Genomic DNA, 134,180 nt, shown 5'->3' with positions numbered 1-134,180 from the left:
CGAAGGGGGAGCGAGAGAGTAGGCAAACCCCCCCCCAGACATGGGATCCAGCTCAGGGAGGTGTGGGGGCTTCTGGAAGTGTGGTGTTGGGGTGCTAGAGAGCCCCCTTCCCCAGGCCCTGCCCTGCTCTGATCAGCCCGATGGGCAGGGCATTGCCGGCTTGGGTCCCGTCCAGGGGGAGAGTGGGAAGGGCAGAACTCAGGTCTCCTGGGCCACTCTGGCCTGGGCATGTCGAATTTAACCCTCTCGTGGCCTTTAGTGGGGTTTGGGCCTTGGCTTGAGACCGCCTGGGTCAATGCCAGCTCCATCCTTTCCTAGCTGTGTGGCCCCGGGCCCGTGGCCTCACTTCTCTGGGCCTCCATTTCCATGTGTGTAAAGAGCGGATGATCCTGCCCACCGGTGGGGGGTCTCCACCTTGCACATTGGGATCACCTGGGAGCTTTTAAAAATCCTGACTCCTGAGCCCCACCCAGACCAATTAAATCAGAGGGTCTGAGGGTGCTGCCGCGCATCGTCACTGCCAAGATGCGAAGTCCAAGAGGAGAGGGTCCTTGGGTCTGTCCACCACTGTCTTCTCTCCAGCAATCGGCACAGGGCCTGGCACACAGCAGGTGTCCCCTGTGTTTGCGTGCAAGGCTGAAGGAAGACACATGTGCCAGACCACCCATAACCACGTCTGACCCTCACCACAGTCGCTGCAGAGAGATGAGCAATATCATTGCCCCCATTTTACAGATAAGGAAACCGAGGCTCAGAGGGGTGCAGTGACTTGCCCCAGGTCACACACCCGGGTACCGCTGGGATTGGAACCCAGGTCTATCTGGCTTTTGATTTTAGATCTTGTCTGTGGTCCAAATGCCGGGCCTTTCTGCTCTCGGTGGCGGGGTGGGGCACGTGCATTTTGCATCCACTGCATTTCATCGTGGGTCTCATTTCCCGTTTCAACCCCTCCCAGACCCCCAGGGTGTTGACAGCGACTGCCCGGCCCCGTGGGTCCGGCCTGTCTGGGTCCTGTTCATAGAGGGTTGGAACCATCGAGTCTGCCCCGGCGGGGATTGATGAGGTGTACCAGTACCGGGTCACAGACCCTTTGTTTTCCAACCACAGTTATTGACTAAGTACCCATTATGTGCCAGGTATGGGGCACGTAATAGCCAAATGTGCTAAGGGTGCTAACAGCATTAGCAGAACAGCTGTGAGACTACAGTCTAGTGGGGGAGATGGAAATTAATCAAAGAATCATCCAGACACAACCACGATGATTAATAGCAGGAATAGCTGCCATTTATAAATGCGCGTCTATTATGCGTGCAGGTGCCTCATGGACATGACTTTTTCCAGCTTTACTGAGGTGTAATTAACACCCAATAAAATGCACGTATTTAACGTGTACAGTTTGATCATTTTGACGTGTGTTACTCATAAAGCCATCACCAATCAAGATCATGAACGTGTCGTCACCTCTGAAAGCTTCTTCATGCCCCAGTGTTACCGCTCCTGACTGCTCCTCTCCATCTTCTGCCCCTGACCCCCAGGCAACTCTTCATCTGTCGCTATGATTCATTTTTATTTTCTGGAATTTTATATAAATGGAACCACACAGTATGTATTCTTTTTTGTCTGGCTTCTTACACTCAGCATCAATATTTTGAGATTTATTCATGTTATTGTTTCTATCAATATTTCACTTCTTTTTATTGTTGAGTAGTATTTCCTTGTATGGATGGACCACAATTTGTTTACTTGTTTACCTGCTGGTGGACATTTGGGTGGTTTCCAGTTTTTGCCTATTACAATTAAAGCTGCTACGAACTACTGATGTTATTTTATTTCTTCTTCACAACCGTCTTGTGAGATGGTTGTTATTTCTCCCCATTTTACAGATGAGAAAAATGGGGACTCAGAGAGGTCAAGTCACTTGTCCAAGGTCACACAGCCAGTTGTTGGAGCACAGAACCTGAAACAGTGGGAATGTTTGAGCTCAGGGACTTTGGGGAGCCTCTAAAGTTGAGGGTTCTCAGACCCTGATCTAGGCCAGCTCGTCCTTTTACACGCGGGCATCTGAGACGGGGGCAGGACCGTCCAGAGCTGGGCAGGACTCCGGGTCTCTGGTGGGCAGTCTCGCCCTGTGCCCACTCTGCTCTGCTTCATCCCCGGCTCTCCATCTGGCGTGGGGGAAGGATGGGGCCTGTCTGGAGCAGGACGGGGATTTGCCCTTTTTCCAGGAGGCTTTAATTTCAGGATTCCTCTGGCTGCTCAGAAACAGCAGGAAGGATTTGGCGCTGGCTCCGGGGCCGAGGTTCGCCTGCAGCTGCTTCCCTCTCCCCAGGCAGGTCCAGGGTTTACCGTGGCAGCTGCAAAGTATAAAATAGCCCTGCTCGTAAACCCGCTTTCGCCAGGGTCCTTGATGCCAGAGGCCTCGGGGACGCACAGCGGGGGGTGCCCTGGAAGGCTGGAGGGTCCAGGTCTGGGGTGGCTGCCTGAGCCTCTTCCCTTAGGGTTTGGGGAGCTGGACTCAGCTGGAGGGTCTGGAAGGGGAAAAGGAGGGACTGGGATTGCATAGATGTCAAGGACTGGGGACCGAAAGGGGAGGGGCAGGTAGTGGGACATGGAAATAAGGAACCAGAGACCCAATTAACCCCCTCGCTGTGTGACTTCGGGCACGTCAGCTTACCTCTCTGACCTACAAGTTCCTCACTTGTAAATCTGGGACCACCGCCCTTGCCCTGTCTCCCTCATCCCCCAGAATGCTGCAAGGTTAATAGATGGGAATGCCCTTTAAAACGTGTAGGGAAGTGTAGCGTGGTGGTTAGGGGTGCAGGCTTCAGATGACTTGGGTTGGAATCTAAACTCTGCCACCTCCTGGCTGTGTGACTTTGGGCAAGTCACTTAACCTCTCTGGGCCGAGTCTCCTCATCCGTGAATAATGGTGGTACCTACCTTGGAGGGTTGGTGGGAGTTGAGTTCATTCACTTAAAGTGCTAAGAACAGGACCCCCACGGGTGCTCAATGAATGTGAGTTTCTGTTAGCTGTAAACTGTGAAGTGCTGTGCTCAAAGAAGAGAAAAGGGGGAAACTTCTGTCTGTAAGTGTCTGGCTGTTCCACGAGTCACCTCTTTTTTCCAGGTCTAGGTTTAGAATCTTCAGAATCATGAGATCAGTGATTTTTAGATGATTGAGACTTCAGGGTCTTAACATCTTTTCTTGGGGGGCAGGGCAGAGAGTTCTAGAAGTGTTGGTGAAAGCAGAGCAACGTCAGCAGCCAGGGAAGTCCCGTGAACTCCAGGGCGGGGTGGAGGACGTGGCCAGAGAAGAGAGACAGGCTCGCGCTGCCCTTCGGGTGGGGAAAAGCCCCCCTGACCCCGTGTGCCCCTCTGCAGGGGTCTGGCACCCGTTGGGGCCAGGGGTCATGCTGCAGCTGTTCCCTGTCCCAGCCAGGGCTTAGACATTGTCTAGCTGAGTGTGGCTGGACACACGGCTGGCAACACGGCTGGCAACATGGGTTGGGGAGCCCTGGGACTTGGGCCCTCGGGTGGCAGGCGCCAGGGCTATTTCTGGGGGTCGGAAGGGTGGGGGGGACCCGGGGTATCAGTTGCCAGGTGACCTGGAACGTTGCCCTCTGCTCTTTGCCGTGTTCACACCCCTAAAACAAATCGAGTACTTATCAGCGCGGACTCTGGTCAGGAGACTCCTCCAGGCACAGTGGGGGGAGGGCACAAGGTGTCCGCCTCCCCAGAGACTTGGGTTCAGATCCCAGCGCTCGCATTCCACTTCCAGGCTGTGTGACCCGGGGCGGCATCCCTCTTGGAGCCTCAGGGCCTCACCGCGAATTGGCAGGTCCTGCCCCGACGTGAGGCTCAGACCAGGACGTGCTCGCGGAGCGCGTGGCCCAGGGCCTGGTGCAGCAAGGGCTCCATTTCTCCTGGACCCTCTGATTCTCTCTGTCGCTGCCACGTCAGGAAGCTGGGAAGAGGGCGCCGCGGGCGCCTCTGGTCTCGGATTCCGTGGCTTCTCCTCCCAGGCCCGCGGGTCGGAGTCCAGGACGGAGCTGGGTGCCCAGCAGCTGCTCAGCGAGTGCTGAGCAGGCAGTGCCCAGCTCCCTTCAAGGAGCTCCTTGAACGAGGCGCGGAGGGGAAGGGTGACACTGGGGGCCTTGGACCTCTCCGCTGCACCCGCCCTGAGGAGGCTCCGGGAACCCCCTCGGCCCCCAAATCGCCCACCTCTGCCCTTCTCCAGTGTTTAAACCTCACCGTTAGGACCTGTTTCCCTCACCTCTTGGGCACCCACTGTGCACCACGCAGCACCAAGCACCTCCTATACACCCAGTGCTCACAAAGCCTAGGGAGGCACGGATATGAGCCACCGTCTACAGAGGAGGACAGAAGCTCAGAGAGGTGAAGTGATTTGCACAAGGTCACACAGCCAGAAAGTGCCTGAGCCAAGCTTGAACCTCCTGGGGCTGTGGGACCCCGCAGGCGGCGCTCTAACGGCTGCTCCACACTGCCTGCCGTCAATTCTCGAATGAACGAGTGCATGAATGCAGCATAGGGTTGGAGGAGGGGCCCAAGATCAGTGCGTCCCGACCTCCGCGTGGCCCCACAGCTCAGCCGGCGGCAGCGGGTGGCATCACAGCTGCCAGGCCTGCAGCGCGGAGAGGCCGCACAGGGGGCGTTGACCACAAGCGGCCCGGGGTCAGGCCCTTCCCGTTCACAAACGGCGCATGCGCGCACCTCGCCGGGGGCGCGCTGCAGCCTTACTCCTCGCGCGACGACTGACAGGCGGCTTTGTCCCCATTTTACAGAGTGTGCGGAAGGGGCCTGCCGAGGTCACGCGGCCGGCGAATGACCAAGCCAGTCCGTTGGACGCCAGCGCCTTGCTCCTGCCCCGGGTGCTGCCTGTGGGCAGACGCCGGGTCTGGAGTCCAGGCCCACAGCCCTGGGGCTCTCCCGAGGCGTGACCGCGGAGGCGGGCGCCCTGGCAGGCGCTGGCCCTGGGTCTGGAGCCCCGGGGTGGAGGTCTGGCTCGGCCCCCTCCCTGGCTGTGCCGCCTGCAGCAAGTCGCTTGCCCTCTCTGGGCCTCAGCCGCACCTCCGACAAAGGAAAGAAGGCTTGCTCTGGATTGCAGCGAGCTAGTGGGCTCCACACTCTGTTCCCGTGTGAGGCGCGATTGTCAGCAGCCAGAAGGGCTGCCGGATGCCATTTTCCCCTAATTAAAGAGAGTCACTCAATTCTTGGGTGAGAAGGGAGAACCTGGCTTCCTTTTCCCAGAGAGATCAAACTCCCCCCATTGTATGAGACCTCCTGAAGAGATCTCCTGGCTCCTTTGGTCGTCTCTCCAGCGTATGAACAACCCCTTCCTATCAGGAAGTCCCTTCTTCTATCTAACCTAAGTTGAAAGGGCCTGGCCCAAAGGCCGATTTCTGCACCGCCTGGCCTGCAGCGGAGCTCTGACCAGAAGGACTGGCTCAGCCATGGGGAAGCCAGTGAGAAACACTTCTGAATTTTTCCCAGGACCTCTCGCAAGATAACATTTCTTCTCCGTCTAGATCTCATCTTCACACTGTCTGGTTTTGAGCATACTGGAGGGAGAGATAAACGGCCCTATGGAGGGTCAGATGGCAGCATCTACCAGTGTCATAAATGCCCTTTGCCCTGGAAATTCTTTTCTGGAACCTGCCCACAGAAATACCTGTGTGTGGGCCCTGAGATGACCTACAAGGATGGTCGTGCCAGTGTTGTTTAGAATAAGAGAAAAAAAGGGAAACCGCCCACATGCCGTCAGTGTGGGAGGGTTAAAGAGATGGTGGTCCTGTCAAGTGAGAGGATCTTCAGAGAGAATTCGCTTCGGGCAAGGGCCTGGAGCATAAATATAGTCAGTATTTCCCAATTTGCTTTTCACATAAATGATTTCATGTGAAAAATCGCTACGGAGTCGGTTTGATCAGCTTTGTTTAGCCGATGAGGAAACCATCCCTTCTCAGAGAATTGTTGACGAACGCGGCACCATGGAAGTGAGGCGGCTTGTCCAAGGTCACGCCGCTGGTGAGTGGGGAAGAGGGCTGAGATCCTAGGTCTGGCCCTGTGGTTTGTGGTCTGCCTTACGTGAGGGGACGGAGCTCCGAGCTCCAGGGGGCAGCCCTGACGTGAGGGACTGGCATATGGAAGTCACCTGTTTGAGGTTCGAGCCCAGGCTTCCGCTCACCTGGGCTTCGAGTGTCTGAAGGGAGCCAGTTCAGGGTCCCCGGGGCAGGTGTGGGGGCCAGAGCAGGGCCTGGGCGAGCTCACAAAAAGGAGATCACAGACGGCAGAGCTGGACAGCCCTTGTGTCGTCACACGTTTCCGAGCATCTCCGGCATGTGCGTGTCTTTGCAGACACGTGGCGTGCTCCCGCCAGCTAGCTCCTACTGGGCGCAGGCATAACGTTTTCAGAGGTGCTACCAAATGACTTCTCCAAAGTGTGTTAGTGCTTTCCATTCCTATCTTGGTCTAAGAGTGTTCCCATTTCCCCACGTCCTTGACAACGCTGCTAGTTTTCAGTCTCTTTTCCAATGGCTAGGTGAGAAGTGGTATTCCATTGTTTCAGTTATGGTTCTCTGATTGGTGGTGAGATGGGGGCCTTTCCTTGTGGAGTTCCTCTCCTGTGAACTACCAGTGGTTGTGTATCCACTGGTTTTCAGCTTTTTTGGGCCACAGAGTCCTTTGTTCTAATAGACTCTTACTGGGAATCCTAACATAAGTTGAATGAACGTAGAGCTGCCTCCTGGAAGAGGGGGTGGGACTCCCAGAGGACACCTGTTTTCTTCCCTTTGCCCTCTGCAGGGGCCCCTACGGCTCAGTGGAGCATAGTTTGCAAACAATGGTATAGTCCTACCACTCAAGCTACAAATGGGGGAACTGAGACCCAAAGTCACCCAGAAAGGTACCTACAGAGACGGGTCTCCAGCCCAGGTCATCTGATTCTGTGTGCTCATTCAAGAAGGATCTCTGAGTAAATGATTGAAGAATCCATGAGTGACTGTTCCATTGCTTCTTGTCTGTGCTCTTCACTTCTCTTGTTTTATGTGTGTCTTGTTGCAATGACTGGAACTTCTAATTCAATGTTGCTTCAATATCTAATTCAGAGTGGTTGTGGTGGTGCAGGTGGTGGTGATAGAGGTGGTTATGATGGGAGGTGGTGATGGAGGTGGAGGTGATGGTGATGGACATCCTTGCCTTGTTCCTGATCTTAATGGGAATGCTTTCAAAGTTTTTCAGTGGACACGATGTTTGCTGTAGTTTTCTGGTAAATGTTTTTTTTCAAGTTAAGGAGATTCCTTTCTATTCTTAGATTGCTAAGATTTTGTGTCACAAATGGGTATTGAAGCTTATCAAATGCTTTCCAGTATCTACTAAGATGAGACAATTCTTCTTCCTCACTGTGGGGAACTGGATGAAAACATCCCTCAGGCAGTCTGAATGAGCTGCATTTGTCTTGAGCGTGGAACCTCCCTTCCTCTCCTTCAGTTTTCCTGTCTCTTCTTTCTCCCTCCCTAAAACACAGACACTTTTCAAGGCCTGAGGAGCTGGACACGAGAGGAGGGTGAGGCATCAGAATAGAAATGATCTCCCCGTGCTGGCTCAGCGCTTTCTGCCTGCCTGACTTCTGCTCCCGTTTCCTGTACTAATCCCAGGGGGGCACAGCTCCCCCCCAACTTGTTCCAGACATAGCCCGAGACATTCTGAGGTTGCGTGAAAATGCTGGTGGTAGACAGACAGGGGGGTTCTTAAGCCTTGCATTCCTCTCCAGGATGCTGGAGGAGGAGGGGATGGGAGGCTGGGCGGGTGTGTGGTGGGGGAGGAATTTTTCTTGGGGAGGAGTTGGTTCGGGGAGTGGGGAGAAGGGCTGGTTGCTAGGCAAAATCGGCAGAGATGAATCATGTTCTGGCATGAGCTGGTTATTGGCTAAAATGAGAAGTTGTCCAAGTTTGTGGAATCTTTTTGTTTGAGCTGGAAGGGAATATGGATTTGTTGGGTCCAATCCCCTCATTTTGCAGACAGAGAAACTGCAAATACAGGGAGGGAGAAAGGTTTGCCTAGGGAGTAAGGAACGGGTCTCGAGCCTCCTAGCTTTTTCCAGGGCCTGTAGCCAGAACAAGCCTTTGGGAACGCCTCCCGTACTGTACACAGTTGTTCTCAGCATCAGAGACTTAATGGTGAAACCTCAGACACACACTCTCCCTGAGTGAGATAAATCCAGAGAGTTATGTGCTTCGAAGAAAAAGAACAGTGTGATGACCTAGGCGTGGGTGTCTACTTAAGCCAGAGTGGATGGGGGAGGCCTTTCCAGGGAGATGACATTTGACGTGAGACCTGAATAGAGGAGGCAGCCTCGTGGAGCTCTGGGGAATAGGGCTCTGGACCAGCAAGTGCAAAGGCCCTGAGGTGGGACTAAGCTTGGTGAGTTTGAGGGACAGCAGGGAGGCCCGTGAACGGGAGTGGGCTGAGTGAAGTGAAAGGCGGGTGGGCAGGGCCGGGGAGGACAGAGAAGTTTGATGGGAAGCTGTTGCTTGGCATAAATCAGGGGCGTGATTCCCCTCCTGACTCCTTCTTCTGCCCTGTGGTGCCTGCTAAGGGCCGTCCTGTGGGCGAATGAGTATTTAGTAAGCACCTACTGTGTACCTGGCCGTCCTGGGCATTTTGTCCACGTGATCTCATTTCATCCCGCCGCAGCCCCTCTCAGGTTGTCTAAGTGAGGACACACGAGAGCGGCTCCTGCGTGCGGGCGTCCCCGACCACGCTCTCTCCCTTGAGGCCCTCGGCTGGGTTAGCTCTGCCAGAAAAGGACTCGCCCACACGAGCAGGTCATCCTTTGGTTCGGCTCCCTAGAAAAAAGAGTGGGAAAGGTCGAGAGGAGACTCACATCCCGGCGGCCGCCCAAGAAGGCTTGCCAGGAAGCAGAGCCATGCTGTCCCGAGCCTTTGGGGTTGAAATGGGTGAGCACCCACTGGAAGGGAGAGGGTCCCTGGGGACCCCGCTGTTGTGGGAAAGTGAGCAAGATTCTGGGGCTGAAGGGCAAATAGGACAGCGTGAGAAGCTCCCACAGGACCCTCTGCCCCCAGATAGTAAGCCCAACAGATGCCTGGAATTCCACCGTGAGCGGCTCATTCATTGGTGGTGAGCATTGCACTTGGCTCCTCTTCTTCTAGAATGCAAATCTCCTTTGGAAAAAGCGAGAAGATCAAGTCTCAAACCCAACAGTGTGATAAGTTTTAGAGACTGTAAGTGATTGGGGCCTGGAGGCTGGACAACTCTGAGGGACCATCAGATTTAGAGCTCCCCGTAGGGTCGATGGAGACTTTTGTTGGGGCTACACTGCTGCCCATTTCCTCCCTCTGCCCGATCCTCCTTTCGCAACGGCCCTTCCACAGGTGTTGATCCAGGAACACTCCTGAGTAAACACCCTGCGTGCTCATTTCCATCTCAGAGTCAGCTTCCTGAGGCGTCCGACCCGTAACAATGACAGTGATGATGATGATGGTGATGGTGATGATGATGATGATGGTGATGGTGATGATGATGGTGATGATGATGGTGATGACAATGATGGTGTTGGTGATGATGATGATGATGATGGTGTTGGTGATGATGATGATGATGATGGTGTTGGTGATGATGATGATGATGATGATGGTGTTGGTGATGATGATGGTGGTGGTGATGATGGTGGTGGTGATGGTGGTGGTGGTGATGATGATGGTCATGGTGATGATGATGGTGATGATGGTGATGATCATGATGATGATGATGGTGTTGGTGATGATGATGGTGTTGGTGATGATTATAGTGATGATATTGATGATGATGATGATGACGATGACAGTGATGATGATGATGATGGCAAATGTATCAGTCTGTTCAGGCTGCCATAATAAAATACCATAGACAGTGTGGCTTAAACAACAGAAATTTTTTTCTACACAGTTCCAGAGGCGGGAAAGTCCAAGATCAAGGTTCCAGCAGGGCTTGTTTTCTGGTGAGGGCCCTTTTCCTGGCTTGTAGATGGCTGCGTTGTCCTTAGATGGCCTTTCCTCTGAGCGTGTGTGGGGAGACCTCTTCTTATAAGGCCCCATTCTTATGATCTCATTCAATCTTAATTACCTCCTCAAGACCCTATCTCCACATACAGTCACATTGAGGGTTAGGGCTTCAACATATGAATTTGGGGGGAACACACAATTGAATCCATAGTAGTGATGATGGTGATGATGATGGCAATGACCGTGATGTAATAGCAGCAGCTGCTACTATTGGTGATGATCATGGTGGCAATGATGATGATGATGGTAGTGGCGATGATGACAACAATAACCATGACAGTATTGAGGATTATTATGGTGGTGGTGGTGCTGCTGCTGATGTTGGAGATGATTATGGTGATGCTGCTGCTGCTGATGGTGATGATGGTGATGATGATGATGATGGTGATGATGATGATGGTGATGATGATGGTGATGATGGTGATGATGGTGATGATGATGATGGTGATGATGGTGATGATGATGATGATGGTGATGATGATGATGGTGATGATGATGGTGATGATGGTGATGGTGATGATGATGATGATGGTGATGATGGTGATGATGGTGATGATGGTGATGATGGTGATGATGATGATGATGATGATGATGATGATGATGATGATGATGATGATGATGATGATGATGGTGATGATGGTGATGGTGATGATGATGATGATGATGGTGATGATGGTGATGATGATGATGATGATGGTGATGATGATGGTGATGATGGTGATGATGGTGATGATGATGATGATGGTGATGATGGTGATGATGATGATGATGGTGATGATGGTGATGATGGTGATGATCATGATGATGGTGATGATGATGATGATGATGACAGCGATGATGGTGGTGATAATAATGATGGTGATGACAGCTAACATTTATTCAGTATTTACTACATGCCTAGCACTGTGTTTCTTTTGCTTTACATGTGATCCTCACAATGATCCTATGACTTAGGAACTAGTATTCTGCCGGTTTTTCAGAAAGGGAAATCGAGGCTCAGAGAGGTTAAGTACTTGCCTCAGATCACATGCAGAGATCATGGCAGAGCTGGGATCAGAACCCAAACCCCCAAGTCCCCATCCAAGGTTGATCCCTAATGTCCTACAGGGCTGCGTGTGGTGGGAGCCATTTGGGGTTCCTTTGACCCACTGGCCTAAGGCCCTGGGGGCAGCATGAGAGGCACCTGGAACCTCTTTTGCACCAGCAGCTCCAGAGCAATAAGAGTTGTCCTGACCTGGGGGGTGCCTTTAGGAGTTTTTCTGGGAGCCAGGCTTCTCTGAGGTGAGGCCAGGGGCTGGAGTGTCTCACGTGACATTTCCAAAGATAGCTAGGCGGGGATGGTGGTGGTGGCATTGAGGCTGGGCCTGGGCCACAGCTGTGCCCTGTGGCTGACCAAGCACTGTGGAGTGAGCTTGCCTGTGAAGCCGTGTGTGCCAGAAGTCACATCTGTGTGTCTCCTGCACGGGAGCATGAGTGCCTTGGCTCTGCTCAGCCAGTCTTGGGCTAGAATCCTGCCTCTACCACTTCCTGGCTGTTTGATCTTGGACACTTCCTTTACCTTCTGGTTTCTTCATCTGTAAAATGGGATAATCATAGTATTTTAGGATTTCTGGGAGGAGCAAATGAGCTAATCTCTGTAAAACACCCAGCGACTGTGTCTGGTGTAGTCAGGACTGAAGCATTACACAGAGTCATGACAACCCCCATCACAACAATGAACTCTTTTTACACTCCATGTGCTTTACATGCATTATCTTATTTTATTTTTATTTTGTGAAGAAGATCAACCCTGAGCTAACATCCATGCCAATCCTCCTCTTTTTGCTGAGGAAGACTGGCCCTGAGCTAACATCTGTGCCCATCTTCCTCCACTTTATGTGGGACGCGGCCTCAGCATGGCCTGACAAGCGGTGCATTGGTGCGCACCCGGGATCCAAACCCCGGCCACCAGCAGCAGAGCGCGTGCACTTAACCGCTACGCCACAGGGCTGGCCCGCATTATCTCACTTAATCATCACGTCCACCTGACCAGGTAGGTACTATTATCATTCCCGTTTTGCAGATGAATAACCTGAGGCTTGGGGTGATTGAAGGTCAAGTGTGGTCGCCAGCATTTGAACCGACCCCATCTCACTCCTGCACTCCAGGCTCACTCTGTGCTGTCCTGCTGCTGCCTCCCTGTGTGGAGACGGGCTCCTAGGGCTTTCTGAGGGGCTGGCTGATGTCATCTTGGAGAGTGGAGGAAGCAAGCAGATGGGCCACAAGGAGACACTGATGAGGGATGTGCTCCACTTCCATCTTCTGGTTGAGGCTGGAGCTCATCTGCAGAGTCCTTCTAACTCTGCCAAGACTCAGTGGGACCTAGAAGCCTTCTGACCTGTCACGAGGATGGACACACAGTCTGCACTCACAGTCTGCACTCTTGCCTCAAGTTCAAGGGGCATAAATCATCAAGAGGTGCCTCTCATTTACTTGGCTTTTTATGAAGACTCCATAATAGAGACAGCTAGTTTTGACAAGACAATGGTTAACATGAGGTTCTAAAACTGTGCATTTTAATGTGGTCCCAAGTGGCCAAAATCCAGGAATAATATCTAGGAAAGGTTAAATTAGAGATGTGGTCATAGCTGTGATGTGGTGCTTTGAAGGGGTTGGAAGGTGGGCAGAGGATCTCAGCCAGAGCTTTAACCTACCACTTCCTAGCTGTATCATCTGGGGTAAATCATTTCACCTCTGAGCCTCTGTTTCTCCATTCATCCATCCCTCCATCCACCCACCCATCCATCTACCTACCCACTACCCATCTATGTACCCACTCACCCATAAACCTACCCATCCACCCACATACCTATCCATCCATCCATCCACCCACCCATCCATCCATCCATCCATCCATCCATCCATCCATCCATCCACCCACCCACCCACCCATCCACCCTCTATCCATTCACTTGCCCGTCCATTGACTCATCCACCCACTCATCTATCTATCCACCTACCCACAAACCCACCCATCTACCCATACACCCACCCACCCATCCATCCACCCACCAACCAGTCTGTCCATCCATTCATCCATCCACTCAATAAGCATTCATGGAGCCCTTGGTAAGTCAAGAACTGTATCAGATGCTGGGTCCCATAACTGACACTGCTGTGAAAACAACCTACACAGTCATTGATAGAAAACTAAATTACGGACCATCGCACATGGAATGCTCTGCAGCTGTTAATAAGAATGAGGCAGGTCTATAGGAACTGACATGGAATGACCTTCGGAAATATGGTTAAGAGGAAAATAAAAAGATGCACAAGTATGTGAAGTATGCTACCATTTGTGTTAAAAAAAAAGGGATGGTCTATTTAAACACATGTATACTTGGATATGCCTAGAAAATTTCTGGAAGGACACCTAAGAAATGAGTATCAGAGATTGCCTCTGAGGAGGGAGACTGGGGAATTAGTAGGAGTGGCAAGGAATCTTATATAGCACTCTGTTCCGTTTCAAACTGTCTGAATTTTTTTTTATATAGTGTGTTACCTGTTTAAAATTGAAAAAAAATTTATACATATATAAAAAAGGAAGACTCAGTCTCTGGGTAAAGATATAGAAAGACAAGAAAACAGCAAATTATAATGCTGTCATGATACGTATGTGATTAGGGAAGTGCAGGGGGCTCTGGGAGCAGAGAGGGGAATCAGGGAAGGCTTCCCAGAGGAGGTGATGCCTGAGACGAGGCTCCCAGGCTGAGTGGAGGGTAAAGGAAGATGTCTGGTGAGGACGTTCCTGGCAGGAGGAACAGCATGAGCAAAGGCCCAAAGGTAGGGTTCAGTGTGGCTGAAGCAAAGTGATTGATGCGGTAGGAAGTTTGGAAATTTGTCTGAAGGGGAGCCATGGACAGGTTTTAAGAAGAGGAGTGACAGGGCAGAGTTTTGTTTAGGAAGACCCCTCTGGCAGCCATGTGGGGAATGGATCCCAGCAGTGAGGCTGGAGGCAGGGAGACCAATGGGGAGGCCAGGAGAGAGATGATGGAGGCCCAGACCAAGGCAGATGTGGGGGTGGGAAGGCGTGTGTTGGGGGGTGCGGGCAGAGAGGAAGGGATTCAAGAGCTCTTTTGGAGATGGGAAGTGACACATTCTCACAGGACTGTCAGCACCCACTGAAATAATTTTAGCAAACCGCTTTGCAAAGTGCACAGTGGTTCTCCCTGTGGGTGCTGGAAACTCCCGGGGACCTTTAAAATAACACCAGTGCCCAGGCCCCAGCCCCAGAGATTGGATTTAACTGGGTGTCAGGGTTAACTTGGGCTCCCGGGTGACTCTGATGCACAGCCAGGGTGAGGCCGCCATGCTTGGTGGCACGCTGGCCAGATGGATGAATGGGCTCAGCTTGTGTTGGTTGGTTCACCTGCTTCATGCAGACACTCAAGGCGCAGCGGAGCCTCTGACACGCGCTCAGAATCCTTGGTGTTTTCTGCCGGAAGGAAATGAGGCACGGGCTTTGGGGTCACCGGCTCAAGCTAGCTAGGTTGAGAGTCAGTTGACCTCTTGAGTTTCCTTGTTTGAAAGAATGTCCATCTCAGCGGCTTGTCGTGAGAATTAATGGGATTACAAATGTAAGGGCCTAGCACAGAGCACTGGTGCCTCATAGACCCTTGTAACTTACATGTCAAGATGTCCCATGAAGAGTTTACTTAGAGATGCTAAGACCCACTTGGATGCTGTAAAAATCCTCAGATTTAAGCTCATTGAAGGGTACACGATGCCCTCGTGTGGTCCAAACTAGATTTGGCTGGGAAAAGGAGCGTCTTTAACGTAAGTTAAAAAAAGTATGCATTTCTTTTAACTGTACAACCACATATTTTGAGGTTTGGGCTATTCTAGTAATATTGCCGTGGCTGCTTACAAGCAGCTTCTGATGAGTAGAGTTCAGCATCAACTCTCAGAGGATGTCAGCCAGGACAGTAATGTCTCATTTTAAAAATCACAAGGAAAAGTGGTGGGGAATTGTAGTGTTGCCACGTATAATAAAGAAGGGAAAGAGACAAGCCCAGGCTAGAGGACTGTGAATTAAATAGCAGAACATGCCACATAGGACAATCTGACATGGTTCTACCCGGCGGCTCTAATTTGAGATTCTTATAAAGGCCTTGCTCTGTGGCCTTGTCCACAGGCTGCGGAGGGAGTGGCCTTGGAAGTTCTGTGCCCTTCACCAGAACCCAGAGGATTTTTGTTTTAATTTTTTTAACAAAGGAGGTATATTTAAAAGAGGCAGCCAGCCTAGGCATGAACCAAAAAACGACCATCACAAAAAATAAACACATTTCACTTCTGAAGAGTTAAGGAGATTTGAGACCGTTAGCCAGTATTTCAAGACTATGTTTTCACCACAAAATTGGGCCTCCTTTAGTGGGATTTCAGGTGGTGCATGACAGAGGGCACCTCAGCATGGTACACCCTGCCCGTCAACCGGAGGGCACATAAGGGTAGGAGGGACGGTGATGAGAATGTCTGTTATTCGTGCCTCAGCCAGGGAGGGATGTTTTTCAAACAACTTGAGCTCACTGTACATGTACAGACAGTTCAGAGTGAACCACTTAAGTATCACACCCATGCAGGACAGAGAACGGACAAAAGAAGTTTCTCCTCTGTGGCTTGGCTGATCCACCACCACACAAAACCACCCAGGAGGGTCTCAGAAGTCAGGGCATTGGAATCAGCTGCTCAGACCTCAAGTGGAACCCTGGGTCTGGAAATCCACATTTTAAAACTCATTCCTCATTTTAAATCTACATTTTAAACTCATTACATATTTGGTCCACAGCTTAGGGTAATGTCTAACCAGCATTTCTCAGATTTCAGAAACCAGTGAAATTACAAAAAGAATCTTCTGTTTTCATTTTTGAGTTGTCAAGCTCTTATTTTGCAAAGAGCAATGAAAAGTGATGGCCATCTCCTTCACCCTTGTTTCATCAGACATTTGACTTGGTCAGTCTACGGGCACAGTCTTGACTGCCCTGTTTGCTCGGGAAGGAGTGTATGCCATCGTGGTCCAGCATGTGGGAACCCAAGGGGCTCTGGGCAGCACGGTGTGGTGAGTGAGGGATCCAAGAGACAAGGCTTACCAGAGAAGAACATTGTCTTACATTCTTTTATTTATTGTATATATGCAGATCTGTCATATGTACAATATTTGGTTCTATCAAATAACCATACCAAGGCATTCTCTTGATAATCTTCCCCAAAATAGATTCAGGTAAAATAGATATTTGTGCACTTCAAGGACTATCAAAACTTGAGACTTCATTATTGATTCCAGTTTTGAGGCCATACACACAATTCAAAATACACATAAACTGGGGTAAGGCGATAAGAGTGGCTAAAGAAACCACGGGATTCAGAACAATTACCCTGTGTATTTTGCTTGCATCAGAGCCACAAGGTGAACAGCAAATGTTGTGCGTATCTCACAGCTCTCTTGTTGTAGTGCGAGGGACTTCTGAACGATGCGGAGACTGCACAGCGGTGGGCAGACAGCCGGCGTGGCCTGCTGGAGGGTTCGCCAAGGGCTCACTGCCTCTCTGCCTCGCCTTTCTTGGGTTCTTGTTTCAGCTTGTAATCAGCCAGGGCGGCCTTGATCGCATCTTCAGCCAGCACTGGAAGTAAGGGAAGGAAAGGGAGCCTAAGTTTCTAGAATCTCCATAGTCTCAGGAATAGAATCTGTAAGAGCTGGAGGGCAGCGGTGCTGGGAAGGGTTTCACAGGGTCGCCTAGCTGGAGTGCAGGGGTAAGGAACAAGCCGGAAAGCCAGCCGCTGTTTCCTGAGCAGGATTCCTCCTGCGGGGTGGCTGTGGAGACAGACTGGGGGTAAACACCTGGGATTCTAGGTTAGTTCCTTAGCTTCTTGGAAGCCATTTTCTCTTCTGTAAAACTGGGACCATGTGTGAGGACTTACAGAAAGTGTCTGACACATAGTAGGGATACAACTAATGTTAGTTCTCATCTGCCCACATGGAAGTCTGGAAGTAACCCAGGAGAGCTGGTTAAGCTAGCCGGCATAATTTAGGTCATGCCAGTTTGTTGACGGGACAGCGTCTGCAACATCACTCTCCAGTGATCCCAAGTTTGGAAACTTTTATTTAGGAGTGGATATGAAAAGTGAGGCTCTGAGGGAAAAGGAAAATTGAGAGAGCTAGAATGACAGCAGAAAGCAAGCAAACAGCAGAACGCCTTAGCTAACGGGTTCAGTCCCCAAGAAGGCCTAATGAGAGGCTGGGGCTTTCCTGAAGCCGTGTGAAAACGTTTACAAGCTGTGGCCTTTATTTATGGGTACTTGAATTCCAGCCCAAGTGGAAAGAACTCGGGTCTTAGCAGACTTCCTGAAGACTGTGTCAGTGCGTCCCCGTCCCAGCCCCCAGTTCTTCTCCAGTGAGTCTTATCCTGGCAAGTGTCCTGGCTCTCTGCTGAGTTTTAACTAATTTGGTCAGTAAACCTCCATCAGTAAGTTAAGGCTGCTGTTTCTCATTTCTTCTTTTCCCAAGGAGGTTGAGAGAGGATGGAAAAAGCTTTAGATTTAAGACAGAGACTGAACTAGAAAGCCGAGTGTCAGTCTTATAGGACCTGAGCTTCCTCTCAGGACGGCGGAGAGGGGAATGTTGCACAACTGGTTTAGTCATTCTATATACACAGATGCGGACCCTGACAGTGACAGCATCTGGGCAGGAAGTGATGAAACACACAGTCAACGGGATTATGGCGAAAGCTGAGTTTTCTCCTCAACTGATCTAGCTTGACTGCAGTGGGGTGGGAACATCACAGATTTTGGAATCAGGATTGGAATTTAGATCCTGGCTCTCCCACTTAGGAGCCATGTGACTGGGGTGCTGTACCCTGAGTCCGTTTCCTCCTGTGTAAGAGGGAGAGGTAATGACACCTTCTGTGGCCTGGAGGCCGTTTCTGAGGTTTAGAAATGATGCCATGAAGTGCTCAGCAGGACGCCTGGCATGCAGCACCTCCTGTTAACCTCTCCTGGGGACAGCTGAGATACCATGGGGCTCTAACCCTCTGATGGTTATAAAGACGGACTCCATGAGCTTAACGCTGGAGGGTTATAAAGATGGATGCCATGACCAAAAAGGACTTGTCATCACTGTGTCACAAAAGCAATTTGATGCCATTATAAAATTACCCCCCACTGTCGAAGCTCGCCGGCATTCTGGAGAGCAGAGACTTACTGGAGCAGTGCAGTTTCACAGGAGGGAGGCAGAGCTCCTTGGCGATATCTGTGTTTTTGATGGTCAAGGCTTCCTCCACCTAAGAGGCATAAAGGAAAGACGAGCAGCTTCAGCGATGCTCTACCTTGAGGTACAGACAATAAGAAAGGAAGGCCAAAGAGGCCCTGGGACAGGGTGGTGGGGGATGGTTTCCATTTAATATCCCCAAACAAAGGACCGAGGACCTTCTCAGGATCCCCGTGTGTGTCAGGGCTGCAGCTGGGATTCTCAGATACGAAGACTACACACCTGCATTGCTTGGCTGGGTGAGCAAGGCCAGCAAAGACACCTCTATAAGCCCGAGCAGAACCCGTGAGGAGTCGCTCAGGGATCTGCCTGAGCCAGCAACATGCGTCTTTTTTTTAAAAGAGGCAGTGACTTCCCATGCTGGTTTTGTGAATATCAGCTTCTCTGATGTCCTTATACCAAACGTTTAGAATAAATCCCTTCAACTAGAAGAGCTGCATGGCATCAGGGAAGTGGGAGAGGTGGTACTCCAGCACTGTGGCGGGGGCACAGACAGGTCCTGGGATGAGAGCTCTCCTTAGGCTCCTCCTCTGCCTAAAGGAGAATCTGTGCCCTCTACACAGACTGAAAAGGATGCCTGGGGTTTGGTTGAGAGCCCGAGGGCAAAACATGAGGCAGGCAGTTCCTTGCCCAAGTGGAAGAGAGCCCCACTGCCTTAAGGAAAGCCAGGTTTCCCCATCTGCACCCTGTTTCCCAATTCCACTAAATCCACTAAATTATGCTTCAAGCTCTGGAAACTCAGATGGGAGGATCTCAAGGTCAAAGAAAGGCCCTCTTCCCCCAGTGTCTGATGACGACTCGCAGCGCCCTAAGGGCCAGGTCCTGGGAGCACAGGGGCCTTGTTCCCTCATCTCCCCTCTCCCTGAGGATAATGCTTGACAAACCCCTGCAGAGCCCCCTCCTGCCAGAACAGGATAGGTCCGTGCTCCTATCGGAACAGGATAGGAGCCTGCCAGCCAGAGGGCCCTGAGCCTCAGGAAGCAGGTAGCTCGAGGCCTGGCACACCGCTCTGCTGTGGAGCGGCCCAGCGCCCCAAGCCATGACTCAGCTTCCTGAACTTGGAGCCCTGGGGCCGAAGAGACGAGGACCCTGCAGTCTGGCTTTCCTGAGAGGTTTTAATAACAACCGGACTTTAGGAAGTCTAGCTCTTTGCTGGGTTTGGGACCTTCTACCTTTGCAGCTGCTGGGGAGAGGCTCTGGCAGAGAAAAGGATGGAAAGGATGTTCCAACCTTTCTTATCTCCCCACTCAGAGGGCTGCCAATCAGCCACTGGGATCACTGTTCTGATTTATTTGCTCACTTTGCCCCCACCCTCACTGTGTTTTTCATTCTCCAATCCTCTTTAGCACAGGCTACTTGTTATTTCATGAATCCTTGTGAGCCATCTGCAATCCTTCCTGAAACATCATGGAAAGAAATAAACAAGAAAACAAACCACTAAACAATACCCTCCCTGGACTTAGACTTCTAGGAAGTTATAACAACATCAGCAACCTTGGAGAAAGCCAAAGATTTCTTTTCAGTTCTATTTTGTTAGAGGGAGACATGAGGATCTTTTTTCTATCTAATTAAAAACAAAACACCACCAAAATCCCCAAACAAACAAAAATGACCACCACCAACAAAAACCCCAAAAAACTAAAAAGCACTTAACAAAATTATCCATAATTCCCAACACAGAGAAGAATTTAATCACAATCTGGGTAGGAGAAATTAAAAAAAAATTCTTAGAATGATATTTTGAAAAAATCATAGTTACTTTTTTTCACTCACTAGACCCTTCCCTTAACTGAGAGCCAGGTTTGTGGGGAATTCGATTTACTTGCCATCCAATTGGCAAGCAACCTTACCGTCTTCCCTTTTACCCATTCGGTGGCTAATGAGCTGGAGGCAATGGCAGAACCACAGCCAAATGTTTTAAACCTGGCGTCCACGATCTTCCCCTTTTCATCCACTTGAATCTAGACAAGAGACAGGAGTTAGGCAGTGATTCCTGGGATGCCCTGTGGAACCTGGCCCTCACCGAGGTTCACCGGGGCTCTCCCCAAGAGCTGTGGGGAGCTTCCACACTAAGTTTTGGCGCTAATTACCGCGCTTGCTTTGTTTCAAAGAGCTCAGTGAGGAAAAGTTAAACGTGGGAACAACTATACAGAATTATACAGGCTTAGCTGGTAAAGATGAGCTGAAAAATATGCCCCCTCCCTAGTTTTTTTTGCAATGCTAGCCTGCTTTTTGGCTATGAAGTTCTGCTCACAGCTGCTGGGTCAGTCTGCCTCTTTAAGCACTGGGACGGTCTGCACTAAAGGTCTCTGGTCATTGCTTTTTTCTTGGCACCAAGTTACTTTTAGTGGTTCCCTCCTGCCTTGTTTCTGTTTTCCAAGATAAGCATGAAAACCTCTGGCAAGGTGCCCACCCACCATGATGAAGTAGATTGTGCATAAAGCTACGGTTTCCCCAAAGTGCCAATCACTACCTTCAGGTTGTTGCCAATTTGGGGGAGGTTTGATTTATTACATTTCTTGTCTCACTGAGGGTGGCTAGCTGAACGGTTGTGGTTTTCCTTCGATCAGTAAAATTCACAAAACCTTTACTTCGCTGAAGCTGGAATTTAAGCTGATCCAGTGACTAGAAAAGGGAGATCAGTTTACTATATCAGAAAGGGTCAGCACAGTCTACTAGCAGGGGGACTAGCATTCAGTCCTTGCTCTGACAATTTATAACACTGACTCACCCCATCTCACAGGAATCAAGATGGAGTCTGCACGAAATGCTGTGTGCGCCATGCTTTGTAAACAGTGAAGCTCTGTGTAAGCAAGCAAAGGCGTCACTGTTATTCACATTCAAGATCAAAACCGGTCCTACCTGTAGTTTCATTACATCACCACACGCTGGAGCCCCCACCAATCCAGTTCCCACATTTTTAGATGTCTTGTCAAGGGACCCCACGTTTCTAGGATTTTCATAATGATCAACAACCTGAAACGAAAGGTTGAGAGCAATCATGACTCTTTTTTGGTACTGGTCTCCCCGACTTGACAGTAAGCTCCCGGAAGTCGGCAGGCTGAACCTGGCAGGCGATCACTAAATCCCAAATTTCACCCTGGTAGGAAGGCTTACACCTCTGTCAATGACAACCATTTGTGACCCAAAGTCTTTCTGTATCTCCTCTCCAACTACCTTCAGAGATTTGAGATACGAGAGAAAAACCAGCCAAATCATGTCTTAATTCCACAGGGTTTTTAACCACAAATAATTACTTGACCTTTAACCACCTACGTCACCAGATTTGGGCTCAAACAGTATTTTTGTTATTTCCAAATAAAATCCATTTTTAAAGGTTAATGATTACTATTCAAAAATTCTAAAAATAAGTACGGGTCAGAAATGTAAGGCTTTCCCAGAGCCTCAAGGAGACTGTTACAGAAGGAACAATGCTGTGGACCCTGTGCATTTGTGTATGATGATAACATCAGGCCTGTTTCTGTCCCTGAAAGCCCCCCGGTGCAGCAGCGCCCCCTGGTGGCTGAAAGGCTGCTAGCTCGAACTCATTCAGCGTGAAATGTCAACAAAACACACCCCCGGGAGGGGGAGGAGGGAAGTCCCTGGCATCGTGAAGCCAGAACCGAATAAATCTCTCTTCACACTGGCACACAGGCTTTAATAGCCTTGGGTCCGTTTACCAGTTAGCTCTAAGTATCCCGATCTTCCAGTCTCCTTTCCCCCACCTCTCCGACCACGGACTTGGACTCCAAGCCCAAGGACCTACAAGGTCATGTCCAATCTGGACTTTCTGCCCCATGTTGATGTACGGCATTCTTCGGTTAGTTTCCGGAGTCAAAGAATCTCACGTCTAGGGGACTTTACGCCCCCAGAAGGCAAGGGCTGTAAACGATGCGCCTATTCCTCTCCCCCTCCCCCCACGAAAAAACCAAAACATACATAAAAACATTATGACTGCTGGTTACGTGTCTGACTCCGCTCAGAGGCTCCTTCCTACCACAGTAACAGTTGCGGCACCATAAACGGTCCCCGTGTGCTAGGCATCACGCTGAGGACTCCACGAGCATCACCTCGCGTAGATCTAGAAGTGCTAAGACCCCCATTTTACAAATGGGGAAACGGGCTCGGCGAGGGGCAGTGACTTGCCCAAGGTCACTGGGCCCGGGCAGTGGCCTGGCTGGAGCCGGTGTGCGTGTCTGGCCCCGGATGCGGCTGGCAGGTCCCAACAGGCCCCCGACTGTTGGGAAGTTAAAGGCCGGGACGCGCGACCCCGCGGCGGGCGGCGGGCGGCGGCGGCTCCACGAACCGCAGCCGGTGCTTGCTTCAGGCGGGTTAGCGTTCCTGCGCAGCGAGGGGCAGGGTCGAGCGAGGGGGCGGCCCCTCCGTCCGGGGCCGGGGCGCCGCCCCTTCCCCCGCCGTAGCAGGGGCTCCCCGGCCGCGCAGAGCCCCGCGGCCACTCCTCCCTGGGCTGGGCCTCCGCCGGCACGCCCGGGGTCCCTCGGCGGTCGTCGCACTCCCGATCCCCGGCCGGCGCGGGCCCCGCGCGCCCCCTCGCCCGCGCCTACCTTCTTGTGATAGAGCCGGGCCGGAGCTGACAGCTCCCGGGCGGGCAGGCGCGGGCTCCGCAGCAGCAAGGCCGACGCCGCCCGCCTCAGACGGCCCGCTCCAGCCGCCGCCATCTTGCGGGCTTGCGCCTGCGCAGGCCGAGCGCGAGACCGAGGGGTGGGGTGCGCCCGCGAGTCGGCTCCCAGCTCGGAGCGCGCTTCCTCCTACGTCACCGCGACGTCGCGCCTGCGCCCTCTCGCTCTGTGCACGTGTCCGCGCTTGGGCCCCGCCCCTCAGGGCGGGCGGGGCTCGGAGCTGGGAGCTGTGGGGTCGCAGGCGGGTTTGTTCTCGGCGCTGGGCTCTGTATCTGCTAGGATCTCAGCCTCCTGGAGTGCGGGACCTACGTTCGCGTTCACAAAGCCCACCGCCGGAATACGGCGCAGAGGATCACCTAGTCCACCTTTCTTCACTCTGTTTTGCAGCTTAGGAAGTTGAGGTTCAGAGCGACTTAGTAGCTTGTCTGAGGTTGCCCAGAGTTAGACTCAGTCGGGATTCAAACTCGAACAATCCTGTTAGAATCCCGGTTCTGCTTCTTCCTGGCTGTGTGACTGTAGGCAAATGACATCAGCTTTCTAAGCCTTAATCTTCTCTTTTGTACTAAGTCAAGGCCAATTTTTTTCATCCATTGAGCAGATATGTGTTCAGTACCTATCATATGTCAAGGCGCTATACTAATAGGCTTTGGGGATCCAACGGAAAGACATAGTCCCTGCTCCATTAAGCTTGCTAACGAAGGAGGAAGGCAATAAATGAACACGCCAATACTTTCCTACCTCAAAAATGGGAAGCTTAATTAGGAAGGAAACGAACACCATGCCCTGATTAACAGAAAAATGCGTATATTTATGTCCGCGTCTATTTCAATATAAAGCAAACTGGCACAATTTATATGACAGTACCTGGCAGTGAAGAGTTTCTGAATAAATGTTTAGTCATGTAATTTATTAATATTGGTTTGCAGAATACGGTCTTAGAAAACGAGAAATCTCGCACATGTTATTTAACGCCTGCTAGGCACCAGGCATTACATAAAGGGGAGGAATCTCTTTGGGAAATGGGTTTTTCTCGTGGATGGTGCAATCGATACTTCCCAGAGGACTCCGAGTTTTCTCTGCGTTTGACGCTCAGTTGCTGGGGAGACTGAACCACGCGCCAGGTTAGACGCAAGCAAGGCGTTTATCCCAAGAATCATATTGACCTTCTCAAGATGGCGCCAAACCCTTAACCACAGTCATCACGCTCCCTCCATGACGTCCTCTAATGGCCTCCACTTCCGGTCCAAAGACCCATCTTCTGTCCGAAGTTGTGGCCGTACATATGCCATATTATTAAGCTTCTTTCTCTGAAAAGAACTTTTACGAGTATATAAAAACAATATGAGTGGCGTGTATTTAGAGATTTTTCCGTCACCCGAAGCTCACAGTTTCCCTTTGAGTGGCAAGAGTGCGGGGTTTTGATCAGGCACGCGCCGCGGGCAGCTTCTACTTCTGCGGGTCTTCGGCGGCCGCGTGAGGACCCGAGAGTCACTGGAAGCGCAAGATGGCGACCGCGGCTGCAACATCGGCTTCGGAACCGGAGGCTGAGCCCAACGCTGGGCCCAAGGCCGAGGGAGAGGAGGAGGAGGTGAAGGCGGCTAGGACGCGGAGGAAGGTGTTATCGCGGGCTGTGGCCGCTGCGACGTGCAAGACCATGGGGCCAGGGTGGGACCAGCAGGAGGAGGGCATGAGCGAGAGCGATGGAGACGAGGAGTACGCCATGGCTTCCTCGGCCGAGAGCTCCCCCGGGGAGTACGAGTGGGAGTACGACGAAGAGGAGGAGAAGAACCAGCTGGAGATCGAGCGGCTGGAGGAGCAGGTGCGCCCGGGGGTGGGCGGCGGGCTCCTTCCCTCGCGTCCCCGGGCCCCGGCCCGCCTCCGTGGTCCTGAGCGGGAATAAAGACGCCGAGGCCGCAGAACCGCTATCGTCAGCGCAGCTCCTGTCGTTGGAGCGCTTCCCGCTGGCCCCGTGCTTTGCAAGCGGTATCCCACTGAACCCTCGCAAGGACCCCGCGAAGGAAGGGGCGTATTCCCCGTTTTACGGGAGGAAACAGGCTCCTCGTGGAGAGAATTCTCAGGCTCAAGATCACACTTCCTGCAAGTGGCGAGTCTGGTCTTGAACTTTGAACCGACTCCAGCACTCCCACTCTTCACCACACCGTTAGGCTATGCCCAGCAGTAGAAATAAAATTCGCTTCGTAAGAGAGGGTTATTTTTCTGTAGGAATGATGATAATGCTGAAATGTGGCGTGGCAGAAAATGTTGACCGTGACGACGATCATAGAAATAGAAGGGTGGGGATTTCAGCGTCTGGAGGCGAAGGCCCCAGTTCTAGCTCTTCCACGCCTGTATGTGCTTGGGCACGTTGCTTAGCTTCTCTGAGCCTTGGCTTCCTCATCTGTAAATTGGGAGTAGCAATTCCTGCACCATGTAATCGACATAACGGTAATATAATTCAGTGGGGGGCACCTAGTAGTGACGTGACTTCTAATCTGTGACTTTATGAGATACAGGTGGTGGATCTCCTGTGTAATCCAGGATCCCAGCAGGAAATAGGTGGTGCATTCAAATTAGGATAATTTGAGAAAAGGTCAATAAAGGGACTACTGTGTTTGTAAAGGTGGGGGCGGGGACATCAGGAATGAAGGTTAGCACTTAAGAACTAATAACAGCAGGACCTTGTGTCCACTTTTAGGCCTGAAGGAGTGAGGGGAGTGACTGGTTTTCTGAATAGTTGGGTGGGAGGGCACCTGAGAGGAGCTAAGACTTTTGGGCAAGGGGTGCGGCCCCAGTTTCCTATCAGAGATTGAGGTGGGGGAAGAAATACCCTCACCTCCCTGTCTTCCTCTCCAGACATCTGCTGGTGCCTCCTACTGGGCAAACTCTGCTGGAAGCAAGAGAGCCAGGAAGCCCATTGATATGGTCCACACGGTGGGGGTGGGGGTGACGGGGGCACAGGACAGCGTGGAGGGGGTGGAGTGGATTTGGAGGGGCAAACAGAAGAGATCTAGCACATTCTCAATTTACAGATGAGGAAACAGAGGCTCAGAACAAATGATGAAATGATTTGCTTAAGGTCACTCATAAGGGGATTTGAACTTTCAGGGTTGTCTGTGGACCAGATGCCACCCTGGATGTGAAATCACTTAGTGATGTGAAGTTCCTCACTTAAGCTTGCTGGGTGTGAGTTTCCTTATAATGTCCTCTCTGACTGTGATATATTTGTCAAGTTATGGAGTCGTGATATCATCCATTGGTATAGCTTGTCCCACTCGTCGTCACATCTGATTGTCACGGGAACCAGTTGGGGTAGGCAGGTGGTTACCACTTCTACTTCTTTTAAAGAAGTTTGCTGATGATCGTTCAGTCTTTTGCTCGTTCAGCAAATACAGTGTGATATGGAGTGCCAGACTGGCGTGTCCCTGTCAGTATGGTGCACGTCTGTTCTTCAGACTTGGAGTCTTGGGCCTTTCAGTGAGCCATTAGCTCACTTGGACCTTACTATTCTGTGAGGTAGAGGAAATAGGATAACCTGTTTTAGTGGGAAGGGGAGGCTTGGAAGCAGAGAAGTCCTTAATGAGGGTACCCAGCTTACTAGGAAGGAGGATGGGTCAGAGCAGAGGTCTCCTGGTGCTCTGCAGTTGCCTGCCCTGCCTCAGGCCACTGAGGCTGGGCTGGAGCTCTGAAGGTGACCACACAGGAGGGGACCTGGCCAGTGATGGTGAATTGAAGAGCCTCTGGCCTTATTCTCTTTGTCCTGGTTCTAGAAATGGACTTTTCCAATTTTTCCAAACCTCCCTTCGATCTCACAGCTTCTAGTTCCTGCTGTAGTTGCTTTTATGGCTGAGCATAATGATGAATAACTTACAGATAGGTCTGTGAGAAATTCGGCCTTGCTATATTTGAGAATTCCGGTTCTCACCCCTAGGTGTGTTTTATGAAAGCTTGAAAATAGCGTGGTGTCTGTCCGTGTAACAAAAGCAGCGATTTCCCGTTATTTGCGTTTGGTCCTGAGATGAAAAGTGGCCCCTCGGGCAGATTCGTTAGTGCACCAGGGAGCAGTGCAGAGCATGGCTTTGCAGCCGGATGTGAGCTCAAGGCCTCTGCTCAGTAGTGGAAAGACTTCGTGCACAGTATTTCAGCTCTGTGGGTCTGCGGGGTCCCAGGTGGGAAAATGAGGGTTATAGTAGCCCCTCCCTTACAGGGCTGTTGTGCAGCGTCAGTGACACGATGCGCATTACGCTCCTGGCACAGTTTGGCACGTGGGTGCTATGCCAGGGCCTGTGTGACACAGACCTGCTCTGTTCTCCTGTCCCCGCCTTTCCCTGATCGCAGCAGCTGGGTCCTTTCCATCAGGCCCATCTGTTACCTCTCCACCCTAATTGCAGGGAGTTAGGAAGTCAGCAGGTCACTTCGTGCATTGGCCAAGCCCCCTCTTGCTGTAAAGCATCCTTAGTCATTAATGATGTTCTGAGTCTGGAATAGACCAGCATATGCACTCGTTTGTCAGTGCCGAGTGAACTCTGGAGATGTCTCTTACTGCATTTCAGTGTGCATTTAATATACATACTTTCAGAGCACCTCTCCACATACAGTATCTTCATTTTTGGGCCTAAAAGTCAGAAATTTAGACCAAAAGCCACCTCTTTTTTTTTTTTTTTAAAGTCTCTCATTTTTTTTTTTTTTTTTGTGAGGAAGATCAGCCCTGAGCTAACATCCATGCTAATCCTCCTCTTTTTGCTGAGGAAGACCAGCTCTGAGCTAACATCTATTGCCCATCCTCCTTTTTTTTCTCCCCAAAGCCCCAGTAGATAGTTGTATGTCATAGGTGCACATCCTTCTAGTTGCTGTATGTGGGACGCGGCCTCAGCATGGCCGGAGAAGCGGTGTGTTGGTGCGCGCCTGGGATCCGAACCCGGGCCGCCAGCAGCGGAGCACGAGCACTTAACTGCTAAGCCATGGGGCCGGCCCCAACCAAAAGCCACCTTAAAGGCAGCTCCTCTACGTAAGTCACTTTTCCAACTTTTTCTTCTGACCCACACGTGGTATCCAGCCGAGGGGCACTTGCACGGACATTCCTCACCCTAACTAGCAAAGACCCTCCCACCCCCCTTCATGCTCCGAACACACGCTCAGACCCAGGTGCGTCGAGAGTGGGGGGGTGACGGGGAGGACCTGGAATGTTCTTTATTGCGGAAAGTACATCTTTCACCAGCTTCCCTTCTTTAACTTTTGTTACTTGTGCGACGCACTTGACAGTCAGTTTTGGAACATGAGTGTCCTGACTTGAGAACCAGAGGTCTGCTCCAGCTCCTTCGTGGTGCAGGGAGGACACTGAGGAGCAGTGGAGGTGAGAGCGCTGTGTCCTGACCTAGTCCAGTGCGTTTTCAAGCCGCCCCCCCACCCCTCGACAAGTGGTTAGCTTGTCGAGTTTTATAAGTCATGAGCAGAGCATTGCTAAAAGTCTTAAAATTTAAAAAAAAAATTACGTCATGCTGTTATCAGTTATCGATTCTTCTTTATTATCTTTTTGCATGGAAGTTGATACATACAGAGCAGTTTACGTCTATAAATTGTAGGGTATGGTAATCAAATGAACACCACTCACCCCACCGGTCAGTCTAAGAGGACTTTGCTGGTACTGTTGTGTGCACCTGTGGCTTCTCTCCTGTTGCTCTGCCTTGCCCCTCCCCTTACTCCCTCCTAAACCCAGGTAACTACTTTCTTGAATCTTGTGTGCTTCCTTCTCTTTTAAAACAGGTATAGTTTTATCACCTAGGTGTGCATCCCTAAGCAGTATATTGTCCACTTTTGTTCATTTTTGAGCTTTTTAAAAAGTGTATCATGCTATATGTAATCTGAGACTGCTCTCCACTCAGCAATATGTCTCTAAGATTTATTTATGCTACTTGTAGCTGCAATTCATTCCCTTTGACTACTGTGTACAGTCATGTGTTGCTTAGTGACGGGGATATGTTCTGAGAAATGTGTCATTAGGCGATTTCATCCTTGTGTAAACATTATAGAGTACTTACACAAACCTAGGTGGTATAGTCTCCTACACACCTAGGCTACATGGTACTAATCTCATGAGACCACTGTTGTATATGTGGGCCGTCATTGACCAGAACGTTATGTGGCACCTGACTGTATTTAATGTACCATTGTGTGGGTATCTCACAGTTTATCAGTTCTTCTGGCATTTGGATTGCTTAGTTTTTTCCTTTTTCCTATCACAAACAAGCTACAAGGAACATTGTTCCTGGTGAACTGTGCCACTATTGAACATGTATAAGAGTTATTTCTAAGTCAAACTGGGGTTATGGTCATAGGTCATGAATTCATTTTAGTGGATACAACCAGTGCCACCTGTGTCGTATATTTTCCTTCTGTGTGGGTCTGTTTCTGGGCGTTCTCGTTTGTTCTGTTGGTCTGTTTGTTTGTCCTGTCTCAATTCCACAGTCTAACTCATTGCTGAGACTTGCTGCCTGGTGAGACACATCCTCCTCTGTGTATTGTAATGCAGCAGCTAGCATCTAGATTATGGAGAGTGCATTGTCAGATGCAGAGTGTTAGCTGGGTGAAGTACAGGTAATCTGCCATCTCTGGACAGGGAAGTGTTTATTGCTGAAATGTGGCAGATGTTGGAAAAGTAGATACTAGTCTAGTCTCCATGTATAGACTTAAGGTAACCCCATACCTCAACTTGTATGAAAGCTTTTTAAAAAAACTAAACTTTTCCTTTTGCGATAATTGTAGATTTTGCTGCAGGTGTAAGAAATAATACTAATGGATCCTGTGTACCCTTTACCCGGTTTCCCCCAGTGGTGACCTTTTGTAAAACTATAGTAGAATATCGCAGCCCAGATATTGACACTGTTAAAGTCAGCACACAGATCAGTCTGTCACCACAAGGATCCCTCCTGTTGCCGTTTTATAGACTCAGTTCCTGACCTCTGGCAGCTACTAATCTGTCCTCCATTTCGATAATTGAGTCATTTCAAGAACGTTACGTAAATGGCATCATACAGTATGTAACCTTTTGGGATTAGCTTTTTACACTCAGCAGAATTTCCTCCAGATTCATCTGAGTTGTGTGTATATTAGTTGGTTCCTTTTTATGGCTGAGTAGCATTCCATGGTATGGGTGTACCATGGTTAGGTTAACCATTCATCTGGTTTCCAGTGTTGGCTGTTAGGAGTAAAGCTGTTATGAACATTCATGTACAGGTGTTGGTGTAAACATAGGTTTTATTTCTCTGGGAAAATGCCCAAGGGTGTGCTTGCTGGGTGATATTGTAACGTTGTGTGTTGAATTTTATAAGAACTGCCAGGGGCTGGCCCCGTGGCTTAGCGGTTAAGTGCGCACACTCCGCTACTGGCGGCCCGGGTTCGGATCCAGGCGCACACCGACGTACCGCTTGTCGGGCTATGCTGAGGCGGTGTCCCACATACAGCAACTAGAACGATGTGCAGCTATGAGATACAACTACCTACTGGGGCTTTGGGGAAAAAAAGGAGGAGGATTGGCAATAGATGTTAGCTCAGGGCCGGTCTTCCTCAGCAAAAAGAGGAGGATTAGCATGGATGTTAGCTCAGGGCTGATCTTCTTCACAAAAAAAAAAAACAAAAAAACTGCCAAACTGTTTTCCAGAGTTGCTGTATGCATTTTAGATCCCCATCAGCAATGTAGGAGTGATCCAGTTTTTTTGCATGTTCTCCAGCATTTGGTGTGTCATTGTTTTTTATTTTAGCCATTCTGTTAGGTGTGTAATGATATCTCATCGTGGTTTTAATTTATATTTCCCTGGTAGCTAGTGGTGTGGAACACTCTTCATGTGCACTATCCGTGTGTCCTCTTTGGATATACACATTCATGTCTTTTGCCCATTTTCTAATTAGATTGTTTTTTACTGTAGAGTTTGGAGTTATATCTTTTAGATATTAGTCCTTTGTCAGATATATGATTGTAAATATTTTTTCCAGTCTTTAGCTTGTCTTTGCATCCTCTTAACAGAATCTTTTACGGAGCAAAAGGTTTTAATTTTGGTAAGGTCCTAACTTGCTGAGGGTTTTTATTATGAATGGTTGTTGGATTTTGTCAAATGCATTTTTTCTATCAATTGATAGCATGATTTTTGTTCTTTAGCTTGTTGATGTAGTGGATTACAGTGATTGATTTTCAAAGATTGAACTAGCCTTGCATAGCAGGAATAAATCCCACTTAGTCATGATGTATAATTCTTTTTGTACGTTGAATGTGGTTCTATAAGTTTTCCTCTCTACACTGTGCTAGCTGTATCCCACTTGTTTTGATTTGCTGTATTTTCATTTTCATTCAGTTCTATGTGTTTTTAAATTTTCTTTGAGACTTCCTGTTTGACCCATAGGTTATTTAGAAGTATATTGCTTAATTTCCAAGTGTTTAGAGATTTTCCTACTGTTATTGATTTCTAGTTTGATTCTATTGTGATGAGAAAACATACTCTATGATTTCATTTCTTTTAAATTTGTTGAAGTTTGTTTTATGGCCCAGGATAAGGTCTCAGTGAATGTTCCATGGGCACTTAAGAAAAAAATGTGTATTCTGTTCTTGTTGGGTGGAGTGTTCTATATATATCAGTTAGATCATGTTGGTTGATGGTGGTGTTGAGTTCTTTTATATCCTTGCTGATTATCTGTCTAGTAGTTCTTATAGTTGCTGAAATGGGGGGATGTTGAAGTCCCCAGTGTAATTGTCGATATGTCTCTTCCTTCTTTTAGCTCTATTGGTTTTTGCTTCATCTGTTTTGAGACTCTGTTTGGTGCATATACGTTTGTCTTCCTGCTGGGTTGATCCTTTTATCATTGCGTAATGTCCCTTTTTATCTCTGGTAATTTTCTTTGCTCTGAAGTCTGTTTATGTGATATTAATATAGCCACTTCTTTTTTTTTTTTTTTTGGTGAGGAAGATTAGCCCTGAGCTAACATCCGTTGCCAATTCTCCTCTTTTTCTGAGGAAGATTGGCCCTGGGCTAACATCTCTGTCCACCTTCCTCTATTTTATATGTGGGATGCGACCACAGCATGGCGTGGTGAGTGGTGTGTAGGTCTGTGCCCAGGATCCAAACCCGTGAACCCTGGGCCACGGAAGCAGAGTGTGCAAACTTAACCACTATGCCACTGGGCTGGCCCTCACTTCTGCTTCTTTTTGATTAATGTTTGCGTGGTATATCTTCCCATCCTTTTACTTTCAGCCCACCTGTGTCCTTGAATGTGAGGTGAGTTTCTTGTACTCAGCGTATAGTTGAGTGTGTTTTTATCCACTCTGCCATTCCCTGCTTTTTAATTAGTATGCTTAGACCATATACGTTTAAGGTAATTATTGATATATCAGGTCTAAAGCCTGATGTTTTATTCTTTTCTGATTGTTTCCTCTGTTCCTTGTTCTTCTGTTTCTTTTTTCTTGCCTTCCTTTGGATTATTTGAACATTTTTTAGCATTCCATCTTGATTTATTTATGGTGATTTTTAGTGTGTCGTGTAGTTTGAGTGGTTGTTTTGAGTATTGCAGTATATTTGACTTACATGGTAGTCCTGTTGCACCACTGAGTGAAGTATGGAAATCTTCCTTCCGTTTAGGTCCCTTTACCCTCCCTACTTTTAAACGTTATTGTTTTGGATATCAGTCTTAAAATTTTTGTTTGATTTGTCACATACAATTTAGAAAACTCAGGAGGAGAAGGATCGTCTGTTGTACTTAACCCATATTTTTGCTCTTTCTGTTGTGCTTTCTTCGTTTCTGAGGCTCCAAGATTTCTTTTATCATTTCTTTTCTGTTTGAAGAACTTCCTTGAGCTGTTCTTTAAGAGTGTCTGCTAGTGACACATTCTTTTAGTGTTCCTTTGTCTCAGATGTATGATAGCTTTTTAAGCAATTAATTTATTGTTTTAACTTTTGGTTTGAAAAGTTTCAAATATAAAAATAAACCTTTATGTACCTATCACTCAGCTTCAACAGATACCAATCTCTTGCCATTCTTGTTTCTTCCAGTAGGGATTTGCTTTTTTTTTTTGGTTTAGTAAAAGAAAAGAGCTCTTACCTGTGTACCTGGCGTGTGCTACAGCACTTTACTAAATTACCTTTGAAATCCTCACAGGAACCTTATGAGCCAGAACCTGGTGGTATCTCCATTTTATAGATGAGAAGTTGGAGGCTTAGGAGAGTTAATAACTTGCCTAAGGTCACACTTTGTGTTTATTTGTTTCATTAGAATGTTCTCTGTATTTCGGAGAGAACCTAAGTGTATTCTGACAGGAGTTGTAACAAATTGGAGGGAGCTTTATGTTTATTACAAAAAGCCTCTTTTCTTCCTCTTCCTGAGGGGCGGTGTGGCACTGCTGTGTCAGTGGCTCTCCCAGATAGCGCCTTTATTTTGTTTGGGGCAGACACGCGTTGTCACCGGTGGCGAAAAAGCTGAGTTATTTTGATGCTGGTGTTTGAACTTCAGCTTCTGTCTTCTTGCTTCCAGCTGTCCATCAACGTCTATGACTACAACTGCCACGTGGACCTGATCCGGCTGCTGCGGCTGGAAGGCGAGCTCGCCAGAGCGAGGACGGCCCGCCAGAAGATGAGCGAGACCTTCCCTTTGACTGAAGGTAACACTCCCGGCGTCAGGCTGCGTTCCCAAACAGAGAATTGAAGAGGGAACATTTGTGTCAATGTTGGAGGTGGGGCAGGCGCCTTACAGAACGTTTGGAACATGTAAATATAGTGGAAAGAAGAAAATCCATCATCCAAAGCCAGCAATGTTTAGTTTATTGTTTTATAGTTTTTTGCAAAATATAGTTGTGATCATACAGTACTGATTCGCATTTCGGCTCCTGGTTTCTTTATCCAAATATTATGATAAAAATTTTCTGTTATTAAATTTTTCCCGTTCTCTTTCTAGTTCCCATTCTAGTATTTATGTATTTAATCCATTCTCTCAGAACTAAATAATTGTAAATGTATTCCAATTAAACTTTAATAACCGATTTTTAATGTAAATGTTTCATACCTTATTTGTTCCACAGTAGTTGGGCATTTAGGTTATTTCTACTTATTTGCTTATTTGAAACATAATTACACTGAGCATCCTTTTAGTTAAATCTACGTGAATATTCATAGTGTATCTTTTGGAGAGGAGTCGGAAAACACTGGTCCTAGATCCAGCTCTGTCCCCCTCTCCCTCCCACAGAGCATAACTGCTGAGTGTGGAAGCTGAAATCAGATTGCCCAGATTCGTTCCTGACTAACGTGTTACTAGCTGTGTGACCTTAAGCAAATTGTGTACACGTTCTAAGACTCAGTTTTCCCAGCAGTAAGATGCGGATGACAGTAGCTTCTGCCTTGTAGTACTTGGATTGGATGAGATAATCTGTGTACAACACTTAACACAGGCCTGGCGTGTCATAAATGCTTAGATGGATGCCATTGTTATTATTGTTACCAGCACCTACCTCACAGGATTTTGAGTAAGATTGCATGAGAAAATTTATATGTAAGTACTACTTTCCAAAATATAAAATGCCCAGTAGGTGTAGGATATTATGATTTTAGTGATTTGATCTGTTTGGAAGCATAAACCTTCTGTATGCTTGGTGCAAGTTTTAAGAATGGATTTCTCTGAACTGTGCCAGGTTGTAGAAGATGGGTGAGATGTTTGCATGCTGATGATGCTCAGTCAAGTCCCTGCTTTCAGCCTGCCCTTTGGTGAGGGAGGTGGTAATGCAGGGGGGCTGTTGTCTTGCAGAGCTCTGGCTGGAGTGGCTGCATGACGAGATCAGCATGGCCATGGACGGCCTAGACAGAGAGCACGTGTACGACCTTTTCGAGAAAGCCGTGAAGGATTACATTTGTAAGTTCCTGTGGGCTCTGGGCGGGGGTCTGAGTGTCATCCAGCGTTGGTCTCTGCTGTCGTGGATCATATGGAGAGATGTTGCCACCCAGAGAAGAGAGCATTAGTCTAGCAGTCAGAAAGACTTGAGTTCACTTATTCTTATTGTCGTCTCTGCTCTTCACTTGAGGATATTTGTTTTTTTTGTGAGGAAGATCAGCCCTGAGCTAACATCTGTTGCCAATCCTCCTCTTTTTGCTGAGGAAGACTGGCCCTGGGCTAACATCTGTGCCCATCTTCCTCCCCTTTATATGGGACGCCGCCACAGCATGGCTTGACAAGTGGTACATCGGTGCGCGCCCGGGATCCGAACCTGTGAACACTCAGGCCTCCGAAGCGGAGCGTGCGCACTTAACCGCTGCGCCACCAGGCTGGTGCCAAGGAAGATATTTGGTTTTAAAATACAAGGAGAAGAAATATTGGTAGTAAGGGAATGAATATACTCACACCCAGCATTTTTCTGGCAGGGAGAACTTAGATTATTTCCAGATGACTAAAGGTTACCTTTTACACACTAAATATGTTTTTAGGAGTTTTGGACAGATTGCTCTTTTTTAAAAAATATTAAGAAACTTAAAAAAAATTTTTTTATTTTGAAATAATTATAGATTTACAGAGAGTTGCAAAAATAGTACAGAGAAGTCCTGTGTACTTGCTTCATCCAGTTTCCCTGAATATCTTATAACTCTAGTACAGAATCAACACCAGGAACTTGACTTTTGTATGATCTGTGTGTATAGTGCTGTGACATTTTATCCCACGAGTAGATTCGGGTAAGCACCCCTGTAGCCGAGATACAGAACCCCCATCCCCATGGAGTTCTGCTGGTGTAGACGTTGTACCAGTGCGGTGAGGGGTGGGTGCCTTGCCTCCCTTGAAGTCCCTTCACCCTCCCCTGTTAGCGTCATTCTCTGAATATCTTCTCTGCATACACTGAGGGCCGTGACAGACAATGCTGTGGACTAAGTGTTTTAAAAAGCATTAAAAAGAGATTTCCCCTCTTTTGATTAAACCTCCTCCTTCCCTGACTCTCCTCATTCCCCACTGTGGGCAGTTCCCCTCGAGGGAAGCTTTGATACTTAGAAGACAGACTGCCCCGAAGAAGAGAATTTTTCTGGTACCTTTACCAGCCAAGAAGAGTCTATCAGTTTTTTACTTTCTGTAATCTGAATAATGAAAATAATAGGTGTTTTGTGAATATAAAATTATACTAAATGTATTTTTAAAAGCTATACTTGTGCCTCTGCTCCAGTGCAGCCACATGGCCTCTTGGAACCTCGGACAGGGTTCCAAATGCCTGATGTTCCCACGTCTTCTGATGTCCTGTGACCTCCTTCGAGACGTCTTAGAGTCATCATTAACAGCACCCGTTCTCGTTCTCCAGGGACCTTTTGTCCTTCCCCAGACTGTCATGTCTTTTGGTCTTAATGGTTTTGCAGTCATCTCTGCCATCAGGCTGGCACTGTCACTCAGTGCTGGTGTCAATGTGCCCCTGTCCACCAGCTGTTTCAGGGCTGTTGTGGGTCAGGAAGCCAGATAACCACACTTCTTAGATTATGTCTCATCAGTAGTTTGAGTGGGGGCCTGAGGAGTTCTTGTGTTATTTTCAGGAGCTTTAGTGTGTGGAAATTGTGTCACGTTTTTTTTTTTTTTTTTTTTTTTTGCTGAGTAAGATTTGTCCTGAGCTAACATCCATTGCCAATCTTCCTCTTTTTGCTTGAGGAAGATTCACTCTGAGCTAACATCTGTGCCAGTCTTCCTCTATTTTGTGTGTGGGTCACCGCCACAGCATAGCCACTGACGAGTGTAGGTCCGCACGTGGGAACCAAACCCTGGCCGCCAAAGTGGAGTGTGCTGAACTTAACTACTAGGCCACAGGACCAGCCCCTGTGTCACTTGTTTTAAATGTTCAAAAGCCACTTTTGCCTGCTTCTTACTTTTTTACTAAGTCTTGCACGTTTGAAGGTGCCAGGTACAGGCCTCCTTTATTTCTCAGCACGTACTCAGTAGTGATTTCGAGCCGTCCGGGAGGTGTTCTGTGCACCGTTAATAGGATATGGCTCTGGCCCTTTGGCTCTTCAGAGGTTTTGAAAATCAGGTTCCTCAGTCTTTGGAGGAGTGTTGTGCCTGTTTTGGACCTGGGATCTAGTGACACATTCTTTTGTTTACCTCTCATAGTCATTGTGGACTCTCGACTCTTGGATTTTCTGAGTTTAAGATACTATTCATAATATTTGCCCCTCTGTAGATTATTTAAATATTAGGAGGAGCCATGATGTAATCTATTGAAAATTACCTTCTCTTTAGAGGAGGAGCCGTTTCATAGACCATCTGTAAATGTGTCTTACCCTCACTAAGGGCGTCAGCTCCAAGAGCTAGCTCATTTCTTTTTTTTCTTTTTTTTTTGGTGGAGGGAGATCAGCCCTGAGCTAACATCCGTGCTAATCCTCCTCTTTTTGCTGAGGAACACTGGCTCTGAGCTAACATCTATTGCCAATCCTCCTCCTTTTTTTTTTTTTTTTCTTCCCCAAAGCCCCAGTAGATAGTTGTATGTCATAGTTGCACATCCTTCTAGTTGCTGTATGTGGGACGCGGCCTCAGCATGGCCAGAGAAGCGGTGCGTCGGTGCGCGCCAGGGATCCGCGCTTGGGCCACCAGTAGCGGAGCGCATGCACTTAACCGCTAAGCCATGGGGCTGGCCCGAGCTAGCTCATTTCCATTTTTATTTTGCAGCCCATATGGCAGCTCTGTATTGGTGAGTGAAAACAGAGAAGCTGACAAACTTGGGCTAAGTTCTTTGAAAGAAACCCATTTCTTTGAAAAAGCAAGCCTTAGGAAAAGATACAGTAATTCTCAAATTGGCTTCTTTATCTTTTTAGTATTTTTATTTTACAAGGTTAGTGTATAGGCCTCTGAAATTTTCTGAAAAGTGACTTAATAGGCAAAACGTGTACAGTAAGAATTGATGCATTCATAAAGAGTTTAATTCATTAGTCTGGTCTTAAAGCCATGGGAGTGAGTATATAAAAAGTTTAAAAAGAAAGTGAAAGAAACAAGGCAATCAACTGTTTTTTTGTTGTTAAAACATTATTAAAAATAGAGATTTAAAATATAGATTTCTAGTAACAGGATTGGTGCTTTTAATTTTGTCTTTTCACTTTGACCAGAAGGCTTAAAAATGAATCGAGATTCAAAAGTTGAAAAATTCTAGGCTTTGAAACTTTCTGAAGATTGACTCTGATTTGTAACTGTTTTCATTGAAATCTGTTCTTGGGTTCTTTCAGTTTTAATAAATAGGCACTGCAATCATGGTCGTGTTACATATTACCACCTGGCATATACTGTTGATGCAGTAAAATCTCAATGTGATACCCAGTAGGAACAGTGTTTATGATACACTTTCTTTTCAGTCTGCAGTATAAGTGTAGGTAAATTAAGATGCTTGTTGATGATGCTCTGACCTTTTTGCATGAATGAATGCTCTTTTGGTGGGCACATTTGTTATGCATCAGAACAAAAGTTTTGACATTTGGGTATTTCATATCCTGAACTAATAGAATACTTCTCATTTTTAGGTCCTAACATTTGGCTAGAGTATGGCCAGTACTCGGTCGGTGGGATCGGTCAGAAAGGTGGCCTTGAGAAAGTTCGCTCTGTGTTTGAGAGGGCTCTCTCATCCGTCGGTTTACATATGACCAAAGGACTTGCCATCTGGGAGGCTTATCGGGAATTTGAAAGTGCGATTGTGGAAGCTGCCCGGGTGAGTGCCCCTGTCTCTGTGAGCAGTGCCTGCCTTTGACTAGTCGGGGCTGTCTCTGTAAGTGGTCTTGGAAGAACATAGTTAACAAAATGGTCTTTGCCAGGCCGTTAGTGGGTGGACAGTAAAATACAGGAAATCAGTAGTCTTTGTGGAAGAGCGAGAATGCTTTCTTTGACTAAAAAGCAGATGACCGTACAGTTTTTTTCCTGATACTTAAAAATCCTGCTGTTTTAGTTACTGGTTCCGGGTGGATGCACAATAATAACCGTGTCCCTCCAAAAAAAATATATATATGTATCATGTCCGATAGTAACTGTGAGAGATTTGACCCCATCATAGTTGCATTTTCTAGACTATGATTTATAGAATTTACAGTCCCCTTCCCAATGTCCCCTCTCCACTATGTTTGTGTGTGTGCACAAAGTTATTGTTGGCATGTAGTGGATCCCTCTAATAGATCATTGTTATTAAACCAGCCCAGTCCCTCTGGATTACGTCCCTGTTGAAGAATCTGCAGTGGTGCCTTCACATTCCCTGACAGAGGCATCAGGGCTGACTCCTTCAGCTGGTGTCTGGCTCTCTCTAGTATCAGACGTCACTCTGCGTGGACTCTGCTCCCACGCTCCCCTCAACCTTCTTGCACTTTCTGGCCGCTGTACTTTTATTCACATTGTTCTTTTAACTGGGAGAGATTTCTTTCTCTCGTTTCTTTCTCTTGTAACCTCTGGAGAGCCTGCAGACGCATCCCAAATGCCAGCTTCTCCAGGAGTCTTTCCTGATTTTTTCCCTTCATAACAACAAAATTCAGCCCTAAAAACCAGCTTAAAGCAAGCCACAGTACTTCGATACTTGTGGTACTTTGCTTTTATGATACTTAGATTCTACCTCATTATAGTCATTTGGATATGTTTCTTATATTCCTTCTTGTTTTCTCCCCATCATAAATGCTTAATAGCAGAGATAATATTTATTTTTGTTTCTCTGGCAATATTTGGCACAATAGCTCACGTATGAGAGGTCATATACAATTTTTTAGTTTGAACTAAAAATTTATTGAAATATTTTTTGAAGTAGGAAGAACCAAAGTTTGTCATTTACTACAAATTTGCTTCTTTAGCCCATAGCTGGCTTCCTTTCCCCTTTTGACCGGGAACAAACCTTTGATTCACAGCTTGAGAAAGTCCACAGTCTCTTCCGGCGACAGTTGGCGATCCCACTCTATGGTAAGAGAAACTGACATGTCAACAGCCAGCCGTTCGTGGTCTTTAAAATGCTTTGGGGTATGTCATGTTAATTAGGCCTTTCCCAGCATCCCGTGAGGCAAATGTAGCTGGTGTTCTTATTCTCAGTAGACAGTGTCACTGTGGGTGAGGCCCTTGGTTAAAACGTATCTTGAATTGTTGATGTTCAAGAGGGTTATGAGGGTCAGAGGCAGGACTAGAAGCTGGACCTCCTGACTCCCAGTTGAGATGTCTTTCCTACTGTAAGACATTGTTGGAGAGGCAGAGATAAGGTCTCTGAAAGGAGTAGGGAAACTGACCCTCTGTATTTTCTGGGGAAACTTTATTGAATTAGAGTTTCACTGTAAGCATTTTCTCTTCAGGAGTAACCTCTTCCATTACAGATGGGGATTTTACATGGATTTATCTTGTTCTTTTGTGGGGTGGTTTGATTCAGAAGCACCATCAATTGGAAGTATTTGTATCTGAATTTCTTGGGGTTTGGTAGGGATTCTCCTTTGTGGGCGAATATATTTTGGCAAGCCAAGCCTTTGAGGCTCTGAAGCTGTGAGCATGAGCAGTGCAGGGAGGATTTTTCTGAGTATGGAAAGAGTTTGGCACTGCCATCTCGTTTGTTCCCTAGGCATGGTTATGCATTGTACACCCTCAGAACCTCTGGGCGTCTTGAGCCCAGGCGTTATTTCTCTTTTTACTTCATGGTGTATTTGGATTTGATTTAGCAAATTATAAAAGGTGACTCTCCAGTCGAATCCTTGAGTGACATACAGAAAAAGCTGGCTCGTAGATTTCATCTCTCATACCAACCTGAGGCAGCATAGCATAGTGAGTAGAGAATGAACTTGAGCCAGACTGCCTGGGTTCAAAGCCTTGCTCTGCTGTTAGCTGTAGACAAGTGATATAGCCCCTGCTTCACTTTCCTTAACTGCAGAACAGGGATCACAAGAGAACCCAGCTCACAGAGTCGCAAGGATGGAAAGAGTTAATGGATGTGAAGTGCTAGAACATAGGAAGCGGTAGCTGAGTGTTGTTAAAGCATTGCTGTTAGTTTCGTTAACTCTGATTGGTTAGTTGATAGGGCTGTCTGGGACAGCGCGCTGAGACAGAGTCTCAGGCCCAGTCTGGGCGCAGCAGAGGAGCCTAGGGTTCCATCAGTAAGAGCTGCTGTGGCCACAGGCGAGGGAGGGGCTAGCGGCACGTGCGTCGCTTGGTTTAATCTCTGTTTGGATTGATAAAACCCAATGGCAAGACCCACGGGGCTGAATCCATCTTTCAATAGATATGGAGGCGACATTCGCAGAGTACGAAGAGTGGTCAGAAGACCCGATACCAGAGTCAGTAATTCAGAACTATAACAAGGCACTGCAGCAGCTGGAGAAATACAAACCCTACGAGGAGGCGCTGGTGAGTGTTGGCTTCTTGCACAGTCACCTTCTCGCTCTGCAAGCTTTTCCCTGATTGATAGTTGCAAGTAAAACAGTAGCTTTAAAATGTGTTTTATTGTGAAATATATAGAATGTATAAATGTATACATACAGCTTACATACTAATAATAAAGTGAACGTCCGTGTACCCACCACCCAGGTTAAGAAATAGAACATTGCCAGTACCTTAGACGTCTATGTGCCCCTGTCCGATTGCCTCCTCTTCCCTCTCCCGAGAGGTAATCACTTTCCTGACTTTTGTGATAATTCATTCCCCTGCTTTTCTTTATAGTTTTGCAACCTATGAGCGTATCCTTAATATATTGTTTAATTTTGCCTGTTTTTGAACTTTTATATAATGCAATCATGCTGTATGTTTTCTTTCATTCAGCATGTTTTTGGGTTTTACTCATGTTGATAAGTATAGTTACAGTCATTTGTTTTCACTGCTGTAAGGTTGTCTGTGTATACCATGATTTATTTATCCACTTTCTTAGTTTGTTTCTAGTGTTCTGCTAGCAGGAGCAGAATGTATGTATCTCTTGGTTCACATGAAAAAGAGTTTCTCTAAGTACATACCTAGGGATGAAATTGCTCGATCATAGGGTAATGGTGAACTGTCTTCCAGGTTGTCAGTTTACACTCCTACCAGCGGTATCTGAGAGTTCTCGTTACTCTTGCCAACCTACTTAATTTCCAAGTAATTACATACTTATTTCCAAGTAACGACTTATTAAGTAATTACATTCTTAAATTTTAGCCACTCTGATGAGTCTGAAATTGTAGTTTTACTTTGCATTTCTCTGATGACTAATGAAGCTGAGCATCTCTTCTCATCTACTGGCCATTCAGATTTCCTTTTTTGCGAAGTGCCTGTTAAAGTCTTCAACTCATTTTTCTTTTGGTTTGCCTTTTTTCTAATTGATCCATGGGAGTCCTGAATCTTAATCCTTACTTTTGGTTGTATGTATTGCAAATTTTTTCCCCCAAGTTTGTGGTTTGTCTTTTCACCTTTTTTAATGGCATCTTTTGATGACCAGTTCTTTAATTGGATTTTTCTTTTTTTTATGGTTTGTGCTTTTGTTATGCTTAAGAAATCTCTCCATACTCCAAAAGTCATGAATATGCTTAGCTCTTTTTTCTTTTGAGAGTTTATCGTTCTGTGTTGCATGTTTAAGTCTTCATCTGAAATTGATTTTTGTGGGTGGCATGAGGTAGGGTCCTGTTTCTTTTTTCCATACGGAGAACCAGTTGGTCCAGCCTTGTTTTTTTTTTTTTTTTTTTTTTGTGAGGAAGACCAGCCCTGAGCTAACATCCGATGCCAATCCTCCTTTTTTTTTTTTTTGCTGAGGAAGATTGACCCTGGGCTAACATCCATGCCCATCTTCCTCTACTTTATATGGGATGCCACCACAGCATGGCTTGACAAGCGGTGGGTCAGTCTGTGCCCTGGATCTGAACCTGTGAACCCCAGGCTGCCAAAGTGGAGTGCGTGCACTTAACTGCTGTGCCAGCGGGCTGGCCCCGTTCCAGCCCTGATTTTGATAATTCCATCCTCCCCTCACTGATGGGCAGTCCCACATCTGTCATAGATTAGATGTCCATTTATGTGTAGGTCTATTCTGGGCTCTCTATTCTGCACCACTGGTTTATATGACACTGTCATAATGACAATAGTATTATAATAAGTTTTGATCTTAGGTAGCATGAATCCCATCTACCTTGTTTTTATTATAGAGAGTCTTGGCTTTTTTTAACTGTTAATATTTACATTGAATTTAGAATCAGCTTTTCAAGTTGTATTAAAAAAAAAAAACTATTGATAAATTTGCGCACTCTGCTTTGGGCGACCTGGGGTTCGCGGGTTCAGATCCTGAGTGCGGACCTACACACCACTCATCAAGCCATGTTGTGGTGGCAACCCACATACAAAATAGGGAAAGATGGGCACAGATGTTAGCTCAGGGACCATCTTCCTCACCAAAAAAAAACCTGTTGAATTTTTTATTGGAATTTCATTGAATCTGTAGATCAATTTAGGAAAGAAGTTACATCTTTTAAATATCGAATCTTCCAACCTGTGAACATGGTATAGGCCTCTGCTATTTAGGCCTTGTCTTTCTGTAAAGTTTTATTAATTTAGAAATTCATCTGACGTCTTGAACACATTTTTTAGATGTATTTCTAAGTGGTTTTTGATGCTATTGAAAACGATATCTTTTTAAAGATTTTCTTTTCTAATTGTTCCTGGTATATAAAGTGTAATTTTTTTTTCTTTTAAAGATTTTATTTATTTATTTTTTTCCCCCCAAAGCCCCAGTAGATAGTTGTATGTCATAGCTGCACATCCTTCTAGTTGCTGTATGTGGGACGCGGCCTCAGCATGGCCGGAGAAGTGGTGCGTCGGTGCACGCCCGGGATCTGAACCCGGGCCGCCAGCAGCGGAGCGTGCGCACTCAACTGCTAAGCCACGGGGCCTGCCCTGTAATTGGTTTTTTATATTAATTTTTTATCTATCAAACTTGCTGAATTCTTATTTATAGATTCTTTTGGATTTTCTCTGTTGGTAATAATGCTTGGTTTTTTTTGGACAATAATATTTGTAAGTGGCATTTTTTCCCTTTCTTGATCTTAGAATACTTCTAACTTCATTTCCCATGCCTCAGACTTATGCTCTTGTTGTCTTGTATTTCTTGTCTTTTTGTTTGACCCACAAGGCATCATTGTTAATTTCGCATTATACAGTCTCATTTGTTTATATTTACTACATGCATTTCCTGCTTTCTTTGCTCTTGCTTCTTACATCCTGGGGCTTTCAACTGGAATCACTTTTCTTTTGTTTAATGTCCACCCTTTAGAGTCTCCTGTGCTAGACATTTGCTGGTAACAGATTTTCTCAGTTTTTGTTTGAAAAGGTCTTTACTTTGCTCTCCTTCTTGAAAGTTAGTTTCTCAGGATATAGAATTCTAGACGGACAGTATGTTCTCTCAGCAGTTAAATACAGTCATGTGTCTCTTAACGACAGGGATATGTTCTGAGAAATGCATCATTAGGTGATTTTGTCGTTGTGTGAACATCATAGACTGTACTTACATGAACCTATATGGTATAGCCTACTACACACTCAGGCTTTACGATACTAATCTTATGGGACTGCCATTGTATATGCAGTCCATCGTTGACTGAAACGTTGTTATGCAGCACGTGTGACTGCATACCTTTCTGGCTTCTGTTGTTGCTGTTGAGAAGTCGGCTGTCTGTCTAACTCTTGCTTCTTTGAAGATAATCCTTGTTTTTTCTCTGACCAATTTTAAGGTCTCGTTGGTTTGGTTTGATGTCCCGCAGTTTCATTACAGTAGGTCCAGGTCTGGATATCTTTGTAGTTATCCTCCTTTAGGTTTGTTGGGCTTCTTGGCTCTGTGTTTAGTGTCTTTCATGGCCTTTGAGTAAGAACACAGACTGTGAGAGCCAGGCTGCCTCAAATTTGAATTTTAGCTTTGCCACTTACTAGCTCTCTGACTTTGGGCTAGTACTTAGCCTCTCTGTCTCGGTTGCCTCGAATGTCATATGGGGGTAGTAATGATACCTGCCTCATAGGATCGTTTTGAAGATCCAATTTTAGTGTATCTTAAGCCAGCGAAAGCTTAACCTTCACTTAGCTTAACTGCCTTCACTTAGATTTTGTCCTTAGTACTTCTTGTTTCTTTGCCAGTTGGTTGATGATTTTCACAAAGATGGTTTCTATGTTTAATCCAGCAGTTTTGGTTGTTGTCAGTGGCACAGTGTGTCTGGGTAACTAATTTGTTATTTTTGCTGGATGCTGAGGCTCCGAACATCGTCTCCCATGTTCAGAGCGCGTGCTCTTGCTGGCCTGCATGTGCTCCTCTCTCTGTTTCGCACGTCAATGACTGGTATGTAGTCATGTTTCACAAAGCCTCATTAGTGAAGTCCTCAGCCAGTTCAGTTTTGTTGTGGCCATCAGCAGAGTGTGGCTGAAGAGAAAACAAGTTGAACAAGAGGATTTCGTCTAAAAAGAATTTTGGTTGTATGTCTTTGGATCAGTAAACATTCAGGATGGCGTCTTCCGTCTTCTGCATGTGCCTGTGCTCTGGCAGGAGCTGGTATTTGGGATGAGAAACCTGAAGTAGCACAAGGCACTGAGTTACTCCAGGGCGTTGCATTCACTCCACTCAGTAGGCCAGGAAGGTGACTTCTGTTTTGGAAGGATGGCTAGCAGTGGTCGTTGGTAAAGGCGTTTCTCTTTCATTCAGTTCCTGATTGATGGGAGATTTTAATTCCCTGTGGTCTGGGGATGGATTTAGAAAAGAGTTTACGGAACCTTTGTAACTATTGCCATGAGTAAGCACTTTGGACCCCCACTGTGCCCATCAACTTGTAGACCCCGAGGTGCAGAGCTTCTGAAAGCGGGAATTGGTGATTCTTGGTGTAAGCAGTCTCGCCAGAATTTACTGTGAAGATGTACTGTGCTTCCTGACAGTATCAAGTAGCTCATTTCAACTTCATTGCAATTCTCCTTTGCCCCAGTTGCAAGCAGAGGCACCCAGGTTGGCCGAGTATCAAGCATACATCGATTTTGAGATGAAAATTGGCGATCCTGCTCGCATTCAGTTGATCTTTGAGCGCGCCCTGGTGGAGAACTGCCTTGTCCCAGACTTATGGATCCGTTACAGTCAGTACCTAGTAAGATAACTCTTCTAATTTCATTTTACTTTTACCAGTTTAGGATCTATGTAAAGAAAATCAGTAAGCGTGCCGGGAGGTAAAGTTGCATGCTGCTCCTCTCTGCTCTGTCTCGTTTTCCTTCATCCTCCTATTCCCCTTTTACTAGCTCATTTAGAAAGTTCTCCTAGTGTTTTAAGTTATTTAAACTGATCACTAACTGTAAAAAAATTTGCCTAGTCTTACTACTGAGGACTTTATAATGTTACTTTTTTTCTTTTAACTTTTTATTATGGAAACATGTAAACACATAAATGTAAACATGTCAGTAAAATGAAACCTCATGTACCCATTGCCCAGCTTTGACAGTTAACCAATGGCGTTAACTGTCGTTTCATCCAGTTTCATCTGGATCTTACTTACTTCCCCCCTTCCATGTTATTTTGAAGCAAATCCAGAAATCACATTTTGTTGGTAAATATTTCAGTATGTATATATGAAAGATTTGAATCAGGCTCCAAACAAGGTCTGTATATTAGGATTGGCTGATGTCTCTTAAGGCTGTTTTAGTCTGTAGGTTCCCCTCTCCACCTTTCTTCTTCCCCACACCCCCTTGTGATTTCTTTGTTGAAGAAACCAGTCACAAGAGACGTTTTCAAGGAAATTTCTTTGGTCAGTTGGTTGTGCTGGAAATGTCTCACGGATGGTGAAGTCTTAATAAAATTTGATCTTCTAACCCTGACATTCTTTCTCGTAGGATCGGCACCTGAAAGTGAAGGATTTGGTTTTATCTGTACATAATCGTGCTGTTAGAAACTGCCCCTGGACAGTTGCCCTGTGGAGTCGGTACCTCTTGGCCATGGAGAGACATGGGGTTGATCACCGAGCCGTTTCTGGTGCGAATGTTTTTGTGGGAAGACCGCTTAGCTTTTTGTCCCAAGTCAGAAACATAGAGCTGTGACAGTCATTAAAGCAGCATTCCCAGCTGTTACTTTGGGATATTGGGTATTAGTGACAAAAAGGGCTCTAAGTGGGAGATAAACTGGTTGTATTTTTGGCTTCTTACAGCTTTTTAACATGCTAAAATTCATGGTGATTTTCCAGCAGGTCGGGATCTTTCTCCAAACTCACTTGACCTGGCGCTCTTCTATTGCAGAGTATCTTGTGGAACATGCCCTTTCTAGAACATCATTTGTGCAGTGCTCTAGTAGCTTTTCTTTTGAACATTTCTCTCTAGCTCATTTCACTTTGTTGTATATTATTATTGTATTATTGTATATAATTAAGGCTTATAGTATTTATAGTCAGTAGAGGTTTTTATAATAATCTTGATAACTTTACATAAGCCTCTTTTTGAATTGGCAACAAATCCTGGCTTTTTCTTCAACTCCAGTGACCTTCGAGAAAGCTTTGAGTGCTGGCTTCATTCAGGCCACTGATTATGTGGAGATTTGGCAGGCCTACCTTGATTACCTGAGGAGGAGGGTTGATTTCAAACAAGGTATTTAAATTCGTGTGTTTCATATCAGAATTCTTACCATGTCTTCTGGTGGCGTGTCCCAGTTGCCCAGATACGTGGTGATGGGGCAAATGCTGTAGACCAGCCATTGCTAACTGTTTTTCCCCAGAAATTTTAGCTGTGTAAGTCTTTAACAAGTCATGCTGTGGATTGTAAAGGAAGAGAGTAGTGGTCTTTACATTTTATGCTGCCTCCTGCATCCTCTTTAGTCTCAGTTCTCTTTTTTCTCCCTTCTATATATCCTAAATAGTTCTTTACATAAGACTGCTGTGTTTCTGTAAAAACTTGGAGCCTCTGCAGGATCCCCTGCCTTTCTCCCTTTCCCCCTCAAAACAATAGCAGCCGGAACCCCCTGTCTAACTGGTACTCGCACACTCATGTAGGTGGCCTTCAGCCATTCTACCGGCTAGGGGAGACCCCCTCTGCTGCGTCCCCCACACAGCACCCCGTGCTCACCTTTGTTGGTGTACTCCGCAAAATGTGCTCTGTTCCAGTGTCTTTCCCCCCACTCTGTGATGAGGACAGGGACTGGCTATTTTATTTCTGTGTCCACAGCATGATGCCAGGTACATAACAGGCTCCCGGGAGTTTCAGTGTAGGATTAAAAAAAAAAAGCTGTGGTATGTTGTTTCATAACGCCAACCTGGTGCCCTTTCTGACAGACTCCAGTAAGGAGCTGGAGGAGCTGAGGTCCGCGTTTGCACGCGCTCTGGAGCATCTGAAGCAGGACGTAGAAGAGCGTGAGTGTGGCTGCAGCCCACTGCTTGTCCAGTCGCCTTGCCTGTTCTGGGTGCATGTGCCTTTTCAGTCAGGTGCTCTGTGTCTCCAGATTACTCTCTAATGTGGACTAATTCTGTTCTTAAAGGTTTCAACGAGAGTGGAGATCCAAGCTGCATGATCATGCAGAACTGGGCTAGGATGGAGGTAAATGTTTTTGACAGTTGGATCCACCTTTGAAGGACCTCTGTCTAACAGAGTGGCTGAAGTTGAGTCAGAATCCCAGCTGATGGTCTGGGCTCTGTAAGGATTCGTGTTGTTTGCCTAACTTGATGCACATTTGTTCATATCTTAGTGAAAAGACTAGCTCCCAGGTAGAGGTTGTGCAGCAAATGTCTGCATGCCCGACATTCACTCACTGACTTCCTCCCTCCCTCCCTCCCTCCCTCCCCCCCTCCCCGAGTGCCTCCTTTGTGAGAGCATACCAGGTGTGTACTGTTTGCCAGGCACTGTTCTAGGCACTGGGGGAATGAGATAGAGACGGGCCCTGTGCTAGTAAGGCTTACTCTAGTGTGGAAGACAGACGACGTGACAGATAATGAGAGGATATGATGAGTCGCATGTTATTACTGGACCGGGGACCCCAAGGTGAGTAAGACATGGAACCTGCCTTTGATCAGCTCATAGAATTGTAAAATTCTAGTGTTTTATTCTCTGAGGGGGATCAGGTCAAACAAACACTTATCAGGTAGTTTCTGGATGGGATGTTTGTGTTGTGACTGTTTTACAGCTGATGTGTCTGAGGCTCAGAGAGGTCAAGTAACTTGCCCAAGTCACTTAGTAAGTGCCAGAGCCAGCATTTGCTCCTAAATCAGTCTGTCTGTCTCACACATTGACTCTTGTAGATATTTGTAGTTAAGCTTGATAAAACCAAAAACAAGTGACCAGCAGTGCCTGTAGGCCCCTGCTCTGTGCTCTCCAGCGGTGGAGGCTGACAGCTGGAGGGCCGTCACTGCAGAGAGGCTGAGGTGGTGGGCTGGGCCTGTCACCGTGGAGGGCGGCCGGGGGACGTCCAGGGAGTTCTGAACACTGATGGTTAGGGGAGCTTTTTAGGCATGTCTGAAGCATGTTTTGTAGTGGGTGTCGACGTCGTAAGGCTTGAGGCTTTCCCTAACTGAGCCTGCTAATGTGTTTTAGGCTCGACTGTGCAATAATATGCAGAAAGCTCGAGAACTCTGGGATAGCATCATGACCAAAGGAAACGCCAAGTATGCCAACATGTGGCTTGAGTATTACAACCTGGAAAGGTAACTGACCTGGGGTGGGGGAGGGGTGCTTGTCAGGCGTGACCCGGCTTCAGTCCTGCTGACTCCTGCCAGCGTGGGCTGGCTCCTTCCTCTGTCATCCTGTCCTTTTCATTAGGGCTGTGTGTTTATTGGGCGAGGCGCGAGGCTAGAGAACCACACTGAGTGTTTTGTGCCTGGGCTCATCTTATAGCCGTGCATTTCTTTCAGTTTGTTATTTTGGTTTGTTTGTTTTGATTTTTGGACATGACTGTTTTCTTTGACTTTTGGGGGAGCTATTTTTTTATATTTGCTTTGTATGTAAAAGTAGAAAATATTAAAAAGCAAAGACAAAAAAACCCAAATTATCTGCATCAGTAAACCCAGACATACTCACCATTAGTTAGTGGTCTGGGGATGTTCTTTGAGAGCTTTCTATGCTTACATTTTTTAAAAATGAAAATGCAATTACAGTGTACATGTTATAAACCTAAAATTATTTTAAATATATAAGATATGCCTGATAATCTTAATAATATGAGGAAGATATAAAGAACATGACCAGTTTTTTTTTTTTTTTATTGATGTTTTAATGGTTTCTAACATTGTGAAATTTTGGGTTGTACATTTTTGTTTGTCCATCACCATATATATGACTCCCTTCACCCCTTGTGCCCACCCCCCACCCCCCTCCCCCCACCCCCACCCCCACTGCCCCTGGTAACCACAGTCCAATTTTCTCTGCATGACCAGTTTTTTTATTCAGTATCTCTTGAACATTGCACGTCCATAAATATATTTCCACATTACCTTTTTTCTGTTTTGAATATTTTGTTTTTTTTACCCCCAATTTAAAAAATAATGCATGCTCAAATTAAAATAGTCAGAACATTTACAAAAATGTGATAGGAAGTGAAAGTTTCTTATAATCCCCTCCCCAGAGATGACCGCTATTGAAGCTTCTTGAATATTCCTCTAGATCAGCAGTTCTCAAACTTTTTGGTTTCAGGACCCTTTTACACTCTTAAAATTTGAGGACCCCCAAAAGCTTCTGTTTATGTGAGGTATATCTTTTAATATTTACCATATTAGAAAATAAAACTGAGGAATTTAAAAAATATTTTTATTCATTTAAAAATAACAATAAATTTATTACATTTAACATAACGCATTTTTTGTGAAAAATGACCATTTTCCAAACCCCAGAATAATTTAGTGAGGAAAGTGACTTGGTTTTATATTTTTCGCAAATATCTTTAGTCTGGTTTAGAAAAAGACACTGGATTCTCGTGTCTGTTTCTGCATTCACTCTGTTGTGATGTTTTTGTTGAAGAACATGAAGAAAATGTGGCCTACACAGATAGGAGGTTAGAAGAGAGAAGGGGGTATTTTAATAGCCTTTTCCAATAATTGTGGGTCATCTTCTCTCATCCTGCAGCCAAGTCTGGCAAGTCGTAGTTTCTTACAAGTCGGTTGCAGTGTGGAGTCTGAAACCACGTCAGTGAATTTTTTAGACTGTCACACTCATGGCCATTGGTCTGTTTTGCCCTCCTAGCAGACCGTTACTCAGGCGTGATTCTGGGCGTGCATTGTTTGTTTGGAGAATGCTGCTTCACTAAGTCATGCAGCTCTTCCAGCCATTGACTCATTTCATTATACAGTCGGAAAAAATCGCATTTGTTCCTATCCTCACTGACTCACAGTGGCGGATACAAGTTTTCCAAAATTCTGATTTTCACTTGAAAGCTTGAATTTCATCACTGGCAACAAATACCATCAGTGGTTTTCTTGTGGTCACAGACTGACTTCATTAGTTTTTAAACATGTTTGCCAAATACCCAGGTCTGAACAACCGTAGTTTCTGTCACCCAGCTGTTCTCTCAAGTAAGAATGACATCCATGAAAAAAGTAACTAGTCAGATTGCAGCCCAAACAATAACGTATTATTTTCTTTGTGACCACTGTTGTACTTCGGAATGCATAAAGAAGTGCTTTATGTACGCATCCCATCTTGTCACACAACAGTAAAAAGAGGGGTACTGCCTTGATTTGTGCCAAGAGCCACCGTAGTTTTTGCTCTGTCAGTGCACGTCAACATGGTGAAAAAGTTAAATAACGTTTTGGTATTATGCAGGTAGTGTTCACTTCGCAGACCCTCAGTGGTCCCTGGATCGTACTTTGAGAACCACTGCTCTCAATTTTTGCTTAGTGTCCTAATATGTGTTTGCAATATTTATAAACTTTTTAAAAACAGAAATGAGAACGTAGTGTTTCATAACTGTTGTGATTCACAGAATATTGTTGTATAACTATAGTGATTAGCTGTATATCTTTCCGTGTCAGTGCAGAAAGATCTGAGTCTAGGCATGAAATTTGACAGTCCCTGGATTAGTTACTTCTTCCCTTGGGTAGGACTGCAGAATTTCTCTAGGGACCTTATCAAGTTGCACAGAGTTCTTAGCTTCCCTCATGTGTGTTGCATATGCAAATACTGTGAAGGCAGAATACCTTGTTGCAGACCACTGCCCCAGATGCATTTTCTAGTGGCACCTACTTGCTAAGGGAAAGCGTGGTTTAGAAGAAAGCCTCAGGTTTTGACTGGAGGGACTCTCATGGAAAAAGGAGACGACGTTAAAATTAGCAGTAGTATGAATAGCTGTGGATAGTTCTGGAAGCTCGAGTCTCCTCAGAAGCTTCTGATCCTGTGGCACTACTGAGAGAAGACTGCCCCTCCCTTTGTGTGCCTTCCGCTTTGTGTCCTGGTGGGAGCAGCTGTCTGTTTCTGCCCTAGGGCACACGGGGACACCCAGCACTGCAGGAAGGCTCTGCACCGGGCCGTCCAGTGCACCAGTGACTACCCAGAGCACGTCTGTGAAGTCCTGCTCACCATGGAGAGGACAGAAGGTGGGGACCCTTGGCTTTCTGCTCTGGCTTGGAGTCTGTCCTGTTTACCGTTTGGTCTCAAGACTGTAGTCTGTCAGGACAGACTGTGTTTACGGCTACAGCCCTTCAGGTGGCGCTCTGTGATTAGACTGCCATGTGGTGCTCTCCAGTGAGAGGGAGTCCTCTCAAGTTCTCCACATACAAGGACTCTCTGTGATGTGGGCCTAGACGGGGTTCTCGTGATTCTTTGTGGGGGGTCGTCCTGGGCGTTGTAGGGCCATTGGCAGCACCCTTGGCCTCTCCCCACTAGGTGCCCGTAGCACTCCTCCCTGCTCCAGTCACGACCACCAGCAGCGTGAATGCCCCCCGGGGTCAGGAGGGCTCAGTTGAGGACCTCTGCTCCAGCACAACGTCCCGCACACTGAAGGAGCGCAGAGAGGCAGACAGCTGAACGTGTGCATCGGGCGTGTTCGTCGCTTGTTGAATTTCAGAGCCTCAGTGTTAAGTTTCCAGTAGGAGAGGAGTGAATTTATCCATGGGCATTGGTCTCTATTTAAAGTGTGAACCCCTCAGCACTTGAAATGAAACACCCAAACAACAACAAATTACAAAACACCCCAACAGTTATCATTTGAGGAGCTCTTAAAATTCTTCAGTCTTAATATAAATGTCTTGCATCTTTTGCATTAGAATGTTTTCATAATCTTCGCCAGAGAGAGCCCATAATAGATCATATTCTGGTTTTCAAGTCTCTTTTCTGAAAGACAAGTGACGTTTTAAATACACCTGGAAGGACTATTTGAATTCTGAAACTTCAAGCCTACATAATGAAATCTTAAAATGGGGAGCTGACTCTCCAGTTCTTATTGTCTGATGGGAGAGATCCCTTCTGGAGGTGTGGGGAAATGAGGAAAATTTTATATTATTCCAGCCTTGAAAATCTTAAAAAGTGAAAGTTTGCTTCTCTTTCTATCAAGGTACTTTAGAAGATTGGGATATAGCTGTTCAGAAAACTGAAACTCGATTAGCTCGTGTTAATGAGCAGAGAATTAAGGTAATGATGCTATTTATTTAAAGTCTTTGGAACCCCTGATCACTATTTTGACTGTTTGGTATGAACATTTCTTGTCAAAATCCTTGAGGTCCTTTTAAGAAGTTCCTTTTACTCAGTGTATTAATTATGAAATAGTTGAATCAGTATTTAAGCCTGTCTTGTATCATTTTTTTAGATTAGCTGAGAACTTTAGCCCCAACAATAAATACTTTTTTTAAGTAGTGGGGGAATTTTGGCCCTAAAGTTTACTGGAATAGCTGAAAAAGACGAAAAAGGAGCCTCAGCCAAGTGACTGGAACATGAACACCCCCAATTAATTAGGGCCCCAGTTTTATAGATTTTTTTCCTTTCTTTTGGTGAGTAATTCCTGGGGGTGTTAGGAAACATGCCGTAGGCTTGAGGTGCAGCATCCTGGAAGCCTGCATAAGCCTTGGCAGGAGGAAGTTGTGAGCACGTCCTCTTCCTTGCCGTTCTCATGGCCTCTTCCTCTCACTGGGGACTGAGTTTCCACTCGCTGCCCCCTTCCATGGCTCCTCTCATCACAAGCGAGTAGAGGTCATGTAGTTGCTGCATCCAGTGATGTGTCGTATTCCCAACTCTCCAGGCTGCGGAGAAGGAAGCAGCCCTTGCTCAGCAAGAAGAAGAAAAGGCTGAACAACGGAAGAAGGCCCGGGCCGAGAAGAAAGCGCTGAAAAAGAAGAAAAAGACCAGAGGTGCAGATAAGCGCAAAGCAGATGAGGACGATGAGAAGGAGTGGGGCGATGATGAAGAAGGTAAAGCTTTTCAGAAATTTTATTTTAGAACGTCTCAGGCTTCCAGAGAAGTTGCAAAAACAGTACAAGGAACCTTTTTCTTGAACCATTTGAGAACAAGTTGCTCGCATGGTGCCCCATCACCTCTCCAGTCCCTGCCCACCTTCCGCGTGGGTGCCCTCCTCCCCTGCTTGGACTCCACGCCCTGTGCTGGGTGCTGCCCTGCGCAGAGACCCTTGCCCATCCACTTGGGCTCCACTCCCTACACTGCGCCGTTGCCACCACTGCCCTCTTGTAGCGCCCCCTGCACCCCGCTTGGGCTCCCATACCCCACACTGTCCTTGTCACTGCCCTATGTGTGGACATCCCCTTCACCCACTCAGACTCCAGCATCCTGCACCACTGCTGCAGCCCCACCCTGCGCAGACACCCGCCTTGCTCGGCCCCACCTAATACTTTTGACTTGGTAGAATTTTCCAACCAGGGTTTCTGTCACCCCTGCAGCTTCAGGGATGGGCAAGTGTGTGTCAGATTTATTTCAGCAAAGTCAGCCAAGGTAAAGGATTGTCTCAAGACATAAAAGGACTCTATACACTTTCCTAGTACAGAGTTGTCGGCCAGAGGGAAATAGTAATGGAGTCGTCATTCAATTCACCTTTCTTGCACACCTTTTTAGGGCCTTCAGACATGACTGTGGTAGCTCCCTGCCCTTCAGAGCTCCCGGTTCAGCAGGATAAGGCAAATGTGACATGTGACCACAGTGGCGTGTAACTGGGACTGTGGGAGCTGTAGGTGCGAATATGGTGAAGTCCAAAGAAGGTGCTAGTGGGGCAGCTCCCTGCAGTGACATCATGGGGAAGTGACGCGTGCATCCCGGGGGTGGGAGTGAGTAGGGGTCCCAGGGTGGGACTGTCCAGTGGGTAAGAAGGGAAGGGAAGCCAAGCGGAGAACCAATGTCAGCAAAGCGTGAGGCACTAAGCAGCCGGGCATTTTCTGTGAGCAGCAAGTCACTGTCCTTCAGCTGTCTCTTGAGGGACGCAGACACATTGGAAGTGTTTAGGAGCTAGAGTGCTTTGTCGTGCTTTCCCGAGTGTGGCCTGTGGAGCACGTACTTCAGTCGCCTAACGTGCTTGTTGGAGCGCAGGCCCCCAGGCCGCCTCGCCCCCGCCCACCGTGGCTGCCCCTGGCTTTCTAGGAGAGGCGCTCTGGATTTGCTGAGAACTTGGAGACCCCCGACCTTTTATAGAATTGGGAGTGGACGATGAGGACTTACGTTACCACTTCCCCTTGGTTTAGTCCACTTACCCGCGTGTAATTGGGGCCCAGGACGTAGTGGGACGAGTCAGGTGGGTCAGGACAGCCGTGAGGGAGGGCGTGGTGCGCGCCTCAGCGTCTGGCGAGGAGGGAGTGTTTCCACACAGCCGGTGCAGATCCGCCATTTGTAGTGGGAAGAGCACGTGCACTCAAGCTGCATCAGACAGCTCACTGAAGAGAAGAGACAGTTAACTAATCGTTGCTGCTTTTCTCCTGACAACCTGTAGAGCAGCCTTCCAAACGCAGAAGGGTTGGGAACAGCGTTCCTCCGGTCGGAGAAGCACTAGCCCTGGAAGCAGAAACAGGACTCTTCGGGAAGAGTGCGCCCGTGGACGTCGACTCCCCCTCAAAGCAGAAGGAGAGGGCGGCCGCCCTGAAGAGGGACGTGCCCAAGGTGCCTCACGACAGCAGCAAGGACAGCGTCACCGTCTTCGTCAGCAACCTGCCGTACAGCATGGGGGAGCCGGCCGTGAAGCTGCGGCCGCTCTTTGAGGCCTGTGGGGAGGTGGTGGAGATCCGCCCCATCTTCAGCAACCGGGGCGATTTCCGGGGCTACTGCTATGTAGAGTTTAAAGAGGAGAAGTCGGCCCAGCAGGCCCTGGAGCTGGACCGGAAGAACGTGGAAGGGAGGCCAATGTTTGTTTCCCCCTGTGTGGATAAGAGCAAAAATCCCGATTTTAAGGTATGTGTGTGGAAAAAAGAACGCCTTTCATGTAGGGTTGCCGTAGACAGACTATAGATACTTGTTTCCTGCAGCAAGTAATACTGAGAATGTGTGTGGAATTTCTATGCTCTGTTAAGAACTAAACTTCCATGTTAACTGACATCTGTTCTGAGCGGGTTAACTGAGGTCTGACTCGTGGCTTGGTCATTTGGAGCTTGCATTAATTGACAAATGATGATAAAACTAGGGGTTGTAATAATGGCTGTTGTAATAATGGCTAACTAGTCCATTGAATAGTTAGGAGAAACAAGGGACTGCGCTGCGTGTTTTGTGTATTACCTCATTGGATCCTCACCCAAACTCTGAGAACGTGACTTTTATCCTTGCTATTTTATGGAAGAGGAAGTGGGGGCTTCGAGAGGTTAGGTGACTTGCCCAGGGTGACCCAGTTAATAGTTCACCCCCCCCCCCCCCCGCCAGGGTCAGCTCCGGCCTGTGGCTGGGGTGAGGCCTGTGGATGAGGCTGTGCCACCTCGACTGTGGCCTGCTGGGCCAGGCCTCGTCGCTGATTTTCTGTCCCCCTTCATCCTGTAGGTGTTCAGGTACAGCACTGCCCTGGAGAAACACAAGCTGTTTGTCTCGGGTCTGCCGTTTTCCTGCACGAAAGAGGAACTAGAGGAGATCTGTAAGGCTCACGGCACCGTGAAGGACATCAGGCTGGTGACCACCCGGGCCGGCAAACCAAAGGTAAGTGTCTGCGCGGACAGCGTTGACCTCCCTCCCAAGGCTCGGGCGGGCCTGCTTCCGCGTCCGGTCAGAGGTGATTTGGCTCCAGAGTGGGCTCCTGGTTTGTCTGCTGAGAAACAAACGATAAGTTAACAGACGGGCAGGTACACTGGGCTCTCCTTACATTGGAATCATTTAGTACTAAAGCTTTGGGAAAAAAACTACCACGAATTAGCAGGGGCCACAGTGCGGACCCCAGGCTGTGGGGCCTTGGGGTGAGGTCCCCTCCTCTGCAGCCTCCTCCCTCCTGCCCAGACTCCTCTTTTCCACGAGGCCTCCAGCCATCTCCTCAGTTCCCTCTACTGGTGTCCCCTCATCACGTCCTCCCCTCTAGTCCTCAGCCTCTTGTTCAATCCTTTTTGCAGCGCATTTTGAGTCGTGTTGGTTGAGCTGGAGTTGGGATTGCCTCTTTACCTGCCCCCATCCAGGTTAATACTCCAGTGGAGAGTGTGCAGTAATGGAGGGCGGAAGGCATAGAGGCATCAAGGCTCACGTGGGCACTGGGCTGCTCACCCTGTGTCCAGGCCACCTCGTCTGTTTGTTGGCTGGATTTATACTGGTTCTCTGTCTTGTTCTTTCTTTTGTTGCTGGAGTAAGCGCAAGGTGTACTAAACTTAAGAAGGTGATCTGAAGTTACAGTCCGTTGCAGAAACAGGGAGGAAGAGCAGGGCAGGGAGATAAACCTACAGACAGAGGAGGGTGGTGGGGGAGGCAGCCCGCTGGTGGGACGCCTGCCCGGTACTGGCCTCCTGCCCTGAGGGGGACGTTTCGTCCTGGTTCTGCAGCCCCCGACCCTGCTCTGGATTTTGCCTCTTTCAGGGCCTGGCCTACGTGGAGTACGAGAATGAATCCCAGGCGTCGCAGGCTGTAATGAAGATGGACGGCATGACTGTCAAGGAGAACGTCATCAAAGTGGCCATCAGTAATCCTCCTCAGAGGAAGGTTCCAGAGAAGCCAGAGGCAAGGAAAACACCGGGTGGCCCCCTGATGCCACGGCAGATATATGGAGCGTAAGTGTTTGCATGCCAGCCCAGTGCAGGCTTCGTCCTGGCTGCTGCCATGATGATTTCGTTCCCTGTCAGTAGAACCAGTCAGGACAGAGAGCCAGGGCCTGCTGTCCCCTGGAGTTCCTGGAGCAGGGGTCTGGAGCAGGTGGAACTCCTCCTGGTGTCTGCCAGTTTACACTTGTGGTTTATGTGAGGTCAGCTTGTTTTCAGGCAGTGATTATTTTAAAGTCTTCTTTGCCAGTTGAATCCGTACGTTTTTAAAACAAAACCTGACAGCCGTGTGCTTGCCAGGGTAATCTACAGCTCCCACTGTAATCATAGAAAGGCTGTGTTTTCACCTGATGGCGATGAGACAGCAAAATTGCGAGGTTACTTGGTGAGGTCTGAAAGACGGCTGCCGTTTTTATCCGTCCTGCAGGTGACTATATTGCACAGGGTTGGCCCTTGCCACAATTGAAAAAGACAAAGTTAAAGTGATTTTTACCTAATAGCCAAAATTAAGGGGATAGAATCGTCTTGTCCTTCTTGTTTTTTACCTTTCACCTTTTAATTTTGAGTGATTGAAGACTGTCCTGGCTTATTTTCACAAATGAACCGGGGCCCACGAATTGCTGCCTTGAGAGAGTACATGCGGTGTTTGCCTTTCCAGGCGGGGGAAGGGAAGGACCCAGCTGTCTCTGCTGCCACGCGCCCTGCAGCGCACGAGCGCTCTGGTTGCTCAGGCCGAGAACGGCCCTGCCCCGCAGCCAGCAGTACCCCCCTCGGCGGCCACCGAGGCACCCAAGATGTCCAATGCCGATTTTGCCAAGCTGCTTCTGAGAAAGTGAACGGGACTCTCGGAGAAGGGAAATGCCTTACTTCATGCTGGCCGGAAGACCACCACGCACCCAGCTGTACCTGGGCATGGAAGGGCCTGGGCAGCGCCCACTCCCACGTCTTCTCCTCTGGTTTAGACAGAAAGGGAAGGGGGGTCCAAGGAAAGGCTTCAAGTGCTCCCTCATATTGAGGGCAATGGGAGGAAGATGGTCACTCCACAGGTTGGGCACAGAGTAGTTTCTAAGATATTTTTGTGTCTTCAAGAGCGAGAAACAGAAGTGAAACTCGAGCACACCATTTTGAGACACACTTGTCCAGATGCTTTTGGCCCACTCTGGCCCCTTTTTATAAGACACTTCTCTTACACCCTGCACAGCACATGTGCCCGGCACTCTTAATTTTTACAAGACAAAATGGCAGATGCTAGTAATGCACCAGAATGGCCTATTTTAGTAAACGGGTGGGGTTAGGGAAGTCACCTAAAAAACATTTGATGGATTTTTGTTCGAGGGGGCTGTGCGTTTTTATATTATGTATTTGTAAATGACATGTCAACCCATTGTTTTATGTTTCCTAAAAGCAAAATATTTGTGACACTTGTTTTATAGGAATTCTGTGTGCCACCTGCCGTGGACTATTTTCTTTGCCTAGTGATGAGTGAACTTGTCCTTTGTCTAAATATTGAGTTTCAGCCCTTTGGTTTTGTTTGAATACCATGTCAAGTGCAAACTTAAATTCTCCCCATTTAGCTTTGTTTATTAAACTGAAGTTCTCTTAAAAGCTTCTTGCCGGATGGTACTCAGATGTGCATTCAAATATGGATGTATTTTGAAATGGGTGTACCTTGCTTTATCTAATAGATGTGTAAATAGAACTTTTGTAAATCAAATCCTGTTGTCACTTTGATTTAAATCATTTCAGCTGTGATGTCTTCAGTTTTAAACTTCAGTTTACAGTAGTTTGACACTGACTTTTAAGCTTTTTTATCCCTTCTCTTTTATCAAATATTTATTGCTTTGAAAGCAACATTGTGGGTTCAGTAGGGAAACTGACTTTATGAAGGCACTCGGGGGGAAAACAATCAGGGAATTCTTTCATACGTGATGGAAATCAACTCATTTGTTTTTTAAGTTTAAGTTTTTGTGCATCAGTCTGGCCTTGCCTCATTTTCTTTCTTTTTTTTTTTTTTTGTGAGGAAGATCAGCCCTGAGCTAACATCTGTCGCCAATCCTCCTCTTTTTGCTGAGGAAGACTGGCCATGGGCTAACATCCGTGCCCATCTTCCTCTACTTTATATGGGACACCGCCACAGCATGTCTTGACACGCAGTGTGTCGGTCTGTGCCCAGGATCCAAATCTGCGAACCCCAGGCCACTGAAGCGGAGCATGCACACTTAACTGCCACACCACAGGGCCGGCTGCTAGGTGTTACTTTTGAATTAAATTCAAGCAGTGGCTACTGGAATCCGTCAGAAGAACCTGTGCTGTAACACCAGTTCCTCCTGTGTTGGTCTCTGGAATGGCTGCTTACCTCCCTGCAGAAGCCCATTTGGTGGGCGAGAGGGAGGATTTGGGACGGTTGGGGAGTGACGCTGAAGAGCCAAGAATACTTTGTTATCAGTCCAGGTTCATGTGGCTTTACTCTGTGTTGCTTCACATTTAACTGTTTTATTCTCTGGCTGTTGGCCAGTCCTCTGACCTTGCCTGATGCTTTCAGATGGCAACATGGGCTCATTAGACAGTTGACCCTTTTTAGGCTTGAGCAGGACCCAGTTTAGGTTCAGGTTGTTGACTGTTCTAGAAGTGGATTTTCAGGAACATAGGAGTGTGTTTATGTGTTTTCCCCAGAAAATCAAGAACTGATGGTAAACAGAAACATGAAAAACCATTTCAGTTACTTGAGTCTTAGTGAAACATCAGTAATTCATCCCTGTCAACCTAGGTGGGTAGCTTATCCAACTAGTTCTGTCTTGTTCTTCTGAACTTGAACTTGCCATCCTGGATCTGTTCTTCTGCCAGAACATAAAGGACCAGGCTGAAGTTCTGAAAGCATCCCTCCTTCATCCTAAGACAAGTGGGAGCATCTCTTGAATAAGACAGCAGTCTCAGGCACTTATGTAATAAAATACTTTATTAATCGGTTAAAATAATATCCTTCACATATAGCTAAAGTGCAGTTTCTCTCTATAGTACAGAGCAAGCATTTCTGTCAGGCTTCCTTGGTGTGCTTATAAATCCAAGATGAGAAAAGAGTTAAGGTTTAAGAAACACCTTACGGCAGCATACAAGTATGAAAATATTTCTTATAAAGGTTTGAATAACTATCAGGGCCATTTCATACATCTTTTCGCTTATTTTTTTTAATCCTTCAGAAAACTACTCTGAATGTGCTTATTATACAATTAAAGTTATAGACACTTGCTACACCAGAATAGTGACCTCATTACTTTCAGGATCTGATTCTCAAATCAGAGACAACACTTTGTATGTATTCACCATCATTCAGACACTGACAAAGTGCAGGGCCGTGTCAGATGTCACGGGCTCTGTCACTGGACAAGAACCCAGTGATTTCCAACCATTCTGACTCTAAATAGCAGCAATCGTATAGGCACCTGTGCCATATGATTGAGAGAGAAGATTCTTTCTACTTCCATAGAATGACAGCTTGGAAACTTGGCTGTATTACCCATAACATTATATCATTTTACAACTTGCTAGAAAAATAAGGCCACTCCAAGGCAATCTGTTCGGCTCCCCTGAAGGGATGCACGACCGTACAATGGCTGTGGGAGGTGGGTGTCAGGTCAGTCGGGATAAGGCTGCATGACAAAAGGGACACATCCTGGCTGTGGTCAGAGGTTTTTCCTTGGTTCAGTAGAAACTGGCACTCTAATTCATAATCAGAAATGCTTATTTGGTGTTGATGTGGCATCTGTTTTCTCAGATGTGTTCTTCAACATCTACGTACATAAGATGTTAAACTCAGAGTAGGGGTGAGGGCAGACTCGCCCACTTGCACAATACCTGATTTGCAGCGTGATTTAGTTGGGTGACAAACCCAGAGAACTTTTAAGACTAAAACATGTGGTCTGAGTTGCTGCAGATGAAATGCAAGAAGCGTTGACACACACAGAAGACCAGGCCGGCCTCTCCCCTGTTCTTAATTAGAAAAATAGTCTTGATATGGAAAAATAACAGCCTCTGGGACTTGAGTTTGCAAACTTAACTATGGCTCAAAGAATCTCCCTTGAAATAAACAAGGTATCTAATTAGAAATGTGGTCAACATTCATTTCGTACCTTGAAAGTTTGCTCTAGCAGTAAGAATTAGTCACAACACTCATCTCTTTGTAGGGAGCACAGACGTCTAAAAGCAAGCTTTCAGTCATTTCTCAAAGCTGGAACTCGGTCCTCCCCAGGACTGCTGAGCTCCCAGGCGATGCCACAGGGCCTCTCAGCCAGTTTCACAGAAAGACTGGGAGGAGTTACTGCAATGGCTCTGGACCTCGTCCCACAGCTGCTGGCCTCCCCCCACCTTAGTGCAAATTCTGCTCCAGAAGCTGTTCTGGTCACACAAGGAGCAATGATGCCCCCAAGCCTGCTGGGACCCCCACAAGAATAGGGGCCACCAGCACACACAGCTGACACCACACACGTAGAAGCTCAAAAGAAAATAAATAACTTGGCTGAATTATAAGTTATCCTAGAGACAAGGCTTAATAATTTAGTTTTTTTCCGTTTTAACTAAAAAACGTTTGGAGGTAAAGAATGTTTGAGTTCCTTATCCGTCTCCCTTTGCTTTGGGAGACGACTAGGTTTCTAGAAATGCCATGTTTCTTGGATATTTTCCCCCCGGGACATCCCTTGTCACCAAGGGAGGATTTAGAGGGTTAGGGCTTCACGGGCAGCGTCTCCTTGAACCCAGAGTGGTTGGGTCTGGCCTCCGGCAGTGCCACCGGGTACTCCGTTGTGGCAAAGAGCAGGGTGTCCAGGGTGGTCTCCGTACACTTGGCGATGAAGCGAATGAACGGCCTCACGTCGCCTTCGTTGGCGACTTCCAGTACGTGGTAGTATTCGGATCTCTGCTCCTTGCGGATAGTGATGGGCGGGTAGCCCGCCTGCATCAGGATGAGGTTCATGAGCAGGCGTGAGGTCCTCCCGTTGCCGTCGATGAAAGGGTGGATGTAAACGAGTTTATAATGCGCCAGGGCTGCAAACTCAACCGGGTGCAGGCTCATGGCGTCCTCGGAGTTGAGCCACTGGACGAACTCCTGCACCTGCTTCTCGACATCCTGGGGATGGGGAGGCACGTGGTGCCCCACAAGGACCTGTGTCGTCCGGAACCTGCCGGCTTCCACCGGGTCCACATACCCCAGCACGCGCCTGTGGATCTCCAGCACGTCGCTGATGGTGACGGAGCCGATGCGGGAGACCAGCGTCGCGTTGATGTACTTCATTGCCGCGTGCAGGCCGATCACCTCGTTCTGCTCCTCCAGGCTCTTCCCCGGCACGGCGTAGCGGGTCTCGAGGATGTGCCTGATCTCCGACAGGGTGAGGGTGTTGCCCTCAATGGCGACTGTGTGGTAGATGTGATGGTAGTACGTTTCCTCCATGACCCTGCGCAGCGCGGAGTTGCCCTTGGGGATGGACATGACCTTCTTCACTTTGCTGTCGATGATGCTGAAGTACCTCTGGTCGATCTCCTCCACCAGCGGCAGCGTCCGGTCCCGGTTGACCAGCGCTTTCTCGTGGTAGGGTGAGATGGTCAGCGCTCGGGTGTATAAGTAATCCGCTTGGATGATGTCCTTGTCTTCTTCCGAGAAGATGCCAAACTCGTTGAGCGCGTCTACGAAGTCCGGGTCCATCTTGAGGGCGTGCAGGAAGAGCCTGTGGGCTTTCTCCCGCTTGCCCTGGCGTTTCATTTCCAGGGCTTGGTTCAAAGCTGCTCTGGCTTCCAACTTACCAGCTAGAAAAGAGCCGAAGAAGCACTGTCAGGGAGGGCAGGGAGTGGCAAAGGACGTTCGGGGGAGCTGTCACCTGTGCCTCGGGGGCTCATTCCTGCCACGCCTGCCGCACACGCGCTTCAGCGTGCCCGGGAGCACTCTACATAGATGGCCACATTTGTTCCCTCAGCCCTGTGGGGTGGCATCCCGGTCATTGTCCATTTGTCCCCAGGGCTTCTCTGTACCCTGGGAGGCATCACCTGGCTCCCCGGCCCCCTGCCTTCTCACTATGAGTGGCTGTGTTCCTCTGCGGCCACGGCCGTTCTGTGATCAGTCCTGGTGATGCTGGTCCCTGCCCCCATCCCTGCTGTGAACGGCTCCCCACTGGTGCCAGGCCCTGGGGCTTCCCCGTCCCTCAGCCCTTCTTTAATTCTTTTAAGCTGCTTCTCACCCAGGGGGTGGTTTTGCCCCCCAGGAACATCTGGCAATGTCTGGAGACGGGGTGGGTTGTCACAGCTGGGTGGGATACTACTGGCATCTGGTGGGTAGAAACCAGGGATGCTGCTCGACATTCTACAATGGACAGGACAGTCCCACAATGGAGAACAGTGCCGAGGTGGAGAAACCCTGCTCTACATCGAGCCCTCCTTCCCCAGCCCCCCACTGCGTGTCAGCCACACATACTGGCTTCCTTGAGTTCCTCAAGGGCATCTTACCCTCTGGTCTCTGCCCGGAGCACTCTCCCCTCATGCCTTTTCCCTTGGGTCCCTCCTACTTACACTCAGCTCAGTCATCCCCTCCTCCAGGGAGCCTTCCGGGTGTGCTCCTATGGCCCCTACACTTCCCCACCAGCACACTGGCACCGCTGTGGCTCAGTCACCTGTCAGCTTGTCTAGGCTGGGTGCTCAGGGCTGACGGGTTCACCATAACAACCTCGCGCCCTGCACGCAGGACACAGTAGGCATCTAAACATCTGTGGAATTAACAAGCATTGAGGAGAGAGGGCCAGTCTGTCCTACCTGGAGAGGCCTTGGTCTTGACCACGAGCAGCGCCGAGTCCCTGGAGGTGATGCTGAGCTCCGTGGATGGGCTGGTGCGCTTGGTGACGGCATGCTGCGCCCTGTCCCACTTGCTCCTGAGCAGGTAGAAGCCTCTGAGCACGGCCAAACACTGCTCCTCCACGGCCCCCAGCGGCAGCAGCAGAGCCAGCAGGGACCCCAACACCATGCTCAGCAGCATCACCCACAGGAAGCGGCCCCAGACTGAGACCCATTTTGGTTCAGTCACCGCCATCACTGAAGCCATTGGCATGAGTGTCATCTGGACTCGGGGGGGGCCCTGGCACATATCCAGTCACCTGAGAGACAGCAGGATCTGCAAGGAACCAAGAGTTGTAGAGATGAGGCCTACACTGAACTGACACTTCAGGATATGTTTCCGACTTCAGCTGGGGCTTGGAACCACCCCCCTCCTTAATTCACTGACCAGGCAGGGGGGGGCAAGGCAAGGATATCACTGGGAGGGGGCAACCTGGAAGGACTGTGCCACCTCCAGGGCAGTCTGACTGTGTGACAAGTAATGCCGATGCCAGCCAACATTTATTGAGCACTTAACTATGTGCCAGGCCCTGTGCTAAGCACTAAGGACCTCATGCATACTATCTCTTGCAATCTTCAACAGGAGCTGATGCTGTCGTCACCCCACTCTCCAGAGGAGGAAAGAGGCTCAGAGAGGTGAAGTTCCTAGCCCAGAGTCACCCCGTGAGCAAGTGACAGCCTCAGCCATGGCTCTAAAAGGGTCTCCCCGCTTCACCACAAACCTCTGTGGCCTCCGACCCCAAACACTAGGTGTCCAGGACACAAATAACAAACACACACGCATATCCAGAGGGGCCAAGGCAGTTGTGAGGCCTACTCATCGATAAGCACAACTGTTTGGTTGCCTGATTTACAGCAACATGAGCGGCCTCCTCTTCCTGCCCTCACCCTGATATTAGCCACAAGGCTGATCCCCTCTCTGGCCTTCCTTTCCTGAAGGATCCCGCCTAGAGTTGAGGCAGTCCGGCATCTCAAAAGGAACTCGGGCTGTGGGCCACAGTGGGTGCTCGCCCTCTGTGACAACAGGCATGTGCTCGGGGCTGTCAGTGGGAGCAGGGGGCCAGGCAGGCAAGCACCATTATGCTAACAATAAGCATTTATTGGGCAACCAGGGTGTGCTGAGCGCTAGCCACACATTATCTCACTTAATCCTCACCGCCCTATGAAAGGAAGCCAGCCCTAGCTCCATCTTACAGACCAGGGGAACTAAGGCACAGAGAGGGTAAGTCAACGCCCAGAAGGCCCAGAGAGTCAACAGAGGCATCAGGAAGGAAACCCCGGTGCGTCTGAGTCCAGAGTGCCCGGGCCTTAACCTCTATCTTCTGATTCATAACCAGAGCCCGCGCACCTGCTCCGGGCTGCTCCTGGTGCTGGGCCTCCAAGGCCCAGAAATGACTGATGAGGTTTGTGGTCACTCCGGGCTTCGAGACCAACGGGGCTCGTTGATACAGAACATCTGAAAAGGCCTGGACGGGCTCCGATGTGGGTACAGAAGAGGGTGCGGGTCACTGCTTGGTCCAGGGGGTCTGGGCGGGTTCCCCGAGGGACAGGCTCCTCGACGGGCTCGAGTTCGCCGGGGACGCGGGATGCGCGGGGGAGGAAGCAGTGCGCTCCGGCAGGCGCGAATCTCTGACCGCTCACCACCCCGGGAAGGGGGAAACTGAGGCCCAGGGAGGCGAGGGGACTGGACTAAGGTCCCTCTGAGGAGCCGCCCCTTTCCAAGCCCCGCCCAGGGCTCGCCGCCCCGCCGCGCCCTCCCTGGCTCGCTCCTTCTGACCCCTCGGGCTCGCCCCCCACTCACCGCGCGCCGCTGCCGGGCCCCGCCACCGCCCCCCAGGCGCTCCACCGGCTCCCGGGACCTCCGCCGCCGCCGGCCTTCTGGCCCCGCCCCCCGCGGCTCGCCATTGGTCGGTCCGCCATCCTCGTCGCGGCGGATTGGCTTCCCCTACTTGTCCGCCCCTCGTATTTCCGGGTTCCCGCGTCGGCGTCTGCTTCCCCGGGAAAGACTCGCCGTGGGCCACTCCCATTGGCTGGCTCCTGCGTTGGTCTCGTGCTCGCAGCAGCCAATAAGCAACAGGAGGGGCGGGGCCTGGGCGACAAGGCGGGAGCGGCGGGTGCGGACAGCCCGGGTGGCTGCGGTTTTGGGGCGCGGTAGGGGCCGGGCGTGGGAACTCGCAATTCTGCTGGCCTAACTGCTCCCCCTCGTCCCGGGGCCGCTCTCGTGGGCCTCAGTTTCCTTAGGGGTAACATAGGGATGCTGACGGTTTACACATCTTGGTCTGACTTCACAGCCCCTGTTCTTAGCCTCCACTACCAGGGTTGCGATCCTTCCCCTTTTTCTCTTAAACTTCTCTCTCTCTTTTCCTCCCTGACTTTTTAATTTGCATCCTCTCGAGAAGGGCCCGGCTGGTCCTTTTGGCTTCCCAGAGAGACAGAAGATTTTTCCTTGAAGCAGAGAACTGAAACCTTCATCTGAATGCGCAAATATTGGACTTAAACATCCGGGGACGTGCCCAGGAATGCTAAGCATTAAGATGTTAGCAGTGCAGCTTCTGGAGTCAAAGAGACTCAGTCTCAGATTCACACTTTGTCACCTAAGCTCTGTGTGACCTTGGACAAGTTACTCTGAGCCTCAGTTTCCCCATCTGTAAAATGAGGACCAACAGCCTACCTCACTTTTGCCCTCAAGTTCAGGATTTGCAGAAGGCCTGACACCTCAAGATCTGACGTCCTCCATGACACACATGCCCCTTGGGAGCCAGTGCCAGGCAGTGGTTGTGAGTGTCGCTACTGGAGCCACTCTACCCTGGGTTCAAATCCCAGCTCTGCCACTTGCAAACTGAGTTACATTCCGCAAGTGACTCAACCTCGCTGATGCCCTTTTTGCTTTTCTGTAAGACGCGGATAATGTGAGGATAGTTCCTCCTCATGGAGTTTTGTGTGAGGGCGAAGTGAGATCCCACACGTTGGGCACAGGGCAAACAGCAGATAAATATCAGCTGTTGCAATGATTCCTAGAAAATATAGCAAGTCATTACTGCTTTATCTGTCATCTGCAGAAGAAACTGTCAGAGCTGCAGGCTGCTCCAACCGCTGGGGAGAGACCACAATGCCCTCTCGTAGGTCTCCGTCAATTCCAGTTTAGGGAAGCCAGTGACCCACAGCACAAAGTGAAGTGTCCAGGCCCAGGCCAGGAGAGTGCTGTCATGAAGGACACCATGGGGGGACCTTGCAAGGTGAGGGATCAAAGAGCCTTGGCCTTGCCTGTTGGACGCCCTGTTTATATCTTGTAACTGGCCCCTATTCACCCAACTCCCAGCCCTTGGCATGGAGCGTGGCACTTAGTAGATGCTCGAGAAATTTTGTTGACTTGAATTCAGGAAGAAATACGGTGAAACAGAACAAACTATGGAGTTTTTAAGAAACAAAATTAGGATGGTGGTTATTTCTGGGGAACATTGTTCTCTCTGAGTCCCCTGAATTTCGCTTCTGATAGCCCAGGCAGTAATGTCATTGTAAAAACCTCCGGAGGAGGGCCTGCTATGCAGCCAGCTCATTATGGGGAATGGTTGGGGGAGTGGAAAGCAGTGAGGCTCTGGGGTCAGACAGATGTGTGTTCAAATGCAGGGCCCACCACTTGCTGGCTGGGTGATCTTGAGCAGGTCACTTACCCTCACTGATCTGGGTATCAGGGGGCTTGTGGACCTCTGTGCCCTCCCAGTTATAAGGTGATGTAATCATATGCTTTTAAAGACCCCCATCCTCTTTCCATTCCTTGAGACGCCAGTGGAACCCCTTTAATGAGCTTAGGGCACCAGCAAATCCAGAAGCTGCACAAGAACCAATAGTGAGTAAAACTGCCTGGGTGTGAGACAATAGGGAGAGGTGGGGAGTGCGGAGAATGTGAGGGCACCTGCCTCGTCCAAAGTGGGCAGCAGCTTCTCAGCTCCAGCTTACATTTATGATGCTGAGATACAGGCCAACAGTGGACAGATTTTCCAATTTTTCAAAAGAAATGTCGGGCCTAGATTTTTAAGCAAAATCTCCAAATTTTTAAACAGTTGGCATGTCTGCCCGCTGGCTACAGAGAGCTGCCAGATTGTAATCCCTGTTTTAAGTTTTAAAAATGGGCAGGAGATGGTGGCAGGGTACACAGGAAGAAACACAGCAAATGACTGTCTGCAAATGATCGCACCACTGTCTGTGGACACCAGGGGGCAGTAATTCACCTGGCATCACTTCCTCCTTTCAATCCCCTTGGCAGATTACGCTCAATTTTCTCTCCTAACATTGTCTACATTCAGCTGTGTTGAATGCACAAAATATGGTCCCTGAAGCGATATTGAAAACTTGTCTTTCTCCATCTTAAGCATTCTGTATTGGGTGGAAATTGCCTCCCCGTGGCCCACGGAGGAGTTTTCTAAAAGCTTACCTTGACACTTGACAAAGAACCTGGAAAATTGCTGCAAGGGAAACGTGTCCATTATGCAAAACAAAACACAAAAAAAACCATATACATCTTTAAGAAACAGCAGTCAGGCGCTTCGTGTTGGCAGAGTCGGATTCTATTGCTTAGGAACACAAAACTCCCTAACTTGAGGCTATATTGCATTGGGAGAGCTTCAGAATGACTCAACTCCACTGAAAAGAAAATACACCACACCGGCTCTCTCCCCGCTCCCTCCCAGGTTCCTTTCATTTCCCAGGCTGCTTGAATTTTTTTTATTTTGCCTTCTAACTTAATTGACTGCTGATTAATCCTCCTTATTATGCGTACCCAGTGGGGTCAGTCCCCATTTCTGAGGCATTCCCAAGAGACAGAGTTTTGGGGACCCCATTTGGGTGTCCCTGGGCTGATGGCTCACGCTCTGGACTCAAGATGTTCCTCATGTAACACGGTGTTGAATTGATTTTCACCAATGTATTGGATCTCAGACATGCAAATAAGTGTTGTTTTTCGGAACAAATTACTTGGGGAAGCGATATTTCTTCCTTTCAAAAAATTAAACATAACCACTTGTTTTTTCTTATTAAATAACCGACTATTTTATTTCTTAAAAGCAAGATGGGATCATTATAGATAGAAGGGACAAATAAATAAGAAAAAAACCCGTGCACAATTGTGCTAGATATTTTTTATGCACATCTATTTTTTTGTTTTTTTATTGATGTCTTAATAGTTTATAACATCGTGAAATTTTAGTTACATATTATTATTTGTCTGTCACCATATAAATGCCTCCCTTCAATTCTTGTGCCCCCACCAACCCCCTTGCCCCTGGTAATCACCAAACTGTTCTCTCTGTCTGTGTGTTCGTTTGTACTCCACATATGAGTGAAATCATATGGTGTTTGTCTTTCTCTCTCTGACTCATTTCTCCTAACATAATACCCTCCAGGTCCATCCATGTTGTTGCAAATGGGACGATTTTGTCTTTTTTTATGGCTGAGTAGTATTCCATTGTATCTATATACCACATCTTCTTTATCCAATCATCAGTCGAGGGACACTTGGGTTGCTTCCACTTCTTGGCTATAGGTGAATAATGCTGCGATGAACATAGGTGTGCATAAGCCTCTTTGGATTGTTGATTTCAAGTTCTTTGGGTAAATACCCAGAAGTGGGATAGCTGGATCATAAAGTATTTCTATTTTTAATTTTTCGAGGAATCTGCATACTGTTTTCTGTGAAGTCTGCACCAGTTTGCATTCCCACCAGCAGTGTGAGGGTTCCCTTTTCTCCACAGCCTCTCCAACATTTGTTATTTTTTGTCTTGGTGATTATAGCCATTGTCACGGGTGTAAGGTGATATCTTGGTGTAGTTTTGATTTGCATTTCCCTGGTGATTAGTGATGTTGAACATCTTTTCATTTGCCTGTTGGCCATCTGTATATCTTCCTTGGAAAAATGTCTGTTCATATCGTCTGCCCATTTTTTGATTGGGTTATTTGTTTTTTTGTTGTTCAGTTATGCACATCTATTTTTAAATTATGAAATATTTCAGACATCCAGAAGGCATGGATAATACGGTGGGTACGTGTGTGCCTGCCACCCAGTTTAAGAAATACCGTATTACCAAGGCATCGAAGCCCCATGGCATCCTCCCCCATCGCATTCCCTCCCCCCCGCCACAGGCCACCACCATCTTGAATTTGATGCTCATTATACCCATGCATGGCCTCTTGTTTTTATGTATCTATTCCTAAATAATATATAGTGATGTTATGCGTGTTTTTACATGTTATATATACTCTATGTATCTTTTTGCTTTTTTTTGTTTTGGTTGAGCATTATATTTCAGTGGTTTATACTCATGTTGATACATGTAGTTCTGGTTCGTTAATTTTACACTGCTGTGTAGTATTCCGTTTACAATTTATTTCCCATTTATCTGTTGATGGTCATTTGGGTTGTTTCCAGTTATTCCCTATTATAAACAGCACTGCAGTGAAATTCTTCTATGAGTTTTTTGGCACACGTGTGGAAGTTTCTCTAAGGCAGAGTTTCTCAAAGAATCATCTGGAGAGCTTTTAAAAAAACACTCATACCTGGGCCTGCTCCAGACCGATAAAGTCCTCCAGCCTCTCTGTAGCTTAGCTATTGGTGGAAATAATTGTATCTGCCAAACTATCTCATTATTGATAGTGGTTACTGCCATTTATTAAGCACTTCCTGTGTACTAAGTAATTTATATGTATTATTTTATTGGATTTATGTAACAATGCCATGAAGTAGATATTACTAAACCTACTTTATGGAAGGTGAAACTGAGGCTCGGAGAAGTTAGGTAATTAGCCCACGGTCACGTAGAAAGCAAATGGCAGAGCCAAGGTTCGGAATCAGTCTTCCTGACTCAAAATTTATGGTTTTGAGGCCCTATGATTTCAGAGCTGACAAGTTACACTTTAACTCCTCAATTTTACAGGATGGGAAACTGAGGCCGATAGAGGGAAAGACAGACCCAGGACACAAATACAAGTCTCTCTAGACTCCCTATCCATCAACACATCACTTTCTTAGGTAAAAATGCTTTGGGGAAGGGAGTGAGGACCAAGGCGAGTAAAATCTTAATGAAGCCGTCTTTTCTTCTCAAGACCATTTCTGGCTGTCCTAGGGGCATCTGGATCTACTCTATATCAGTTATCCATTGCAGTGTAACAAATAACCCCCAAACGTAGCAACTTACAACAACAAGCATTATTGTCTTACATAGTTGGTGTGTGTCAAGGATCCGGGAGCAGCTCAGCTGGATAATTCTGACTTGGGGTCTCTTGAAATTGCAGTCACGATGTTGGCTGGGGCTGCAGTCATCTGAAGGCTTGACTGGGCTGAGGATCCATTTCCAAGGTGGCTCACTCACATGGCCGGCAAGCTGGTGCCAGCTGGAGGCCAGGGGCTTTAGTCCACTCCATGTGAGTGGCTCCATAGTGCTGCTTGAGTGTCCTCACAACATGGCGGCTGGCTTCCCCCAGCGTGAGTGATCCAAGAGCATGATGTCTTTTACGACCTAGCTTTGGAAGCCACACACTGTCACCTCTGTTGAACTCTATGGCTCACAGCACAGACCAACCTTGGTACAACGTGGGAGGGGACTACCTAAGGTTCACCAGGAGGTGAGGCTCATTGGGCGCCATCTTGGAGGCTGTTTACCCTACACCCACTGCGCCTGCTCCCCCTCAGTCCCAACGGTTCTGCCCAACAGCCCAACAGCATGGACTTCAGGCCCCTTTTGGCTTCATGTGGCTGAGTCTTTGGGGAAAGACAGACAGCTTCTGCAGGTGTGACTCACCTGTGAGAACAATGGGCTCCTAGTCACCGACTGCCCTTCCCCAGCTGTTTAATGAAAGCTTTCCAGTACAGCTGTGTCACTCTCATTGGCCGGAGAAGCCGCCTACTCCTGCCTAAAAATATGGTCATGTCGACATGGAGACTGGCTCAGGTGCTGAAGATGCCCCTTTAGATCACAGCCTCTAGAAGGTGGGACTAACACCCTCTCCTCTCCCTGCGTGGTGGTGGTGACTCAGGGTCCCCACGGGGCCGGCATGGAGTGCAGACCCAGAGGAGCCATTGCCTGCATCTTCTCTATTCTCAGATTTCCCGCTTCACCTGATGCCAGGCTGCCCTTCCTGCAGCATCCATCAGCGAGGCAGCTAGGGCCTGGGGGCTGCTGGGCAGAGGGGCTGCAGACCATCCTGGGTCCAAATTGCAATCCCTTTGGATGCACCCCAAAAGCTCTCAGTGGAAGCTTTCTGTTGCCATAGTAACACGGAGACGAGGAAATTAACACGGGTGCCTGGCCAGCCAGGAAAGCCAAGCTTTTAATACGCACTCCCCTCTTTAAAATAGATAAGAATTCCTAGGAGGGCTTTGCATGGACATCAAAGGGTCTTTTTCAGGTGTTGAGGAGATGCTCTTTAAAAAATTGTGATGAAATGAGCGCAGCCCTCATCAGAGAGATAGTGGCGGCTTTGGAGTTCTTAGAGGAACTGGAGAAATAAGTTTAGAGCCGAGGCAACTAAAAAAAAAACACACACACACACACAAAACCAGCTTTATTGAGATATGATTTGCATACCATACAATTCGTCCATTTAAAGTGTATTCGCCCATTCAGTGGTTTTTAGTATATTCACAGAGGTGCGGAACCATCACTACAATCAATTTTACAACATTTTCATCACCCCCAAAAGAAACCCCACACTCTGTAGCAGTCACTCCCCATTTCTCCCCCACCACCCTCCCTCAGCCTCTGGCAATCTATTTTCTGTCTGTGTAGATTTCTCTATTTTGGACGTCTCCTATCAATGGAATCATACACTGTGTGGTCTTTCGTGACTGTCTTCTTTGCTTGTTAAGAATACCTTAATGAGGTATTCTCTGCCTCGTTAAGGTTCTTCATAGTTTTTCCGACAAAGGTGTCTCTGTTCTCTTTAAGAACAATTCATTGGCTGGGGATGCGGGATCCAAATTAGCCACAGGCTCGAGATGGGTGGGAGGGAGCCGAGTCCTCCGAGTCCATCAACTCGGGCTCTGCCGGTTCCGTCTTAAGATTTCCTGGCTGTTCTGAGACTGCAGTGGGGAAAGTGGCCCCTTCGGAGCACTGCTGGGCAGGTGTCACGCTCACGAGCTCATCCTCCCCGTGGCTCCCTCTCTCGGAGGCTGGTGTGGGAGGATCGTAATCACAACCAGCGTGTGTTTACCTACCAGGCACTGTACTAGGAGCATCACACGTGTTCAGACTAGCTCATGGTTACAGACCTTTTCTTTTTTTCTTTTTATGGGACTCACTTAAAAGCCACCTCTTTTACTTCATGCGAATATTTTGCTGAGGCTATAATCTGGGTCAGTTTTCTATTTTTCAGCCATATATCAAAATAATCTCACTTTTCACCCTCTGCTATTCTAGATATTTTACTTGTTTATTTATTATTATTTTTTTATTGTGGCAAAATACACATAATATAAAATTTACCGTCTTAACCATTTTCTGTGGACAGTGCAGTGGCATTAAGTCCATTCACAGTGTTGCGCAGCCATCAGCACCATCCGGCCCCAGAACTCTTTCCATCTTTTAAACTGAAGCTCTGCACCCACCAAACAATAACTCCCCATTCCACCCTCCCCCAGGCTGGCGACCGCCATTTTACTTTCTGTCTCTATGATTTTGACTACTCTAAGTACCTCATATCAGTGGAATCCTACAGTCTTTGTCTCTTTGTGACTGGCTTATTTCATAGCATAATGTCCTCAAGGGTCATCCATGTGGTAGCAAGTGTCAGAATTTCCTTCCTTTTTAAGGCTGAATGACATATTCTTCGTGTTCATTTTTTTTTTTGTGAGGAAGACTAGCCCCGAGCTAACATCCGATGCCAATCCCCCTTTTTTTTTTTTTTTTGCTGAGGAAGATTGGCTCTGAGCTAACATCCATGCCCATCTTCCTCTACTTTATATGGGATGCCGTCACAGCATGACTTGATGAGCAGTGCATTGGTGTGCGCCTGGCATCCAAACCTGAAAACCCTGGGCCACAGAAGTGGAGTGCACTCACTTAACCGCTGCACCACCAGGTTGGCCCCGTTTGTGTTCATTTTTAACATGTCCTTGTGTACAGCTGAGAGGCCAGCCTGATATCATTTTTTAAAAAAATTTTAAAGATTTTATTTTTTTAGAGCAGTTTTAGGTTCACAGCAAAATTGAGAGGAAGATACAGAGATCTCTCATATGCCCCCTACCCCATTATCAACCTCCCCTGCCAGAGTGGGACATTTGTTACAATGGATGAACCTACACTGACACGTCATAATCACCCAGAGTCCGTGGTTTACATTAGGGTTCTCACTCCTGGTGGTGTCTATTCTATGGGTTTGGACAAATGTGTAATGACACGTATCCACCATTATAGTATCATACAGAGTAGTTTCACTGCCCCCCAAATCCTCTGTGCTCTGCCTATTCATCCCTCTCTCTCCTCTAACCCCGGGCAACCACTGATCTTTTTGCTTTCTCCATAGTTTTGCCTTTTCCAGAATGTCATATAGTTGGAAACATACAGTATGTAGCCTTTTCAGATTGGCTTCTTTCTTAGAGTTTAGGCTCTGGAGCCAGACCATCTGGGGTGGGCAACCCAGCTCTGTCACTGAGCAAGTGTGTGACCTTTGGCAAGTTGCTTAGCTCTCCCTGCCTCAGTTTTCTCATCTGTGAAATGGGAATGATCATGGTGGTTACCCCAAGGGTTAATGGAGGAGTGAGTGAGCTCTTGGCATGCAACACATGGGAGCTGTTATCGCGCCTCTGGGCAGCTGGCTGGCCTGGGGTTGGAAATGAACATGTTCTGAGTTGCTTTCCTGGCTGGGGTGCTGGCAGGCTTGCATGCTGCTCACAGACATGATCACAAACACTGCACACCCTGTCGGGGCTGGAGAAGGAGCTGGAGGTTATCAGGGTATTCCCTGGAGTGGGAGCCTGGTTGTTTCCACAGGCCCCTGACTCAGGCTGTTGAGTGAATGGGTCCCCTGGGGGGTCTGGCCCCAAACTGAAGGAAGGATATGAAAGAGGCTTCCCTAAGTCCTCCTCAACCCTAAAAAATGAGCAAGGGGAAATTGCATAACCTCTTGGTGGGATTTCTATAGAGGGGATACAAGGCACATGCAAAGCGATGTTTGGTAGCTGGCAGTAGGAAACTGAGTGTTAGAATGAAATGGGCCACCGGGTGTATGACCTTGGCTCATCCTGGTGGGTAAAACCTCGGCTCTGAAGACTGACCTGGGTTCAAATCTGGCCTCCACCATGTCCCAGCTATGTGACCTTATGCAAATGACTCCCCCCCGAGCCTCAGTTTCTCTAGCTGTAAAATGGCACTAACAATAATACCTATATCAGGGCTGTGTGGGAGAAGAAACCCATCATGATTTTAGCACATCTGTGAATCACTTGTTTTATTATGGACTTAACCTTTTTCTTTAAATCAACTTTTAAACATAAAGCTTCATCCCAAGGCAGTAATTTTGGTGACATCACAGATGCAAAGTGCTTTTTCCTAACACACATCATAACTGTTATTTAAAAAATGTTTGTCCCACCAGAGATTAAACTTCACATGGCCAGAGATTTTTGCGTATTTCCTTTGCTGTTCTATCCCCAGCACAGAGCCTGGCACATGATAGTTGCTTAATGAATGTTTGTTGAATGAATAAATGACCTTAAACCATCCTCCATGCTTTGGGAGACGCTGAGATAATGTACAGAAGGCAGTGTGCTTGGCTCCTGGCCCATGGTCAGCATTGGATAAATGTTTGCTATTACGATTATCAGCTCGGGCAGTCAGAGGAAAGTGGGGTTCTCAGGTTGGAAGACTGACCTCCCTTATCCCCGTCAGCAGCCATCCTCCCGCCCCTTTGGTTCCAGGTGGGGCGGCCCAAACCCAGGGAGCCTGAGACATCTTTTGCCTCCTCCTGAGCTCTCAGTCCAGATGGCTGGACCAAGCTGTACCTTGACAACTGGAGAGAAGCTGTGGAGTCTGGAGAGAGATGTTCACGGTACGCTGGGACTCAGGGTACACCCCGGCCAGATCAGTCCTTAACCGTTATTTATTATCGCTGCGGGCATTTTTGAGAAGGAGATGGAAAGTGTTTGGGCATGGAGCTGCTTTCCGATGTCCTCCATAAATGCTCTGCACTTGCTGGTTCCCAGGAACATAAAACCCGCTGTCAGTGGACTTGCCCAGAGCCTGTATTTGCTGCGTTTTTGTTCTTGTTTAGTTATTACATTAAGTCTCCTGTGATTACAGAGCCGACAGCTGGTAAGGATTTGCATATGGCATGAAATTAAGTTAGTTCATTTTAATGTCTAAACTGAGCAGGGCGCGAATTTGTCTGGTGAAAACTCTGTCTCCCTTGTCTTTGTTTGCACATCTGCTTCTGGCACTGGCCTCCGATGTCTTCAAGTCTGATTTCTTCCCACTTCCCCCGGGGAGGACAGGGGACTGGCTCCCCTCTCTAGGATTCCAGAAGGGATTTTGCACTTGAGGCGCACATGTTCTCTTTCAGGTTTTAGGAGGAATTAAGACTCAAGGGGTGCTGTGAAGATACCAGCATTCTAGCCCCCAGATCGTGTCTTTTTTGCTGTGTTGCCTTGGGCAAGTCACTTTCCCTCTCCGGGCCTCAATTTCCTCATCTGTCAAATGAGAGATTGGAAGTACGGGGGGTGCTTTTGGCACTTGGAGTGGGACAGTTTTTCGTTGTGCGGGACTGGTGAGGTACTGTACGGAGTTTGGCATCCCTGGTCCTTGGCCGTCATATACCAACATCTCCCCTCTTCACTGCCCACCAAAATCACCTCTGCACACTTCCTAATTCCTCCGTAGCAATCACGATCAGCACCCTGCTCTCCTCCCTGGATCCCTTTACTGTTTCCATGCACACCATCTCCCAGGGCGCGCTCTCCCCAACAACCAGCTCCTGCGTCTTGGTTGGAGCACCGCTCTCAGACTGCCAGAATCCATTTTGCCGGGAATTTATCTCCTGTCCCGGTGGGCAGCTCTTAACCAACGACTGAGAGGTGAGGAGGGGGGATAAATGATTCAGCTTCCTCTCCTCTGATCTAATCAACTCCAGATGGGACCTGCACTGTCCCCAGAGCACCTGGGGGACAGAACCAAGGCCACCCTCTGTGGGACTTTGCCACTGGTTTGTTGTGGGAACATTCCCTAGTAATCACTTTTACACAAAGTCTTGTCTTAGGGCCTTCTTCTAAAGAAGCCAACCCAAGGCAGCCTCCAGGGGGCCGTATAACCTGCCATTGATAACCTCTGAACTAGATAATCTCTCACTGATTTATTTATTCATTCAACAAATCTTTGGTGTCTAATATGTGCCAGGTCCAGGGCTGGGTATTCAGCAGTGAACATGGTATAGATCTGCCCTAACGAGGCTGACGGACACTAATAAGTGAATTAATAATAAGGACTCTAATAAGCACTCTAATAATAATAAAGACTCTGATAATTAATAATAAGGACTCACTAATAAGGACTCAGAGGGTGTCCTATGATGACAACAAACCAGAGTGCTGTGACAGAGAATAAAAAGCGGTGATGGGCTTTATGTTGGATGACTGGGGGAGGGGAGGGCTTTTATGAAGAGGGGACATTTATGCTGCTACATAAAGGAGGAAAAGGAGTGAGGAGTCAAGTAGACAGCAGGGAAAAGAGCTTGTCAGGTGAAGGAAGAACATGTGCACAGGCCCTGAAGAGGAGAAGGGCTTGGGGTGTTGGAGGACTGAATGGAAGCCAGAGGGGCTGCTGTGCAGGCAGAGTGAGGGGGAGAGTGGTATGAGATGAGGTGGAGGGCTAGGCGGGGACGGATCTTGAGGGACCTTGTAGACAGTGATGAGAAATCGGGTTTAATCTAAGGGTGATGGAAGTCATTGGAGCATTTTCAGCAGGAGTGACAAGGTTCAATTCACATTTAAAGAAGATAACTCTGGCTGTTGGGTAGAAAATGGATTGCAGGAAAGAGAGTATCAGTTGGGGTCTAGTCTAGGTGTTTCCAACAGAAGGTATTTAACGCAGGGAATTGGTTACACGAGTGTTAGAAAAGCTTAGAAGTCAAATGCGGGGACAATCAGCGGACCCAGAAAGGATCAACAGCAGGAAGCGTGTTTGTACTGACAGCCGGAAGGACAATGGGAAGAGGCAGTGATAGCAGAGCCTGGGAGCTGGAGCTATCTGGCAGGAAGGAGAACCCGGGTCGGGGCGGCCCTGCTGGAGCTGGGACCACAGAGATGGAAGCTTTGAGGGGGTGCGATGCTACCCTGGAGTGCTGCCTGAAGTGGGCAGAGGGGCAGGAATACCCTGATGTCTCCCTTCATCCCTCCCTCTAGTCTCCCACTGGTTGAATTTACCCAGAATTCAGAGACCAAAGGAGCCTGGGAAATGTAGTTCTCTGTGATGCAGAGCAGGGCAGAGAAAGATAGAGATGGGATCTGAGTGCAAACACGCAAAGGACCATCACAGAGGCCAGAGTGGATGCTCCTTCAGGAGCAGAGGTAAGAGAGGATGGCAGCCTGAGTCATGATGGTGGAGGTGAAGAAACGTAGATAGACTGTGCTCCACTTTGGAGCTAGAACCAACAGGGCCTGGGCATGGTGGTGAGGGAGAGGAGGAGTCATGGGCGATTCTGACATTTCTGCCTGGAGCAGCTGGCAGAGGGATGGTTTTCAGGTCAAATCCACATGTAGGTCTTGAGTGTCAGCCCACTAGGGTTCTCTCAGACGCTGGCCCTGCTCCTTAGCCAAGTGAGCGAAACACCAGAGGGCCCCAGAGACTTTCTTTGGTGAGAATCTCACCACCAGGGGATGAACTCTTGTTGACATGGTTCTCTCCTAACATCCTCTTGGGTCAGGAATAGCTCTCCTGGGTAACCAGAATTCTTACGCTAAGATGCTCAGAGCAGATTCTGGGGTTTAGAGCATCACTTCTGAATGAAGACGTGGAGGCCAAGTCACTTCTCCACTTTCCTAACAGTGACTTGTGAAGAGCAGGCACTCCAGAGTCCTACAAACCCAGATTTAAATCCGATTCCGTCTTTGAAGAAATTTACATAACTTCAATGAGCTTCAGATCTTCTTTTGGAAAATAGGAATTGTATTTATTAGGATCTTTTCATCCTAAGTGACAGAAACCCAACTTGATGAGAGTAAACAACAACATTACCAGAGGTAAGTTATTAGGAGGAGGTGAAAGTCGGGCTAGGGGAAGATGAAGGACACAGCCAGATCCCACCAAGTGGAGCCGGAACTGGCGCCCCATGGGGCTTCTCTCGCCACTGCTCGTCGCTGCTTCTCTCTGTGCATTGATTTTGTCCTCCTATTTCTCTGCTTCTCTTTATGTGTTGATTTTAGTCTTGCAGCTTTCTTTTGAGTGGAGGGAACAAGTGGCTGGCAAACCCAAATTTTCATCCCTCCCACATTGTGGCCCCAGAGACACTATCTGGGCTCCAGTGGGAAATTCCCAGGGAAGAATTCTGATGCTCCTGCTTGAGTAGTCCCCATGCCTATCCTGAGCCAGCCTGGACTGGAGGCAGGGCTCTCTCCACGCCTGTTGCTATGGAGGCTGTGATTGACAGCTCTACTAGAAGCTCGTAGAATAGAGGGCAGTTCCCAAGGACTGCAAAGACCAAGGCCACAGCGTCCACTACAGTCCCTCCCAGGGTTACGAGCAAGCACAAAGGCCTTGCGAAGGCTCAGAGGACTTTTGTGCTTGTAGACAGAGCAGAAGGGAGAAACCCGAAACTACATCTCATTCTGCAGTAGTCCAAGGAAATGAGAAAAAATGGGGTGGAAGAAGTGATGATATCAGACGGAAAAGGCCCCTCAGGAGGAGAAAAGAAGTGACATGGCTGCCGAGCTGTAATCCTAGCCACTCAGTCCGGCATGGCACCAGGAGCTCAGTGTGGGAGGGAGAGGTCCTGCCCCTTGGTGGAAAGGAGAAGCCACCAGCAATGGCTGTGTTTTTCAGTTGAGCGGATCCGCAGCACCTCCATGACAGGAGCCCTGCCCAAGGGAGGTGACGTCTTCACGACAAGCCATCAGAGAGAGGTAAGGCCAACTGTGAACTGCACAGCCAGCTCCTGCCTCAAAGGAAATCAGCGAGGAGGGCCAGGTCACGCCGGCCCTTGATGGGGCCATTGTTCTTATTCCGGCCACGGCCACGCTGTGCGGGCTTCGGCTAACCCTGCTTGGGGCTTCTCTGATGCTGCATGTGGGGCTCCCTTGGGAACCTGCTCACAACCTCTGCACCTGCCACCTGAATGTGCAAGGGAGTCGGTGAGTGGTCCTTGACCAGTGAGAGACAGGAGCTGATGGAGCAGTGTGTCGCTGGTTCCTCCTCTAGACGGATGGTTCAGAGATGCATTTCATAGGGGTCCTCTAGAGACCCCGTGGGAGGGAGCCCTCATCACAGGTGGTGGTGGGAAACTTGATAATGCATCCTTGAGTTGGCTCTTCCTCCCTGCCCGTTCACAAGGACGCACTGTCAAGTTGGCCACCACACCTGTGATGAGGGCCCCTCACTCCTGCTCCCTGAGATCACGTTCCTCAATCTACTACCAGCATGAAAGACACCACTTTAGGTGAAATGATTTCTGGTTTTCACTATCACATTTGTCAGTGTTCTCCAGAGAAACAGCACCAGAACCAGTAGGAGATCTCTCTCTCTCTCTTATGAGGAATTGGCTCACCTGATTATAGAGGCTGAGAAGTCCCACCATCTGCCATCTACAAGCTGCAGACCCCGGAAAGCCAGTGGCGTAATTCAGCCCGAGTCCAAAAGCCTGACGACCAGAGGAGCCAATGGTGTAAATCTTAGTCTGAGGCAGGAGAAGATGAGAAAGGGGACCCTAAGGGGCAAATTTCCCTTTTCTCTACATTTTGATCTGTTCAGGCCCTTCACAGATTGGATGATCCCCGCCCCCTGTGCTGGGGAGGGCAGCCTACAGCGTCCACCCATCCAAATGCTATTGTCATCCGGAGACACCCTCGAAGACACACCCAGAATAATGTTTAATCTGGGCCCCCTGTGGCCAGTCAATTTGACACATGAGATGAAGCATCGCAACTCTAATGAACGGTGCTGCAATGAACATCTTGTACCTAAGACGCTTTAGGATGTGAAAATCGTTCTGGGGAACGAATTCCCCGAGGTGTAATGGCTGGGTTGAAGGGCGTGCCCATTTGCCATTTCCGTCTTTATTGCCAAATCGCCCTCCGAAGCTGCTGCCGTGATGTGCATTCCATAGCTCCCCCGATGATGAATAGTATTAACCTTCAATATTTTTGACAAATGAATGAAGGGAAAATAGCACTGCACAGTTTTAATTTATAGATTTTTGATTATTAGCTTAGAAGCCATTTGCATGCTTCTGAAATTGCCTGTTTTTGTCCTTTCCTCAATTTTTTTTGGTTGAGTTTCTGCAATTTTTCTTATGGATTGTAGAAGCTCTCTTTTTTTTTTTTTTTAAAAAGTCCCTTTGTCTGTCATGTATGTTGCAGAAATTTTTTTCTGTTTAGTTTGCATTATGTCTCATTTAATTATATTTTTTGTTATGTAGAGGTTTAAATTTTGATGTAGTCAAACATGTCAGCAGATGTTTTTGTAAATCTGGATGTTATAGCGTGCTTAAAAAGTCCTCCCTCACTTCATGATTATAAAATATTCTTCAGGACTTTCTTCTATGATGTTTATAGTTTCACATTATTAAATTTTTTTGCGTTTCAACAGGGATTTATTTTGGATATTATTTTATTCAACCCTCACAACAGCCCAACAGTTTTGTTGCCATTCAGGCAAAAGCCCTGGGCTTTTGCCCCAATTTATTGAAGGGTAAATGGAAGCTTCGTGAGGTCACGAGATTTGCCTGGGGCCATTTGATGGGTTGACAACAGAACGTGGGTGTTGGAGCCTTCAGCTTGCGTCCGGGTCTGAGGACTCTGAATCCGGGGTCCACGCAACGCATTTTGATTCTTTAAGCCCTCCCTAGATGACCAGAGAACCAAACTGCTATTATAGAAAGAGAAAGGAGAGCTGGCAATGATCCTGAGGACTTCTGAAATGCCCCTAGTCCCCTTCTCGGCACGGTTCCTTTCCTTGTCCCCCCGCTCTCTTTCTTGGTCTATTCTCATCTTAGGTCTTTCCGCCTGTGGGTGTCTGTAGAGTTTCAGCTTTAGTCCTCCCAACAACCTTCTTCTACGTGCCCCAAGTTGTAGGTCCCAGGATGTTCATTGAAGTCTTGTTTATCAATGTGAGAAACTTGAAATATGCCCCCTGCTCAATGCTAAAACTTTTGTGAATTAAGTGTTGGTGCAGCCACATGCTGGAGTATCAAGGTGTCGTCAAAATGCTGTGTAAATGTTACTCACAGTATGTATTCACCATGTATTGAGAAGCACGGGGCTCACACCCATGAACGCCCATGAGACTCGGCATGTAGGCGAGGGGAGCAACCCGCGTCAGGGCTGTGGACGGTGGGGAGCACCTGCCTCCCTGCCAGGGGCAGCCATGACCCCCCTGTAGCTGACTTTACCCTGTGACTGTGTCAGCTAGGTGTTGCCCAATCATCCTGCTTTTCAGGGCGCCAGAAACCTGCCTTTTAATGTGAAATCTCTGGAATTCGAAATTTTGGCAATGGAATAGATTCGAAAAACATTTGGACTAAACAAAACACACCTGCAGGTTGGATCCTGCCAGAAGCCTCTGGTTACAACAGCTGTATGATGATGACAGCAAATACTATCACAGAACTTTGTACGTGCCGGGGTCTGTTCTAAGTGCTTTACATGCATGAACTCGTTTAATCCTCAAGACCCCCCTCTAAGGTAGACATTATTAACAACTCCACTTTGCAGATGAGGAAACTGAGGCACAGAGAGGTGAAGTTATTTGTGTCAGGTCACACAGCTACTAAGTGTGGAGTCAGGATCCACATCCTGGCAGTCTGGCTCTAGAGCCCATGCTCCTAACGCCTCTTCTACACGCCACATACTCTGTATATGGGATGGCCCTATTCTTGTTTAACCACGTGCATGTGGTCTGGCTGGCAATACCCCAACATGTTGACTGCTTGCTGTTGAAATAGCACATAAACCATTGAGCAGCTTAAACTAGTTTTGCTTCTGTAAACCAGGTTATTGATTAATCAAACCTTGCTCAATAACAGAGACGGCACTGTGCATGTGCCAGGCGGGAACCCATAGCCCCAGGATGACCCCGGAACCAAGAATCTTCAGAAATGTTGCCCCTGGAGCCCTTTACAAAGTGAGAAGTCCTTCAATAAGGATATCTGGTTTCCAGCAGCGCAAGTAGCTTGATTACCATACATGGACTGATTTGCGACTAGCCAATCAGCTTCTGCCAAATTTGCCTTAAATTTCACCCCGAACCTTGGATCCTGGAGACAGATTTGAGAGCCTTGCCTCCTGTGTCCTTGTTGGTCAACCCGGCAATAAGGCTTTTCTGTTTTCTCAAAAGCTGGTGCCATAGTACTGGCTTCTATGCAGGTCAGGCAGTGAGCCCTTGCTTGGTAACAATTTTATCTTTGGGTGATCTTTTTCAAAAAATCTGCATTGAGCCATTTTTGTACCATTTTGAACATATATAAATTGTGTAACAACAAAATAATGAAGGTCAAGGAAGGCCAAAGAGCCTCATCTTGTCTCCTCATCCCTCTTGCCATGGGTCTCCATCCCCAATCCCACTCCCGGCTATCCCCAATCCCACTCCTGGCTATCCCCAATCCCACTCCCGGCTGTCCCCAATCCCACTCCTGGCTATCCCCAATCCCACTCCCGGCTGTCCCCAATCCCACTCCTGGCTATCCCCAATCCCACTCCCGGCTGTCCCCAAAGCCACACAGCTGCTTCCTTTGGGACGTCCCTGGAGGTGTGATTCTCCATTCAGGCTCTGGGCTCTGCCTGGCTCCCACTGCACCAGGACCCTGGGCAGAAAACCAGCCTTGTGGTACGGCATGCATCTTCAAGAAGACTTGTCTTGGGTTGGGTTTCCCAGAAGAAGACTCTGAGACAAGGACTTGTGTGTCCCAGGGGAGATGAGTAAAGGGGTGGGGGAGGCAGAACAGGGGAAGGGAGGAAGCCAAATGAGGCACAATTTCAGCAAAGTCCTGTGGAGGGTAGCCTCAGCCTGGTCCCGTGGGTGGGGGGGGGCCCTGGAATGTGAGTCACATCCCAGTGTTGTCCCTCACCTAGGAAAGGGAGCTGGGCTTTCTAACCCATGTATCTGACAGTCATCAGTGAAGGGCTGCTTGGGAGAAATGCTGGTTGTGCCAGCAGAGAGCCTGCAGCAGCCAAGGCCAGAGCTCCAAAGAAGAGTCACAGAGACTGGCTGGTGGAGGTGAATTGACACGGAGGCTGGGGTAGATGGTGGGACACAGAGAAAAGGTATAAAGGGATCTGAGTGGATCTGGGTGGAGCACCAATAGTGTCCAGGACAGACCTGGTTTAAGGTGGGGGATGCTGGGATGTCCCGGAAAGAGTGCTCTCAAAATCCTGGACTGACCTGGTGTTCTCTTCTCACTGTGTGACCTTAGCCAAGTCTCTCAGCCTCTATGAGCTCCAGTCTTCTCATCTGAAAGATGGAGGCAATAATTCATCCCTCCACCCCAGGGCTTGTAAACTGTAAAATAATACACAAGTGTAAGGTGTTTACCTTTCTCTGCGTTGGGGATTTATTCATGTCTTTGTTCTATATTTTAAATGGAATGGGATTGTGTATTGTATTGTATTAGTCAGCTAAGGCTGCTATAACAAAATGCCAGAGACTGGGGGGCTTAAACAAGAGAAATTAATTTTCTCACAGTTCTGGAGCCTGGAGATCCAAGATCAAGGTGCTGACAGGGTTGGTTTCTGGTGAGGGCTCTCTCCTTAGTTTGCAGATGGCACCTTCCAGCTGTGTCCTCAACATGGTCTTTCCTTTGGGCACATATAGAGAGAGAGAGAAAGAGAGAGAGAGAGACAGAGACAGAGAGAGAGAGACAGACAGAGAGAGAAAGAGAAAGAGAAAGAGAGAGAGAGAGAGAGAGAGATCTGGTGTTTCTTCCTCTTCCTATAAGGACACCAGTTCTATTGGATTAGGGCCCCACCCTTATGACCTCATTTAACCTTAATTACCTCCTTAAAGGCCCCATCTCCAAATGCAGTCACTTTGGGGTTAAAACTTCAACGTATGAATTTTAGGGGACATCACTATCCAGTCCGTAACACATATGTAAAATGCTTGCATAATGTATAGCAGATGCTCCACAAATGTTAATTTCTCCCCCTCCTCCCTCCCTCTCTTCTTCTCTTCCCTCCCTCTGACCAGTATTACATTCCAGGCCCTGCTCTGGGCTGGGGATCAGAGTGGTAAACAAGACAGACACAGTTCCAGCCTTCATTCCTCGGAAGATATCTGACCTCTCACCTGCGGTGAAGCAAAATCAATAAGCTCAAGATTGGTCCAAGATCCCCCAAATGCAGAATTTGACATTAGAGTCGGTACTCCCTGGCCTGACAATCAGGTCTGCCTTGTGGCTGTACTTTTTTGGGCCCAGATGATGCTTAAAAAAACTTTTCTTTTTTTTTTTAAATAGTGGCTAACCTGAAAATATGATTTCACTTAAAAATGCCTATTTCCAGCTTCTCTTGAAATAATTAGATGAGCTGGCAGCCCCGGGCCTGCATTCTTGTGAGTCTTCGCTGGCTTGAGCCGGGGAGATGGGAGGAATGGCTTCCAGGTCCCTCCATTCCTTGCCTGGTCTGGCTCAGTAATTATTACCTTCCTGTCCCTGTAGGTAGTGAGATTTACAACTGCTGGCTTAAATAAATACGACTCTAACTGAACAGCTGACTTGGGGCCTTATTTTCCCCATATAGAGATTGGGGTCCGTAGAATCTTGTTTTCTATTCTTTTTCCATGGTCATTGGATGTGGGGTGGTGTTTGGGGTGAGGGTGAGGGCTGGTGGGAATTGGGTATCGTTATTGTGGTAGGCTGGTTGCATTAGCGGTCCCAGTTAATCTCCCCCCAGAACCCGTGCCCTTCGTCCTATAATTTAGCCCCCTCCTATTCTGGCTCTGGACTTGACTGTGACTTTCTTTGGCCAATGGTATATTAGCAAACATAATGCAAGCAGAAGCTGGAAAAAGTGCCTTGCATATTTCTGCTCGCTCTCTTGGACTCCCGCGGTCACCATGAGAATGTGCCTGGGCTAGCCGGCCAATGTGTCCATGCCAGAATGTGAAAGACATTGCATGTTAAGAGACGCGGGAGAGAGCACAGCTGTCTCAGCTGAGGCCATCAACTAGCAACCAGCTGACCGCCAGACTCACTGAGGCCACAAGAACTGCCAGCCCACCTGTAGACTTGTGAGCAGTAATAAAAATAGTAGTTGTTTTAAGTGATTGAGTTTTGGGGTCGTTTGTTACACAGCATTATTGTAGCAGGAGATAACTGATACATTGACATTCTGTACAAACTTCCTTCCTCCCTCCCTCTTCAATTTGTATTTATTGAGCACCTGCTATGTGCCAGGAATACAATGGTGAACAAAACTAGACACGGTTCATGCCCTCAGACTGTTTACAATATTGCTCTATTTCTATCACCCACCTTAAAAGCCTGAACTTCAATAAGGAGGTGACTGATTTCGTGGTTAGAACAACACATTCTGCTCTAGGCTGATCTGGATGGGTTTCTTTTTCACAGAGTACTTTGTTACAACTTCTTTCTTTCCCATTTTAATCGTCTCCTGAGCCACTGCAAAGATCGCCACAGGTAGAAACAGCTCTTCCCAGTAATGGAAATCCTTTCAAAATGATGTGTGCAACCGGGATGTTCTTAAGTAATTTATGTAAAGAGTGAGCAATTCCTTGTATGTTGTTATAAGGTGGGGAGAGTTTATGTACTGTAAAGTGTGATGTATTGTGATGAATTTTGCTTTGGTCTGAAGTCTATGCAGAAAAACATGGCGTTTCTCTGAGTTCTGGGAAATATACTGTAAATAAAAGTGGTAGTTTATTTCTTGGCTGGGCATTTTCTCTAATAATGTAAAGAGTTGTCAACACCCATTTCTTAAGGGCAAAATATGATGTTTTCCTCCTTTCTCGCCACAGAGAAAGAGTGACTAGAGCCCCTGGGTCCTCCAGAATCTTAAAGGAAGCGGTACCTGGTCTAGAGCCTGTGTCTGGCTCGGATTGTGGTCCTCATGCTTCCAGCTGGAGGCGAATTGGGAAGCCGGCACCATCTGACCCCAGCTCTTCCCACTGCCCTCCTCCCTTTGGGTGTCATTTCCCAAAGACACATCAGTTCTGCTTTCAGCCTGCTGTGGGCAAATCCCTCTGTGAAAGTAGAGAGGACAGTCATGGTCCAGTTCCTAGCCTCAGTTTCCCCATCTGTAAAGTTACCCAGTGATAATTCACAACCTCTCTAGCTGTCTCACTCTACTGGTAAGCCCCTCTGTAATTCCTTCCTTGGGCTTATGCATTTGCTACATGCATCAGATAGTGAGGAATGGGTCCCTAACGGTGGCATTTCAGGCAGTGTGATGGGGAGTGGGAGGTCATTTTGATTTGATGTGTGTTTGGCAGATGCTGTTTGATGCCCCTCGAGTGATGCTATGTGTCTGGACGCCTTCACTACCTGCAGGTAGAGGAAGGAACTCTGAACCGGGTGTGAGTCCTGGTTTGGTCACTGTATTGTGTGGCCCTGGGAAAGTCAAGTCCACTTTCTCAGCCTCAGTTTCTTCCCCTGTATAATGAGGTGGCTCTTCCAGCTCTGACATTCTGGAACTTATTGAAGCCAATAATGTCCTGCTTATGTGTCTGGGTGTGAGAGGGGATTTCCCCCCAATTCTTGTCTTGATCTTGGGGATAGAATCCAGAGTGTGTGAATCAGGATTCTTTTGGTTGAAACTAGGTTCAAATTGGCTGATGCAAGGTAATTTTCTGGCTCAAGGCAAATCCAGAATACTGGCTTCAGGCATAGCTGGATCCAGGTGTCCATCAGAGGGTATTGTGATTCGGTTACTGTGTCTCTCATCTCTGCTTTCCTCTAGGTTGACTTGTGCTCTTAAGCAGGCTCTCCTCACACAGTGGTGAAGATGACCACCAGCAGTGCCAGACTGTTGGTGTTAAATCATCCAATGATTTAGCAACTCTGATAGAAAGGGAGAGCCTTTTCCTCAGATGTTCTAGCAAAAGTCCTGTGGCTGAATTTCATTGGCTAAGCTTGAGCCACATGCCCACCGCTGAACCACTCTGACTGGCCAGACATGGGTCATGTGCTCACCCTGGAACTGGGGGCAGGGTCAGCCCTATGTGAACACTACCCACCGAGAGAAGCAGAGGCTCCCCATAGGAAAATGAGGCCCTGAAGCAGGAAGAATGGGGAATGCTGAGCAGACCTGAGCAATGGATGCTCCCCCCAGGGCTAGGCTGGGCTGTCACAGATGGAGCCTCGGAGGCTACTTCGAGTTTTTATTCCTGGAGTTCTGGAATGGCAGAGCCACAAGTACGATGTGGCTCAATACCCTTCCTCCCAAGCCTGCAGTTCACAGATGGGTAAACTGAGGCTTTAGGAGATGAGGGCCATTTGTGAAAAGTCCGTGAGTACACAGATGGGTAAACTGAGGCTTTAGGAGATGAGGGCCATTTGTGAAAAGTCCGTGAGTACGACCATCCACATGCTTCCAGCCTCAGAGGGTGGGGCTGTTCCAGCTGATCTCTGTATCTCCGAGCAGCTCACAGTCAATGCCCCATGGGACGGATCTTCAGCCACCGAGGACCCTTCCAAGCCTGCAGCATCCTGACACAGATCGTCTACCACCCGTCCCTCAGATGTGGTCTAGAGATGGGCAGCATCAGCATCGCCCGGAACTGGCTGGAAACGCAGAATTTCAGGTCTCCCCAGACCTGCTGAATCGGGATCTGCACGTGCACGTCCCCGGGTGACTGCGTGCACTCGAAGTTTGAGAAGTGCTGGTCTACACCATGGACAACGGGTTTCTGGGTGCCTGTGGGAGGCTCCACTCCCGCATCTGGCCAGGAGTCCAGCCAACCCTGAAGAGGCTCTCTTCTCTGACGGCAGAAGAGGCGCACATTGCAGACGGGTGCATGCTGCACGTGCCCTTGGTCTGGAAGGTCTTCCTCGAACCTGACCTGTCTCCTTCCTGCTGCTGTTCGGCACAGTCGCCATCACACGGTGCTTCCCATCATCAACACCGATGGTGTGAGAGGGCTCAGGGGTCCTGAGACCCGGGGGCGGGTCCTGGGTCCTCATGAGCTGCATGAGTTGGACAGCTCCCTTTCTGGGCTTCACCCTCCTTTTCCATTAGATGGAGTCAGCGGTTCTTGCTTTGATCTCCTCATAGACCAATGCAAGGGTCACATGAGGTCCAGCACGTGCATGTGGGATGAGAAGCCTGACAGGCTGTAAAATCCACGCCACGTTCCTTTACCCTGGAGTGTATAGGAAGGTAGCATCTGAGATTGTCTCTCTTTTCCTCCTGGACTGGCCTCATCAGCAGACCAGCTAGATGAATGTCATTGTTACTGATACAGCCACAAAGAGCCCAGGCCATCCAGAAGAGTCTACCAAACATTAATCACCACACTCAAGGCACATCTCCTGGGGGCCAAATGTGGCCTCTTCCCTGGGCTCAGGAACAATTGCTGGGAAACAGGAAGCCACGTGGTGTTTTATTAAGCGTTTACGGCTATTGGTTTAGGGGGTGAGTTGACAAGGCCCTGCCCGCTGAGCCCTGGGAAATTAAATTTCTTGCATTTTGACTCAGTCCTAATCATGCCGCCAGCCGTGGGATTTATGAGACTGTAAAGTCTTGAGCGCATCGCGGGCTAGAGGCCTTGCTCACGGCTTCTGGCCTGTGTCCTTGAAGAGAGGCGTCCTCCAGGAGCTCAGGGCTCAGCCGTCCATTTGTTCAACAAACACACGCCAGGCACCTACCGTGTGCCGGGTGCTGGGGTATCGTGGCGGGCGGTGCAGACGTGGGCTCTGCCTCCTGTTGCCTGCAGCTTCCTGAGGAGACAGGCTTTGCTAAACGATTTCACAAATAAATATGATTGCAGACTGTGGTTGAGGGAGGGATGGAAAAGTTCAAGATGATGTGAAAACGTATAGTGGGTTTAAAGGTGGCCCTTAAAAGGATATGCCCACGTCCTAACCCCTGGCACCTGTGAATGTGACCTTATTCGGAAAAAAGGGTCGTTGCTGTTGTAATTAAAGATCTGGAGATGAGATCATCCTGAATTACCCGCTGGATTAGGTGGGACCTAAATCTAATGACAAGTGTCCTTACACCAGAGAAGAGGACAGGGACAGAGATTGGAGTCACACAGGCACAAGCTGAAGGACGCCTGGAGGCACCAGACGCTGGAAGAGGCAGGCACGGGTTCTTTCTGAGAGCTTCCAGAGGATCAGGGCCCTACTGACACCTTGATTTTGGACTTCTGCCCTCCAGCACTGTGAGAGAGTGACTCTCCGTTGTTCTAAGCCAGCAAGTTTGTGGTAATTCGTACAGCAGCCCTAGGAAACTAATACAAGTGTAATAAAAGTTATGACCTCATTTGAGAAATCAGGGAAGGCTTCTGCGAGGAAGTGACTTTTGAGCTGGCAAATGTAGGATAAATAGGAGTTAAGTTGGCCAAAGGGGCTGGGTTGGAGGTGACGGTGGGGACAGGGAGGTGAGATCTGTTTTATGAAGGAACAGTATATGCAAAGGCACTGAGGTGGAGGACCCGACCTTGCTCCATCCACGGCCCCTCTCAGCCATTCTTTCAATTTTTCAGAATCCTCAGGACCTTTGCACTTGCTGTTCCCTCAGCCTGGGATGCTGTTCCTTTAGCTCTTCCACATGCCTGGCTCCTTCTCATCCTCGAGGTCTCAGCTGAAATGACATTTTTGGTGAAACTTTTCATGACCACTCTAACTACATACATTCCCCCTCTCATCTTTATCCTGTCACCAGTTTGTTCCCTTCAGAGCCTTTAAAATCATGGTAATGAGTGTAGCTAAGACCGATGGAGCCTCACTGTGTCCCAGGCGCTGAGCTAACAGCTTTACATGTATTATCCCACGTCATCTTCACAACAAACTTACGGGGCGAATGCTACTTTTTTGTTGTTAAATTCCCATTTTTCAGATGGGGAAACTGAGGCACAGAAAGTTCAGGTCACAGGATAGTAAGCGGTAGAGCTGGGATTTGAACCACGCAGTCTGGCTTTAGAGCCTGTACTCTTGAAAATGATGCTCTGCTCATCAACATTTGTAAATGGATGAGGATTTGCTTGAACTTGTACGTGTCACTCTTCCCCACTAGACGGTATGTTCCAGCAGAGGGGGTTCCAGGCCTGTCTTGCTCAGTACTGTGCCCCGGAGCCCAGCACATGTTCAGCACATACTTGGTGGCTGTCTCCTGCCTTCTGGACTTGACAGAGCCTTGCGCCCTCCTGAGAGCAGATTCCCCAAACCCCTCCATCTTGGGCTCAGCAGGTCCACAGCGCTGGGTCCGGGGGCCCCGAGAGGGAAGCAGTGGTCCTCCACTCCAATTCCTGCCTGGCGCAGAGTCCTCAAGGGAAGTGTGTGGCCTGTTGCAGCCTCCTGTCCACTCCTGCCCGGCAGGGGGAGGGGAGGAGACCTCACTGCAATGTCACCCAGATGCACAGGGGTCCCTGCTGCTCCAGACACCTCCCCCACCACTCTGGGTGGGCCCCAGGGTGTTAGGGGCTGGCAGGCCCGCAGCCCACAGACCACTCCTGCTGCTCCAGCGCCTGGGAGCCCATGCCAGAATTTGGACGTCTGGACCTAAGGCTCCCGTCTTCCAGAAAGCTGGGATGTGCCACTGCACGTGTCTGGAAGCGTCAGTTGGTGGCATCCGCATCCCTGCTGAGTGAGCACCTGGCTCGGTACCTCTCACTCAGGCGGGTCATCTGCAGTTCAGCCAGTGGGAGCTGGGTGCCGCTGGGCTGGGCTCCGGGCTGCAGCGTAGGCTCAGCTGCTCATGAGACGAAAGCTAACTACAAAAGCATATTTTAGGCCTTTGTGTGTGCATGTCCACTGACAACCCGTTGGTGCAAATCCAGATCACACGACCAAGCCGAGCATCAGTGGGGCAGACAAGCTGCCTCTCGCCAGGAGAACACGGCAAAGGGTGTGGATACAGGGAGCGGTGAAGGATGGGGCAGTCTTCAATCTTCCTCCTCTTGTGTTCTCTGCCCACAGCTGGGGGCTGTGGGGCCTGGATTTTCTCAGCTGATCCTGCATTTGGATGGGGGCCTGGAGTGGGGTGGGAGGGTGTCTGAGAAAAGGTGCGCCTGAGTATCCCTCTGTCCCTTGCTTGTAGCTGAATGGATTGTGATTGGTTGCTCTGTGAGTGGCAATAGCCAGGATTAAAGTGGAGGATGGTGTAATTCACAAGGGGGTGAAAGTGCTTAACAGTTTGGAGCTGATGGGAAAGCAGGGAGAGGAGATTACCTTTTCCACTTTGGTTCTTTCCTTTTTTTAATTTTTATTTAAAGGGGTATACTTCAGGTTTACTTATGAAGAAAATCCTCTGATATTGTTGCAGAGGAAAAAATATGTTTGCCAAAGTGCAAACATATTTTTTTGGTATGGATCTCACCATACCAATCACCGTTAACTATACTCAAATGGCTGATTTAACTTAAAAAAATGTATCTATCGTCTATCTATCTCTATATCTATCTATCTATCTATCATCTATCTACCTACCTACCTATCTCTGTATATCTATCTATCTACCTACCTACCTACCTACTTACCTATATCTATCTATCTGTATCTATCTATCATCTATCTCTATATCTATCTACCTATCTATCTATCTCATCTTTTTTATTGAACTGTTATTCACATATCATAAAATTCACCCTTTTAAGGAGTAAAATTCAGTGGTTTTAGCATATTCACGAGGTCGTACAACCATCACCTCTGTGTAACTCCAGAATATCTTCACCAACCCTAAAAGAAACCCACTTCCCATGAGCAATCCCCACCCCCCATTCTCTCCATGCCCCCAGCCCCTGACAGCCACGAGTCTGCTTTCTCTCATATGGATTTGCCTATTCTGGGCATTTCATATACTTGGAATTGTCCAGTATGCATAGTGTTTCCGAGGTCTGTCCGCGTTGGAGGTGGGTCAGTGTCTGGTTCTTTCTCCCTCCCGTCCATTCCTGGAGTGAAAGTCTGTGAGGGTGTTTCCATGTTTGCCACACCTCTTCCTGCCAGCCGAGCAGGGAGCTTGATTGTAATTCCCATTCCCTAGGCAAAACGAAGACTTCGGGAGGTCCATGAGTTCTTCTCGCCTTCATTTGATGTTAATTGGTGGCCAGCTGTTGTGTCGGGCACTGCTCTAGGTCCCTGGGGCAGGGCGGGAGAGAGGCGGTCAAGGCCCCTGCCCTCGAGGAGGTTATGACGGAGGGGAGGAGGTTATGACAGTGGGTGAGTGACGGGGAGGAGGGTGGATGTTTTGGAAGCAGAGCAGCCTGTGGGAAGGGCCAGGGGTGGGATGGAGTCTGGGAAATTCACAAAGGCTGAGACTCTGGGAGAGAGGGCGGGGAGGGCAGGAGTGGGGTGGCAGGGGTGGGGCTTGGCCATAAATGCTGACAACATAGACATTGTCTGTGGGAACGCATGGGTCCCTGAGAGGTTTAAGCAGAGAAGCTCTCTAGGGTGATCTGAAGACTGGTCACGGGGGAGACGGAACGTATGGGATGGTACTGAGCTGTGTGTCCAGCCCCTGCTGGATACAGCAAGAGGCACGAAGAGACCAGAGCTTGGCGCCAACTCCAGAGACACTTATGGTCTAACTGGGGAGGGAGACTTATCCAGAGTTCATAGTTGAGGCCTGAATAGTCTGCAGATTCTGAGGTGTGCAAGCTCCTCATCAGTGCAGATAAATCAAGGAGGGCTTCCCAGCGGAGGGGGCCCTGAAGGCAGGGCAGCGGTTGGCTTGTAGAGAAGCAGGGAAGACACTGAGGCCAGGAGCCAGAGCAACCCCAAAACATGAAAACTCTTCATAACAGCAAGTGCTTACCGTACGCGAGACACTTCGCCCTCACTGCCCCATTCCATCCGCAAACAACCTCGCTTGTACCCCCATTTTACAGATGGGGGACTGAGGCTCAGCTAAGTCCCACGCAGACGTTAAGTGGCACAGAACTGCCACATTGGCCCTCGGCTGTGGCTTCCCACCCCTGCCTTCTCGCCCCACCAGAGAGGAACTCAGGAATGCCAGGCCCTGGCTTCTGCTCAGACTGCTTTAAACAAACAAACAAAAAGCCACCTTTTAAATCTCTGTCTTCCTGGCCAGGAAAATTGCCTTATGAGGGAGTGAAGCAGGCATTGGCCAGGCCAGCAAAAGCTTTCTCCTTCCTGTTTATCAGATGACTCTGCTACTGGTGTGAAATCTTCATTTCAACCATAAAAAACCAGGGCAGCCCATCCGACAGACACTGCATTTCCATAATTCTAACAGCTATAAAGTAAAATCTCAATTTAATAGGTGCTGAGGACTCACTGTTTCACTGTTCTGGGCCTGGATGCCCAGGGGAAGTGGGAACAGACCATGTTCCTGTGTTTTTTTCTCCTGACATAAACTGCTTTAATGTGGTTGACAGAAATGGTAATTTATCCACCTTGGAGTGTCCTCAGCCTTCTGACTTTTGTCACAGCCTGGCTTGGGATGAGACGGGGCCAAGGAGAGGACATGATCATCTGCAGTGGGGGAGCCTGGGGGGGCGCGGGGTGGCTGGTCTGGGGGAGCCGCTGGGGGGCTGTAGCATATTCTGTTGGGAGCAACTGTCAGTGTTTGTTGCGGTGGCTGGATCCTGCGAGTGGGGTCATGGAGCCGACGTCCTAGCTGGATGGAGAACGATCGAGAGATTAAACCCTGATTGTTATAAGTCACCAACTTTTGGGGGTTGATTGTTATTGCAGCGTAACGTGACCTGTCCCGCCTGCTACAGTTACGCTGGGGGGTGAGAGAGACGGGGTTGCTGGGGGCAGGAACGCAAGCCGGAGACCTTTGAGAAGGCTGTTTCGTTCCTTGAAGAGAGAGATGGCGGTGGTTGGGCGGGAGTAGGTGTGGAGGCGGGGAGAAAACAGTGGAGTCCGTGACATGGAACTAACGAGGCCGTGACTTGAGAAGGGACATAAGGGATAAGGCGGTGAATTACTCACGCCGAGCTTACCTGTGACTCGCCGCTCAAAGATCTTTCAGACCTTGAATTAGACTGAAAGTTCTTCCCACAATCTCCTATTTGAGAATAAATTCTGCTCCTCTGCTTTCAAGAAATGAGTCTCTGTTTTCACTTTTCACAAAGGGCAAAAGAAAGTTTGTGCCAGAGAATCAAGGGGCCAAGGCACTTTGTGCTGGCAACCCCATCCGTTAGAACCGGACACGGCAGGTGCTGGTCAGCTGGCCTCACGGCGGGCGTCAGGGAAATGGTCTTTGGCTTGATTATATCACCTGGCAGTCCCCAAAGAGGTGAGAACATAGACCAAAATCCCTCTGGCCTTGTGCCTCACACTTTCCCCCACCCCGTGCCTGGCGTAAGTCATGGCTCAGTCAGAAGATGGTTTTTTAGAAAAGGGAGATGGAGGGAGAATTGTGTCAGGAGACAGGGAAGAGACAGATGCCATTTAGCACTGTATGTTCTCATTCAAATGACCGTGCGTCTTTGTAAAGGAACAGCACATGGGGCCAAGGAGAGAGAAGCCCTGCAGATGATCCTGGGGATCAGAGGGCAAGGGTCATGCGGCCAAGGTCAGGTCAGCTTTGGGTGTGCGGTCTGCTGCTCCCACCGGCTGCCTTTCCCCAGAGAACCCAGGCGCTGGGTGAGGGTGTCCATTCCAGGGGGATGTGCCCTAGCGTTCGTCCCAGGGCCTAGATCTGTGCTGTGCAATGTGATAGCCACTGGTTACGTGGGGCTCTTTACATTCAAATGAATTAAAATTAAATAAAATGAAAAATTCAGTCCCTCAGCCACACTAGCAGTATTTTAAGTGCTCAATAGCCAGATGTGTCTGTTGGCTACTGCACTGGACAGCACAGATATAGAACACTTCCATCATTGCAGAAAGTTCTGTGGAACAGCGCTGGTGTCAACCGTCAGAGAGACCTAAAATGGAAGATAGTCAAACAAAAAAAAAAGAGTGGGGTCTTCACTGGCTTTAGGATAGCAAGCCTATATGCCCGTCACCTCTGTTTCTCACTAAGTGGCAGAACTGGGGTTTGAATCCAGATCTCATTTAACTCCAGAGCCCCCATCTTTAACCTCTACGTAACGTGGACTACCCGCGGCTGCTATGAAGTGTCTCATTTTGCTAAACATTTCTCGAGCTGGGCAGCTGGCGTGTTTATCCACCAACTCTAAGTCATCAGTTCAGGGATGGCACAGGCAGCATCAATTCCAGGTGCTACCCACTTGCGTGGGCAGCCAGAGACAGCCCAAGGCAGGGACGTGGGAGCTGGCATGGCAACTGGAAGTTGGCCAGGGTGTGCAGACGTGGTAAGTGCGGAGGGATGGGGCGGGCACCCAGAGTGCCAGCCACAAGCGGCAAGAGTGAGGCTGGACAGAGCTTGGGGTCGGGGGACACTGGCTCTGCCACTTACTAGCTCTCTGGCCCCACATTTTCTCCTCTTGCCCCATCTAATCTCTCTCCACGGTTAGGGAGTTTCTTTAAAATATAAATCAGATCATGTCACTCCCCCGCATAAAGCATGTCCATGACTTCCCATTGATTTACAATCAAATCCAAACGCTACTAAGTCCTACAAAGGCCCACGTGACGTGGCTCACCCCTGATCCCCAACATTATCTTCCTTCACCACCTCTAGCTTGTACCTTCACGGCCCTCACCACCACATGGAACTGTCTATCTCCTTGTTTGCATCCCTGATTGTTGCCTAGAGCCCCTTCTAGACAGGAAACTTCATGAAGGTAGGGCATGCTTATTTCATTCCTTACGCTATGCCCAGTGCCTTGAACTGTCTGCAGAGATGCAATAAATACTTGTAGAATAAAAGAAGTAAGGATCTTGTGCATGATACTTAACCTCTTTGAGCCTCAGTTTCCTCATCTATAAAATGGAAATAAACTAGAAATACTTTGTAAGGTAGAAACAGTCATGAAAAGTGCACAGCACACAGTAGGCACTCAAATTAGTAGTTATTATTCTTATAGAAAAGTTGCAAGTTCAATACAAGTAATTTTTTTCCTGAGCCATTTGAAAGTTGCCAACCTGATGCCCCATCACACCTGAATACAGTAAAGTCTATTTCCTTGAAACAGGAAGGCACCCAGGTAATCACAATAAAACCATTAGGATCAGGACATTAACCCCGATACGTTACTACCTTCTAATCCTCAGACCCATTCAAGATCTGCCATTTGTCCCAACAATGTCCTTTGTAGTAAAAGGATCCAATTCAGGATTGCTCGTTGCCTGTAGTCTCTTGAGTCTCCTTCAGTCTGCGACATTCGTCAGTCTTTCTGACTCTCCTGACTGGGACACTTTTGAAGGGGACAGTTCAGTTACTTTGTAGAATGTGCCTCAGTTTGGGTTTGTCTGATGTTCCCTCGCGATTAGATTCAGATCGTGCATCTTTGGCAGGAACAGCACAGGAGCGATGCTGTGTCCTCGCTGAATCCGCCAGGTGGCACGCGATTTCCGTTTGTCCTGTTACTGGTGACGTTCACTTTGGTCAAGTGACTAAGGTGGTTTCTGCCAAGCTTCTCTACTGTGCAGGTACTCTGTTCCTCTTTGTTGTTAGTAAGTATTTTTGTGGAAAGTTTCTTTGAAACTATGTAAATATCATCATGAAACATTTACTCTATCATTCATTTATTTATATCAGTATGAACTCATTCTTTGCTATTTTTTTTAGCGGGTTACAATCCATTACTATTATCATTTATTTTGATGCTCAAATCACCTCATTTTTGGCCAGGGGGAGCCCCTTCAAGCTGCTTTCCATGGCTCTTGATATGACCTCTATTTTACTTTGACATTCTTTGCTTTCTGGCACAAGATGTTCCAGGCTCATCTTGAACTTTCCCTGAGCCAGCCCTGGAATCCACCATTTCTCAGAGGAGCACTGATTCAATCTAGTGCAGAATGTCTAGAAGTAAAAATTTTGGTGTTAGTGTGTTTATTACTGTTGGGGATGTCTCAGCTCTGAGGGCTTCTCGGTGGACAAAGCTAGGGTGTGTGTGTGAGTGTGCATGTGTGTATACACTTGTTTACATTTATATTTATTTCTAGATTTTTTCTACATATTGAAAACCATGAAGTCACATTGATACCTCATATTCTAATCCATCACCATAGAGTTCATCCTGGTTTTCTACGTTTCCATATTTGTAATTCCCTTCTTCGATGGTGAGAAATCTGGCTACCATTATCCTCTCTATATTTAATTGTTTCATCAATGAAACAATTCTGTGACAGCTGCCACCCCTACTTTGCGTGGATACGCTTGTCACCCTGCCCATGCTCTCTTATCCCATCTCAGCTGTACCCTCCTCATCCCGCTTGGGTTCTGTTGGCAATTATTTTTATTGTTGTCATCGTTGTTGTTACTACCATCCTTGGCAGGTCGGTGGGGCAGTGGAGTGGAGGGGGTGCTTCACTCATTTAGATAATCTGCTTTTATCAAGCCAAAGAAGCCAATCCTAGAGGCTCATGGGTGCGTGTGTTTTTCACATTCATAAGATGCTTCTCCCCAGCCCCCTTGAAGAGGTCAAAGCAATGAAAAGTCCTCAATAATTACCCAACTTACAGAAATTGATGGCTGATTCCCAGGACCGTGTCTTTTCTTCTCCACCTCCCCCGCAGAACTCGGAGGGAGGAAAATCAAGTAGCAGCTGAAACGATCCCCCACTCACTTTCTATAAAGAGGAAAATTAGCTGCTCTAATAATCATGAATATTAATGTATAGCCAATTTCACTCAATTAAAATGATGGTCTATAATTTTGCCTCAGAGCTCTATGGGGGCCATTTCAATGACTGCTGAGTAGAGCTGGGTGCTTTTCATGGGTTTGGCTTAACTCTCTCACCCCCACCACTGGCTTCCATGTAGGATGGATCCCAAGTTCTTCCCTGACCAAATTGCTTAGCCCTGGGAGTATGCATTTGCTCTGTCCTTTGGGTCCAGGGCGTATCATTGTCATGGCAAGTTTATGAGAGTCTGCATAGCTCACACTGCTTCCCTTTTTCTTGAAAACTACCCCCTCTACCACTCTTCTGACACACAGGGTCTGGAATGTGTCGCCAGGGGCCACATTTGTTCAATGGAGTTCTACCATCCCTGACCAGAGATGATGGGCTGAAGAGAGAGCCCCAGCCGATTGGGACCAAGAAGGTCCAGTGTCAGAGGGATGCCTTTGAGAAAAACTATTGAAGGGGAGGAAAACTATTCTCTACCAACACTGGGTCCTTTCTGGCTGGGCTACAAATTAAGTTGACATGAGACCGAACAGCAGGAGAAAGTCAAACAAAGCTTTATAACATGTATACATGAGAGAAACCACGGAAACTGAGTCTTCTTGACAAATGGTGGAGGTTTTTACCTCAAATAGCATATTCAGGTAGACAAAGGAGGATGTTTGGGGTGGGGGAGTCAGCTATGGGAGATTACCAGAAAGCACAGTAATTAACAGTATGCGGATTTAAGTCCTTGCCTTCCGCACTGATAAGAGTTTCTAGAGATAAGGTCATCCCCCCCTTCTTCCTGGTACAGAGAGGGAGATACAAGTGGAGATTTCCCTTACAAATGTAAATGTCCCTTACAAAGAATAACTTCTACTTTTACTTGGAATGGGCTTAGCAAGGACCACCCCAGTCTATCCATGCCCAGAGTTAAATTCCTTTAGGCAATTTAACTAACTGGGGGGAGGGTGGGATGGAGGAGTGAGGGGGGAGGTCACAGTTTCTTTCAGAAAATCATCAAGGTAAAGAGACATTTTTTGAGGTTGCCAATTCTGATCTCCCACACTATAAAACTCAGGAGCTGTAGGCAGCTATCTTGTCTTCTGTCACATAAACTGCGTGGCCACGTGCAGAGAGAGAAACAGGCTGAGGGGCAGACGTAGAGAGGAAGGAGGTGTCCTGAGGGCCTTCTGCCTGCTCATTCAGGTCTCTCCTGAGTCCTGGCAGGTCCCCATCCTGGGTTCCTTGAAACACTTCTGTAACCCTATACTCAAGTCTCCTTTTATTCCTAACATTAGATTTAGAAGGCTTCTGATACCTGCATCCAGCGAGTCCCAGCTAACACAGTTGTCAATGGACAGTCCTCTGTTCTTATTTCTGAGAGCTGAGCAGGCATTCCTGCTAATCCTCACTGTTCACAGCAGGGCTGTCTTAACCAGAAGAAAGGCCCAGGCCAGGCCAGGGAATGGAGCATCAGTCATAGCCTCCAGCTCTCAGGGTCTATTTCTATCTATCCATAGACAATTCTGCTAAAAGAGAAAAACTAAGACAACATAAGATCAGTCCAGTGGAGAAAATCACTCAGAAGGTTTGGTAGTTTTGACGCCAAACAGTGGGTTGCCTGACATGTTGTTTTTCAGCCCACGGTTTGGGATTCTTGCAGACACAGCTGCTGTGTGTCAGTGGCTCTCTTTGCTGTCTCCTAATAGGTCTTATTGCTCTCCATCTCTTTACCCTGCTCTATTCTTCTTCTCAGCACTCATCACTACCTACTATTGTAACACCCGTATGTTAGTTCGTTGTTTATTGACTGTCTCCCTCAATGAGAGCAGGGAGCTTGTCCATCATGTTCACTGTCATGCCCCAGTATCTAGAATAGAGCCTGGCATATACTAGGTGGCCAACAAATATTTGCAGAATAAAGATGTGAATGAATGAATGAATGAATGAATGAATGAATTTAACCTCTCTTGGGTAATCTCCAAGCAGAGGCTCTGGCTAGTGACCAAACACATCACAGTGGCTTGAATGTCCTTTTGTTTAACGTCTTCCCAGTACACAGAGGCCATTCACAAGGACAAATGCCTTTTCCTGGTATGTCCAGAGACGTGGCTTAGAGCTCAACCTTTAGATTTGGCACACCTGGGTTTGACCCCCAGCTCTGCCGCACTAGCTGTGTGCCCCTTGGGTAAATTACTAAACCTCTCCAAGCTGCATTTCTTTATCTTTGACTTGGAGATGATGACAGTTTCTATCTCATCAGATTGTTATGCAAACTCAGTGAGCCAATGAATGTCAATTTCTTAGCCCTGTAACTGGCATATGGTACTTGCCCAATAAATGTGAGTTTTTCTTATAGCTCTATTAAGAGACATCATCCAGTTGTTGAGCAGCACTGGTTCTTTCATTCATTAGTACATGAATTGATTAGTTAATTCAGTCCACATATATATATTGAGTATCTCTGTGTGTTAGGTCCCAGGGATGTGAAAATGGTGGTAAGATGATTTGCATTTCCCAGGAAGAATTTGCATCACAGAAGAGAACTCTCAGAGAGATGAACTGAGGCATGATTGATCTCATGCGCTTTCCAGGGCCACCAGCACAGGTCCTTAGGGTGGGGTTTTGAGGTGGGACTCAGAGCAGTGCTGAGTGGTTTAGACAAATCTCGGAGTTGGAAGATGTGGGTTCTGGTTCCAAATTGCTCTGTAAACTTGGGAAATATACTTCACTTCTACTAGCCCATTTTCCCACCTGAGTGTGGCACTAGATCATTTAGCCTCAAGCCTTTGTGTGCATTAGAATTATTTGGGACAATGTGTTAAAATACACAGTTCAGGGTCCTGCCCTGTAGAGACTGATTCAGATGTTGGGAAGAATGGTGCTCCACACGATTCTGATGCAGGTCCCCTGAACACACTTTGAGGAAATGTAAATGAAATGATACTTGAAATTTTCTCTCTGTGGTTCTGGCACTCTTAAACACAGCACAGTCCCACCTTTAATGCTCTGACTTCTGTAGAAGCGGAGGATATGGTGTAGCCTCCTTGCTCACCATTTAACTCCATGGGAGCTTTCCATGGTCCTGAAGCCAGTTCCAGGCCTCTGCAGAAATGTCCCCTGTGGTATCATCTGGGTGGCTGCTCCCTCACAAAATGAGATCAAATCAACTGTAAGGTCCCCTCCTCCTGCCCTGAAGTTGTCCCAGCCTTTCCTCTGCTTGGTGAAGGAAGAAAACCGTGTTCTTGTTTCCATGCCAAGTTGCCACTGCGCTTGTTTCCATGACAGCAGAGAGAGGGCATGAAAGCCAGGCTCTTACCTACAGAGGGATTAAAAGCTGCCCTCTTGGAAAACAAACAATGGTTCCAAGAGAGTCCTAAAATTGGAGAGTGTTGGTTTTTGATTCATCCAGCTGCATAGGAGGGGGCTCCAGGAAGGAGAAGTTGTGGGGAGCTCTGAGGGAGGGGGTGGTTTCGTAAAGGCTTTCATGGAGAGAAGGGTACCTAACAATGAACATGGCAATAGCAATGATAACATCTCACAAGTCCACCACACTTTAAGATTTGTCGCAGCCTCTTTAGACCCTCAATACATCCTATGGATTTTACTTGGGAGGAAATGGGGACCTCAATGGAGAAGTGATTCATACACCAATTTCCGGCTGTCTCTTTAGTGCTTGGGGCTTCTCCTCACTCGACTGGACCTCTCCAGCAGAGCCTAAGCACTGACTCTCTTCCTCCTCCAGATCTACTGCTGCCCTGTCCCATTCCCTCCCATCCCTGGTAACAATGACACACCTGAGAAGCCAATCTTAGCTAGAGACCAGTAGTGAATTGAAGGGCTTTTCTCTCAGGTCAAGTTTATTTCTGGAGGCAGTATCCTAATCCAAACCAGTGACTCCAATGGCAGAAGAGCTGACACTTTTCCAGATCAGGGAGGAAAAGAATTTTTGAATACAGGTGCATTTCCCTATTCTGCTTACATGAAGGGCTGCTCTTATTCACATAATCTTGGAGAACTAGTTTCACTTTTTATATATCCTCAGGACAACCCTATGGTAGGTACTGTTATCATCCACATTTTAGAGATGAGGAACATGAGGCCCAGAGCGGCTAAGTAACTCATCAAAGGTCACACTGCTAGGAAATGCCAGAGCTGGGATTTGAACCGAGGTCACTGGCACTCCAGTTGGATATGACTGTCCAGTTCAACTGGATGACAGCCAGGATAAACTCCTCAAGGCACCCAGCTTACTTGAAGCCAAAGGGCACTTCTGGGGCTCCGCCATGGTTAATTTCAAAGTGGTTTCCTTATTCAGGAGGATTTTGGATCATAGAAAGATATTTCGAGAGGAGGGGTGCCTTGGGTTCTTTTTGGAACAGCTGCCCAGCACAGGGTGACATGCAGTTGGCTGAGTCCTGAGGTAGGTGGTAAATATAGAAGCCTCAGCAAAAAAACTCGGGTTCATGCTTTGCCATTCTGGGAGGGCCTGGTGGCATCTTTAGACTTACCTCCTCACACTCCAGAGGATTGGGTGGCGATGTCAGGATGAGGTTTTATCTTTGCAGAGATGACAGTGGTGTGATCTGGGGGAAAGAATTAAGGCCATGCCATCATAAGAGGTTAGGATCTTCAAGTATCAGAGATGAATAGGACCTTAGAAATAGTCAAGTCTGCCATATCCCAAAGTGTTTTTGTGTCTATCAGCAGGAATATATATGATGATTGGGCGTTGTATTAGTCAGGATAAGCTCACTGATACTGCAGTAACAAGAAAACCCAGAAATTTCTGTGGCTTAACACAACAAAGCTTTATTTCTCCTATACAAATTCTGATGAGGGTCAGTTGACCCCCCAGTGTGGTGGTTCTCCATGCAGTGACTCGAGGACTCTGGCTGCTTTGACTTTTGTAATCCTTCCATCTCATTGTGTAGCTTCCAGGTCATAAAGGTAGGGGAAAGAGAATCAAAGGGCTACACAGTTTGCAAAAAAAAAAAAAAGTGACTACAGATGCCGAATTTAAAAATCTTTGTTCTAAATAAGAACTAACTTGCAGGAAGGAAAGAGGAGGGTATTCACCGGCTAGGGGCTTGGGACCACTCATCGTATTTTCTTAGCATATCATAACCACAGATTTTCATTTATCCCTGAGTATAATCCAAGACTACCTCCAAGATCTGCTCTGTGTTCACCAGGGGAGAAGGTACCTTGACATTTAGGAAGGAAGATGCAGCTTATGAGGTTCTGCAGGGGAAGGAACGTGTACCATGTAGCAAACTCCCAAAAGGCTATTTGAAAGGGATACTGATATCATATATTTGAAAGATGCAGCCAAAGACAGAAGCACAAAAGCATGCATACACAAAGCCACAGAAACACACTGAGGCCGACACACAATTCACACACACATCCAAGCACACACAGGCACACCCACACCCACAACGATACACTGACACTCGCCTCCTCTCTGTGTGATTAATCTCCCCAAGGCTAGGAGGAGAGGCTGGAAGGTTCCCGAGGTCCCGTGGGGGCAGTGAACTAGGCCTGGAGTGTGTAAATCTGGGGTTGGCAGAAGAATGAGCTCAACAACGCCCATTCCTCTCCTGCTGGTGCCCCATAAATCTCTCCTGGCCCCCGCCCCCTCCCGGCAACAATCTGCGTTCCACCTCTCCTAGGTTTATTAGATTTAGGTGTGGAGTGGTTTGTTTTCTCCCTAGCCACAGAGCCTGCCTGACAGGGGCAAATTTACCATCCCGGGTGCCTGCAGAATAAATATTGCTTTCTCCTTGCTTGAGGGAGAAAGTGGGATTTGGGGGGAATCAGCCGTGCCTGGTTTGACCTGGGCCCACGCTCCTTGCAGAAGAAGGGGGAAGGGTATCTGATGTGGGCAGGACTGACCCTCTCCCCAGGGCAGTGTGGACCACTGAGTCTGTGATCTGGCCACCCGTGCAGCCCAGGACCTGCGGGGTCAAGAAAATTAAGGCAGAAACCAGCTGGTAGAGTTTTTGGAGACCTCACTCACTCTGGGGCATCCCCAGTTCCAGGAGGAGTCCTGTGCAGTGGAAACACTGTCTCTGCCCTCAGCCTGCCTGGCTCTGAATCTCAGCTCAGCCGCTGAGCAGCTCTGTGTCCCTTGGCACCTTGAGCCTCAGTTTCCCCATCTGTAAAATGGGGATGATAATGGTACTTCCCTCATAGAGTGGTCAGGGATGTGTGACGTGAAGAGCAACTTAGTACAGGGATGGGCCCTGGGAGACAGAATTCTCTAAGTGTTGGCTCTTTTTCTCAGACTTACGAAAATGCCACATAATGAGAGTCAGAGACACAGACCCGACTCAAAGAGAAAAATTCACGATGATGTTACAGCTTCAGAGAGAGAATGGCCGCTGAGTCCGCATCCACCTCATTAGAGCCCTGTCTGTGCTGAATATGCCACGACCAGACTCATGGGGCCCATGCCAAGTGACAAACACCACCCACCGAGGTGATGTCGATGGAGGGCTGGGACCCACTCAGGGCCTGCTGGCTTGCTTGGTTAGCCGACTCTTACTTGAGTGTTTCGTGTTGTGGCGTGGATGTTGAGCATCCACACGGGTCTCGCTTTCTCTCTCTTCCTCCCTCCAGCCCTGCCCTTCTTCTCAGATATTTATTGGCACCTACCATGTCCTGGGTGCCTGAAAAAGCAGACCTGGTCCCTGCCCCAGTAGTGTTTGTATCGTGGTCTGGGAAGACAGACAATTGACAAATAAACAGGTGAACATGATAGTTTCAGGAGGTGGTAAATTCTTTGAAAGAGAAACCTGCTGATGAGATGAGAGTGACTGGGGGGATTTCAGATGGACCCAGGGAGGACCTCTCGGAGGAGGTGACACCGGAGTTGAGACCTGCAGGGGGAGAAGGAGCCGGCTGTGCAGACACCTGGGGGCTGAGAACTCCAGGGAGAGGGAACAGCAGGTGCAAAGGCCACAGGGTGGGGTTGGGGAGAGCTGGGTTTTTTCCAGCAAAAGAAAGAAGGGCAGGGTTAGTGAGGGGACAGCTGCAGGAGATGAGATCCAAAGTGCAGATAGATCATGTCCTGCCTCGTAGACCAGGGTGAGGAATGGACTATTTTAAGTGTGGCCGGAAGACATTCGCCTGAGGCTCCTAGGTGGGGAGAGACACGCGATCAAGTTTATACTTTAAAGAGAGGAGTCTGGCTGCTGTGTGCCAGCGGCCTGTGGAGGGGCAAGGGTGGATGCTGGGAGGGCAGGGAGGAGGCGGCTGCCAAAATCCTGGTGCCTTGGACCGAGGTGGCTTTCCAAAATATCTTGAAGGAAGAGCCCATAGGACTTGCTGACGGGTTGATGGGATTGGGGTAAGGGCGATAGATTTGAACTTGTCTGTCTTAATTTAGGTCCAATTCTATTTTAATATTAACCTTCCTATGATGATTAATATAATCGGGCCTCAGATTCCTGGGAGGGCAGGAGGAAGGGCTGTGATGGAGACTCGGAGGCAGGTGATGTCAGAGATCTGATTGTCACCTCGTCTCTGCGACCGACTTGTTAAGTGGTGTTGGCTAAATCACAGCCTCACTGCCCCTTAGCCCTGGGCCCCAGGGTCTTCACTGTGAAATATGCCTGATCATAATGTCGTAGCAGAGGGAGGCTTCGAGGCTGACTTGAGTTTAGGTGCCATGTATTTGCCGAGTGTACAAAGCAGTAAAATGGAAGTACGTGTGGGAGGATATATCGGGAAGTCTTCGCCTCTTTGCTGGCTGGCCCTTCCCTCCCCTCTGCTCCTCCCTGTGGTTCTGAGGAACCTTTCCCCCTCTGTCAGATGGTACCAAAATGGAGTAATGGGTGAAAACGTGTGGATGCATCCTGAGCACCCCCATCCCCAGTCTCAAAGAATCACTGAGGAGTCTGGGGAAAGAAGAGCATGCTTCTGAGGGCTTTCCTGAGCAGAAAGGACTGCATGGAGGCCATTGGGAAGGGCGGATGGCTTCCATCATGATCACCAGAGACAGGAGGGCGAGGGATTGAGGAGTGAGCGGTCCTGGGGACTTACCTTCGACCCACCATTTGTGAATAACTTGCCACACAACCATCCTGGCAACTCTCCACCCATCTGAAGAGAGGGCAGGGGGCCTGGACACCTTGTGGGGAGAGGGAGAGAAGGGGAATCTTGTTCCCCAGCCAGGGAGGACTGACCAGAGTCACCAGGAAATTTCGCATGAGCCAGGGCATCGAGCGACCTCTGTCACTGTTAGATGTGTACACTTGGGACCCAGAGGTCACCTGGGGAGCCTCTTCTTTAGACATCCATGAAACCATGATTATGTCCAAGGATGTTTAATGAATCTTCTCCACATCTGGAGACATCTCAACTGCCCATCAGTCTGGGACTTGTCAAATACATGCTAGCTCATCCACACTATGGAATACAATGCAGTTATGAAAAAGGACAAACTCAATCTCTGTGTCACCCTGATGGGATGTCCTTAAAACATAATGATGTGAAAAAGTGAATTTTAGAATCATGTGTATAGTATGATTCCTTTTTTTTTTTTTGTAAGGAAAAAAGGCATAGAGAAGGGAGCTCTGTAATAACCCATTAACATTGGTAAATTCACCGGGTTGGGCTTGGAGAATGGAAGGAGGAACATTACTGACTTTTTCTTTAAACTTTTAACATGTTACAAAGAGTATGTGTACTTTCATAATAAAAAAATCTAATACATGTTTTAAAAAGTTCAAGGTGGGGCTGGCTCCGTGGCTTAGTGGTTAAGTGCGCACGCTCCGCTGCTGGCGGCCTGGGTTCAGATCCTGGGCACGCACGGACGCACTGCTTCTCCGGCCATGCTGAGGCCATGTCCCACATACAGCAACTAGAAGGATGTGCAACTATGACATACAACTATCTACTGGGGCTTTGGGGGAATAAATAAATAAATAAAATTATATAAAAAAAAAGTTCAAGATGTTCTCAGATATGTTAAAGCTTGAAGGAATTTTGTATCTGAACCCCAGTCCCTGGTCCCTGGTAAGTATTTGAAAAAGATGTTGGATGCATGATTGAAAGAGGAAGAGCACAAATTTTAGCCCAATATTTCCTTTCTTGGATGGTTTGTAAAAGTTTAACACAACAGGAGCCTTGAGGCAGTCAGTAATTGATGAATAACTCGTCATCGGAGGTTTGTATTGATTATAAAGCAGTCTCGTCACCCCACCTTGTCCCTGTCCCAGCGTGTTAAACGTGCCCTTGCTCTGGCCGGTCCAGGTCGAGGCTCGTATTCCAGCTGAGAGCTTGGAGATCTAGCTGGCTTTGTTGTGGAGTTTCCTCAGGCACCTGTCCTCTATCCTCCGAGTTGACGATTCCGCCGCTACCGTGAGAGAGCGATGGGTGAGTGAGTCCTTAGGGCGCTGCTGTGACGTTCAGCTCCGGCAGCTGGGACAGGAGACAGTGACGTTAGCCCTGATGGAGCTTCTGAAGCCTGGGCAGAGCCATTCACTACAGATAAAACCTCCTACAAACAGGTTTCCTTTTCCTTTCAGAAAATCGTCTGTTCATTAGCTCTGACCTCACCTCCAGAATAACTGTCAGGTGTTGAGATGGTGGGGGAGGTGGAGGGCGTGGATGGGGGTCTTCCCTTTTCCCACCTCTCGTCTAGTCACCTCCTTCCCACTTTCAGGGCGGAGAGCCCTCATTCACCACCGGCATTCCACGCTGGTCTAGACTTCCTCCATCACCTTCTCTACCTGTCTGAGTCTTGCTGGGCCAGGGGAACTCCTTGCTCTCCAAAGTGACAGTTCATTTTTGGATTTTCTTGTTCACAATTCCATTTCACAGGTGATGAGAGACCGATGTGCTATTCCTTCTGAGCATTTTAACAGGAGCCTCTGTGAATACAATATTTAATCAAATGAGTGACTCTAATGGGGACATTTCAGGTATTCTGATAGACCAAGAGATAGAATTACTTAGCTATGTAGCAGTTCTGATTATTAAATAACACTTTTTCTCCTATTTATACGAGTTGTGTGTGCTCAATGCATAACACTTGGAAAACACAGACGGGCAAAAAGAAAACTGAATAAATTCCTCCGGTTAGAAATTTGGCTAGCAACACACACAATGTATATACATATTTACCAAAAATAGCATACTTTGCATATTCTTCTGTAGTCAGTTCTTTTCATGTAGCAATGTGTTGTGAGCATACGCCCACAACTATAAATATTCTTCTAAACCATGATTTTTTTCCAACAGAAAAATTTCAAACAACACAAAACATAAAAAAATAAAGATCTGCTATTATCACACTCCTCTGGATAATCATTAGCACTTTAAATAACATTTTTTAGGCTTTTTCTATGCATATGTGCATGAGAATGTAATCCCTACAGAGTTTTGGCCTGTTTTGTCTGCCCCAGTGTCCCCAGTACCTACGAGAATGTCTGGCATGTAGTAGGTACTCAGTAAATATTGTTGAATGCATGAAAAATATAAATGAGTATTTAATAGGGTTCCCGGAGTAGAGTCAACTTGCATATTTTTTTTTCCAAAGCTTGGAAAACTCTCATTTAATACATTACATGCAATTTCTGCTTTCTGGGAAGGAGACTGGAGTTTCTTTGAGAAAGACCATCCCTTGATTCTGGATGCGAGCACTTGGTAAGCAGGAAATAAGAAAAATATCTGTCTCTGGTTCTTGGGGAGACTCAATGCCCAGATGTTTGAAGCTGCAGACAGCTGTTAAGTATTCTAAAGAGAACCTCACGCACACTGTGTGTGTGAGCAGAATGCGCCCCTGCAGGGTTGGAGAAAAATCTGTTTCCAAACTTGGAGTCAGGCTCCTCCAGCCTGAATACTCTTGTTTGCTCTTGAGAGATGGGACGTGTGTTCTCATCAAGCGTTTGCTCACCAGAGTTGGGAACTGAGGGTCCGGTGTTGGCAGGAGGGATGTGCAGATTTGACCTTTTCCTCACCTGAGGTTGGAGGTGAAAGGGCGAGTTTGGTCAGGAGGACCCTTGTGATACTGTGATTTACAATGAGAAATATATATTTGGTCTTTGTTCCCGTTCCTGGCACAGAGCTCCTAAAACTCTTGGAATTTGCTGAGTCATGAGAGAGAAAGGTGTCTTTCATTATGTTATGAAATGACTTTTGGAAAGCCCCTAGATCACCTAAGGATGGGGGCTGGTCACCAGAGGAACCGACCATGTGATTAGAAGGTTGGAATTTTCAGTCCCCCCCACCCCCCGACTTCCACCTCCTGGGAGGGGAGAGGGGCTGGAAGTCGAATAGATAGCCAATGGCCAATGATTTAATCTTTCATGCCTACATAATGAGGCCTCCACAAAACCCAAAAGGATGGAGTTCAGAGAGCTTCCGGGCTGGCGAACACGTGGAGACGCAGGGAGAGTGGCACACCTGGAAAGAACTTGGAAGCTCCATGCCCTTCCCCATACCTTGCCCTACACATCTCTTCCACCTGGCCATTCCTGAGTTATATCTTTTTACAACAAAGCAGTGCTCTAGTAAACAACATCTTTCTCTGAGTTCTTTAGCAAATTAATCAAACCCATGGAGGGGGCCTTGGGGACCTCTGATTTATAGCCAGTCAGTCAGAAGGATGGGTAACAACCTGGGTTTGCGACTGGTGTCTGATGTGTGTGTGTGGCGGGAAGCCATCTTGTGGGACTGAACCTTAACCTGTGGAATCTGATACTATCTCCAGGGAGATACTGTCAGAATTGAGTTGAATTGTGGGACACCCAGCTGATGTCCTGAGAATTGCTTGTTGGTGTGGGAACTCCGTCCCCTCCCCTCCATTGGTATTGGTACCATAACCTATTAAACCTGGTCTCCAATGTTGGCCTCCCTCCCAGTGGATGTACAAGACCCAATAAGCAGACTTGGAAACGTCCTGCTGGGCTCTGCAGTTGTCTAGTCTCAGCCTTGGGTGATGGTGGAGAGGAGGGGAGATGTTCCCAAGGTTCATGAGAAGGTGTTGTTGGTCTACTGGACAGAAAGTCTTCTTTCCTGTCTCTCTTGGTCCAGAAGGAGCTGGGTGGGAACTTGGAAGAGTGGAGACCCCCAGAACATCCTCAGTGCTGAGTGAGTAGGTCCCTGCCACAGAGCTTGGGTGTGGTGTCTGCTCTTTAGAATTGAGAGAGGGGACATTTTCTTAACAATAGTTATAAATTAATCTTCACATTACAAATGTCTCTCCTCTCATCATGTTGTCTGTAGCAGTATTTCCCAGGCTGAGGATCGTCAACGTTTGAAATGCAAATACCCTTTGTCCCAGAAATACCACTTCTAGGAATCTCATCTAAAGAAATACTAGCGTGATGGACAAAGAGGCTCGGATTGATGTTCTTCGCAGCTTCGAAAGGGATATGACATTCTTTGCAGCATCAAACAAAAAGGATTGTTTGTAATAGCATCAAACTGGAAGTAAGCTAAGTGTCCATCAAGTGGGAACTGTTAGATAAACCACGGTAATCCGTACTAGAGTGAGGCAGATCTATATACGCTGACACGGACGTTTGTCTGACACTTATTGTTGGGGAGTAATACGTAGAGAATAATCCCATGCCTGCAAGAAACAAAAAATCAATGCAAAAATATGTTTCAATAGGCATACATATGCACAGAAAAACTCTGTAAGTGTTCCCATTTAAACAATAACTGGGGTTACTTCTAAGGAGGGCAGTGGGATTCCGTGTGTGGAGTCTATGTGGATAATGATGATGGCAATTAAAATAAGGTGATATTTGTTGAGTAATCACTCTGGGCCAGGCACTGTTTAAGGGCTTTACTTGAATGAATTAACTAGTTCAACTCTAATAATGACCTATGTGTCATGATTATAATCCCTAGTTTACACACGAGAAAACAAAGGCACTGCTCCAGAGGGTGCTATAGACACAGAAAAACTATAGGAATGGTACCCTGGGATTGTGCAGTGCAGTGGGACAGCAAAGAAATGAGGCAAAGATGCTGATTCAAGTAAGAGGTGGAGTCAGGATCTGAACCACTATGCTTCACTGCCTCTCCTCCCCCAGGCCCCTGCCCCCAGCCCTTAAAACTAATTTTTACAATGGGATTATTTTCATCTGTGTGAAAAAAACTCAACCCTACAGCCTGGTTGCACTTGGATATTTTCGAGGCCCATGTGGTGAATTTGGAGAGGGAGCAGCATTCTGCCTGCTGGGCTGGCGGTAGGAGTCGTCCCAGCAGCACACAGCAGTGGGACAGCAGGACACCAGAGACCAAGGGATCCGTGGGCTCATTCCTGAACTCAGTTGAATAGATTCTTGGGGAACCCTCAGAAACCGCTGGGACTAATTCCAAGAAATTAGGCTGTTCTGGGTTTGCACCTTAATAATTTGGGTGTAAAAAGAACTTTTTTTAAGGAATAAAAGACTTTATTATGTATTCACAGGTTGGGGTTCCCTGGGGCATGAGGGATTCTGCCATGCGTAGTATATGTTAACTGCCTTTTTGTTCATTGTATCATGAAATACTGGGCAGCCTTTGAAAAAAGATAAGGTGGCTGTGGACTCTGCATCATGGTCCATCCTGGGGGTGGACTATAATTCCTAGTTCCCTAGGGAGCATCAATGTCACTGTCTAAACAATGCTGCAGGAATATCCTTGGGCTGCAGTAGCTCTGACTTGAGTGTGCATCTAACTTACCCAGGAAGCAGATAAAAATGTAGATTCTTGGGCTCACTTTGTGCAATAACCTTCTACTGCTGTGTAACAAATTGCCCTGAAACCTAATGGCTTAAAACAACAACGAATTCTTACCTCGGCTAGTTTTTCAGGGTCAAGAATTAGGGAGTGTTAGCTAGTTGGTTCTGGCTTGGGGGTCTCAGTCAAGGTGTCGGTCTGATCTTGGCTGGGGCTGGAGGACCTGTTTCCAAGGTGGCTCTCTCACATGGCTGTAAGTCTGGGCTGGCTCTTGGCAGAACTCAGCTCCTCGGCATGGGGAAGCCTCCATAAGGCTGCTCGAGCGTCCTCTTGACATGGCGCTGACTTCCCCCACAATGAATGATCCGAGAGAGAGCGAGGCAGAAGATGCAACGTCTTTTATGACAGCCTCAGAAGTCATTGCGCCACTTCCATAATGTCCTATTGGTTTCACAGCTGTTATGGACTGAATGTTTGTGTCCCCCAAATTCATATATTGAAACCCCAATCCCCAATGTGATGGTATGAGCAGGTGGGGCCTTTGGGAGGTGATGAGGTCATGAGGGTGGAGCCCTCATGAATGGGATTAGTGCCCTTATAAAAGGAACCCCAGAGAGCTCTCTGGCCTCTTTCTGCCAGGTGAGGACACAGCAAAATGTCTGCTGTCTATGAACCAAGTAGTGAGCGCCGGCACCTTGATCTTGGACTTCCCAGCCTCCAGGATGGTGAGAAATAAATGTCTGTGGTTTACATCACCCGATCCATGGTGTTTTTGCTATAGCAGCCTGAGCTGACTAAGGTAACAGGCCAGACCTATTCAAGGTGGGAGGGGACCTTACACAAGGATGCAAATACCAGGGATTCTCTGGGAGGTGGGAATCACTGGGGACCATCTTGGAGGCTGGATGCCACAGCCTGAGAGATTCTGATTTCGCAAGTGTGTGGGGTAAAGCTCAGGGACCCACCATTTTAACAAGTGCCCTGGTTTCTCTTGCATTAGCCCAACACTGAATTACTGGCTCAGGGATCAGTTCTCCTTCCCGGTGGCTGTAAATGGGCTCCTGAAGTTTGCTTTCCAGGGGTTGTGGGAGTGAGGGGTGAGGAACGCTGTTTGCTTCCTTTGGTTTATGTATACAGAAGAAGAGTTTGCACAATCCTGAAAATGACTCCTGAGCCTGTAAATTGACTTTGTAAGAAAAGACAGTGGGCAGATCTGCTCAGTGGTTTAAGGATCCTCGCTTTGGAGTCAGACAGACTGAGAATTTGGGTGTTATTTGACCCTTCTGAACCTCGGCTTCTTCGTCTATAAAATGAAAGCAATTGTTACAATGAATGTGTATGACTTCGAGATTAGAAAAGAGTAAAAAACTCAAACGATCATTTTTGGGATCATAGATCCCCTTGAGAGTCAGACGATAGCTGGGGATTCTGCAGGGGCATCAGTTGTGCACGCCTGCCTGGCGTACCTTTCCCGTCTTCTGGTAACATCACTCTGGTGTATTGTGGGGAGCCATCTCCACTCTGAGTCAATGGGGTGTGCGTGCTCCCTTCCAGTCTCCCTGGACAGGCAACGTTAGGCCTGGCTAATCAGATCATTTATTACATGCCCCAGCACCATGATTGGTTCAGGTAAGTCATGTGATCACAGAGCTGGTCCAATCAGAGCACTTATTGCATCCCCCAGCACAGTGATTGGTTCAGGTAAGACAAGTGATTGCACAGCTGGTCCAATCAGAGTGAATTCCAGGTCTTCGGAGAGAGAGACTGATACAGAGGCATTCTTTTTCTGCTGGGGTCCCTAGCTGGTGGGATGTAGCAAGGAGAAGCTGTCAGTCATTTTGTTATGCTGGGGGAAACACGTACCTGAGAGTGAAGCTAACACAGAGAGAACACATGAAAAAGAACCAAGTCTTGTTGCTGTCTTGTGAGCACCTGGTTCAAGCCACACCTGAACTTCCAAGTTATGCCAGTCAGTAAACCCCTCCTTAGGCTTAATCACTTTGAATTGGGTTTCTGACACTTGCAAAGTCTTGCATAATATAGCCACTGAGGTGAAACCATTTTGAAACGCTAAAAGCCCCAAATAGATGCAAATTATCTGTATTAAATTTTCATGCACTTGATATCTTTGTTGGGGGTGAGGTAAGGTGATATTTTCCTGGATCACTCTCCCATCCCCTTGGGAAAAGAAATTATTTTGTTTGTTTTGAGAAGCCAGACATCTGGCCAGAAAAATAACACAACTCTTTTTGTCAAACGTAGATGCATCTTTAGAATGGCATATCTGCTCTGCTGGGCTGAACATGTATTGAGCACTTACTGTATACCAGACACTCTACAGGAATTAACTTGTTTCCAATTCACAGGAAAAAACCCAACCAAACCCTGAATGAATAGAATTTATCGTTTTGGCTTTTTCTTCCATCCTTTTCCTGCTAGATCATTGGCTCTTGCTACTGGCTTATGTTAGAATTTGGTATGAGATGATAGTTGATTTAGCACAAAATTTTATGAGGCAGGATGATTCATTGAGTTACTAATTTGTGTTTTGTTTTGCTACATGAAAAGAATCCGAATGGCTGGGAGTTATTTGTAAAGTCTCCTCTGTACCAGATCCTGTTAGGAAAGGGGAAAAGAGAGTGAATAGTAGGTAGGTAGATATGCGATGCCCGCTACTATTGGTACTCAGTAAGTGTGTTCTTCTCTCTTTCTTCTCCTGTCTCGTTAGACATCGTGACAAACTGCCAGAGCAATTATCTGCAGGCAAAACTCTCCCAGGGAGAGTCAACACCTACTCCACAGCCAATGAGCTACCTACAAAGCCTGTGACTTCACAAAGGACCGGGTTGATGAGAGCTTTCAGGGATGCTATAGCAGAGTGCAGGACTCTGATTCCACCACCTGTCACAGAACGTCACCATTCAAAGGTCAATGATGTGCAGCCCAGATGATGCTGGCAGCCTAGGCACGGCAGAGGCCCCTTCCAAGAAGGGACTGTGTTGTCTCAGGGAGGGAACTTGGTCCATCCTGTTTGTCCTTCAGTTTGCAACCCTTGGCTGATGTCTCAAAGGGGAAGATAGGGAGATGAGTGACTTTGAGGAGTGGGGCAAAGGCAGAGGCAGTCAGTGTGGAGGGAGATTCCTCAACACCAGAAAGGGGCTGGTGGGAGCTCTGCAGGTGCCATGATCCACTCCCTCACAGGATCCTGGGGAGATGATGGAGCCCCACTGGCGGTTGAGATGGGGAGGTGTGGAAAGGCTGGAGTACACTGAAGGTATGGAATTGGTGGGGTACACTGGACCCTTGATATTGGGGCTCTCAGCCTCCACAAAGATTCCTGTGGCCAAACTTAAATGATTCTGTAGAGGTGGGGGATAGCCCTCCCAGGTCATGGGAGACTGAAGACCAGAGGCCTATCCTTTGTTTGCTGAGACCCATGTTAATTCTCTCAGATTCCAATGTCACCTTAGAGAGGTGAAGGAGCACCCCAAAATTCTGGAGACAGAATTCCTCGCCAACTTTATAGGATGGGGGCTCAGAGTTGATTAAAACATGAGCATGGCATTCATTGCTTCTTTGATTTTGCTGGCTGGGTCTTTTAAACAGAGCTATCATTTAGTGAACGTTTACTAGTACCAGGGACTGTGCTGAATGTTTTAACTTATGGTATTGTCTTTACCCCTTAAAGTAATCTCAAGATATTAGATATTATTACATTTTGTAGATGAGAAAACTGAGTCTCAGAGAGGTTGGGTTGCTTGCTGTAGCATATGTTGTTGGTGCCTCTCCATTTTCACTCCCTTGGGTCTTACCATTTCAGGGTCCATGGGCTGGACTTCGAACCCCTAGCATCTGCAGCTCTTTGCTGAGGGCTCTCACTGACCGTCAGAGTCCCCATGCACAGCGGGCCAGAAGTGCCAGGGAGTTAATGCCGGGGGTATAAATACCCCAGCTCCCTTGCTCCTTGGGTGAGTTACCACCGAGGCAGGGTTCAAGACTGGCTCCCAGGGGTCCCCAGCAGAATTCAACTCCAGTTGTCCACCTTGGTAGCTTCCTTGATGCACACCCTGCATTGGCTCCCTCTCTTCCCCAGTCCCCTGCTGGTGTCAAGACCTAGCTAAATCAGCTACTCGCACCTGAACCCTTGTCTTAGAGTAAGTTTCTGAGGGATCCCAAATTGAGACGCTTGCCCATGGTAAGTGATAAATGGAGGAGCTGGGATTTGAACCTTATTCTGCCTCTCTCTAATGCCTATGCAGTTAGCTGCTGCTCTAGAACATTCCTTTAAGCTTGACCAGTATTTAGAGTGTCTGCAAGGACACCAGATATACAAGTTCTCTGCCACTCGACAAGCTTGCAAGCAGTGATCTTGCTGGACACATGCACGTAAGATGAGCATGTTCTGTGCAGACCGGCAGTCTTCTTTAGAAGTGAACGGAAGGGCCAGGGAGAGTGGCTTCCGTTGGCCACTCGCAGGGTAGAGTTCTGCTCTTGGGTGGGAAGGAGGTGGGAGGAGTGTGTTGCTCCCAGGAAGGGCCTGCGTGCTGTTGTTGACTCTGGTTAACATGCTGCCTGAGCACATCTCCTCCAAGCTGGCCATCTCTCAGCTGGGCGATAAAGTAATTTAACTAGGGCTGTCTTCCAGGCTAGAGCTCCTGGAGATTGCTCCCCATTTATCACAGAGGAAAAATCGGGATCCGCAAACCCCGGGCTGCCAGCATCATCGAGGCTGCATGTTGCTGATCTTTGAACAGTGAAGCTCTGCGGTGGGTAATGGAGTCAGAGCCCACAAGCTCCAGCAGCCGTGAAAGCTCTTCTCAACCCAGTCGTCTGCCTGACGTGAATTCACAGGCTTCGTGTTTAGTCACTGGCACTGGGGTGGGAGTTGATGGACCCTGGGAGGATTTTTCTGCCTACAGATGCCTGCTCTGCTGGTTTGTCATGTCTTTCAACAGAGAAAGGCTGGGGGAGTGACAGAAATATTTTGAGTACTATTGCAATGGAAATTGTATGTTTGCCTACACGCAGGGGGTCTGCAAACTTTTTCTGTAAAGGGCCTGAGAGTAAATATTTTATGCTTTGCCGGCCGTATGGTCTCTGTGGCAACTACTCAACCTTGCTGTTGTAGCACAAAGCAACCTTTGACAAAATGTAGATCAATGAGTGGAGTGTGGGTGTGTTCCAATAAAACTTTATTTACAAAACAGGCAGTGGGCTGGATTTGGCTGGCCAGCTGACCCTGGCCTACATCGTCCATGCTCTCTTACCCTCTTTCCTGATTTTCATTCCATCTCTCCCCATGGGTCCCTTGTGCTCCTGGGAGACTGACTCAGCCTCCAACCATCAGGGGTGGATTTTGATGGGCATATGCCAATCAGCACATTCCATTTCCCTGGACACTGGTTCATTCAGGGGTGGGCATGTGACCTAACTCAGTCCAATCAGAGTGAGTGTCAGGACCCTTGCTTATAGTGTTGGAGGAAGACATTCTTCTTTTGTGGATTGCATGGGCTTCAAACATGAGAACTGGAACTGCTGCAGCTATTTTGCTTCTATGAGGAACACTTGCTTGGGGATGAAGTCAGCCACAATGAGGAAACAAGAACCAGGAGAATTAGAAATGAAGAGTGGGCCCTGAGACTTTCCAATTATATGTTACTTTTTTTTTTTTTTTGTGAGGAAGATCAGCCCTGAGCTAACATCTGCCAATCCTCTCTTTTTTTTTGCTGAGGAAGACTGGCCCTGGGCTAACAGCCGTGCCCATCTTCCTCTACTTTATATGGGACGCCGCCACAACATGGCTTGACAAGCGGTGCGTCGGTGCGCACCTGGATCTGAACCTGCGAACCCCGGGCCGGTGCAGTGGAGTGCGCGCACTTAACCGCTTGCGCCACTGGGCTGGCCCTGTATATTACTTTTTAAAATGCAAATTTGAGATGAGTTTTACTTACATATAGCAGTAAGGATCTTAATAGACTTTCATGTGGCTAAACAATGTGCTTTACAGTGATCACGTAATTTAATAGTCATAACAATTCTATGCAGAAGGCCTTCTCATCCCTACTTAACCGATGTTGAAGCTGAGACATAAAACGATTAGGTGGCCTGTCTAAAGTCTTGTAGTAGAGACACTATCATGCGTGACCATCCGGGACCCCTTCTCCTTTCCCTTATTCTAGCAACAGACCCTGCCCCCTGGCCACTGTGATTGACAGCTCTTGAGAGGAGCATGTAATGCAAGCTGAGCCAATCAGAATCCTTCCCTGGGATTTTCTCTCTGGAGCTGGAGGAAAAGAGCTCTTTCTTCTCTGGTTGTACAGCTCTTCTTTTTAGAAATTTCTTTTCCTCCCATATGCACACAATTGTAGAGGGAACAGCCATGTTACAACATGACCCTGCCTCCGGTCACACTTGATTGGTTCAAGGGTGAAAACTATATCCACAAATTCTTTGGTACTCCTTGATTCAAAAGGTGAAGACTGATTTCCCACCCCTTGAATGTGGGCTGGGCTTAGTGCCTTGCTTTTAACGAATAGAATCATGGTATGTGACTCCTGAGGCTGGTCATAAAAAGGATGGTTTCTGCCTGATGTTCGCTGTCTCAGATCACTCACTTTGGGTGAAGCCAACTGCTGTGTTGTGAGGACACTCCAGCAGCCTCTAGAGAGGTCCACGTGGTGAAGATCTGCAGTCATCAGCAGTAACTTGCCAGCCGTTAGAGAGAACTGTTTCAGAAATGGATTCTCCAGCTGCAATCAAGCCGTCAGATGATTTCTGGCATGTGAGAGACTCTGAGCCATGACTGCTCTGCTAAGCTGTCCCTGGATTCCTGAACCACAGAAACCATGCAAGATAATAAATGTTGTTGTTTTAAGCCACTCAGTTTCGGGATAACTTGTTACACAGCAGTGAGTCACTGATACAAGACCCTTCATTGAGACTTTTGGGGGCTTGGGGTTGAGAGAGTCAGGCCAGGTGGATTTAGGATCTGTTGGCAGCCATATTTCTTACTATGAAGATCAGAATGTCTGAAGAAGCCACTTTTCAGAGCAAGAGAGAGTGAGGTGAGAGTGAGAGAGAGAGTTAGAGTGAGAGGGAGAATGAGAGAACAGATGAGATGCAGTCAGTGTGTGTTGTTTCTGCCTGTCTAGCAGCCCTTCTACCTTTTTTGGGGACAATATCCTGTTTTGCCTTGGCAGGAACCGTGTTTTTCCCACTCTTAGTTTATGTGGGTTGGGTAGGACTGATTCCACACTCTAGCTTCCAGGGTGAGCCTGTAATTTACATAGTTTTAGCACCTATATGAAAGAGTTCCTGAAGCCAAAGTTATATGAGCCAATAGGTGCCCCCCCACTACTATTTTGCTAATGCTGGTTAGCTTGGGTTTCACTTACAAGTAAAAGAAACTCCACTAAAACAGGAGCAAAGATGAACAATGGATGGAGATAAAGAAATTTGTGATGGTGTACCAGTTCCTGGATCCAGCTGTTCCTGAAACCCAGCCAAGTCCTCTCCTTAATAACAACTGCAGGGGCAGCAGCAACAACAAACATTTACTGAAAGCTTATAATCAATTCCACCTTTGGCTAATTTAGTTTCTCTCACTTGCAACCAAGAAAGTCTTAAACAGTACAAAATCCATTGCAAAAATATCTGGAGGGGGAGAGAATGTGCCAAGGGATACAAAATTCAAATCAAAGTTTACAAAGAGACGCAAGTGGGAAATTGTGCAAGACTATAACTGTGTTATGCATAAATTTTGCCTAGACCTTCTCTGTGTTTAAGGCTCTTGTAGTGGGGAGCACAGCCCCATAGGGAGGTCTTAATGGATTGAATGCCAAGCAGATGCAGGTTTGGAGAGCAGGCAAAGACAAGGCAAGACATATGTCTAAAAACCTTCTGAATATTTAAAATTAGGGCCTAAATATACCTTCTTATGAAGAATGGTGGGGATGGGAGATGATGTTGGAAGGAGGAGGTTTTTCAATTAATAAACCCATTTCTTCCCTTATCTCTGTATTTTTCTTTTACATCTTTTTTCTTTTTTTTGTATATGATACAAAGTACAAGTCCTCTCTCCCCTCTCTCCAGAGGTGTTCACTTTTTAAAAATGTTTTCATATTTATTTTTTTTAATATAATTTATTTCTAGAGCAGTTTTAGATTAACAGCAAAATTGAGAGGAAGGTAGAGATTTCCCATATACTCACTGCTCCCACACATCCTTCCCCATTTTCAACACCCTCCACCAGGGTGGGGCATTTGTTACATTTCATAAACCTATGCTGACACCTCATTATCACCCAGAGTCCATAGTTGACATTAGGGTTCACTCCTGGTGTTGTGGATTCTATGGGTTTGGACAAATGGATAATGACGTGTATCCACCATTACAGGATCATACAGAATAGTTTCCCTGCCCTAAAAATCCTCTGTGCTCTGCCTATTCATCCACTTCTCAACAATTTGGAGTGCAACTTTGCAGAGTTTTTCTATGCATTTGCACACCTGAGTATGTGTCTATATGTAGTTTTGTATTATTTTCCTTTTACTAATACTTATCACGTAATACTTAGAGATCTACAACTTGCTTTTTGTCACTTACAAATAGGTCTTGTGAGCACAAGGAGACCTACTTCATTTTTTAAAGAGATACTTAATACTCCAATGGAATATGATTCATTTCCCTGTTGATGGACATTTAAATGTTTCCAGGATTTTGTGTGCTTGTTTCTTGCACACTCCTGTACATGCATATTTGTGCACATGTGTTTCTGTAGAAAAGATGCATCCTAGTAGGAGAGTTGGAAGGAGGGTTAGAGGTTATGCAAATTTTGAATTTTGATGTCTGCTGTTGCCCTCCGAAAGATGGTGCCAGTTTCCAGCTTCATGGTGGTGAGTGAGTTCCAGCTCCCGCGATCTTCTTGTCAACAGAGGCAATTTCCATCTTTTTTTTTTTTTTTTTTTTTGCTGATCTGATTGGTGAAAAGGATATCCTTTTGTTGTTGTAATCTGAATTTCCTTTGTTGTTTTAATCTCTCAAATAACTTCCTTTTTCTTGACTCCACCCGCCATCCCACTTCTTCCCACTCTCAGACACCACAGTTTCTTTTTTCTCTGGGGTGAGCCTGGCTGACAGAAGTATTTTCATGCCACAAGGCCTCAGAGCTGGGTTCCCCAAGGGTGTAATTAGAAAAACGTAATGTGTGGCTTTAAACCACTCACTGCGTTCCTTTCAGCGCTGTGGTTAAGGAAATTAGGAAGACGGCCTTGATCACTTTTGGCACCGTTGAGATTTCCCTGGGGGGTTGGCTGCCAGTGGGTTTGGCTGAGGGAGTGGAGTAAGAGGGTTGAAGGCCTGGAAGGGCTTCCTGGGACCCCAGGACATCCTGAGTTGATGGTGTTTTGCAATCAGAAGCCAAAAAAAGGTGTGTAGGTGAGGATTAGGGATGTGAGTGGAGCTGGCTTGGAATCAAGGAGGGAATGGGGTGGAGGTGGAGACACGGTGGAATAAATCATAAAGAATAATTATAATGCAAAATGCACGTGTGTGCTGAGAACCCGAAATGCCTGGCCTCACTTAATCCCCACAATAACCATATGAAGTTGGTAGTCATGTTAACCCCCTTTATAAATGTGAAAACCACGGTTTAGAGAGATTAACTGCTCTGATGAAGACCACGTTGCTGGTAGGTGGCTGAACGAAGATTCCCACTCCTGCCATCCTGCTCCCTCTGAACGGTTACAGACACTGCCTCCCACCTCAAGGTAATATTTGACTAGTGCTGTGTAGCCTAGCGGTGCACTTGGACCTATATTACTTCTTTTCGTGTAGACCACCTATGAGGTTGGTTAATTATCCCCATCTTACTGAAACTGGGGGCCGACTTGCTTTAACTATACTTAGTTGTCTGTTTGCAAAAGTAGCTAGATAATGCATTATTAAAGCCCACCCTATAGACAGCATCCCTGATGTCTGGGTCACTATAGTAACCATTGCTACCATTGCTTAAGCTGTTATTCAGAGACCTGGAGTCAGCTCTTGCCTGGCTGGTCCGAGCTGGTTGAGACCACCAACTCACCGACTGGGCCTGCATGAATGGCCGATAGGTGACCCTTTGACGTCAGGGGGCTGAAAACTCCACTCTCAGATCATGCTAACGCCACTGTTTTGTGAACATGCATCCTATGAAGAGCCGTGAAGCTTGATTACACTTGCACAGATCATCAATTACCTGGGAGGTAGTGGCAGGTGGATTTGAGATTTGTTCTCCTATCTCCTCACTTGGCTGCCTTGTGAATAAACCCTTTCTTTGCTGCAAAACTCGTCGTCTCTGTGATTGGCTTACTGTGAGGCAGGCAAAACGAGCCTGGCTCAGTAACATGACAGTGGAGGAAATTGAGGCTCAGGAAAAGTAAGTGGTGGAATTGGGAACTGAACCCAGGCTTTTAATTTCCAGCTCCGTTATTTTTGACTCCCTCACATCTGAATAAACCAACGTCCCTCAACGTCAATATTTTCCTTGTTGAATGTTTATCCTAGCCTTGTAGGTAAACACAGAACTTACTAGCCTGCATTGTCACACACTGGTAGATAAATTAAGAAAAAAACTTTAAAAAATAAAATAACCATTACTTTTCTCACTAAAGAAGTAATACATGTCCATTGCTGGAAAATTAGACAATAGTAACAACCAAAAAGTATATTAAAATGATCCATAATCCTAGAGTTAAGGTAATTTTTATCCTTTTGGTATATATTATTCTGGTCTTTTTCTGTGCATACCTCCCCACTGCTTTTCAGTTTAACAACATATAATGAATATATTTTGGTAATTAACATGCTTTTCAATTTGCCAGGAATAAGGTCATTTATGTGTTGAAGTCATATATATTGTGTGTCTTAAACTCTTCGTGTGCTAAACACGAGAAGGTGGCCTTGCCTCATGGGGATTACAGTCTAGCTAGAAGAAAACTATTTAAACAAGCAATTACACAAAAATTAATTACTTATACTTGTGGTAAGTGTTAAAAAAAAAAAGACAGGAATTCAGGAATATATAATAAACTCACTGAACTTCTGAACTTAGCTGTGTGGGAGCAGGGGAAGTTCCTGTGAGGAAGGGACAATGAAACAGGAGGATGAGTAGGACTTCATAAGAAGTGTAGGAGGAAGGGTTTTCCAGGCAGGCGGAACAGAAAGTGCAAAGGCTCTGAGAGAGGAAGGGGCTGCCTGAGAAACAGAAAGAAGGCCAGCGTGGCTGCAGTGCAACGAGCAAGGCTGTGTGTGTGTGTGTGTGTGTGTGTGTGTGTGTGTGAGTGGGGGGATATGGAACAACATGGCGCAGAAAAGATGGGCTGGGGGCCACACCTCTTTTACTTTATAAGGTGTAAAGAATTTGTCCTCAATCCAAAATCAGTGGAAAGCCATTGAAGGATTTTAAAACAGGCAAGTGACATAATCAGATATGCAGTTTAGGAAGATTCCTCGGGCTGGGGGTAGAGGCAAGAATAGGGGTGGGAGATCAATCAGGAGGCAGTTGCACTGAGGTAAGAGAGAGCTGGTGTCGAGTGGGGCTGTGGTGATGGAGATGGGGAGGGGTGGATGGAATCCAGAGATATTTAGGAAGGAGAGTGGAGATGGGGACTGGCCATGGATTGGATGCAGAGGTAGGCAGGGGAACGGTTCAGCTCCATGGATAAATGGAGGCGCCACGGCCTGAGTGAAGCCCACAGGAAGCACCTCGAGGGGGGAGGTCTGGGGGGGGATGCAGATGATCAATTTAGGTTTGCACAGGTTGCATTGGAGGTGTCTCTGAAACATCCCAACATCTGGGCACTGCCATCAACTGACAGGTTATTCCTCTCATTGCAGGGTGGGCAATTTACAACGACTATAGCTGATTTTATTACCGTATTCGGGAAGCAAATAGCAAACAGCAAAAAGAAAACAACCCAACTATATTGTGGACACTCACCATAAATTTCGTTCAACTCTTGTAGCCTCGGTAGAGAATTGTCAGGAGAGGGAAGTGTATAGGGGAACAGAGAGAAAGGGCCTCTGCGTTATCTTCATTCTTCCAAGATTCTAGGATAGCGGTCACTCCATTCAATGCAATTCAACTGAAATCCACACTTATTGAGCACTTGTTGTATGGTAGGCTTCATGGTGAACATTGAAATTCTGTCTTTCTCTCAATGTCTCCCTGGAGAAGACTCAGAAACCACCCCTATGCGGTCTGGAGTGGAGAGACCTTATGTTTAAATAGAGGCAAAGACATAAAAAATTAATTGAGATGAGTAATCAAAACTGAATTAAATCCACATGCTAAGTAGGAGCTCTACCAGCTCTGCCAAATGATTAGGATTAAATAGAAATATTGGTTTTCCTCTGCTCCCTCGTCAACCTTTTCCCAATGTTGGTTTTTTCCCTCTAAAAGTAAAGAACAGTCTTAACAAGCACTTCAGTGAATGATGTGGCGTTCTCTTGGAGTTTTCAATTTGGCTGTATTGATTTATAAGGTCTTTTCAATTACTGAATTCTTCTTGGTGGCAGTGCATGGGGCCCAAGGACGTGAGAATCATGCTCTATTGATCCCAGGTGCTTAGAAAGGGGGCATTTATGTGTCTGCTTTAGATAGATGAAGTTGCAAGTAATGAAGCTTCCCACGCAATATTTATTAAATGAAAATCTAGAATTCATTAACACAAGAACTTGTGTTAGAAAAGAAAGAGGGGGCTTGAGAAAAAATAGGGACTACAGTAGTTATCGTGAACATAATATATGAAGCAATTTGAATTCAAGGGAAGGCAATTTGGAATCTTATTAAATTTTCCTCTCTTCTTTTATTGTGTGAGCACGGTTGGGTGGCTTCTGGGGAGTCATCGATCAAAACACAGGTGCATGAGGAGGTGGGGACTGGAAAAAGAGACCAGTTCCCGAATCCTCACTCTAGTTAAAATGGGATTGCTATCCAGTGCCTAGTATCTGGCCCAAAGAAGGAACTCAATAAATATGATTGATAAATGATGAATGAATGACTGACTGAATGAATGAGGAAGGGGAGAGACCATTGAGCATTAGCTATGCTTGCCAAAGAGGCTGACACAGCTATTTAGCTAGGCCCCGTCAGACTGTGTTTCCAATTTATTTCACTCACTCACTCACTCATTCATTCATTCTCTCACTTACTCAACAAACATTTATTGAGAATTGACCATGTGCAAGGTACTATGTGAAGCACTCTATTAGTTCGCTGGGGCTATCCTAACAAATTACTACAAACTAGGTGGCTTAAAACAACTGAAATTTATTTTCTCACAGTTCTGGAGGCTAGAAGTCCAAAATCAAGGTGCTGGCAGGGCCATGCCCCCTCCGAAGGCTCTGGGGAAGAACCTTCCTTGCCTGTCCCAGCTTCTGGTGGCCCCGGGCATTCCTTGATTTATGGCCATAAATCTCCAGTCTCTGCCTCTGTCTTCACATGGCCATCTTTCCTGTGTCTGTGTCTCTAAATCTCCCTCTCCTTATAAGGACACCAGTCATTGGATGGCTCTAACCCCGTATGACCTCATCTTAACTTGGTAACATCTGCAAAGACCTCATTTCCAAATAAGGTCACATTCACAGATGCTGGGTGGACATGGATTCTGGGGGTCACTATTCCACCCAGGACAAGCACTATGGGAAAAACACAGATTGGTGCCTGCCCTTCAGGGGCTAACAGTCGAGTAGGGGAGCTAAGAGAAACATATATATTCCACATACAAACACAAATATAAACACTGCCCAGTTTACAGCATGTCAAGCTGATGACCTGCTTTATTTTCTTGAGTCCTTCCTGCAATTTGCTGAAACGGGGAAGATGATGATCGTTTCTAGAGATGAGGAAACGGAGGTTCAGAAAGATGAAGCCACACAGCTGGTGAATGGCACAGCCAGGTCTTGCTGGTTCCTTTTACACGCTTATTGTAGGGAAGTGAGAACATGCAGGGGAGCATAAAGAAGAGAAAATTATAATCCAATCACACAGAGTTAAACGCTGTTAAGTTGTGATGTGTAATCCTTCTGGAATTTGCAGTGGATATATTTTTTTTTGTCTGCCTAGCATCCCCATACCCATCTTAGGAACTGGCCGTCTTCCCATCCGTGTTGCTCCATGGCGGGCTCCTGGAAGCCATGCCCGGGCAGCATGACCCAGTCCTGGCTATGGTTGCTCAAGTCAGGAATGGGCAACTGACCCACACGGAGTCAACCAGCGCCTTGACTGGGAACTTGGAATGGAGACCAAGAGGTTCCAGGCTCGATCTTGCTGATGCCCGAGATGGGGCAGGTGAGAAACTGGAATGGGCAACACTGCACTGTGATGTAGGCTTGGAAGTGGAGGACAGTGGTCTGCAGGGAGGCAGCAGCAGGAGGCAACTGAAAGAGAATTCAGAGATGATTCCCAAAATCCAGCCACATCTTACCCTTGAGTTCTCTGAGTATCCTTATGACAAACCTCCCTTTTCCAAATCAACTAGATTGAAAGTGTTTCTGTTACTCGCAGCCAAGAATCTTGTGGCAAATGGCAGGAAAAAAAAAACAACCTCTGAAAGTAGCTTAAACTATAAAGACATGTATTTATTTATTTACCAAGATGGCTTGAGGAAGCTAATGCTGGGATGGTTCAATGTCATTAAAGGTGCAGGTATTTACTATCTTTTTGTCCTGCCTTCCTTGTTGTGTAGACAATGACTCTCCTCATGGTCATAAGTTGGCTGCTGCAGCTCCGAGAATTACATCCTCACAAGATAGTGTCCAAAATCATGACGGGAAGCTAGAGCAGGGAAGGAGCTTTCTCTGCATGTACCCCTCTCTTATTGTGGGGTGGGGGAAAGATTACTTCCTCAAAGCCTCTCAGCAGATTTCCCTTGTGTCTGATTGGTCAGATCTGGGCTACATACCCACTTCTAGACCAGTCACTGAAAGAGGGGAATAGGCGTGCCATGACTCGTTTAAAAAAATCTTAATTCATCCCCAGGGCTGAAAATATTTGTTTCATAGTGCAAAATCAGAGCCCTATGAGTAAGGAAGAAGGAGATGGAATGGTACTGGGAGGCTGACCAATAAACTACTCCACCAGTGCTCACTAATAAACTATCCATAATGTTTTTCAACCTATGATATGCATTTAAAACAGTGTGACTATCTTTCCATTTTAATGAATATACGAAGTACATGACTATCCTTTACCCTATAGAACAGGGATTCTCAATATCGGTGATTTCTGTGTCTGGTACCCCCACCGCTCTGCTGTTGCCCTGGCAACAATCCATTCTCTGACCTGCTTGTCAAAGACAATTGTGTGTTTGTCTTTCTTTTCTGCTTCGTTATTTATTTTTCTCCCTCAGGTAAGACTTAAGTTTCCAGAGAGGATCATCTGCTCCCTCTCTCCTCATAGCACCTCCACCTGTTCCTGAGGTCCCTGAGGACGGACAGTCAGCTCCAAAGGCTTGGGGAGTCAGGGACTGTGGAGAGGGTGGATGAACAGGGCTTTTGGGTGGAGACTGGGTTCTCTCCCTGGTGACCCTGGGTACTGATCAGGGGATCCTTGGCCTCAAAGTGACCTAAGTAAGTGCCCAGCACGAGCTGACCCTTCAATGCTCCTTTGAACTTCATGTTCCTGCTGACTTCAGGAAGGGGGGCGGAGGCAGTGTGACATCGTGGTTGAGCACAGAGTCTTTGGATTTGGGCTGACGTAGGTTTGAATCCTGGCTCTGCCACGTCGAAGCAAGTAACTTAAACTCCACGACTCTGGGTTTCCTCATTTGTAAAGTGGGGGTAATCATATCCATCCTGCAGATTATAGTGTAGACTGGAGATGATGTACGTAAAGTGATGAGTAAAGGTCCTGGCACGTAGAAGTTGCCCGAGTAACGATAGCCACTGCCGGTGTTGGAATAGAATTTTCCCAGTGACTCGTTCCTCTCCGTACCCCTGGTTCTCTGTGTGGGGGAACGATGGAGGACAATCGTGCTCCTCAATTTCCTCATCTGTAAAGAGAGAAAATAGTTAAACGAGACATTGTATATAAAACATTCAGCACGTTGTCCACACTCAGCAAGTGTGAACAGTTATAATTAGTATTACCACTACTTGTACTAGTCTGATATTTCTTCATGCATTTAGCAATTATTTGTCTGGTGCTTCCTAGGAGCCGTGCCCTGTGCTTGGTTCTGGGGTTTAGCAGTGACCCTGACAGGCACAGGGACAAGCCATCCCTCTTGGGGTTGAGACATTCACCTCTGACTGGGGAGTCGAAATTTGTATGCCAGGCTCTCCAAACAGAGTTTCCCTTCGGCATCCCCTAGAGTCATGGAGCTGGGAAGGGAGCAAAGATGGAGACAGGCGAATGAGTAGGAATAATGATTCTGTCAGGAAGAAGTGAGAGCCGCCAAATGCAAACGGACTTTGAGGCGCATCTGTTGCATTGGCAAGGAGCAGAAGCTCTTTCCGGGGAGCCTCCTGCAGCCCCAGGAGACGTTAAATGCTTCCAATTCATTGGGCAAAGTAAGCCTGGGCCTGCCTTCTGAGAACCCAGCCCTCTTGGGCCAGGAAACGTGAGCTGTATTCAGAGAGCTCTGGGAGCAAGGACCCACCAGAGTCTCCTTGGCTGCTGCACTTGACTGAACCAGGCAGGCCAGGAAGGATGCTGGGGAAATTCAGGCAAACAGGGCATTGGCCTCTGTTTATGGTTGATTCCAGCTTGCAGTGGCCATGAGCATGGGCTCTGGAGCCAGAATGCCTGGGTTTGACTTCCTGCTCCTCCCCTAACCAGCTGTGCGACCTCAGGAAAACCACTCTACCTCTGTGAGCCTCAGTTTCCTTGTCTGTAAAACAGGGATGAGAATTGTACCTACCTCACAGGGTTGCCACAAGGGTTAAATGAGACGATGCATGTCTAATGCTGGTTATCTCACTAGATCTGTGCAACAAGCCTGCAAGGCAATGAGGATCTCTGTGCCCATTTCACAGATGGAAAAACTGAGGCTCAGGGAACTCCTCCAGGGCAGATCCTGGGTCATAGTTGTCTTTATTCTTCTAGCACCAATTAAGTCTTCAATAAGTGGTGGTATCACGTATTATTCTAGGTATGCGACCATTGATTGCATTCATTCAATAAGCACTTGAAAAGATTCTGATTCCAAATCTCATGCTCCAATGGAACGACTCGGCGGAGACGGGGAGTGCCAGGTGAGATAGAAATGTGTTTGTCCATCAAGTGGTGGTGATGTGGATGAGAATAATTGCCATTGATTCAGCACTTATTATGTGCCAGGCACTGTGCCAACAGGTCACACGCATTCTCATGGGATGCTCAATGTCACTCTACGAATAAGTACTATTACTTACTTCCATTTCATTGATGAATAAACTGAGCCTTATAAAGGTTAAAGAACTTGCCCGAGGTCATCCATCTGGCGGTGTCAAGAGCTGGGATGCTGCGCCACCCCCTCAAGCCTGGCTGCCCCCGGGCTTGTCTGACACCAAAGTCTGAGCCTGGTCTATGTCACATTGCCCAGAGAAGGTGAATGAATCACCCAAGGTCACACAGCGAGCGGTGGTCCATCAGAGGCAGGACTAGGACTCTAGCCACTTCCTTCTGTTCTGCCTTCTCTGCCCCTCAGCCCTCCTCGTTGTGCCTGGAACCCCTTTAAAGCCCCAGGGAAGGACAGAAAGCAGTCGGGGTGGAGGTTTTAGCTGTTCCCTTCAGACCCCTGCTGTGGTTGAGTGACTTTCCAGATTGGATCCTATCTCCAGCCAGAGCTGAAGTGTGTCAGGCATTCGGCAGCAACAAGCCAAGCCGGGCCACGTGCGGTGGGAATGGAGGGGGCTAATGATTTGCCAGTGGCGTCCAATTACCAGCAAAGTGTCAGAACACGCCGGCTGGGGAAGATGGTGTCAACGATGTCGCCACGTCTGGGCCAGACAGCTGGAGGGGAGCGGGGTGAAGGCATTCCCCCAGAGGCTCAGCGATTACCCCAAGTGGGGGCTGGCATGCCTTTCCATCTCAGGCACTGAAGGCAGCAAAAGAAATGAACAACAGGTGCATTGGTGTCTCTGTGGATTTGTGGCCCATGGGATCCTGGAACAGAATCATCGTAAGCGCATGGGAGGCAGGGCAATGTTGTCGTTAGGAGTGGGGCTTTGGAGGCAGAGCTGGGTTGACCTAGCTGGGTGACCTTGATCTTATTTATTTATAAAACAAGAATTTCTTTCTTTATTTATAAAATAAAAATCATGCTACCTTTTTTGTAGTCTTATCAAGTAATGTAAATGAGTGCTGATAAAAGCTTTAGTGCGGTGCTCAGCAATGAGTAAACGCTTGATACGCAGCAGCCACGGGGGACCTGGGGCCGTTTCGACCCTCTACCTGACTCCCCTCTTGCTCACCTCTCATCCCCAGTCCTGGCCACTCAACAGATATTTATTGAATGATTCAACAAAATGGCTATTTCTTGCACATCTCCAACATCAGGAGGTCAGCCTCCCACCAGAAGCTCTTTGAATTGTTGAATCGTAACAGGGCTTTGTTGCTCGACTAATTGGCTGGGCTCTCATGGCCTTCCTTGCACGGCTTCAAGAGCAGTATGGGGTGGTGGTTTGAATCCCTGCCTTGCCACTTACAAGCTGTATGTGACCTTCGGCAAGTGACTGTACCAAGCTGTGCCTCAGTTTTCTCAAAGGGGGCTAGTAACAGCACCCTGTGAGGGTTGTTGTGAAATTTAAGTGAATTTAAACTGATTTAACCATGTATATGTATATATATATCCATCCATACATACGTACACATAGATACACATGTGTCTACATACATGCGCGTGGCACATAAGTACATGCAACAGAGCATGAATAGCAATTTCCATCGAGTGTTGGCTATCCTTATTCCACCAGCTGAAATCCACTTCCCTGTGCATTTCATCCACCAGTCTGCCCCTTGAGGCTGGACAGAACGAACGTTCATTTATTCTACAGCCAACATCCAACAATAGTCACCGGGTTTCTGTTGTGTGCTAGACATTGTGCAGGGTTCCTGTGGTGGCCGCAGACACTGGCCGCTCAGAGCCCCCCCTGAGGGAGCTTAGCCCACCAACAGCCTCCCCCTGCTGCATCTTTGGATCCACCATGATGGTCATGCCAGGCTGTGCTTCTGCCAAATGCTCCCAGCCAAAGACTGCATGCTGCAGGGTGATAGAGCCCGGCCAGTCCTGCCCAGCCCTGGACCCCTCTGCATTAGTTTCCTGAGGCTGCTGTAAAAAACTGCCACAAACTGGTGGCTTAAAACAACAGATACATATTCTCTCACAATTTTGGAGGCCAGAAGTCCGAAGGCAAGGTGCTGGCTGCACTCCCTCTGGAGGCTGTAGGGAGTGCCTCTCCGGCTTCTGATGCTAGAGGCATTCCTTGTGCCTGCTTCACTCCATCCTCTGCCTCTGTCTTCACATCACCGTCTCCTCTTCTTTCTGTGTCTTCTCCTGTTCCGTCTCCCTTGAACCTCCCTTTACCTTTTCCTTATAAAGAAGCTTGTCATTGTATTTAGGGCCCACCTGGATAATCCACGATAAGCTCCCCATCTCAAGATCCTTAATCGCATTGGCAAAGACTCCTTTCCCAAATAAGGTAACGTTTACAGGGTCCAGGGATTTGATGTGGATATTTTTGGAGGGCGATTTTTCAGTCTACCACACCCTCCAATGGGCAACCTTAGCTCCAGGACTCCTCGTTTTTTTCTGGCTGAGACTGTTTCAGAACTCGCTGAGCCCATGTCTCTGCTGATCCAATCTTTGCTCCCCTCTCCCCTCCCACTGGTATCAGACTGCACTTTGGTCTGAAGTCTCTCCTGACTACGCCTGCCTGCTCTTTCTTTAGCCTTGACAGGCATTTCCTCCCATAATTGCACATTGGATCCTTTCTTGGCATCTGCTTCTCAGAAGACCCAAAGCTGAGTGCTCCCTCTTCCACCTCTCATGGGGTCCTGGGACCCCCTACCCAGAGACAGCAGTCACTACAATGGCAGCTCAGCTCGTCTGCTCATTGATTTGGTGACCAGGTGGGATACAGTGAGGATCAGAGGTTCGAACTCCAACTGGGTATGTTAGCTTTGTTTGGTTATTTGGCCATGGTGGCTGCACACTCTTATAGTGGACATTTATTGTTTCGCCTGACCAGTCCTTTTCTTTCTCCAGACAGAGCTTGTTGGGGGCTTCTGTTCCTCCTCCTCCTTCCTGACTCCACCCACTGATATGGAGCTCACCAGGGGCAGCCATATTCTTCCATCCTCAGCCAGTGATTGGTCTGGGAGCGGACACATGACCCGAGCCAGCGAATCAGAGCTCTTCCCTTGTGGGGGCCAGGAGAGGATGAGAAGAGCCTGGTTCTCTGTGGTCGCAGAACCAGGGGCTGTGCACCCAGGAGCTGCTGGTGGCCTGGTGGGAACCTCGTGGAGACAGCTGGCCTAAAGAATTCGGCTTTCAGTGCAGAGGCAACCAAAGATGAAAGGTCGAGAGAGAGAGGGATAGAGACTGGAGAACTGAGCCCCCCATCACTTCATCCAGCATCAGAAGACAGCCC

General features: G+C 47.7%; 3 protein-coding genes across 7 annotated transcripts; 1 reads left to right on the top strand and 2 right to left on the bottom strand.

The window, feature by feature from the left end:
• Nucleotides 1–16,212: 16,212 nt before the first annotated feature.
• Nucleotides 16,213–23,098, bottom strand: ISCU (iron-sulfur cluster assembly enzyme). The gene is made up of 5 exons (XM_004429864.2): nt 22,940–23,098; nt 21,237–21,350; nt 20,225–20,335; nt 18,309–18,387; nt 16,213–16,731 (listed from the first exon to the last, which is right to left on the bottom strand). The coding sequence occupies exons 1-5, from the start codon at nt 23,051–23,053 to the stop codon at nt 16,646–16,648; spliced, it is 504 nt and encodes a 167-aa protein (XP_004429921.1). The 5' UTR covers nt 23,054–23,098; the 3' UTR covers nt 16,213–16,645.
• Nucleotides 23,099–24,501: 1,403 nt separating this feature from the next.
• Nucleotides 24,502–59,716, top strand: SART3 (spliceosome associated factor 3, U4/U6 recycling protein). Of its 3 annotated transcripts, none has more exons than XM_004429862.3 (19): nt 24,503–24,833; nt 33,524–33,650; nt 34,787–34,891; nt 38,506–38,690; nt 39,862–39,913; nt 41,208–41,332; nt 45,898–46,053; nt 46,790–46,928; nt 47,426–47,533; nt 48,214–48,291; nt 48,417–48,475; nt 49,466–49,575; nt 52,343–52,455; nt 53,412–53,488; nt 54,093–54,261; nt 55,782–56,236; nt 56,813–56,965; nt 57,824–58,014; nt 58,661–59,716. In XM_004429862.3, the coding sequence occupies exons 1-19, from the start codon at nt 24,519–24,521 to the stop codon at nt 58,836–58,838; spliced, it is 2,895 nt and encodes a 964-aa protein (XP_004429919.1). In that variant the 5' UTR covers nt 24,503–24,518; the 3' UTR covers nt 58,839–59,716. The 3 variants fall into 3 exon arrangements, with proteins under 3 accessions (XP_087280168.1, XP_004429919.1, XP_004429918.1); XM_004429861.3 differs by having other exon boundaries at nt 24,504–24,833; nt 39,808–39,913; XM_087424042.1 differs by lacking the exon at nt 48,214–48,291 and having other exon boundaries at nt 24,502–24,833; nt 39,808–39,913.
• A 1,153-nt stretch (nt 59,717–60,869) lies between these two features.
• Nucleotides 60,870–66,740, bottom strand: FICD (FIC domain protein adenylyltransferase). 3 transcript variants are annotated; one of them, XM_087424043.1, is made up of 4 exons: nt 66,671–66,740; nt 66,218–66,335; nt 64,792–65,146; nt 60,870–63,795 (listed from the first exon to the last, which is right to left on the bottom strand). In XM_087424043.1, exons 3-4 carry the CDS (start codon nt 65,117–65,119, stop codon nt 62,720–62,722), a joined length of 1,404 nt encoding a protein of 467 aa, XP_087280169.1. In that variant the 5' UTR covers nt 65,120–65,146; nt 66,218–66,335; nt 66,671–66,740; the 3' UTR covers nt 60,870–62,719. The 3 variants fall into 3 exon arrangements, with proteins under 3 accessions (XP_087280169.1, XP_014642524.1, XP_004429917.1); XM_014787038.2 differs by lacking the exon at nt 66,218–66,335; XM_004429860.3 differs by lacking the exon at nt 66,671–66,740 and having other exon boundaries at nt 66,218–66,654.
• Between the last annotated feature and the right edge of the window lie 67,440 nt (nt 66,741–134,180).

Source organism: Ceratotherium simum, chromosome 35 (genome assembly GCF_057802395.1).
Source record: "Ceratotherium simum simum isolate JZ-2026a chromosome 35, ASM5780239v1, whole genome shotgun sequence".
In the NCBI taxonomy this organism is placed as follows: domain Eukaryota; kingdom Metazoa; phylum Chordata; class Mammalia; order Perissodactyla; family Rhinocerotidae; genus Ceratotherium; species Ceratotherium simum.
Note: the sequence above shows the minus strand (reverse complement) of the source record. Positions and strands in the feature narration are given on the sequence as shown.

What these genes read in the sequence shown, in the direction of transcription:
- ISCU (XM_004429864.2), bottom strand. Translation starts at nt 23,053, where the DNA reads ATGGCGGCGGCTGGAGCGGGCCGTCTGAGGCGGGCGGCGTCGGCCTTG. An exon ending in AATGGGTAAAAGGGAAGACG is followed by an intron (nt 18,388 to 20,224) that starts GTAAGGTTGCTT and finishes TATGCCTCTTAG; the next exon opens with GTGGAGGAAGCCTTGACCAT. An exon ending in TGTGAAACTGCACTGCTCCA is followed by an intron (nt 16,732 to 18,308) that starts GTAAGTCTCTGC and finishes CCTTACTTCCAG; the next exon opens with TGCTGGCTGAAGATGCGATC.
- SART3 (XM_004429861.3), top strand. Translation starts at nt 24,519, where the DNA reads ATGGCGACCGCGGCTGCAACATCGGCTTCGGAACCGGAGGCTGAGCCC. An exon ending in GAGGGTTGATTTCAAACAAG is followed by an intron (nt 47,534 to 48,213) that starts GTATTTAAATTC and finishes CCTTTCTGACAG; the next exon opens with ACTCCAGTAAGGAGCTGGAG. An exon ending in GCAAAAATCCCGATTTTAAG is followed by an intron (nt 56,237 to 56,812) that starts GTATGTGTGTGG and finishes TTCATCCTGTAG; the next exon opens with GTGTTCAGGTACAGCACTGC.
- FICD (XM_087424043.1), bottom strand. Translation starts at nt 65,119, where the DNA reads ATGTGCCAGGGCCCCCCCCGAGTCCAGATGACACTCATGCCAATGGCT. An exon ending in CAAGACCAAGGCCTCTCCAG is followed by an intron (nt 63,796 to 64,791) that starts GTAGGACAGACT and finishes GCTCTTTTCTAG; the next exon opens with CTGGTAAGTTGGAAGCCAGA.